General features: G+C 36.2%; 7 protein-coding genes, 1 long non-coding RNA gene, 2 other non-coding genes and 1 pseudogene across 32 annotated transcripts; 8 read left to right on the top strand and 3 right to left on the bottom strand.

Annotated features, from left to right (window-relative positions):
• Window positions 1–16,980: 16,980 nt before the first annotated feature.
• Window positions 16,981–25,202, top strand: LOC113304433. 22 transcript variants are annotated; one of them, XR_003338202.1, is made up of 10 exons: window positions 16,981–17,586; window positions 17,693–17,793; window positions 18,002–18,095; window positions 18,295–18,408; window positions 18,526–18,571; window positions 19,170–19,289; window positions 23,904–24,025; window positions 24,109–24,216; window positions 24,414–24,480; window positions 24,664–25,202. XR_003338202.1 is itself a non-coding variant. In XM_026553543.1 (7 exons), exon 7 carries the CDS (start codon window positions 21,341–21,343, stop codon window positions 23,567–23,569), a length of 2,229 nt encoding a protein of 742 aa, XP_026409328.1. In that variant the 5' UTR covers window positions 16,981–17,586; window positions 17,693–17,793; window positions 18,002–18,095; window positions 18,295–18,408; window positions 18,526–18,571; window positions 19,170–19,289; window positions 19,765–21,340; the 3' UTR covers window positions 23,570–23,745. The 22 variants fall into 22 exon arrangements, 13 of the variants coding, with proteins under 13 accessions (XP_026409328.1, XP_026409332.1, XP_026409322.1 ...); XR_003338201.1 differs by having other exon boundaries at window positions 18,526–19,289; window positions 23,907–24,025; window positions 24,421–24,480; XR_003338199.1 differs by having other exon boundaries at window positions 18,526–19,289; window positions 23,907–24,025.
• A 3,949-nt stretch (window positions 25,203–29,151) lies between these two features.
• Window positions 29,152–29,823, top strand: LOC113305212 (F-box protein At3g07870-like). Its single transcript, XM_026554297.1, has one exon. The coding sequence runs from the start codon at window positions 29,152–29,154 to the stop codon at window positions 29,821–29,823; it is 672 nt and encodes a 223-aa protein (XP_026410082.1).
• Window positions 29,824–36,785: 6,962 nt separating this feature from the next.
• TRNAV-AAC lies at window positions 36,786–36,859 on the top strand. Its single transcript has one exon. It is a non-coding gene; the product is annotated as a tRNA-Val (tRNA).
• Window positions 36,860–36,996: 137 nt separating this feature from the next.
• LOC113302716 (polysialoglycoprotein-like) lies at window positions 36,997–37,739 on the bottom strand. Its single transcript, XM_026551662.1, has 2 exons — window positions 37,723–37,739; window positions 36,997–37,626 (listed from the first exon to the last, which is right to left on the bottom strand). The coding sequence occupies exon 2, from the start codon at window positions 37,618–37,620 to the stop codon at window positions 37,114–37,116; it is 507 nt and encodes a 168-aa protein (XP_026407447.1). The 5' UTR covers window positions 37,621–37,626; window positions 37,723–37,739; the 3' UTR covers window positions 36,997–37,113.
• Window positions 37,740–49,948: 12,209 nt separating this feature from the next.
• Window positions 49,949–50,022, top strand: TRNAV-AAC. The gene has a single exon. It is a non-coding gene; the product is annotated as a tRNA-Val (tRNA).
• A 177-nt stretch (window positions 50,023–50,199) lies between these two features.
• On the bottom strand, window positions 50,200–53,826 carry LOC113306610 (cell division protein FtsY homolog, chloroplastic-like). The gene is made up of 12 exons (XM_026555535.1): window positions 53,381–53,826; window positions 53,182–53,286; window positions 52,998–53,074; window positions 52,854–52,912; window positions 52,645–52,682; window positions 52,045–52,165; window positions 51,871–51,939; window positions 51,705–51,787; window positions 51,364–51,432; window positions 51,188–51,250; window positions 50,940–51,070; window positions 50,200–50,572 (listed from the first exon to the last, which is right to left on the bottom strand). The coding sequence occupies exons 1-11, from the start codon at window positions 53,726–53,728 to the stop codon at window positions 50,957–50,959; spliced, it is 1,146 nt and encodes a 381-aa protein (XP_026411320.1). The 5' UTR covers window positions 53,729–53,826; the 3' UTR covers window positions 50,200–50,572; window positions 50,940–50,956.
• Window positions 53,827–67,505: 13,679 nt separating this feature from the next.
• Window positions 67,506–67,605, top strand: LOC113307088 (annotated as a pseudogene).
• A 3,359-nt stretch (window positions 67,606–70,964) lies between these two features.
• On the top strand, window positions 70,965–79,772 carry LOC113305211 (glycine-rich cell wall structural protein 1.0-like). The gene is made up of 6 exons (XM_026554296.1): window positions 70,965–71,009; window positions 71,970–72,044; window positions 72,275–72,377; window positions 79,129–79,343; window positions 79,455–79,627; window positions 79,718–79,772. Exons 1-6 carry the CDS (start codon window positions 70,965–70,967, stop codon window positions 79,770–79,772), a joined length of 666 nt encoding a protein of 221 aa, XP_026410081.1.
• Window positions 79,773–88,520: 8,748 nt separating this feature from the next.
• Window positions 88,521–90,471, bottom strand: LOC113302394. Its single transcript, XM_026551296.1, has 3 exons — window positions 90,007–90,471; window positions 89,630–89,736; window positions 88,521–89,122 (listed from the first exon to the last, which is right to left on the bottom strand). The coding sequence occupies exons 1-3, from the start codon at window positions 90,317–90,319 to the stop codon at window positions 89,015–89,017; spliced, it is 528 nt and encodes a 175-aa protein (XP_026407081.1). The 5' UTR covers window positions 90,320–90,471; the 3' UTR covers window positions 88,521–89,014.
• Window positions 90,472–92,702: 2,231 nt separating this feature from the next.
• Window positions 92,703–94,848, top strand: LOC113304428. Of its 2 annotated transcripts, XR_003338197.1 has the most exons (4): window positions 92,703–92,942; window positions 93,252–94,063; window positions 94,170–94,601; window positions 94,765–94,848. XR_003338197.1 is itself a non-coding variant. In XM_026553533.1 (3 exons), exons 1-2 carry the CDS (start codon window positions 92,923–92,925, stop codon window positions 94,048–94,050), a joined length of 819 nt encoding a protein of 272 aa, XP_026409318.1. In that variant the 5' UTR covers window positions 92,703–92,922; the 3' UTR covers window positions 94,051–94,063; window positions 94,170–94,716. The 2 variants fall into 2 exon arrangements, 1 of the variants encoding a protein (XP_026409318.1); XM_026553533.1 differs by lacking the exon at window positions 94,765–94,848 and having other exon boundaries at window positions 94,170–94,716.
• Window positions 94,849–94,924: 76 nt separating this feature from the next.
• Window positions 94,925–95,927, top strand: LOC113304429. The gene is made up of 2 exons (XR_003338198.1): window positions 94,925–95,138; window positions 95,412–95,927. It is a non-coding gene; the product is annotated as an uncharacterized LOC113304429 (long non-coding RNA).
• The last annotated feature ends 38,530 nt before the right edge of the window (window positions 95,928–134,457 follow it).

Below are 134,457 nucleotides of genomic sequence, written 5' to 3'. Positions count from 1 at the left end.
TTGACAGGATTCTTGTACCATCGCTTTCGTGCAGTTGTATTTTCCAGCATGAATTTGTGTTTCAGAAGTTAAGAGATTAGAAAAACATGAACCTCATAGAAAGCATAATCTGTACCAAAGTTTTCAAATGGAAGTGCATATTATAACCATTTGACAAAACAAGAAAAGTGACAAGTATAGGTAAGAAGACTATGAGCTAAATTCACAACGAGGGGGAGCAAGTAAACAAAAGGCCGGAGGACAATGTACACAAGAACTTTGAGTTCAGATAATCTACTCCATATTCATGTCACCAGATCCTCATCTCAGAAGTAGCTCTCCCTAACTCAACCGACCTTGGAAGACCTTCATTGATGCAGGAGCTTCTTGCTCAACGGCTTCACAAACTTCTCCGAAATTGACTTGTCTGACATTTTTCCCAAGGAACTTCATCAGACCCTTTGGGACTAGAATTCTGATAACAGTGCCGCTAGGGATAATCCTCTCCTTCACGATATAAGTGAAAATCATTGAGCCTTCTATGATACTAAATCAATCATAACGCATTTCATTCATCAGAAAATTCAGAATTGCGGTAATCTTCTTCTTAGAAGCCTTCATAAAACGAGGACCTTTCCCAAACGCTGTTTGGATTAGATCTTCATATCAACCCCATTACTTTTTCGGATAACCGAAATGATGGATGCTTAGTGATGAGTTTTGAAATGTGGAGGTTTAGTGAACCCATAGGTATCAGATAATGTCAAAACTGAATCTGGGTTGGGATGTGGGGTTTTGAAATCGCCATTTTGAGAGACAGATGATCCACATGAATTAGCTTCAATGAGAACATTTGGATTTCGAACTGTAAGGAGAATATATCGACTTGCTGCTGATGATGGAGAAGGTTGCTCATTTACGGTGGTGGTGGTCCTTTTTTGAGATTGTGAGGATCGAAACATTTTCAGCTTCTGCCATGGGAACAAGAAATAGAAGAAAGTGGGGAAACCGAACGAAGAACCCTAATTTTATTTTTAAGTGCCGTTGTGCCCAAAATGTTCTCATTGATATTTATGCTCTATCTAGCTTATTGGACACCTAATTCTACAACCTACATGAGAAAATTGCTGTCTCATGTTTCAGATGTTGACGCAGTCACGGCAGACATGCATCGGTGAGTTCACTAAGTGTGAAGAAAAATTCAAGCAGGCTTAACAACAGTACCATGAGCTCTATCTCTCTATATTTTACCCAACAGAACCGTTACCTATCCGCTACAGGTTGTCAAGCGAGAGGATGTACATACCCGTGGTTCTAGAATTTCACTTCATCTTCTGACATTTGATTGACTAGTACAGTTTAGGTCTCATGTACAGGAAAAAAGTTCATCTTCAAAAGCCAGCCCTGCAAGGCTGCAACATGAAAGAAGATTACACACAATGTAAGCAAGAAATGTTTACTAGAGCATGGACAATAAATAAGTTTATATGAAAATCAGAATAAATAAGATTGGGTGGACAACGATTTTACCTCTGTGACTCATTTCTTATCTCTTCAACGTAACTATATAGTAGTGGACAATGATTTTGCATGAGTGACTCATTCTCGTCAATGAAACAATAAAGTAGTGAACGGGTTGCATATCAACTCGAAATGCTTACAATATGAAGTTTTCAGCGGCTATATTCTCATGAGTTAGACAACAAAACTAACCTACAAGCAACTTATGTTTCACCTATACACTGAAACTCGGGAATCATAGGAACTCTCTCAGAGGCATTGTTTGCCTGCTGATATATGGAAATCGGCAAAACAAATATCTTTGTCACCAATTTCCAGAAGTAAATACATTATTATCTAACAAGCCAATTTAACAATCTTGGGAAGCTTACTTGCAAAAGGTCTAGCTAAACTTTGTGACAAGCTCAATACGAAGCATATGCATCTACCCCCTATGCTATATATTCTTCATGTTTCCCATTCGCAATCTTTTTAAATTTATCAGCATCTCCTATAAAGAATTTAGGTTGGGAGATTAGAAACTTGGAAATATAAGATTATGTAATGTGAAGAGGAAATATCTAGGAGATACTGATGATGATGATGAAGGAGAAGGTTGTCCGTTGATGGTGGTCTTCCTTTGGAGATTTGTTCAGAATTCTCATTTGATAAACACTAGAATTTTGAGGATTTGATTTTGTTATGTGCATGTATGTAATGTAGTTATTAGTATCTATGGATATATTAGATTAGTTCCTTCAGTTAGATTAACTCCTATAAGTTAGTTATTTGTTTAGTATAAATATTTGATGAATCTTGTAAAAGAATATTGTGAAATATATTATGTTTGAGAAGTATTCTCTTTGGGGGTTTGTTTTCCTATAAACAGGGGTTGTTTTCCTTACAAACTATTATCTTAATCATCTATTTTCGATATTGGATGTTATGATTCTATATGGAGAACATGCCGTGCCCCTAGTTATGTATAGTTTGTTGGATGCTTACATTTGCCTTGTGGTGAAACAAGAAGGACTAGAAATTGGTCCCAATCATCCTTCTCCCAGCTACAATGAAACTACATAAATGACTCATTGATTAAAATTGGATCTAAATAATATTGCGAGTCGAAAATAGTTCTATTAACACACTTAATCGTGTAAGTCATTTAAGACATCATGACTCATCCGTAAATGCCATCTCCTTTACAACGAGAGAATTGTTTTTAAAAATGACAATACAGACCCCAATTTCCATCACCTCCTTGGGCAGAGATAGCTGCTCATGTTCTGATGTTGACGCATCTGCAGCACACATGAATCAGTGAGATCACAAGCGTGAAGAGAAATTCATACAGGCTAATTAATGTCCTATATGGTCCATGGACAAGATCTCTATATTTACCCAACTTAGCTACACGTTGTCAAGTGAGAGGATGAACATTCCCATAGCTTCTAAACTTTTACTCCCATCTTCCGAGATTTGTTCAACCTCAGGTAAGGTCCCATGAACATCTAAAAGAAAAACATCATTTCTCGATCAAGGCCATTATTATGGCTTTCAAAGTTCCCTCCAGTTGATGTGTGAATGGAAAATACTCTTCAGAAAAGACTAACCACTCCATTTGGTGGTGCAAATAATAGAATACGTCTCTTAGAATCAGTGATCCACTTCTGCGCCCAAAAGTCATTTATAATGCAGTTAGAACATGAATCAATATCTTGACTTGTCAAATTGGAGAGGAACACAAAGTATAAACCCCTGCAACATAGGATTCATGAACAACGAACAAACATGGTTTGAACACCAAAAGGCAATCAAAATATCTTTTAGGCTGTCTTGCTACTAATGGCTAACAGAGGTCCAGAGTCATGAGTACCTATGGCTGTATCTACTGTGCTTGAACAAAGTATAAACAAAATATGCACAATAATTTATCCTAGCTTGACAGGATACTCGTGTGATTGCTTTCATGCAGTTGTGTATTTTAGCATGAATTTGTGTATCAGCAGTTAGGAGATTAGAAAAACATAGACCTCGTAGAAAGCATAATCTATACTAAAGTTTTAAAATGGCAGTGCACATTATAACCATCTAGACAAAACAAAGAAAAGTGACAAGTATAGGTAAAACTATGAGCTATATTCAAAAAGAGGGGAAGCAAGCGTAAGGACAATGTACACACTACATAGGAACTCTGAATTCAGAATCGACATACCCGTATGGCCATAATCATCTCACCAAATCCTTAATTCCAGAAGTAGCTCTCCCTGATTCAACTGACCATGGAAGACCTTCATTAATGCAGGAGGTTCTTGCTCATACAGCTTCACAAACTTTTCTGAAAAGTGAAATATTTTCCTCGATCAGACCATTTGAGACTAAAATTCTGATAAAAGTGCCCCTAGGGATAATCCTCTCCTTCGAGATATAAATGAAAATCACTGAGTCTTCTGCGATGCTCAATGAATCATAACACATTTCATTCATCAGAAAATCCATAATTGTGGTAGTCTTAGCTTCTTTTCAGAAGCCTTCATACAATGGGGACCTTTCCTAAATGCTCTTTGACTTAGATCTCCATACGAACCCCATCATTTTTTCAGATACCAGAAAAAGGATGCTAGCTTAGTGATGAGTTTTGAAATGCGGGAGTTTAGTGAATTCATAGTTTTCAAATAATGTTAAAACTGAAGCTGGGTTGGGATGTGGGATTCTGGATTCGACTTTTTGAGAGACATTAATAGCTTCGTTTTCAGATAATCCACATGAATTAATCAAATAAATGAATCAGAAGAAGAAGATGACCTGACATTATTACTAGTAGAGAAAGGAACAGATCATGGAACGAACCCCTAGCTTCAATGAGAACACTCGGATTTTGAAATGTAAAAAGAATATGCCGACTTGCTGCTGATGATGCTGAAGGTTTCCCATTTATGGTGGTGGTGGTCCTTTTGAGCTTGTGAGAATCGAAACATTTTCAGCTTCTACCACAGGAACAAGAAATAGAAGAAAGCGGGAAACAGAACGAAGAACCTTATTTATTTCTTTAAGTGCGATTGTAACCAAAATGCTCTCACTGATATTCAGTGATGCTCAGTACCAAAGCTTCTTACAGTAACTCAACATACCATATAGAACATTTAGCTTAATATGGACCCCTAACTCCACTACCTCCATGAGCAGATGCTGTCTCATGATTCAGATGTTGACGCAGTCACGGTAGACATGCATCGGTGAGTCTACTAAGCATGAACAGAAAAGCATGCTTAACGACAGCACCATGAGCTCTATCACTAGAATGTTACCTATCCGCTACAGGTTGTCAAGTGAGAGGATGTACATACCCGTGGTTCTAAAATTTCGCTTGATCTTCTGCCATTTGATTGACTAGTACAGTTTAGGTCCCGTGAACAGGAAGAAAAATGGAAAACAGAAGTTCATGTTCAAAAGCTAGCCGTGCAACATGAAAGAAGATCACATACAACGTAAGCAAGAAATTCTTACTAGAGCACGGCGAATAAATATATGAAAATCAGAATAAGTATAATTTGGTGGACTATGATTTTACCTGTGTGGCTCATTTCTAATCTTGTCAATGAAACTATAAAGTACTGTACTATGATTTTACATGAATTCATTTCTAATCTCGTCTATGGAACTATAAAGTAGTGAATGGGTTGCATATCTACCATAATGCTCACAATTTGAAGTTTTTCAGCAGCTATAATCTCACGAATTGGACAACAAAACTAATTTACAAGCAACTTATGTTTCACCTATAAATTAAACTTCATAAATCATAAGAACTCTGTAAGGGGCATGGCTTGCCTACTGATGTGTGGAACTTAGCAAAACAAATTACTTTGTCGACGATTTCCGGAAATAAATACAGATTTATAAAATGTCATCCTCATAAGAGATTGAGTGTCTAGCTGATAGTGGCACCACACACACTATTTTAAGAAATAAATAATTATTTGTTGACTTAATTTCTTATAAATTCTCTGTGACTAGGATGATTGATCATTACAAATGATCATTGGGTGAGGTAATGCTCAATTTTTGTTGCCAAGTGGCACAATGATTAAATTCACAGAAGCTCTATATGCACCAGAGCTAATCGTACCTTGTTGAGCTTCAAAGATATCCGTGCAAATGGTTATCACTTGGAAACTCACTGTAAAACGTAATTGAATATATAAATATTATCTCTAATACATGCGGAAGAAAACGCATTTTAGAGAAATTAGCGAGTCACTCTAGTGGTTGGTACACTAGTACTATTCGGATTATCGAATCACATGTTGTTACCAACGATGAACTGTTGAACAGTGACTTATACAAGCTTTGGCATGACTGCTTGGGCCACCCAGGTCGTGATATGATGATCCGTGTTTTAAAGAACTCACACGGACATCCTTTCTTTCGAGTGAAAAGTAAAATGAGACAAAAGACAGTTACAATGCAAAGTAACAACGTCTTCTAGCCACTGTCATCTAAAGCAACTGATGTGCAACCTCTCTCTCATTCTGCTTCATGGACTTTGTTAAAAGCACACCACTCATTTTTCAAAGCTTGTTCTTTAGAAAAGACAGGAGACGGACCATCATATGCTAAAGATACAAAACAAAACATTCCATTTTTACAAAGAATACAAGGTGATATTTGTGGACCTATACATCCAGAGTGCGGACCATTCAGGTATTTTATGGTTCTGGTAGATGCTTCGACCCGTTGGTCACACGTTGCATTACTGTCCACAAGAAATGCTGCCTTTGCAAAGCTCCTAACACAAAATATACGTTTGAGGGCTCACCACCCCGATTATCCAATCAAGTCTATCAGACTAGATAATGCTGGAGAATTTACATATAAAGAATTTGATGATTTCTGTATGTCTATCGGAATTGACGTAGAGCACCCTGTACCCTACGTACACACTCAAAATGGTCTTGCAGAAGCTACCATCAAAAGGTTACAGATGATAGCTAGGGCATTGGTTATGCGTTCCAACCTGCCTATTACTGCATGGGGGTACGCCATATTGCACGCAACATTACTTATTCGCTTTAGACCCAAGCCAACCATTTTATGCGTACCAGTTGGTAACTGGATATGAGCATGATATTTCACATTTACGCATTTTTGGTTGTGTTGTATACGTGCCTATTACGCCCTCACGGCGTACTAAGATGAGTCCCCAAAGACGATTAATCATTTATGTTGGGTATGAATCCCCAACAATTATCCGCTATTTGAAACCTTTTACAGGCGATCTCTTTACCGCTAGATTTGCGGATTGTCACTTTGATGAGACAACCTTCCCGTCGTTAGGGGGAGGTATGGAAAAGGATAACGATAGAAATTGTCGTGGTGTGTCCCCACCTTGTCTCATCTTGATCCCCGCACCTCACAATGTGAAAGTGAAGTTAAAAGAATTATTGATCTTCAGAATGTGGCAAACTCAATGCCTGATGCATTCACTGATATTGCTAAAGTGACGAGATCATACATACCAGCTCCAAAAGTGCCTGCAAGGTTAGAAATCCCTAATACGGGAAAAGGCACCCTATATAGAGGTGTCAGTCCTACACTTGGTGGAAGTGTAGCTGAGGCCGTGGATCCCCAAAGGAAGAGGGGAAGACCACCTGGTTCGATGGATACTCACCCAAGGAAGAAAAGAGTACGTAAGGCACAACCCGATCCATTTGTCATTAATTCAGATAATCCCTCTCATGAAATTGTCTCTGATTACAGTTATGTCCATGAATCAATATTGGAGGACGTTCCGATGTTTAAAATAATTCCAGAGAACAAAGAAATCTCTATGGATTATGAGAGTGCATACATGTTGATGGAAAGATCCTCCATGCAGATTGATGATGCATTTGCATACACTGTTGCTCAAGAGATCATTGAACACGATGACATCGAACCACGCTCCATTGCAGAATGTCAAAAAATAGCAGACTGGCCTAAACGGGAAGTTGCAATCCAGGAAGAATTAAATTCACTGGCAAAGAGACGGGTATTTGCTGCGGTAGTGCTAACCCCACTAGGTGTAAAGCCCGTAGGACATAAATGGGTATTTGTTAGAAAGCGTAACGAGAAGAATGAAATCTTGAGGTATAAAGCTCGCCTTATGGCGCAAGGTTTCTCTCAACGCCATGGAATTGATTATGAGGAAATAAAATCTCCCGTAATGGACGTCATAACGTTCTGCTACTTAGTTAGCTTGGTAGTTTCAGAAGAACTTGAAATGCAGCTTATGGATGTGGTTACAACATATCTCTATGGGGATCTAGATTCAGAGATATGCATGAAATTTCTTGATGGTCTTCCATTTCCCGAATCAAGTAACTCTAAACCACGAAGTGCGTTTTCGATTAAGTTGAAACGCTCACTTTACGGACTAAAGAAATCTCGGCGGATGTGGTATACCCGTCTAAGTGATTATTTGATTGGGAAGGAATATGCAAATAATGAGTTATGCCCCTACGTATTTATAAAGAAAACGAGTTCCGGATTTGCAATTATAACTGTTTATGTTGATGATATGAACATAATAGGTACTCTTGATGAAATAAGAGAAACCGCAAGCTACCTGAAATCTGAATTTAAGATGAAAGATCTTGGAAAAACTCGGTTTTGTCTAGGACTTGAGCTAGAACACCGAGAATGTGGAATACTAATCCACCAGTCTACATATGTCCATAAGATACTCAGGAAATTCAATATGGACAAGTTTCATCATGCCAGCACTCCCATGATTGGTCGAAGTTTAGATGTACAAAAGGATTCATTTCTTCCAAAGGAAGATGGCGAAGAGGTATTGGGAGCTGAAATTCCCAATTTAAGTGCAATAGGCTCATTATTGTACTTAGCGCAATGTACTCGACCTAATATATCATTCTCAGTGAACTTGTTAGCTAGATATATCTCAGCGCCAATGCATCGTCATTGGAATGGTATAAAGAATGTATTCAGATACCTTAAAGGAACCATTGACATGGGTCTATTTTATCCATTTGAAGACGAAAGGAGGATTGCTAAAGCAACCCCCTACACTGAAACCCCAAATAATGTTTTGGTTGGTTTTGCTGATGTTGGGTACCTCTCTGACCCACGTAAAGCTCGATCCCAAACTGGTTATGTATTCACCATAGGGAACACAACGATATCCCGGAGATCGACCAAGAAAACTCTTGTAGATACCTCCATGAACCACTCGGAGATCATTTTCCTACATGAAATGGTTTGTGAGTGTATATGGTTAAAGTCTATCGTTACACATATTCGAGGGACTAGTGATTTGAATTCTACCACTGAAGAGCCAACATGCATTTATGAAGATAATGCATCTTGTATCGAATATATAAAGTAAGGATATATCAAGGGTGATAATACGAAACATCTTTCACCGAAGTTTTTTTACAATCAGCAAGAATAGTGTCTCTTAAACATTCAAGACAACAAAGTACCGTCTGATGAGAATGTGGCAGACTTATTTACTACGTCACTTCCTAAGTCCTTATTTGAAAAACACGTAAAGAGTATTGGACTAAGGAAATTGTCCGAAATCCCTTGAATGCAATCAGGGGGAGATGGCGACATCAGTGGGAGTGTTTGTTGAACTCTTTTTACCTTTACCGAGTTTATTTTGTCCCAATGGGTTTTGTTACTCGATAAGTTTTTTAATGAGACAACAACAACACCATGGTTATGACTCCCCGATTGAGATTATCTTTTTCCCACATGGTTTTTATATCTTAGGTTTTTCTGAAGAGAAGTGGCCATCTTTATCAACATGTGGTACTCTTTTCCCTTCGTCAAGGTTTTGTCCCATTGGGTTTTTCCTTGTCAAGGTTTTGATGAGGCAACACATTTGAAGTTCCGCTTTTGAACCGCACAAGGGGGAGTGGTATAGGGCCCATGGACCATGGATGTGCAGTTCATTAGTGTACTAGGGTTTTCCCTTCTACTCTTGTATAAATAGAATACTATACATATGTAATGGGGTTCCATTCTCTGGTTAATGAAAAGTCTTTCTCTCTTTCCTTTATCACTCCAAAAAAATCAACGTTTTCTGAAACATAAAGTTTACTTCTGATTCTACTTCTGGAGAAGCAAAATCTTTTCTGCTTCTGATATCCAAACACCCTATAAATTTGGGCTAGGAAATAGACCTTGGTCCTTTCTCCTTTATACAACTTAATACTTCTCGGTCTTTTGATTCTTGTCTAAAATCACAAATCAAGCAGAAGTTTTTTGAAAAACAAAAAGGGGGAAGCAAAGAAACAAATTCGGAATATCATCATCAACGGTGAATTCGTTGAAATCAGCATTGGTAGTATTTGGTGCTCTAGATTTGTGAATTGTTCCCAACTGAATTTGCGGTTTGCGAACTGGTTCTCCAACTTTCCTTGTATTTCTGAAATCAGATATCTATGGTTTGAAAACTGGTTTGCTAACCTACGGTGAGCAAAAATATTAGAAGTTCGTGAATTTCTCTCTTATGATGTTTGAAACATTTCCAAATAGTTAAATCACTTATATGGGCCATTTTTGATTGATCCACAAATTAATTATCGAACAATAAGTTGTTAACTAATATTGTTAAGGACCTTTGAACATCTTGGTGGCTCTCTAAAAGAGTCACAAACTAATACCGCAAGTGCACTGTGTCGAGGTGTAGAACAATGCAAATACGGGTCGATCCACAGAGACAAGGTGTGTGTGAGTTGAAGTTTCCTAGATAGTTCTGAGCTAGTGACAGTGAAGCAAAGGGACAAAGGCAATGAGCCTAAGGCAGTGAAGCAGTGAGGGAAAGAAACAGTGACTTTAGGCTTAATCACTAAGGCTTTTGATTCCACCTCTAACCTATGCTAAGTCAATTTTCAATGCTAACTCATGTTCTTGCCCCTTGTTTAGATATTAGTGAGATTCTAGCCTCAGCTAACTATCTAGATAACAGTGGAGGTTCGAGCCTGCTGTTTATCAAAGAGGTGGTTTTAAGAGAAGGATTTAGGGTCACTAAGTTAAGTCTAGTCCTTGTAGTAATTGGGGCTCTCACACTGCAACTACCCGCAGATAAGCCACTTAGATGATTAAACCTTCCTAAAGGATAATCTAATTACATCTAAAATGTTCTTCCATAGCACTAACTGTCTGATTAGAGCACAACTAGTCTAAGGTTTGAACAATAAACATTAATCATGAGCTGCAGCACCATCAATCACAGGGTTATCCTAACTACAATGTATGCTTGACATACAATGTGAGAGCAATGTGATGAAATGCTTAAATTATAACTGTCCTACACAGTTTCAGAACACAAGAACATTGTCTACACATTAACCAACTAGCATTAGCATGGAAGCTTCATCTCAACCTTAGCAAGTGATAAATTAAAACATGATGAGTATGTGAAAATAAAACTGATTTTGAAAGTGAACCAAAAACAGAACATGAAAAATTGAGGAACTGGCTAGTCCAGTCCTCTTGGTGGTGCACTGTCTAGTACAGGCATCCCCCTTAAAACATACCCACAGACCCAATTTATACCCACAGACCCAATTTGGGTTTTCCCCCAAATTACAAAATTAGGGTTCTTCCCCAAAAATATCCCCAATTTAAACAGAAATTAGGTAAATTATTTCTACCTAATTTGACAGTACAAAACAGACCCATATCTTCTCTAATGCTCTCCCTAACAGAACATTAGGGTTCTTTAATAAATTCCCCCAAATCAGAAAATTTAGGGTTTGGTAATTCTTACCCATATTGATGTGATTTGACGAGTTTGTCTTCGACCCATTCTTCCCCTTGGTCCTTTGCTCCATTCCCATGTGTCAATTGCTACTCTAGACTCGCCTAATCGATTGATTTTTCTTCTAGGGTTTCAGAGAAAGGTTAGAATAAATATCAATCAAATAGGGGGCTAGAAAGAGGGGGTGATGATGTTCGAGCAGGTGGAGTTGGTGGTTTGGTTGTGGCAGAGTAGGTGGTGGCGGACATGGTGGAGAAGGTGGTGGTACGGCAGACATGGTGTCTGCAGAGGCGGGAGAAGAGAATAAAGAGAAGGGGAGAAGAGAATGAGCGATTTAGGGTTAGGTTTTTGGGTTATATGTGTTGGGTGTGCTCCGGTGTTGGGCGGGATCAGCAATCTTGATGTCCAGCAAGACGAGAGCGTTGGATGACCACATCTGAAACGAATCGAACGACAAGAAGGGAAACAGCTTGTAGCGACCGTTGGATTGCGAGATACAACGAAGCTAACGGTTCCAGATGGAGTTAGGTACTATGATGTTTGACAGGAACTTCAGAGTTTGATGCACGATGATGAGCCGACCGTAGGATGATGTGATGGATCCTATCTGACGGTTCTCATGGAAATGGGTATGGATATTGGAAATGGAGTTGGGTAAGGGTATTGGGCCTTGGGTATGCCAAGCCCATATCTTCTTTAAGAACAATTCTTCCTCTTCAAGCCCACTTCTAGTTTATCCGGCTCTTGCAAACATCATTCTTTGCTGCCTTCCTGCGGGAGTCTTGACCGTTTCTTTGCTCTTTTCGCTCAACAATTCATCCAAGCTTTATTTATTACCTAAAAATGCAAAATTAATTAATAAAAATATTTATTCTTGAAAACAAAGAAAATACAGAATATGGGATAAAATGTAGAATTAATGCACAAAAGATGAGTTAAATGCCAAGAAAAATATATAAAAATATGCACTTTTTAGCACTCATCACATCTATGTTGATATTATGCTAGCTAGGTTGTCTATATTGTAGTGAATGACAAAGAAATAAGATACTTCGGCTAGGTTACATCCCTAGATTAAAGGTAGCTATATCTCTCGATTTGATCCAGTTAGGCCGGTTCCTATGGGCATGGCAAAGCCCAGGTTTGCCGCTTTTGCACCCTTTAGGCAAAGAATTATAGTCACTCTTTTACCTTCCTTATCCCTCAGAAGTAGGGAAAAATCTAAAAATCCATATACTATGATCTCCCATATCCCTACTTAGAAGGGATATCCCTTCTCTACATTTCAAACTGGATCAGACTTGATCCAGGTAATAGGGAAGGGAAATAATTTCCGTGTAAAATTGTGCTTTACGGATACTCAGTTTCTGTTTTTCAGTATAAACGGATAATAGTATCCGTGACTTTTTAAACGGAAACTGGGCATCCGGTTCTGGTTTTCCAAATTTTACCCTAAAATTTTCCTTTTTCACACTTTTTTTAAACTAAAACTCTATTTTTACCTATTATCTCTTTTTTTACTCTAAATTATCTTTTTTACCTGTATAAATATTCAAACGAAAAAAGAATTATGGAAAAAAAAAACGGATACTGAGTACCCGTTTGGCACTATTTACACGGAAACTTTTTTCGAAATGTAGGGAAGGGATAAAAACACACTATAGTGAGGTCTCCTTCTGACCCATATCCCTTCCCCACATTTGAGGGATAGGGAGGGGATAATCTCCCCGTAGTACTACTTGGCCTTATGGACATGGAAAAGTCGAAAACATACCTAGCTAAGTGGAAAATTTGCCACTTAGCCAGGCCAGGTCTAGTTTCTACTGAACGGTGTTGTTTAGACCGGCATTGGCCGAGACTCGTCTGCTCGGTAGAAACTAGACCGCCTAGTAGATCTTATCCAATGACCACAAATTTCCCTATCTATAGATACTCAATTATAGTTTCATTTCAACTCACATCTTCTTCCAATTTTCTTATATTTTCCAATTTCCCAAAATATGGACATGGCTTAGTTCATAGAAGAGCAACATGCTGCCAAAAATCAAAAGCTTATATGCAAAATGAAATAAGAAGAGCAAGAAGCGCAAGAGCTGCACTTCAATGCAATTTTAGTACGTTAGAAGATGAATGCATCTGCAAGAATTATGTTTTCTTCAATAATCATCCCACAGTTGATGGCGTAGTGCAGAACATTCCGTTTTGGGGACGCGTTTTACATAAATTTGAAGAACAAACAATGAACCTGAACAATCTTTGGGCGCTGGTGTTGGAGGCGTGGTTTGTTGCAATTTCTAAGAATGTTAACAAGTATATTGCTATGATAAGGGAACGGCTCGAAACATAAGGAGTGGTGAAACCCTACTGGATATTGAACAAAGTTTTCGTGCAGAGTGGCTCCGTAAAAACGAAAAGGAATTCTGATATGGAAGTTGTTATGAAATCTTAAAAGTGTTGCCCAAATTTAATCCAATTTATATGTTTTAATTTCTTAATTGTTAACTTAAATAGAAAAATTTAAAAGCATATTTTCATTTATCAAACAAAAGTGCGAGTACAATAAACCACAATTTAGTAAAAGTGTGAGTACATTAAAAGGAATTAACATCTATCAAACTAAGGATTTCCAAAGATATATTCCCGTATGCCTATGTGATCCTTCGAAAGATCACCAGTTTGAGTCTCAGATGGTGGTTGAGTAGCATCGGGCAATTCATAACCTTGATATGGTTACCGGAGATGGTTGAATTGGATGAGCAGGTGCTTGAAATGGGTGAAATGCTGAAGTGGTTGTTGGGGTATAAATTGCAGATAGCCTGAATGCATCCATTTTTACGCCACCACTAGGAGTAAGTAAATAACCTTGGGCATGAAACCAGTAGGAGTCTGAAACGAATATCCATCATCTCCACGTCTCCTCATGCTGCTGGTGTTGCTGCTACCTGAGTCTCTTCCACTAAATTTTGAGTAGAGTGACGACTTTTACAAACTCGACGACCTCCACGACTTTTTAGACTGCTACTATCAGGGGACATGCCATCACGATCTAAACCCATTTGAGAACTTACCGGAGTCTCAGGCATTTCAAAAGTTAAATTCTCCCTCTGCATCTGCATCTCTCTTAAGTGAAAATTTTGGAATCTATTGAGAAGAAATGTTAAAGTGTTGAACTGGTTCTGATACTCTTCTGGTGATGCCACCACACTGTAATATGGATACCTCTACTGCAGACATTCAGTACTAAGTGGAAAAGTAAAAATATCTCCAATGGGTGATAAAGTCTGGACTTCCCAAGATAATTGAGACATATTTGACGAACACATTTGACTGCTAGGATACATACATGCTTCTCCCGTGGGTGGTGGAGGTGTTAGAGCATTTCTCGGTCGAACTCGCATGCGTTGCTATCTCAAGCATGTTTGTCAATGTTAGTGATAAAAACTATAAGTCTTGATTTCTAGTCTACTATAGCTAAGTCTCGGACTAGGATAGAAAGTGTAGTTGAGCTCAAGGACTTCATGACGATTCATCATACAAGAAGAAGAACTACTCAAGGAACCGGTGGAATTTCTCGATAAAAAAGGTATGTGAAGACTTGAACTTATCTGTCACTCAAAAGTATATCTACTCTATCTCCTACTTATTGAGACAAAAAGTCGTATGCTATATATAGACTTAGGTTATACACATTTGGTACTTCGAGCCAAATATACCTCGTCTATCTATATCTCGAAATATGTGTTGGTAAGTGTTTTGCTTCGACCATGTTTATCTTTACCTAGTAACGAAAGTCATGATATGTTTCAATCACTTTGAAAATTGCTTTGACGAGAAATGGTGTAACAACTATATAACGTCCTCTAAGAATGTTTAAATGATTGGAACGAGAGTTTAGATTACATAACCAATGATGGACATAAGTATTGTTGTAGAAACACATATGTGCATAAGTCCTATCCCTTAAACCAAAGTTTGTGAACTTTGTTGATCAAGAGAAATCACAAGAATGGCTTATTGCCAAGTCCGGGCGCTGCCGAACTATAAATCAAGCTCTCGTAGCATACTTAATGTAAGGGGACAATTTAGGAAATATAAAATGATTACACGTGGATTTCTAATAAGGCTGCCGGAGGAAATTGTTTATGCGGTCCCACTTCAAATAAGACTACCTGAGAGCGACTGCAATGGTACGACTAAACTCAAAGATCAAAGACCAAAAAAAAAAGACTAAATATGAGTTTAATCTGTATTGTGACGTTATGGGGAGAAGACCAAATTTGGTCGCGCGTAAAACAATTTTACGCATGAAGACGGGCGGAAGTATTAGTTACGTTTCATTTCTGCGCGGAATTATAAATTACGTTTCAAACGGGCGTAAATATAAATCACGTCTGTTATCGAGCGTAAATATAAATTACGTTTCGTATGGGGCGGAATCTTAAATTCCGCCCGTTGATCAGACGGATTCCAAATGACCGCTCGAAGAAACGTAAAAATAAATTCCGCCCGAGTTAAACACGGTCACACAGCACGTGTGATATCAGACGGGCGAACATCTGGTGTCCGCGTGATGAATTGTACGGGCGGACATCTGCTGTCCGCGTGATGAATTTGTCAGGCGTAAAATATTTTTACGCCTGAGACGGGCGTATCCAAAATTTCCGCCCCAGAGAGGAATATTGTATTGAGAATGTGTCATCCTGGATACCATTTAGGCACAATGATCACACAAAAGAAAGAAAAAGATATTGGGGTTGAGAGTGAGGAGGAGCAAGTGCAACCTTCTCCCACTGAGAGAATATGTGTTAGGTTTTTGGCCTTTTGTAATAGAAGGGATTGATAGCAGTTGCAAGAAAATTCTCAGAAAGAAAAAGTACATGAGAACTTTTAGGAGCAAGAGAAAGAGAGTAGAAATTATAGAATCAAGAATCCTCCAATTGGAAGAAATTGCCAAAAGAGAGAGAGCATCAACAGCAGGCACAAAAATTAAAAACCCTAAAAAAAGACATATAAAACAGACAGTCAGTAACCTACTCTCATCTCCACTTTTCCTCATGAATCTCGTGGTGGCATCTTCTAATAAATATGCTCTCAACCACTCACTCATCCCCCACTGTCCTGTGCACCTTTTTATAGCCATCTTTTCGTTTAACTTTTTCTCCATTTGATCTTTTCTGGACTCATTCTCAATACAATATTCTTCTTCTAATTAACAGACAAATGCTAATTCAAGAAGGAAGAAGAAGAATTCTTTCATCAAAAAAAGTCCGTTTGAGAGGGGCGGAATTTTGGTGTCCGCCCCAGAGAGGCGGAATTTTGGTGTCCGCCTGGCAACGCGCGGAATTCTGCTGTCCGTCTCATCAGGCGTAAATTTATGTTACGCCCGCAACAAACGTAAATTTAAATTCCGCCCCACCAACATACGTAGATTTGGTTTACGCCCGTTAACAAGCGTACTTTAAATTTACGCCCAGCAACAAGCGTACTTTAAATTTACGCCCGACTATATTACAATTTGGGATTTGGTCGCGACCATATTTGGTTGGGATTTGATCTTTGGTTGGGATTTGATCTTTACTCCGTCCCACTGTGTTACGATCTCATCCCAAATTTTTGGTTATACTCGCCCACTGTGGATGCTCTGAGAGACTAGTTTCTATAAAAAAATCTAGAAAAAACCTGCCTCGTTTCTATCTTTTCTCTCTTATTTATCACAAACAAATCTCAGTATCTTTTCTTTTCTTTTCTTTTTTCCTTACAGAACGCAAACACTAGCCTCTCTCCATCTTCATCTCCTCCTCCTCTCTAAATGATAAAAAAGATGAATCAACAAGAGAAATCGAATCCTTTTCTTCATATACTTCATCTCCTGCACAAAACCACATTATAACTGCAAGAGTTTCTTTCTCACCTTCAAATCGAAAAACCCCATCTTCTGAACTATGTTCACCATCTTTAAATAAAATCTTTACTTCATCTCCTCGTGATCTCTCATCTCTTTAAAAACCCAAACTTTTCCAATTTCAAAACCCCTATAATCGTTCAATTCCAGATCTATTCAAGGTCGTCAATTGATTAAGAACACAAAAGGAAAACCCTAACTGGTGTTGGATTTCATTGTGTTATGGGTAACTATCAGTATTTCATGTACCAATAGCTAATTGCAGGGTAAGAAACACAAAATCAAAACCCTATTTTTTTAAGTTTCAGATTTGTTTGTAACTGTAATTTATACTTCATTGATTTTGTCGCTGCAACATATCTGCATGAACATGGCTATGGAGAATATGGGGCAAGAATAGTTGCTCAAGAAATTGTATGCTGAGTAGATGTAGGTCAGATTCGCTTCTCCCGATTCATTGATGATGTTTTCTGAATTTGATTTTGTTTTATTGGATTTGTCGTCTCAACTGAGTTGACGGATCTTGGTTTACTTTTCAGGGGTTTGGATTGGTGCGCTGATTACTACAATGGGTTTATTAACAAGGGAGTCGACCTCAGCTTCTGTGGATTAGTTTGTTTGTCCTTCACATTTTAATCTGGTAAAGGATATGTCTTAACTTGGTTTTCGAGTTATTTAAAGTTTTGATGGACATAATATTTTCATTGATATCGATCTACAGTATAAGTTCGTATTGTAGGATTTAGTAATTACTATCTCAAACGTACTTGTTCAAAGTTTAAAATGTTCTTGAATTACATATCGGTGGTCCTAGTTCAGTTATGACTAACTATCATTTGCATTACCAGCTGGCGAGGAAGAGTATCATATGATCAACATATTTGGCTTTGTGATGAACATTGTGCAGACCTCAATGTTTTCATTCAATCACTACCTGCAAAGGTTAGTTTTCTTTGGATGGTATATTGTGCAAATATTCAAATTTCAATGAACTATTATATGTGACCGAATGACTAACTTTTTTTCAACACGAATTGCTTGCTTTAAGTATGCTTGCATCAATTTATCATTGAAGCCTTTTCACGGTATCTGAATTTCACATGTTGTGCATATGTTAATAGCTTTTGATTTGGATTTGCAGGTAAGGTTAATGCTTTGAAGTGCTTGTTATCCCTGATTTCTAATACTTATTTGTGAAACCCTGCAACAAAATGAAATTCTTTTTATAGCAGCTTGCACAATTACTTCCTGCTAGGTGGGGATACTTACTCTGTTCTAATACTTATTCAAAATAGCTAGTTGAATTTCCACTGGAAGCCTTAATAGAACTATAATATGGAGTTTGAAAACCTGTGTTTTCATGTATGTGTAGGTTCAGGTTGGGATAATATTTCAGTTTAGCTTACATCCTCATCTTTGTAAGCTCTCTGACCTTACGAATATCTCTTTATATATGCTACTCTATATGCATTTGTGTCTTGTTATATATACACTTTGTATACCTATACACATTGTGAAGTCCTAATAGCTTCTGTCATTGTGAAGTACTGTATGCAACCTGACTAATTGATATACAAATATGTTATTGCCATCTCTTGACATGATTCTTACTTTGTTCTTTCCCCTTTTGTCTCTGTCATAGTGTGTTGTGCTATTGTTTTTATTTAATATCTTACTGATGGTTCTGATCCTTAGGCTATAAAGTCTTATTTCTGTCTACAAACTTCTGATGGTTCACTCCAGCAAGTAGAATAAGAGGTTGTTATGTTCATCCCAATTGAAGAGAAGTGCTACAAAATAGCAAGGGTCAACTAAGAACTACGCTATTTCACTTCACGAGCAAATACAACAATATTAATCTTAATACTCGATTATTGTTGTTTCTATCAAATACCTGGACGTTCTAATAATGTTTGACCTCTCTTCTATAAACATTTTGAATCGGATGCCTTTATTTGTTCGTTAGCGTTCATTATAGTGGCGAGTCTGGATAAAAAGAATGAGTTACTATTTCAGGCACTTGATCTTAGATCGCTGACGTTGTCGAGATTCAAACTACAAATTCATCAAGTATCTGGTCAGCTAGTTGACAACAGCGCTCAGGAAGCTTTACCTGCTATAGCGGGTTACAACCTGGTAAGCATTTCAACACTTCTACGGAAGATGTGTTGCTTCCCTAATCCATAGTGTTGTTGGTTTTTGATGTAGGACATCCTACACACAAGTTTTCTATTTCCTATTATAAGAATTTCCTTTTACTAGCTTTAGTCTATTTCTTTATTTAGGATTTCTTTCCTAGTTCTAGTGTGTTTCCTAGTTTGGTGTGATTTCCTTTTCTAGTCCTAATTATATTTAGAATCCTTAAAACCTATATAAGAAGGCATAGGCATAACAGATATACACAATTCTACAACCAATATTATTATTTGATTAATATCAAACTTATCTTTTATTTTGTTATTACTTTTGTGAATCTATTGATCTCACACTAGTTTCTACCTTTTATCGGATCTTTGATCCAAAGCATACGCTTCCGCTACGTCAAGTGGCATCAGAGCCACAGTTGAGATTCTCTATTATTGAGTTTCTTGGCTTTGCGTTTTATCCACAGTTAAGAGCCTCCATCGAGTGCCTTAATTTTCAAAATTTTCATTATGGAAAAGGAATTTCGTACTAGATTCAGAGTAGATGGAATGATCACCAACTTTATCATTGATCCATCAAGTCCGAAAAACTATATATCTATTGGGGCAGCAAATTACTTCAAGAAAAGGCACTACGGCCAATGGGATTTATTTGGCGGTCCTATTGAATTTACCTTCAACAACGGTAAGTATAGCAGTTTTGCTTATTGTGAACTATCTTGTAGAGAAAATTTTCATGTGATATTAGGCGAGCCTTGGTTTTCGAGTTTAGGTGTTGTTTATAATGAAAATTTGCATAGTTTTGATTTTCGTCAAGGCAACAGAATACATCGTTTAATGGGATTACATGAACCAACACCATTACGACGTTGGACCGAAAAAGAAAACTCAGATTTTTGGAAAGAATTCGATGAGATACTTGCCTGTTTCCGAGAGAAGATATATTTTGAAGATCCTACACTAGCGCTAGATTCCCAAGTGCCTATCTTAGAAGAAGAAGAAGAAGAAGAAGAAGAAGAAGAAGAAGAAGAAGATAACGACAATGAAGAGAAGTTCTAGTGTTGTTGAAATCGAGCACCCACGATCATCTGATTTTTCTGTTCCAGTCACTTCTGTTTTTATCCCTAAGAATGTGCATATTCAAGAGAAACCGGATAACGACGTCAAGAATCTACCTCAATATTCTGAGATATTTGATGTTTCTAATACTCCCATCGATCTAGTTATGCCAAAGCCAAGCTTCAATAACCTCAGTTGTTATGTGAAGTTTCTGAATTTTCCTGCTCATTGGCCTAAACAATTCAAGTCACAGAAGGAGTCAAAGTACATCGTTCGTTGGGATGGACGCTCGCAGTACTTACTAGATTTGAATGTGAGTCCTTCAAAAGATAGCGGGCATGTTCCTTCTTATAAATCACTTGGACTGATTCCAAGGCAACAGTCTATCTCCAGACTGATTTCGCAGGATACCATGGTTGACGACTTCGAGCTGTACAAGAGAAAAGAAATTCTGGTTTTCTGTGCTCAGTACTTGGGATTTCTAAGGATGGTGACCTGATCAGTTATGAAGTGTATTGGATTGGCACAGCTAATAAGTTTCAAATAGCCGATGATAACGGTTTCACTGATCGTGCTCCTCCGACAAGGGATTTTGGTGTTCTGAAGAAGCATGTTTCCGCTTATTCGTGCTTCTCGGAAGTTTTAACTATCTACCTGAGTAAGGATTCAATATTTGCTGGTAATACTAACAGGCTTATACAAGTAAAACCCCTCTCAGCCGGATACTTGCACTTGGTTACTGATTTAAAATCTAGCTCTTATTTGAACTCTTCAAACTGGCCGAATGGTTATGAAGCTTCATCTAAGACCTTTGAAATTTCAAAGGTATGTCAGGAAGTTTATTCAAGTCTTCAGGGTGTTCTCAGCTAATATTTTGATATCCCACGAAAGCCTCCGTGGCTTGTGCCGTGTAAATTCTTAAGGAGAAAAACAATTAAAAGAGACGCTACTGCTCAGTGCGCTCTATGCCCTGCAACAATAATCATGGCGAAAGGTTTATCTGAAGGTTTCCAGATGATATTAGTAGCAGGTACACATCTCAGAAATGTTAATCTCTGGATGGAAAGATTCAAGGAAGGATCTAGCGGCATTTACCTTATACTTTATGGAAAAACAATGGAGAAGCTTATGATGGCAGCTAGGTTTATTGAAAACCCGCCAGACGTTTTTATTCAGTCTACTAGACCGTATGGGCAGACGACTGTAATGAGATTTGCTTCTTATATTAGTGCTCATCCAATAGCAGGAAGACACACCCAGGAAACGTTCACTAATCGGATGCAGAAACCCTTCACTGAGCCGCATATTACCGACACAAGGATTGACTGCCAACTAATCAAGGTAGCTGCTCTTAAGAGCCATCTCACTGATGAAACCGGTAGTTTGGCCATTGACCTCCTTGGTATAACTGTTGCAAGGTTGAAACGTGATTCTTTGCTTTACAGCGGGGAAGACTTCGGTATTTCTACTAAAATGTTGACAGTATCTGAAGCGGGTATAGACGTTCTTATTTTACGGGTTCTGATGTGTACTGAAGTAAAGTTGGAAGGAATTACTTATCGATTGGCAGGTGTACAGAATTCAATGAAAAGTCTAATGTCACGAGGGACTATTTTGATTGGTCATAATTTAAATTGTGATCTGCGAGTACTGGTATTGGATCATACAAGGGTTATCGACATACCGCTTGTTCTTATATGTACCAATGGAAGTACCTACGGAGCTACTGGCAGGAAACTTTCATCTTGCCATGTGTGCAAGAATGTGCTTGGCCCTGACCTTAGGGGGAAAAGAGTTTCTGAAGCTTCAGATTTGCATATAAAACAAAGAGAATGTTTTGTAGATGTACAAAAGGTACGTGATCCAAGTAATCCAATGATCGTTATATTGAATTGGTCGAAGTATTTTTGTGATTTATTGGAGGTGAAAGAAATTCATCATGGTGTTCCTAACCAGGATTATGAGATTCCACGAGAACCTCCTTGGGTTATTCGTGTTAGTTTTCATAAGATAAATCAAAGTTTTGCAGGAACACTAAGACTTACTGGTTTATCTACTACGGCAGATTCCTGGAATGAGATATCCTTATCTAACACCATTAATACTTCGTTGTCTTGTCTGCCTAAGTTGGTTTGTGTAGTCTGGATAACGAGATATTATATGGAAAGCTGGCAATATTGGTATACCAAATGTGCCTGGGAACAAGTTTTGTGTGAAGCGAATACTGAATCCTGGAGCTTTATTGAGATCGTGGATGATGATGACAGAACATTTTCTTCACAAGCAATTAGATTGCTCTTACAACATACGGCTCAAGTTTTCGGACTTAAGGTAGTTGATGCTTTGAAAATTAAGAATCGGACTCCGCGTCTCATTATTCAAGAAGTAGCGAATTACTTAGCTACAACTCATACGGGGGCCTCCACTGTCTCGAAGGATCTGGATTATTATCACAATCAGTTCGTTTGTATGAATGGAGTTGCCGATACTAAGATGAATGGATGGGAATATGATGATGTGACAGTTGAATTTTGGATGGTGCACTTCTCGCCATTTTCAGTTGATTTTAAAAATGTTATGTGCCATAAGGACACCAAACTAATCATTCTCAAATCACATTCAGCATTGTTTCACGTGCTTATCAAAGATGGAGACTATCTGACAACTGTAATAGAGAAGCACTATAAACCAAAAGAGATTTTTGAATTTTTAACTCACAGTTTGAGTTGGTCGGAATATCTGTGTGAAGAATTGGAGATAAAAGAAAATCCTACATTGCCAACTCACGTACGAACAACAAAATGGGGGCCTTGTGAACTCTTGGACCCTCATTATAAGGAAGGTATTAAGAGGAGGAAGGATAGACGTTTCGGCAAAGCTGCTTCAAAATTTCAATTATTCACACGAAAGTTTTCAGAAGCTGGCAGCGAGAAGTATTTAATAGCTAATGATTTTCGTCGTCGTTTTAGACCGTATGACCCTGGGAAAAGAGTTTGTCCTTCTACAACGGGCTCCAGGTACCCGATTGATGATCGTCTCCGTCGACGTTTCCGACCGTACGACCCTGGGAAGAACGCTTGTTTCTCTATATCAAACTCGTGGTCGAGTTCTTTTCAAGAAGGGGGGCCTGATGTAGGACATCCTACACACAAGTTTTCTATTTCCTATTATAAGGATTTCCTTTTACTAGATTTAGTCTATTTCTCTATTTAGGACTTCTTTCCTAGTTCTAGCGTGTTTCCTAGTTAGGTGTGGTTTCCTTTTCTAATCCTAATTATATTTAGAATCCTTAAAGCCTATATAAGAATGCATAGGCATAACAGATATACACAATTCTACAGCCAATATTATTATTTGATTAATATCAAACTTATCTTTTATTTTTATTATCTTTATTTTGTTATTACTTTTGTGAATCTATTGATCTCACACTAGTTTCTACCTTTTATCGGATCTTTGATCCAAAACATACGCTTCCGCTACATCAGTTTTGCATCTAATAATTTAACCGTTGCTCCTCAATTCTGTAATGCCTTTGCAAATCAAGTAGGGAAGCAGCCTTCTTCTTATAGGTGGACAGTCAAAAGAGTTATCGAATGTCATAATTGGCAGCAGTGTCTCACTATACCTACCTCACTTGCATACTATCAGACTAGTGCATTGCCGAAAGTAAGATTCTTACTTCCATTTCCTCCATTTTGCTAGAGGTTCTTTCCCGTTCCCTTTCCTGAACATCCATGTCTTCCCTACAGATTTGCTGATTTGAGTTTATGAGCACCTCTGCTGCTCTGCATTCATCTATTACCATTTCCAATTGCGCCGCTCATCATTGCATCAACGTTACATCAAACGCGCTCCAGGTTCGTCTGGTGTAAGCTACCATATTTCTTATGTTCTCCTCTTACGAAGTTTTAGAAAGTTTGGGCTCAGAAGTTGTGGTTTTCTAGCTGTACAAAAGTTGGTGCTGCAAAAGCAGGAACCCTGGTGTTTAAATGCAATTGTTTGCCTTAAGTTGACCTTACTGGTTGCGAAGCTCTGATGAATTTTGTTTGTGAAGTTTTTAGTGATGAGGGTGGTTGCCCGGTGCTCAAGTCACTGGCCCTCTGGCCCTCGACAACTGCGAGGTTTGTGAACTAGGTTGATTTTTTGGTACTTGCTGAACATGAATTCAGCAGCACATCCCTAGTTTTATTTCTTCGTGTGTCTTGTTTCAATAAAGTGTACTATCTGATATCTCTTTGTGCAATTGTTGTTGTCTGTTTTGGATCTACTAACGAACCAGATTTTTGTTTTGTTTGCTATTATAGGTTGGTATTCGGTCTCATAACTTAGGTATATGCCCTAAATTCGAGGAACCTGACTCTGTGATGCTAGAATTGAAGGGATGTGGTGTTCTATTCGAAGCATTAATTATTGTCCCCATCTGATAGCGTTAGATTCTTCTTTTTGTGGGCAATGCTCTTTAGTTTATCTTCATTTCCTTTTGTTCTTTCATGAAGGTTTTGTGCTCAATCTATTATATGTAATTCAGCAGCAAAACCTAAAAGATGATTGCTGCCACAAGTGCTGCATGGCCTTTATGATTTTGATGTCCTGCCAAACTTTCTCGTTGATGGCCTGTGTCTTTAGTGAATGAAGGCATAGATTGTGAAGTCTTCTTGATACCTTCTCCAGTGTCTTCAGTAAATGAAGGCATAGATGGTGAAGTCTTGCCTTCAATTTCTTGTTGAAGTTTTTCGGTAGCTAAGCTTGTAATAAAAACATAAATTTAAGACAGGAACTTGAAGTATTTTAGATAGTCGATGTTGTAAACTGTTAGCACTTTTTAGCACAAATTCAGTTTAAAGTTACCATCAATTTAAGTTTTTGATTATACAGTTTTGAAATTAATATTACTTTAAACGTGATTCAGATTTTAGATTCAGCTGAATGAATTCCATTATTTTTTATAAAATATGTTCTATATAAACGTCTAATTCTACCAGCAGGTAAATTCAGACTGATCGAGGAAGTTGTTTTCTAACAGATTCAAGGCTCCCAATCGCAGTCGTTTTGAGAAATAAGACTACAAAGAAACAGTTGTATTTGACGAATGTAAGGCTCTTTCTGACAGACTTATTTTTTTGATTTTCCACTAGTGTAAATAAGATTTCCTTGCAATTGAACGACGCTCTAACTAGTTCATTTGAGTCATTTGAACTAGTTATGGTGAAGATGAATATGATTGGTATGAAATACTCATATGGCTATCCTTTTGGTTAACTATTGTTAAACCAACAATGTACACGTTTGGGTACGGTTAACAAACCTAGAAACGTGCATTTCATTTGTGTATAACAAACTAAGTTTTTGATCTAACGGTTGAGAAATATTATCTTGAATCTAAATCAGGTTTTCATCAAACGGTGGATATTGTTTGCTTTGTGACCAAGGCGAAACCGTGATTTGAAGACTATATAAGGGGACATCTAGCAACTCTGCAAAACTAATCCCCACACCTCACGTGTGATACTAGTTTGCGTGCTAGAGTCATTTCTCCTTTAAACTTTGGTTTTCTTCTTCTAAAACCAGTTTAACAACTTAAAGACTTCATTGGGATTGTGAAGCCATACCGATATTAATTTTATCGTAGTTGTGTGATCTGATCTTGCATCTTCTATTGTACGAGTACAATCAGATTGATTGGCTTGAGATTAATATCTCCGACATGCAAGATATAAAAAGTAGACACAAACATCTTCTTCTCATTGTTTGTGAACATCTTGTTTCGCTACCATACGATTAAGATTTTTGTGAGGTGATTGATTTATCTAGGATGTTCTTCGGGAATATAAGACCGGATTATCAATTGGTTCCTGTTCACCTTGATTATTATCAAAAGACGGAACAAAAACTTTAGGGTTTTTCTGTGGGAGACAGATTGATCCTTTGATAGACTTGTCTGTGTGAGACAGATTTATTTATTGTCAAAACCTGTGATTTTGGGTCGTAGCAACTCTTAGTTGTGGGTGAGATCAGCTAAGGGAATCAAGTGCGCAGTATCCTGCTGGCATCAGAGGCATATGGAGTACAACTGTACCTTAGATCAGTGGGAGACTGATTGGGGTTCAACTACAGTCCAGTCCGAAGTTAGCTTGGATTAGGCTAGTGTCTGTAGAGGCTTAATACAGTGTGTGTTCAATCTGGACTAGGTCCCGGGGTTTTTCTGCATTTTCGGTTTCCTCGTTAAAAAAATTTCTGGTGTCTGTGTTATTTCAATTTTCGCATTATATTGTTTTATCTTTATAATTGAAATAATACAGGTTGTGTGCTAGATCATCAATTAGAGTAATCCAACCTTTGGTTGTTGATTGTCATTGATTGATCCTTGGATATTGGTCTTTGGTACCATCCAAGTTATTCCTTGTGTTTGATTAAAGACTCGCTGATTTCTATTAGCTCGAGTAAATCAAAACAAGAGAGAGATATTAACTCCTTGAGATACTTTTACCTAGATTGAGTATGACTGTCTAGTTGATTCTCTAGAAATTATTTCGGATTTAGTCCATACAGATTTCTAAGGGAAATATTGGTTGGTGTTATTAGACCCCGCTTTTTCAGGAGGTTAGGAAGATCCGTAAGTAGCAAATTGCCAATTGCTGGAAAATCAACACTACCCAAGTTTTGTGCTTGCATACCTTTTGGTACCAACTATAGTAATCAAAATCATCATCTGGGGTTTGGATCAAATATTCAGCTTCTTCCCAAGATTTTCCATTATTTATCATCTTTATCCAATCATCCTGTGAGATTATTGAATTTGGAAACGGTTTAATTGCTTTTACCTTTATGTCTTGTAGTTGAAACATATATCTTTCTATGTAGTACCAAATACCATGACCCATAATATGACCGTCAAACACAACTCGCTTGAGGCTTAACTGTAGCATTATTTGTGTTATTGGTTCATTGTACTCGTCAAAAGAAGTATACGATATTGAGTTAATGTTAATACTAGTTTTACACAGTTGCTGCATCCTCTGAACAACAACGATATTTTGACCATCATTTATTTGACCAACCCAATTATCAACTTTGTACTTCTAAACGACTAGAAAAATTATTCGGTTTTCGTGAAGATCAGGTTCGCAGACTCTGAAGTAAGTATACCACCAATAATTTAAATAACATTGACGAATATTGTTGTGTTAGTACATTCACCACGGGTTTAACAATTAACTTGATAATGAATTAATTAATAGAAAGAGATTGTAGTTCTTACCTCCAATACGATCCAAAATCCATTCAACCTATCCTTGTTCCTACATGAGCACTCACCGAGACTAAAGTATAACTCAGCTAAAATTGCAGAACCCCAACTATAATTTGGCGCTTTAGTTAAATCTTCTAAATACTTGAGAAAACCAATTAATGCCACTGAGATAGCATCGGGGAACATAACTTGGCCTAACACCCATAACACAAATATACGTTCAAGATCAGGATAATCGTCAACTATACTATTATCCATTTTTGCAGCATAAAGGTTCAAAAAAGCCTTCTACTCAGACACTCTTAATCCATATGAGTGTAATATTCTGGAGTCTGGATTTCCTTTGGTATCATTTATGTACAAGGGAATTAGTTGTTTCCATCTTCCTTCCGATGTCTACTTTAATTGGTTAAATTGTAGTATACATCAACCTCACATTTTATTCCCGTCAAAATATACAAATCTAACGGTGTGAACCCTAGAAACAACATAGCCATAAAACTAAAGTCTATATATATAATTAAAATTTGAATCAAACTAAAAATTGAATCTCTAGAAATCAAATTTGTATTTAAACTAAAAATTAAACTATTGAATGAAAAATATAACTTACCACACTCGAAATCCTTGCAAAAGAACGTATTCGTAGTGTTCCACCAACGTTCTATTATAACTCGCACGGACTGTTGAACAGCTTTAGGGAGAAGCCCATACACTTCGGTTATCTCAGACCACCAGCCTCTTAGTATAGGTAAACTAACTCGCGCGGGATGGTTAGATATATGCATATGGGTGGGTTAGCCATCCCTATAGGAACCGGCCTTAGTGTCTCTTCTTATAACTAGTCTCCTTATTTTCTTTACTAACTCACAATGACTCTTCTTACAATTGGTCGTTTTATTTCTTTTTAACTCACTTTGACTCGTCTAGGTTTCAAGTCTCACTCTCATTTACCAATTGATTTGCACAGTTCATAATAAACGTCTGCTTACCTAAACGGCTAAACCCTCACTAACCAAATAAAAATTTCATCATGTCATTATCAGTTTGTAAATCCTCTTTTCTTTAGCATCCAAGGACCAAAACCAAACCAAATGAAGAAGACCCATCTCAATTTTTCACTGCGAAACCACTCTCTGATCTTCAAAATCAAACCCTATTTCTCCTATAAACTGTAGAACAAAGAAACTGTGATTCAATTTATGCTCTCTCTTCTGCTATTTGAATTAATTTCCTTCTCTCTGAGCAAAGTGTTTTTCATGATGGGGAGGTTTAATATTCTACCAAAAGATATTGTGTTAGAAATTCGAATTCGTTTGCCCACAAAATTTTTCCTGCGCTGCAAATTGGTCTATAAGCTATGGAGAGATGTTGTTCATCATCCATTATTCTCTCAGATGCACTTGAATTATCTTGATTCTACTGATGATTCTGGTAAGTTGAGTTTCATTTTCTATTGTTATGAAGAAGGGTTTAATGAATTTTACTATACTGAGTATAATGAGAATTGTCATGAGACACCCTTTAATAAAAAAAAAACAGGATGGATTTAAAACCTTTACTTAAGCGTAGTATTTATTCATTTGTTGGATCATGTAATGGATTAATTTTCTTCAATGAATCCTTTGGAGAAGATGATGTTTATATCTGTAATCCTGCTACCAGAGAATATATTATCCTTCCAAAATTTGAAGGGAAAGGCATACTAGACTTGTTAACTGGATTTGGTTACATTCCATCAACAAATGAGTACAAGGTTGTTAGAATCTATAACACCGAGAGAGACCCCAGTGCAGGAATTGTTCAGGTATACACTCTTGGTAGCAGTATCGGATGGAGAAATTCGGGAACGGTAGACATGAAATATGTTCCACTATATACTGATGTGTTTCCAAATGTATCTCTTCATTGGGTGAACTTAGATGAAACTATTTGTGCTTTCCATTTAGCTGATGAAAAATGTAGTGAACTTCCTTTGCCAACCCGCTTGATAGGAACTCATTGTCGATATGTAGGGGTTTTAGGTGGTTTTCTAATCTTTACTTATTATCATTATCCAAGTGGTGTTGATGTATGTTTATTGAAGAAGAATGAAGATAATGATGACTTGATCTGGAGTAAAGAGTTTAATTTTGACAGTTCAATACCGCAGCCGCTTGGGATTATGAAGAGTTGTAGGCTTCTATGCTATGAGCAGCACAAAATTTATGGTTAAGATCTGGAAACATCATCTGCCAAAATGGATGTGAGTTTTGGAAAGTTTATTAGTAAGGCAATCCCTCACAAGAATACTTTAGTTTCATTAAATGAATTAGGAGAAACGGGTGCAAAAAAAAAAAAGAATCTAGTGAAAGAGCATGTTCAAGTGAGGAGGAGAAAACAATAATAAACTGAAGAAGCCGCAGAATGGAGTAAGAGATCTCTAGGTAAGTGTATTCATAATCACCTTCATTTTAGATTTTAAACATTTTGGGATTAGGTAACAAGGAATATTTTCTGAATCTAATCAATTTTTAATAGGTGCTGATATTATATGTTTATGAGTTACTCTTACATCTTTTTACTGCTATGTTTATTTCTTATTTGTGATTTACTTTAGTTAGTCTGAGAAGTATATGCATGAAATATAGAGGGAAACATGGAACTTTCCCAGTAGTCCTTGGCTCCTAGCCTTCTAGGAAATGTATCTAGCTCTTCGTTCTCCGTATATATTATATTAGTGCTGTTGTTTCAAGATTTAGTTTGTGATTTTGAGTTGTTGAATCTGTTCAGTCGAAGTAAATAGCGCTTTATATAGGAAACAACTGAATCAATAAATGTAACAAAAATTAAAAATTGTTATCACTAGTAGGCACAACCTTGTCACGGTATACAAAGGGGGTGATGCTGTTTGGAGAGAGAGAGAGAGAGATTTTTGCGCCTGGACAATTGTTTTCAATCTTAATTCTTTTCTATCTGATAAAAGATCGTGTGTTCCTCTCTTGTTTTCCATGTTCATCCAATTCTGATTTGAGCAGATTAGACTGATGTGATTATTTCGCAATTTGACACGAAAGTAGTTATAGCATGGAATTGCAAAAAAAAAGAAAGAATGAACCTTGCGTCTAATAGATATCCTAAAGCTAGACATTATCTTTGGATAGTGTGAGATGTGACAAAGTGTTCAGGAGAATACTTTGTTATCCTTTGTGAACTTTGCTACGAATAGTAAATTCTTCTTGATAGTATGCACATATAAAACATCATCTAAATGAAATTGACTGGTATTCGTATCAAGAACTATCCTGTCTTTTAAATTGGTAGCAAAGTACCATCACCCACCATTACTTTATCAGATGTATTAAACAAATGAGCATCCTTGGTTAAATGATTAGTGGCACCTGAGTCAAGTAACCAAACTGATGCTATATTGGGATCTGAATTAGTAACCTCTGCAGAGTTAATATGAATTACAACAAAAGCTTGTTATAAGGTAGTAGATGCTCCAGAACCAGCAGAAGTAGATGATGAAGGTGCAAAAGTATATGTAGAAGCAATAACCTTATTAGGAATTACCTAAAGTGACATCTATTTGCAGTATGACCTTTTTTTTTACAAATCTGACAATCAACCTGACTGAAATCAGTCGCAGTATTGGTATTCCTATTATCATACTTGGATCTTGATGTAGATGTATTATTATTCTTTGCATAATAAGTTGAGAGTCAATAACAGATGTAGTTTCAGCCTCTTCTGCCTTAAGCCACTGTTCATGATGTAAGAGTCTTGACATAACTTCAGTAAGAGAAAAAGCAGTTTCTCTATTCTGAGCAGATATAACAAATTTCCTATACTCTTTACCTAACCCATCAAGGCATACATTACTACATCAGATTCATCAACTGTTTGTCCTGTAGATGCTAGTGAATCAGTAATAACTTTTAACTCATCAATGTAAGTAGAGATACTTTTATTACTTCTCTTGAGAGCATGTAGTTGACTGCGAAACAAAGATTTCCTAGCAGAGAATTTTTGAATAAATCGCATTTCAAGATAAACCCAAATCTGTCGAGCAGTTGAGAAACCAATAATCCCCCGTGAAATCGTTTCATCCAAAGTGGCATTCAAACATGACATGAAAAATCTGTTCATCTCGCCATGAAGAAGTAAAGGATTAGGTAGAATATCACCATCAAGATAAATTGTTTCAAAGGGTTGAGCACTATTACCAACAACCATCTCAAACAGATCGGTAGTAATCAAAATCGACTCAAATTGATTCTTCCAAATCAAATAGTTTGAGCCATCTTCTCTGAGTTGAACAGACAAAAAATTTGTAATATTTTGAAACGGTAGTGAAGAATTATTGCCAGTCATTGTAAAGAAATCACAAGAACTCAGAAACGTCAAAAGAAATCAATGAAGATTCTGAGAAATCTTGCAAAAATTGAATGAAGAAGACCTAATTCTTGATTTAGAAATATCAGTGTTATTGAGAAAGAAGTATAAAAGATTTGAATAAATTTTAGAAGTAATTGTAGAGATGATCAGAGATTGTAGAAGCAGCGGAAATTATGTTTAGGGTTTCTTTTAGGATCGAAAAACGAAAGAATCAAAATCTTCCTTAGAAGACTGATACCATGAAAAAGATTTTAACAGATATAAAAGAGTTTTTATTATCAGAATTTTTTTTTATGTTTTTCAATACAGGATTCAGTACAGACAGAGTCTGTTATATACAGACACAATTAAGACTTGACAGACTGTTATTACAGCTATGTCAGTTACAGGACTTGTGTGAAACACACACTTACAAACTGACTCACAAACACTGACTGACTCTGACTGACTCATATGCTAACTATATCTGAGTTAGCTGTATCTAAATCCTTACACTAATAATTTACAAATTAGCTCCTCTGGTTTTCCTCAAGGTGTCCATAATCTTCGAGTCCACCATTATCTCGTATCGGTCTCCTTCTCTTCGCTTCACTTCCCCGTTTCGGTGCAATATTCTTCTCAATCAATGATCAACTTGAAGAACGTGTGAGTACGGAAGCCTTTCGTACATCTCTCTAATCTGGTCAGCCGAGTCTTTCACGGTGGATCTTTGAAGGTGAGGGTTTAGTAGCGCTAGTACGTGTAAAGCATTCATGATCATCTAATTAAAAGAGAAAACCATACATTCATAAGATGCGGGAAGAAATTATATTTTTTGTTGCTAATTAAACTCGATGGAATCATGTTAATTCAACCAAAAAAAAAAACATTAATCGGGCAAATTACTTCTTCTTCTGTCTTTCTCAAACAGAAAGTCAGAGAATAAAACTGGGAGAGCAAAGGCTTTACTGATATGCGCCCATATATAGGGAGCTAAACATTCAAAAATAAGCTCCAAATTAAGGAACAAGAAAATGAAATCCAACCATAATACAGATCGCAACTCATTACAGAAACATCAAATAAATTTGTATATAAGTAGGGATTTCAATGATTTATCACGTAGGGATAATCGATCATGACTGGAAGTCGGCCGCCATCTCCTACATATCGCAGACCTCTCCCAGTTACAGTAGAAACTCTATAAATTAATACTGTCGGGACCATCAAAATTTATTAATTAAACGAGATACTAATTAATCGATAAATTAGTAATTATTAATTTATATATTAATTAATACTTTATTAACTTATAGGTAAATTTCATATCAAATAATTAGTTTTTCTACGAACACAATATAATGTCTTTTATAAATGTGTTAGATGAACTTATAGTTAAATTTCATATCAAATAATTAGTTTTTCTACAAACACAATATAATATCTTTTATAAATGTGTTAGATGAACTTATAGGTAAATTTCATATCAAATAATTAGTTGTTCTACGAACAAAATATAATATCTTTTATAAATGCGTTAGATGAATCTTGCAATTTCATCATGGACTATCGACGTTCGTACAAGTACGCTTACAAACTGCTTTTGTCATTGTAAAAGATATTATTTGGATGAACTTACAGACATATTACAGGACTTGCAAACTTCGATCAACATATAACATAAGTTTAGACAATTTGGATGAACATATAGACAGTGAATTCACTCAAGACTTGCAAAATTTGATCGAGAAGTTGGGCTATCACAATTCAATGAATATCGACGATAACCTAAATTATCCGGAAGAAAATGAAGTTACACAGTTGTTGACTGATGAAGAAATAATCGAGAGCATTATGGGAACTGGTAAAGATGTAGAAGAAGATAATCAAAGTTCTACGATAGAGCCCCCTTCACGAAACGAAGCTATTAAAGCGGCAATCACATTGAATAATTTCTTGCCGAGCTATGAGAAAACAACACCAAAAATTCTTACAATGATAAGAAAAATTAGAGATAAAATTCAATGCGATATTGATTTTAGCCAAAAACAGAAGACATTTTTCAAAAAGTCTTGGTAAATCGTTAATGTATTGAATATATGTAATGAATTATTAATTTATATTTCATATGGGATCTAAATAGTTAATCAAAAATGTATTATCTTATAATTTTAGCGAATTATTAATTTGGCACGTTGTCCCCGATTCGGGACCGGTCAAAAATATTATTTAGGAGAATTAATTACGTAATCGAGTATTAAGTAAAAGAGTTTCTACTGTATATTATAATTGGTGGTTAGCAGTCGTTTATGTTGGGTGTTTTTAAGAAAGGCGAATACTTAGTCGAGGTTTATTAAGTTATCAGTCATTTTAATTTGAACTATGTCTTTTCACATCCTTGGTTGATACGTCATAATTAGAAGATGTCTATGAAGACCTGCTTGGTATGTAGATTTCAACCCTAAATAGTTCTCGATTTTCTGTGGTATCGTACTTGACATTTTTCTTTAGGTGTTAGCAACAAAACCCCATGATTGTTGGAGCGTCATTGTTCCTTTCCTTCTGTTTTTTACTTCTGTGACCTGATCATAGAGTGTCATTGTTTATTCTTTTCATTTTTCTTTTATGCATCTTTTGTTTTTTATGCCTAATAAGTTGATTTATTTGGCATTGCAGCTCCATTAACTGAAACCGACACTGCTTAAATGGAGGCAATTCCACTCAGTATTTGTCATGCTTACTGACGACGCAAGGAGGCAAAATCTGGCTAGGAAGAGTGAAAAGAGAATTGATTGTCACATGTAATATGACCGATGAAATGTCATAGTATCTGGATATGTTTCTGGCTTTTTTTGTGTGTTGATTTGCACTTTTGTTGTTAAACTGCTATAAGCTGAATTCTATAGATATCCATTGGTAGTAACTCGCTGTTTTGTAGACTACCATTACAGTATTGCAGTTATCATCAAGCAAAAAAAAAAAACCCATAAATCCCATTTGAAAATGCATAAAAAGGTTATCGTTGAGCCGCCAATGATGATCAGAGGTCCAGAGCTCAGGTTTTGCGGCTGCGATATCAGCGAATACAGTGCAAAAAAGCATGAAACATAAGGATGTGAATAGGCTTTGCCGGTTTCTAATTTGCTGGGCCATGATTCTATTTTGTGCCAGACTTCAGGCCTTTTATATACTTGCCAGTCTTGTGACTCTTCACAGTCAGAGAAGCAGAACTTTTTTTGAAAAACAGAAAAGGGGAAAAACAGGAGCAAAGAAAGAAAATGGGAAAATCATCATCTTCATCAACGGTGAACTCACTGAAATCAGCATTAGTTGTATTTGGTGCTCTAGCTTTTGGTTGGCTTACTATGGAGATAGCATTCAAACCATATCTTGACAAAGCTCGTGCAGCCATGGATAAATCTGATCCATCTCATGATCCCGATGATGAAGAAGAAGACAATAACAAATCACTCTCTGATGAAGAAAAAGAAGATGTTGCATCTGACCTTAGTAACCTCAAATAGTTAGTTCCATTTTCTTTCTTTTATCAGTTTCAATTTCTTGTTTCAGTTTATTTTAGGGTTTTTCATGCTTCAAATTTTTAATTTTAGGGTTTTTCAGTTGTGAAATCGATGTCTATTATGCTTCTCAACATGATAATTATTAGTAGTATTTGATTTCTGTTTGATAATTTTGCCATGGTTGTTGGAATCAAAGACACTTTACAATTTGAAAACAAAATGGAAAAACTTAGATTGATTGATTGATTAGTCATCAAATGGATATTGTTCATATCTAATTGAACAATCATAGAGTACAGAACTAGCACCGATTCGGTTACTGCAAGTATTAATCATTAATTGTATAGCTACACCCAGACATGTGGTGCAGTCGTTACTCAGAATTGTAGAATTGCAGGTAGCATGACCATGGGCGAATGAGTTAGGAAAAGGAGAAATGTTAATGTAGTTGTAACCTTTAGTTACTGGTGTACTAGCTTCTAAATCAGATAGAACATAAGCTAGACTTGTAGTGAAAGGATCACCTTTTGTATATACACCAGAATTGCACAGGATGGATGTTGTGTTTGTGTTTGGAACGCAGCTCACCTTGCTAATGGTGCATAGGACTGAAACAACAATGGAAAACATGACCAGAATTGTTCGTCTGCGGAAATGAACACCCATTTTTCTTTTCTATATACTTTTGTTTCTTCAAATTTCCTTGCTTGAACGATTTTCTCAATGAGAAATTGTTATTGGATTAGGTTTTGTATGGATAGATTCTTCGACGATATCGAAGACCTTATCTTCCTGGTCATGTAACGTTTTCTAATGTTTGGAGTCTTTGGACTATATATGAGCAAAGTATCTTTTGGTTTTTTATTTGGCTTTTCCAATCTGATTAAAATGCTAGTATCATTTTAACCCAAAGACTGCAGACCAGTAAACAATGACTGTCCTAGAAGCAGTATTGGAAAATTGATTTCCTAGATTATAATCAAACGCTCAGCTATGGTCAGAGTAATGACAGTACAAGGAGAACATCCTCCCGACATGATAGAGCCAACTCTCTTCTTTGTTGTTGCATGGTAAATGCACACATTGACAACTTCCTCGGCCATAGTCATTTAGATGTTGAAGTTGGGATAGAAAAATATGAATGATACCTAATGAGATTTTTTTTTTAGGATTTAGATTTAGACATTTCAGCATTTCCAGTGTACATTATTTTTACTGGTTCTCAGTTGGTGGCATAATAAAAACCTGGCGGTCATTTTTATAACGAATGATTTCCTGGAGAACTGTTACCACCAATGGTTTCGTGGTGTAGTTGGTTATCACGTCAGTCTAACACACTGAAGGTCTCCAGTTCAAACCTGGGCGAAGCCAGTTGATTTTTTTTTTGCCAAATAGATTTTTTTCATTTTGCAGAAGAAAGATAAAGAAACTTGCATTCAAGAAGAACTTTTAGTTTTAAAAACGAAAATCTTTCATTTTGCAGATAACTTCTAATAATTCCAGTAGACTTGAGGAAGATAAACTCTTACAAAGAGTGAAACGACCTCTCAATCAGAATACATAAATTGATGAATTGAAATCTTCAATATGTATATGTTCTAAAGGATACTTCGATTGGGCATTTCTCAAGGATACTCAAATCTGTGCCAGAAAATCAGAAATAAGCCAAACAGTAGAGCATACAAAGCGCAACAGACCCAGAGATTAGCAAAGCAGAGCCTCAGCAGTAACCAAGGCCCGAGAACAACCACAACTGCAATTAGTGCGGCTAGTAAATTTTCAAGAAGACTCATCTGATCATCATCTTCAGACGGAGAAATAGACGGACTACCATGATGATCAACTCCAGATGGAGAAATAGACGAACTGCCATGATGATCAACTCCAGATGGAGAAATAGATGAACTTCCTTGATGATCAACTCCAGATGGAGAAATAGATGAACTTCCTTGATGATCAACTCCAGATGGAGAACTAGATGCACTGCCATGATGATCAACTCCAGATGGAGAAATAGATGAACTTCCTTGATGATCAACTCCAGATGGAGAACTAGACGACGATTCAGGAACAAGTAATGGAAGTAGAAGAAGTGTGGACATGGAGAGAATCATCACCTGTTGAAACTTCATTCTGTTCTGATGAAAGAAAAACAAGAGAGATTTAGAACTTAGAAGCAAGTTCAATACTTCAATGTAGTTTGTGGAAGAATATAGCTAGTTTGAGGAAACTACCAACAAGGTGCTGCTGCTGCATCTATACCAATTTAGTTGCATGCTACCAAGCCCATACTAAGCTAATTAAGGAAGGTGATAGCACATGGTAAAGCTTTTTTTTCAAAACAGTGACTCATTCCTTGGTAAAATTGATGATGACTATCTACCACTATGTAGATTAAAGTTGCATTTATACCCTTGTCATATTTGTCCTTTGTGTGTTGTGAAGAAATAGTGTATTAGAAGAATGATGGTGATATGAGAATTGTGGTGGGGTGGAACGCAGTATGTGATTCAGGCTTCTGACATATGCGTGAGAAACTTCCGTTAATAATACGAGTTGTGTTTCGCTGCACTGAGATTTGTTGGATGTTCACATTTGCCTCGTGGTGAATCAAGATGGGCTAGAAATTGATCCCTTGCCCCTAGTAAACCAGTTCTCCGATGAACGTCTCTGTCTACGTATCTATTGCCTTCGCCTATACTTTAAGCCGTATTTAAGGCCTTTGTCGTTTCCATTGCTTAGGCCTTTGCCTTTCCATATATATCCTCAGCACCCATTTGATCATAGTGCATTTCATTTCCATCTTCACCCTCAAAACAATACATCAATAATTGTGTGGAATACTCAAATCGGAAACCCAAACTTGAAAAATCAAATCATGACCTTCATATATTGGAAGAAAACTACAAATGTTGTGGTTCTCGAGACAGGGAATCCCATCCAGTTTAAGGGTGCACACGGTACGGTTCGGCTCGGTTCTTGCCGAGGCCGAGTACTTGTACCTCCCAGGGGTCGGTTCCCATATTTTGGACCGGTACCGGTACCGTGTACCTCGGTTCCGGTACCATTCGGTACATGTACAGTTCCGGTACGGGACCGGTACCGGTCGGTTCCTGTGACTTTTCAGATAAAATTTTTTTTTTTGTTTCTCAGACAAATTTTCCTTTTAGTTTTACCTGTTTTTCAATATATTAAGCAAATCTCAATCAAAGAACAAAGTAACAACTAACAAGTGGCAATAATACTAGCTATCCAAAGTGCCAAACAACCAAAGTCTTGAAAATCTGAAAAAATAACAACTAACAAGAAGCAGTACAGTAGCACACAAACACACACACTGACACTGACCAACACAAACAATACTACAAGTCTACAATACGATGGTAAGTTGGTTGGATAGAGGATCCAACAAATGTATATGTAGCAGGCGTAGGTGTAGCAGCTGAAGTAGGTATAGGAGTAGCTGTTCCACAAGCTAGACTTGATGCATCCATGACTGATCACAGACAAATCACAAATAAACATAAACGTAAGTACATAATACAAGCTAGAACGTCCTCAGCTAGAGGCATGAGACTAAAGTTGTTCCTAAGAAAACAAATAAACAAAAAAAGATAGCTACAGCGTTAAAGACAGACAACAAACACGACATTACTTGAAAAATGAATATCATGTATAACTCTTAGTAGCATAAAATATGTGTTGTTTTCACTAAAGTGTCATTTATCCCCTGGATTAGGAAAGACATGATCCTCCACTAACCCTAAAAATACTCTGCTTGTTTGCTACATTTTAGCCTATGGAATGAAGCTACCCGCTTAACTGCTTACAATAACTACCGGCTGTCATGTTCCATCAATGAAACAACAATAAGCAACTTTAAATATAGCTTATAGAGTACAGTCATCACTGCACGGCAAAACCCATTAAAAGACAATGAGGAAGATTAGTTTAATGAAATTGAACCAGGGAAGGACATGCTCTATACAACTAAACTACTGTGAAAAAAATTACAAAAAAGAATAAAAGTATACATAGTACAAATACACACACATTTCCCAGCTCTTAAGACTAAAGCCATGTGAGGATGAGATGGAAGATGGGTACAGAAACAAATGCATGAGGTTCTTCATACTTGTATAGAATTGTTTTAAACAAAAAAGAAATTAGATAGTTCTTGCTGTTAAGAGCCTATAGCTAGGTTCTCTATGCCAATTTGAGAAGTATAGGTTACTAAGTGTGGAAATTATTGGCAAATGACAACTCAAACAGTATTAATTAAAAACTATTTAATTAAAAACTCAAAAATTAAAAACTCAAAACAAAAAAATTGGTTAGCTCAAAAGATCTTAAAGAACACTCGGTCTCAAACAGTATTAATTGAAAAAATTATAAAAAGGAAGAAATAAAAAGTACCTTAATGGGTTTCCTTGGTTAAAGTTGGATGGTTCCTTCTTCCTTGAATCCTTTCCCTTCGTCTTCTCCCTGGCGTGAGTGATAACTTACCCTGTGAAATTAAAAGTTTAAAACCCTAAATTAAATTAATCAAAAGTCAAATAAAGCTCAAATTTAAAAAATCAAGGAACCCATAGTCCAAATCAAACGATTTAAACACAATAACTAATAGAAATTGATTAAAAATTGGAGAAAAAAAAAGCAAAAAAAATAAAAAAAACTTACACAAATCACTGACTTTTCTCATTCTTCTTCTGGATCGAGAGGTGGAGTAACTGGTGTTGTTCGTTGTTGGAGATTAATGATTTAATGGAGAATTGGAGACTAATCTATGGAGTTCAGAGAATCAGAGACAGAGTTCTTCTCAGTTCTCTTTCTCAGAGAGAAGACGGAAAAAACGAAAATGAAAAACCCTAGCGTTAGGTTCTATATATACCACCCCTAATCTAACGGCTATTATTAGTTCAGTACCCCTAAATCTAATGGTTAGAAATCGTCGGTACTTTCGGTCCGGACGGTACGGGACTAGGCCAGGGCCGTGTACCTGTACCTCCCTAGCCTCGGTTCCTATTTTTAGGACCGGTACATGTACCCCGTTCCTCGGTTCGGTACAAAACCAGGTACGGTTCCACCGGTACCGGGACGGTCCGTCGGTCCGGCTCGGTTCCTGTGCACCCTTAATCCAGTTATAGCATACTGTGAATTAAGTGCACATGAATGCCTCAAATCATACTTTGTCTTGTTCTATCTTTTAAGGCGTACCTATGAAAAGAAAAACCAAGAGATTGAGTAAGGTCACTGTACGAGTGAGATATCGCACATGTTAGTAAGTATGCGAAGTAAAGACTATATAATTTAAACGAGGGAGATCGTACACAGCAAGGTTGAGATGACGTAATGGATGATGTCAGCAAAGTCACAAGTAAAGTGTGAAGATCTGTGCGAAGTATGGTCTGTGCGAGAACGAGTGATTGTACACGAGCAAGTGTGTCGCATAGAGATTCCGAAAATAAAGGATCTCTTAGATGTCATCCACTATGTAAGATCTTATATAAAGAGGAGAGGTTATTACTTGTGGGAGAGATCTAGTTAGTGAGTGCTAGACAAGAAATTAGGAGAGAGAAAGTAAATTTAGGAGCAAGTAAGATTGTTGTAATACTTGTATCCATCTTGTTAATCGACTTAAGTCTTGATAATCAATGAAGAGTTTAATGATGATTACCTAATATTGATTATAGTTACAGTTGAATGTGGTTGTGAGGAAACTTGCAACTTTATTTTTGGCGCTAGAAACAGGGACGGGTGATAAATCCTCTTAGTAAATCCATTGAATCTTAGAAAAAGTAAGATCTGAAAATTGTGGAGAAAACTTTTAATTCTTTGAAATTAAAGATGGTGAGACTCGGATCTACTGTTGAGCAAGGAACAGCGGCTAGAAGGAGCAATAGAATCGCAGAAAGAAGAAGAATTACAAATCTTGATCACCAAGAGGAAAGAATAGAAGAAACTTAAGAAAATGAACTCCAACATGAACCTCAGCCCGAACAAGAGCGGAACAATGATATTAATTATGATAGAGTAAGTGTTCATACTTCGCAAACAAGTTCTACTGGAGAGGAAACACAAAGGACTGGAATACCAGGAAGGATTGATGAAAATGAAGAAGATATGACAATTGCAGAACTTAGACAAAGATTGATTGCAGAACAGAGAAGAGATGACAAAGAGCGTGCGAATTTGATTCGTCAAAATAATGATCTGAGAGAAGAAAATCTTAGGTTACATGAACAGAGATCAAGAAGTGCTACAAGGTCAAGATCAATGTCAAGCAGAAGTTCATCAAAACAAAGTCAATCTAACCGTGAAAATGATAGGCAAAGACATCGCATGCAAGTTATTGAAGAAAATTCGCAAGAAAATAACAATTCACAGGATCAACAGGAGAGAAGACGTACAATTCAAGATCGAGGAACTAAACGATATGAACATCCACGTGAGCTTCTTCGTCGTACAAATCATAATATTGAAAAAGAGGAAGATGATCTAAGACAAGAGCATATGATGTTACATGAAAGAGAAATGGTGAGGAATCAGTATGAGCGCGAAGAGGAGATTACACGTGCGAGAGATGGAAGAAATAGACAGAGAAGAATAGAAGAAATTGAAGCGAGAGAATTGCAGGAAGTGTTACGTCAAAACAATCATGACAATAGATTAAGACGACGCGAACGTTATCGCATGGATGATACAGAACAAAGAAGAGATGAAGAAGAGAGGCATGATAGAGTGCATAATGATATGAACATTGAGAGAGAAAGGCGTAGGCGAAGAAGAGAAGAAGCTGAAGAATGCGAAATACAAGAGGCAATACGTCAGAATAATCATGAGAATAGACTGAGGCAATAAAGATTAAAAAGACCAATGCTAGAAGATTTAGATCAAACCTTAAGTGAAGAAATTTTGAGAGAAATGGCAGAATTAAGAGAAATGATGACTACACGAAGAAATGGTGGAAGGAGACAATTAGAAGAAGCAGTAGAAGAAGCTGGAAAAACTCCTTTTACAAAACAAATCCAAAGGGCAGCAATACCTTCCAAGTGCAGCTTACCAGTGTTTACTAGTATATTTTATGGAAGTGTTTGTGCAGTAAAATATGTGAAAGCCTACACCCGATCTCTATTGCAATGGGAAAATAATGATGCAGTCATGTGTAAATATTTTGCTGCGAGCTTGGCGGGAGAAGCTTTGAAATGGTTTGAAGGGCTACCAGTAGAATCAATTGGGTCATTTCACCATTTACAAAACGTCTTTTTAGGACAATACATCAGCAATAATATGTCAAGACATGGGATTGAGACAACATTCGGACTTCGCGGAAGAACAAATGAGACTTTGCGTCATCTAACAACACGCTGGAGAACCATGTGTAGCGAAATGTGAAGACGAATAGATGAGCGACACCTTATTCTTGCATTTATCAATGCTCTCTTTGCTACAAATTTATTGTATACACAAATCTTTCGGATAAAGGATACGATAACAATGTCAGAATTGCGCGAATTTTAAAAAGAGTACATAGCACTTGAAGAACAAAAAGATATGGAGTCGTAAGGAGTTGCAATACCAGATGCGAAGGGTGGAAATGCAAGTTTACTTCCAAGATTGACAAATACTGTTGCGAGTACATCGCAAGGGAATCAATGAAGGAATGTTGCAGAAATGGAACAAAAACTGGTAGTCATGGGTAGTGCAGATCAAGCAGGGTTTGAAAAGCAACATCACAATCGAGGAGGTACTAATACGATTCAACCAGGAAGTTCTGGAGGTCCACAAACACATTATAATAAAAAAAAACTGGAAGAATAGTGTGGGAGCAGATAAATTTACCAAAGTTGAATACCACGGTGGATAAGATATGGGAAGCTGCCATCCTAAAGGAAGATATTCCAGAACCACATAATGCAGGAGACGAACCACCACCAGGGAGAAGGAGTAAAGAATTTTGTGTATATCATATATTTCACGGTCACATAACAAGTAACTGCAGAAATGTAAGGAAAATCATATTAAGGATGATTGAACAAGGAAAGTTGAATCATTTCTTAGCACAACCAAAGAATTTTCCACCACCACCACCAAGGGGAAATGAGTATAGAGCGGATAATGGAAAGAATGTACATATAATTGAAGTAGGTGTGAAAGCAAAGAACTTGTATTGTAATTCGATTATACATTCATTCAAGAATATAGAAGATTTCCATGATAATATCTTAAGTCGGTTGTATGCGAGAGATGTTGAAGGCAAAGAGATCCTAAATATTGTGAAAGTATCACCATTAAAAGAGTGGCAAAAACAAGTTATCTCATTCAGTGCAGAAGAAACACAAGGGGGAGGAGAATCACATGAATGTCCATTGGTGGTAAGATTGGGAATTAATCCAAATCCGAAAGTAGAGGATGATGAATAGGATGAAGCAAATACATGGGATATGAATAGAATACTAATAGATACTGGAAGTTCTGTTGATATCCTTTTCTATCACACATACAAAACTATGGGCGGAAGAGATGACGAGTTAATTCCTTCAATATACAAAATTTATGGATTTAATGGAGCTGCGAACAAGACAAAAGGAGAAGTGACAATGCGAATTCGCCTACAGAACCTATCAACGGACATTGTTTTCTGTGTAGTGGATGTCGAATCACCTTATAATTCTTTAATTGGTAGACCATGGTTGCACAGTATACTGAGGGTGACATCGACATTTCATCAATGCATAAAGTTCCCTTTGCCTAATGGCATTGGAATAATCAGAGGAGATACAATTAAAAGTAGGAACTGTCAAGAAAGCGACATTGATAAGTGCGAAGAAAGAGAAAGTAAGCGAAGGAATTGGAAACAACGTATCACAGAGAGTCAAAGAGCTGAGAAGTTAATGGTAGATGCAGTATATAAATTTGAGGAATGCACAAACTTTTGTAGAAATTAAAGCTGAGAAGTTCATTGTAAACAAATAAGCCGAATACTGAAGCGGAATCTTCTGCGAATAACAGTGTTAAGCGAATCAGACATATTGCTTCTACAGAAGAAGGAAGCATGCAGAGGAAGAAGTTCTATTTTCAAGACAAAAACAAAGGATACTAAGAATCTCTCATAGAGGAGAATGAAAGATTATGCGAACTAATATTCTGCAAAACATTTGCAAGCTTAAGGAGAGAAAAAGAGTAGTATGAGGAATGCACATGCTTTTCTTTATGCGAAACAAAAACAATAAAAAAATCTTTATACTAGAGTTGTGAAAACTCAAATATTGGAAATATGGAATGAAAAATTCAAATTTCATATAGTGATATTACGTCAAAGAAAAAAGAAAGAGTTAAATCTTTAAATAAGACCTTAAAATAAGGCAACAGAAATGATATTTATTATCATATAGACTAGGAATCTGAATATGGCGTGCAACCTAGTTCCCATATCTGCAAGAGGAAGAAAAGTAAGACCTATCGCACATCATAGTCGGAGAAACCTAGAAATCATGACTCAAGGGAAAGCAACACCGTCCCTGGAACTTGAGTTATGGAGATTTGGGGTGAGAATAAACGAAAATTCCCATCCGGGAGAGGTACCTTAAATTTTCAGTCTAAGGTAATAATCTTAGATTGAGAAACTAAGGTGAGAAAGTCTCTCCCAAGGAGTGCAGAAACTCGATCAGGGCGCCGAGATACACGGTTGAGTCAAGAGTGCCCGGGGCGTCTGGAGCGTATCTTTCCACTCTTGACAAGTCCTGACTATGATGCACTCGGTCCGAAGATATCCCACTTAGGGTGCAGTCTTGTAAATTAATAGTTACAAGACTGCGAAATCAACTGGTTGTTGAATTACCGGATGGGAAGAGCCATAACCTTAACCCGGTAGAGGTAAGCTTCCTTGAAGAGGCAACCAAGGAGAAGATAAGGACGGCACCCTCCGTTAGGGAGCTGAATTGTGTCAAAAGATGTAAATGTCATGAGACTTTTTACTCATGCGAGTAATAAGACTTTTCATATTTATGCGATAAAACCTGAAGAGCAAATAATACAAGAAAAAGATAAGACGAGATTAATGGGTCGATACACTATGATGTAAAGACAGCCTGCAATCTCGTCGCTCAGAAATAAGGCAACATAAGACCTTTACATAGGAAGGAAAAATAAGACCTAAGAGAATGAGAATGCAAGGAAATGTTAATTGCCCCATTTAATAGTCTTATATACATGTGAGAAATAATATTTTCAGCATGAACACGAAGAAAAGAAGATTTGCATTAAAAGGATATAAGTTGATATCTTCAAGATATACAAAAAGAAAGAAGAATTTACAACCAAGGAATTTGTAACAAGAAAAAAATGAAGGATTAATCTTCATTTCCTTCATCTTCTCGCTCAGCATCAAAATCACTAACTTCTTCTTCAGAATCTTCATCTTCTTCATCACTGATTATAATATCAGGAATAAGTACATTTTTCAGGAATCTCTGGAAACTTATATTTCGAGACAGGGATATTATTCTCTAGACAGACTCGTTTAACAACATCTATACGAGCGCGATTAGCGTCATTGTTGTTGTTTGAAACCATACTGGTCCATTTTTTCTTTAATTGTTGGTACCTGAAGTTCCGAGTAGAAGATTCTTATTCTTTAGCAGTTAAGCGAGTTTCTAAATCTCTAATTCTCTCAAGATAATCCTTCTCCTTCACTGTGAAATATGAGCAAGCAAATTAAAACGACGTAAGATGTTATTCTTGAAGTATGAACAAGCGTTAAAGAACAACAAATGACCTTCATAATTGGAAACAATGTCTGCGACCAATGCGGAATGCTCAAGTCTGAAGGCTCACATTTACACCTAAATTATTCCTAGCATCATTCAGAACTCTAGCAGCCCAACTAAATTCAGCTTCACTCTCTATAAACAGTTTAGATCGAATTGAATTTGTTTCTTCAATGAGTGTGTTCCTTTCGCTCAAAGCTGAATCACGTTCTTTCTTAACTTCAGTAAGGGATTCTTGGAACTTTTCTAGTGATTTCACACCATTAAGAGTGATCTCATCTTTTTCAGTAATAAGTTTATTCCCCTTCGCTTCCAATACTCGAACTGTTTCTCTACTTTCATAAAGACGATGTTTAAAGCTATTGAATGAGGTTAATGCATTTCTATGGCTTTTCCTAAGAGTAGCGTATTTCAACCTTAATTCTTACAAGCTAAGGTTCTAAAATCTTTGAGTGGGATAATTATTTAGGAAAGAATTGAGATGCTCTAAGATAATTTCAGCATCAGGGAGATTAGATGCTTCATCTGAAAGGTTATACAAGTCTGCGAACATAATAAAGTAAGAAGTGAGAATTATCGCATAAAAGAAGAAGAATGAAGAAAATGATAATTACATACCAATAAGTTCATTATTTTTTCTCGAGCCTGACTAATCAGTTCAGAATTAGTTGAGTTCTCATCTTTAAGTTTGGCATTCTCATTTTTCAGCTTGAGAAGCTTCCTTTCATAATCCAAAGAAATTGCATAAGACAAACGAGCTCCCTGCGAGAGTGTAAAAGAAGCATTATGAGTAAAGGGAGGGGATACTAAGGAAAAGTTAAAAGTTGCAGATATTACCATAGCGTTAAGTGTAAATTGGAGATCTGGGTTTATCGCAGAGGCAATTCCACGAAGAGATGGATCCTCCAAGTTAGGAGTGATACATACATTTGAGATCATTTTAAAGGCATGATCCATTCCTTCATGATCAATAGTAGTCAGTGTATCCCTAGAAAAAAGGTTTGATAATTCTTTCGCATAAGAATCAATTGATGAATCTTCTTCAAGAGCGATAATGTCATTAGTGGATTCCGAACTTGAGGAAGAATCATATATTTTGTGCTTCTTAGAGAGATCATCCATGGACGAAGTCGTTTTGGATGAAGACTTAGACACGGTTTTCTTCAGAATACTCTTACCCTTGCCCAAAGTCTTATCACCCAAAGATTTCACCTACGCGAATAACCAAGATAAGAAACAGAGGCAACAATATTGTTAAAATTAAAAAGGATGTTTCTTACTTTCTTATTCTGCGAAGGTGATGCATTATGTGAAATATTTTGGCCTTCTTAGCAGCCTGCAGAGAAAAATACAGGAAAATAAGAAATTAGAAGAAAGGTTATGCGAAATTGAGAATACTTATGTGAAAATTACATACCACTTTCTTTGTCTCACTCTCGGACAATGCAATCTTCCAAGGTTGATAAGAAGAAAGATTATCGGGAAGCGGAAGATCAGAACCATCCTCAGCTTTACCAGAAATGTTGGGACCTTCTAAAATGGCAGAACAATTAAGCCAACTTGAATCATTAGATCTGCGAGCACTGTTATTGGATTTGTCATTCCAGTCAACGTCTCGCATGATCCTGTTTTCTTCAGCAATGCCGTCTTTTCTTCTTAAACGAACGGCCCATTTGGTAGAGTTGCTTTTCATAAGCCCAACATAATAATCATTGAAGAAATTATCAAGAGTATATTTGGTGGAATCAATAACTTTATCACGATACAATTTGTTTCGGACCTCATAAGGGTAAGAGGACTCTAATCCAACTGCGCGACGAGAATATTCTAATGCTATTCTAATCGCATCACCACTCAGTTGAAATATTCCCCGTGCGAATCTCTCATCAGCAAGAATTTTATTGAAAAGAGGAATTTCATGGTTATACAGGGGAATTGGAAGCATTTGAAGTTTCCCTAATGAAACAATGACTCTCTGATTACTCCACTGTTCAGAGCTGATCAAATCAAAATTAAGTTTGGAGGAATAATCAGTTGATCGAGGAAGAGAAAGTGTATAACCTTTCGAATGAAGTTCGTCCTTTAATTTGGTAAATTTTGTCTCCATCTTTTTACCAACAGGAGCCATTAAAGAATGAGAATGGAGGTTATTTGATAAAGAACAGTAGCAGAGAAGACGAAGAAGAGTAAAAGAAATAAAAAGAATGAAGAAGAAGATAAAAGAAGATATATAGGGAAAGTGTGTCCCATTTTTCAAAATTTATTCTCATTAATGCGAGAAAATGAATGGATAGAAACAAGCGGTTAAAAAGACGTTACAAAAAATGAATGGTTAATAAGACACGCGTAAACAAGGGAAGACGGAATTCCGGAAAATTGTCGGCAGAGCAAAATGTGAAAAGACAAGCATATGCGATAATATAGGGTGGGAGTTTTCTCATATCGCTCACCCTGTAGAATAAACGAAATGAGAAGAGGCAGAATGTAGGAGTGAGATATCGCACATGTTAGTAAGTATGCGAAGTAAAGACTATATAACTTAAACGAGGGAGATCGCACACAGCAAGGTTGAGATGACGTAATGGATGATGTCAGCAAAGTCACGAGTAAAGTGTGAAGATTTGTGCGAGAACGAGTGATTGTACATGAGCGAGTGTATCGCATAGAGATTCCGAAAATAAAGGATCTCTTAGCTGTCATCCACTATGTAAAATCTTATATAAAGAGGAGAGGTTATTACTTGTGGGAGAGATCTAGTTAGTGAGTTCTAGACAAGAAATTAGGAGAGAGAAAGTAAATCTAGGAACAAGTAAGATTGTTGTAATACTTGTATCCATCTTGTAAATCGACCTAAATCTTGATAATCAATGAAGAATTTAATGATGATTATCTAATATTGATTATAGTTATAGTGGAATGTGGTTGTGAGGAAACTTGCAACTATAGTCAGATATCATTTTAAGCTATATATTTATTTTGAGTTCACCAGCTTGATTGATGCTAATTTGTGTTATTCCACCTAGCTTGAATAAATCAATCATCAATAGGTGTTTTTCAATTGCTAAACTCTAGGACAGTATATAAAATGGTCGATGACACATATGATGTGCTGATCATTTAATGGCTCGTACTTCGTAGCAGCGATAGCACCCATCAGTGGGGGCGAATTTCAGCAGAAGAAAGGTAAATGAACACAACAAAAAGATGTATACACGTTATACTGAGGTGGGGCAATTCATTAGAGAAACCCAAACTCAAAGCATTCTATCAAATGGTGAGTGAGACTCAGACTGATGTACGGCGCCAGGCCCCAACCTCCCACCACCCATAGAAATCACTTCAAAACTAAGAAAGCGTGGGATACAAAAAAAAACCGGATGAGACTGTTTTTGTAAAGAGTGATGATAGTGATTTAAGCACCGACAGGAGTCTGACGGTCCCAGATCCTGCGTTCTCAGCATCAGGAGGGGCAGGCAGGCGTGGGCCCCACCCCCTCTCACCACGGTTCTTAAATCACGGTGCATCTATCATTTTCGTTGTTTAAAGGGATGAGAAACAGTAACATAACAGATCTAGATTCAGAATCAAACATTTCGGTATTTTGCGTTTCAACTTTCAAGTGCATCATTGCATTTCGTTTTAGCAAAATCTTAAAGTATTTATTTATTACTTTCAAATTACTGCCACAAACGGTTTCGTGGTGTAGTTGGTTATCACGTCAGTCTAACACACTGAAGGTCTCCAGTTCAAACCTGGGCGAAGCCAATAGATCTTTTTGTTTCTACCTCTTTTTTTTTGTTCTTTTTTCCGATATAAACCACTGATTAATCCAGCATCACTTTCTTGTACAGAACACTCATTTTGCTTTGAAAGTACAGAACACTCATTTTGCAATCAAAATAGATGAGTATGGATTTTGCTTTATCAATCCAATCCACTTTCTTGTACAAAATTAACTGATTTGCATTCAAAATAGATGAGTATGGATTTTGTTTACTCAGTATGGTATTCATACATGAATGAATGTTTTCAGTAAACAAACTAAAACACATTGATCCCAGGGAGCGTGTTCCCAACTCATGTATACTTGTAAACCATCTTCAAAATTCAATGTTTGGCAGATTGAGTGTTAGATAACATGGGACTTTATTTTGCATCCACTGCTTGTAACTCATGTCCCGTTCAGATACTGTACCACAAAATTTTGGGAGACTGCCTTCATTTTTGGGGTTCAGGCATTCTTTGGTTTCTCTGCTGCACCGAATGAGTATCATCATCTCGACCAATTCCTTTCCCCAGGACCTCCTTGGCACCCCTGTTTAATAAACCAGTCAAGGAGAATCTTTAGTCATAATCATAATGAAAGTTTGTGAAAGAAGAGCAAACAAATACGTGATCCTAATTACCAATCAATTTCTTTCCAGCTTAGAAAAAAAATTGTTGCGTTCACCAATAAAGTTTTGGTTTAGTCAGATAATATCCGCTTATGCTAATTGATATAATGGGTGACACTGAAAAATGAATTTTCGGGTTTGAAACGACCATATATGAACTTACTGAACCTGGTTAACCAGAACAATATGAAAATTCCAACAATTTGAAACAATTAATAAGTAGGCAACAAGAATGGAGCATGTTGATACACGTCAAATACATAGGCAAACGGTTATTGGCATACTGACCATTTTTCGGTAAAATCTTAAGAGAAAATGGCATCAACAAAGGCCTGGGCGTCGAACGGTTGCAAGTCTTCAACTCCCTCGCCAACACCCACAAACTTTATCGGGATGCCAAGTTCATCCACGACGCTGACCTGCAAGCAGTATCTTCAATAACAACACCAAGCTTTTGCATGCTGGAACACTTAAAACCATAAGAAACCTAGATGTAAAACCAGCACAGAAAAAACCAGGTAAAAGTTTAAGCTTACCACACAACCACCTCTAGCAGAACCGTCAAGTTTCGTCAATATTAAACCTGTAATACCAACCACCTGTGGTATTTTTATAAAGTATACAATAATCAACTATAGTTGCACAATCAAGAAGCTACTGTATAAATATCGAAGACTAGAGCAGCTGATAGTTTTTCAGAGATGAATGATACTTCGTTAAACTCTCGCGCTTGTGGGAGCATATTTAGACCAGTTGTTCCGTCCAGAACAAGCAGGATTTCCTGTAAAGTTTGCATAATAGTTAAAGATCAGTAAATATTCAATCTTCTTTATATCAGATAAGAGTGTCAAACTTCACGTAGACACGTTATTACAGTAGACCCTGCAATGTTCATTATTGTATTTAGTTAGATTTCTCTATGCTACTTCTCATGACATATCAGTTTGACAGTTTAAGAGTATACTCGTTAACCATAAAAAGCCTACTAAAAAAAGGTTCAAATAGGCTCGAAGCTGGAATTTAAAGAACCATAACGGTATACTAGTGTATTACATTTGGGGCACCTGCAACCACTTTACCGAGAGATTTCTTGCAGGTTATCAATTCTTCCATCAGGTCGAAGTTAGTGTGCAATCCTGGCAAACAACACCATGGATCAGAATGGAACCAAATGGATCTGAAAATTATCAGGTAAAAATAACAAAATCTCTGTACGTACGTCCAGATGTGTCGCACAAAACTAGATCATAACCCTCTTGTTTTCCTCTTTTGACAGCCTGTGAAAGAACTATACAAAGAGATTACACGAGTATCCTACTTTTCACAAATGTGTTACTAAGAGTATTAAATTGTTTCTTCTTTGACAGCGAGAATACTCCGATTAGGTGTATACCTGCTGAAGCTTTAGCTTTATCATTTTCAGGCATAACTATTTCTGAGCCTGTTCTCTCGGCCCAAATTTCCAATTGATCACCAGCAGCTGCTCTAAATGTATCACCAGCTGCCATTAATATCTGGCACAACCTCAAACCATAAACTAAGAAAGGTTTAAATCTTAAGAGAGCAAAAGCTGAAAATACCGCCAAATTAAAAATATGTGACAGCAATGCAAAGGTTCAAGCATACAGAGTTCAATTTATTCGGCATAGACCGAAAAATGTACACTACAACTGCAAGGTTTGAGACGCATCCTTAGTACTTGACATGTCTTATCCACACATTGTTTTACAAATTTCTCAATTAACTTTAGGTTTTTGCTAAGAAAGAAACGCAAAGGGCTTACTATGACGATAAAAATAGGTCCCCGAGACACTAAAGACTAGAGAACAACCCGTAGGAAAGAGCCCTGTGACAATAGTAGAACAGTACAACAAAAGATATACAAATTCGAGTAAGATCTAAATGCAAGCTTTCCTGTGACACTGAAGACTAGAGAACAACCCGTAGGAAAGAGCCCTGTGACAATAGTAGAACAGTACAACAAATTTCTCACCTTTACCCCTTCTTTCTTTAATCTAAATGCAAGCTTTCCTGCAAATGTACAGTTAAACAAGCTTGAGAGAAAGATCGACATATTCATTCTTCGTGCTTCATGCACATTATATAAATACTTCTAAATTTCTCAAAACTGCAAAATTCAGTTTCATATTTTAAATTCTTAATAGAATACAAATGAAATGACGACTTCGTCGAATGTATCACCTAATGAAGTAGTCTTCCCTCCTCCATTTACACCAACAATCATAATTACCGCCGGTTTCCTAATCCAAAACCAAATATGAACTATGAATTCAATTGCACCAAACACAAAATCTCTAAATTAAACACAATGTTCAAAGAACCAACCTGAACCCAAGTTGAAGTTCTGACTTATTCCCTTGTTTGCTTGTTAGCAAATCAAGCACAAATTTCTTCAAAGCTTCCTATACACAAACAACAAAGAACTCAATCAAAAAAACCAATAGCAGCTAGCCCCGAGTTGGAAACTCATCATCATCCTAATTCCTAATAAACAACATATGTACCTTACCTTAATTTCAGTACCAGATTTGAGCTTCCCACTTAAGATATCCTCCCTTAAACTATCAACAATCTTAAATGTAATTTTAGGACCAAAATCAGAAACAAGTAAAGCCTGCATTATAAAATTCAAAAAACCCATTTCAGTTCATTACTCAGAAATTCAATTCAAGAACTTAAACAAACAAAATTAAGAAAACTAAACTAACCTCTTCAAGCTCATCTAAAACTTTATCAGTATCAGACAAATTCCACATCATAAGAAGCTCATCAATTACAGAGAGATTTTCTCTAGTTTTTGAAAACCCAGAGAAGATTTTCTCAACATCACTTTTAGCTTTCTCTTTAAGTAACCTTCCTAGTTTTGAAAAGAACCCTGTTTGACCAGCTGCTGAGCAAATGAAACGGGGAGGAGAATTGGAGTTAGTCCTTGTGTATCCATTTTGTGGGAACCTGGTTTGTGAGAGGTTTAGTGGGTGTAGATATGATTTTGGTGTAGAAGAAGATGATGCAGGAGGAGGGGAGAGAAAGGAGGATAGATTTGAGTGAGAAGCCATGACTGTGTTTTTTTTCTCTTTTGCTCACTATCTCTTCCACTGGTTTTTTCTTTTGACAGTTAAAATTCTCTCATCTTTCTGAAATTCGTCGAATTTTACCTGAATATCTTATATAAATTGCGAATGTGACACTGGGTTCCTGGACCAGGGTCTGCCTTGTAGCAAAACGGATCTGGTCTCGGAAAATGAGGAATGTATGAATTTATGATGAATATTGACCTATCAATGGTGTGGCTGCAATGTTCCAGGACTTCGGCCTCTGGTCAGATGATTAATTTCTCTAAATCTGGTATTTTCTTTAATAAGAATACTTCTCCAGATATTATTGATAGTATTAGCATCTTCATGGGTCCAAAAGATTGATGTGAAAGATAAATACCCGAGATTCTCTCTCTTCACAAATAAGAGCAAAGTGCAAGCTTTTAAACCTTGCATTGATAAACTAAGATGTATCCTTACTGGTTGGGAATCCATCATGTCAACAGCTAGGAAATTCACCATGATACCCTCTGTTACATCTACTTCCAGTACTTACCAAATGAACTGCTTCAAGCTTTCAAAAGCCACCTGCAAAGAAATAAACTCTATCCAAAGGGACTTCTTCTGGAATAAGGCGCAGGACAAACCAAAAGGATTATTTTATTTTTCATCGGATGCTTTCAACATAACGAAAGAAATAGGAGGTCCAGGCTTCAAGAATATGAAATTCTTCAACAATGCTAAGATCACAAAAATAGCTTGGAGACTTATCTCTGAGCCTCATTCCTTGTGGTGATGCTCTATGAAGGCAACTCATTTTCCTAATCAGGATGTCATAAGAATGGATAAAAAAAGCATTCTGACTCCTGGATTTGGAAAGATATCTTTGAGTGTATTGCAAATATCCAAAAGTACTACAGTTGGAAAGTGGGGAATGATATTCAAAATACACATATGGGAGGACAGATGGTTTAGGATTTAATCCTATCAAAACCACCTATGTGTCCTCATGACCTTATAATTGTGAATCAACTATTCACTGACACTGGAGAATGAAACTTTAATCTCTTAGAAACTTGGTTCTCTCAGGATATCCAAGATGTTATTCAAATCAGTGAACATAATAGTGATGTTGAGGATAAGAACATCTGGAGTTTGTCAATCAAAGAAGACTTTACTATGAAATCTCTATATGACAAGCAAATTTCTATATGCTAATGACACCTGCAACACCCCTTGGGGAGAAATCTGGAAACTAGATACCTTCCCATCTATCCATCTAGTTATCTGGAAATGTGCTCATGGCATCTTACCTACCAATGCCAAGACTGCCAGCATTCTTCACTATATTGACCTTATTTGCAGCATATGCAAGTGCGGTCATGAGGATATCACCCATGTTCTTATGTCATGTCCTACTGCTTCTGAAGTATGGATAAAATTATTTGGCATAGATCACCAAATGTTTGGAAATTCCTCCTCTTTTCATGATTGGCTCAACAAATGGTTCCAGGTCAATACTCTGATTGCAAGTTGGAATGTCACTCTTTCCACTATATGCTGGTTTTTATGGAAGGCCAGATGCGATTTTGTCTTCAGAAATATCAAACCTAATGCTAATACCACTGCGACCATGATAACTCAGCATCTATGTTCCTTAAACAGAGTGATGCATAAACCAAGGCAATTCTAAATAATATTTATTATCAAATGGATAATGATGACATGAATGAAAGACTCGTAAGCACACACAAGGAAAAAAATTGGTATTACTATCAGCATTAACATTACGGAAGTCTTCTTGCATGATACTAATGGTGGAAAATTCCTGTACAATAACTTTGCGTTATTGGCCATGTCTTCTTCAGTGAACTTTATGGGAGCAATGAACTATAAGGACAGTACCATTGGAATCAACAGGGATGCAAGAGAAGCTAAACTAGCACCAGAATTGGGTAAAAGCTTCACATAGCCAACATAAACTTTGCAGCTCAAGACAATTCCACTCTCAAAGCAATCCAGAAGGAATACCAGTAGGAGGTTCAAGGGAGATTTCAACTAGGATTCCACCAAATGAGGGGAGCAAATTTTGAAGCTATTGATTTTTGTCCTAGGAAACTTAACCAAAGTTCAACATCACCTAAACTTATCGGAAATTAGATTAGCAAAACTTTGTATTCGATCAGAGTATCTTGAAAACCTCAACTGGAATGGCCCGAACCTCCAACAACTACTTATTTCTCTTCACTCTTTTGATGTTTCGGAAATTATGCATAATCAAACTATTATGTATCGTAATTTGGCATTTCAACCTGGTGCTAGAGTTAGCCCAGTTGAAGGCTTCTCTGTAACTTTAATTAGATGACCTGAGCTTTTTGGTTAGTTTCTCTTTTTTCTTATAAAAAAAATGGTGTGGAGCAACAAAAATAAGCTTAAAATACTCTGGATTAAAATGGGAGCTTTGCAGATCGTTCTCAACTGAGTTAATTCAGTTCAAATTTTCTTTTGAAAACCAAATCCTTTCTTATGTTTTCCTAATTAAAATCTCCGTTCTTTCCTTTCTACTTAATCTTATCTTTTTTCTCATTTCTGAACTTGTTTTTCCAAACTATAAAAATTTAAAATGATGTTCAATTTTGGTTGAGATATTAGTAATGTAGTTCTAATATTGTTGTAGGTTTCCAAGTTGATTCATGTGTATCTACCAATAGTGGTTGTCTTCGGTATATCTTATCTTCTAAGTTTGTCGCACTTGTGCTTGTTAAAGAAACATTTTTGTTATATCGTTGCTCTATTTTTTTTAGGAAATTTAAAGTGGTTTGAATCAAAAGTTGTTTGATTCGAGACGTCAATCCATCAAGTTTACAATCTCATTGTTCTAATTGGTTTTATCATTTTGGTCGTTCTCGCCATGAATATATCTATGAAGAAAATGTGTTATGCTCAGTCCAACTCAGTGTTTTCGAATATCCGTGATTGCAGCTGGAAAAATTGGAAAATTTCCCTCTTCTGAGAAATTCAAAAGTCAATATACCGATTCTATTTTTGACTGTTATGTTTCAACACTTGATTTTCAAAGTGGTAGATGGTGGTGTTATACGTCTCGGATTGTGATCGTTCTTTGTAGGATTGTCGAGTTTTATAAGAAGAACGTATCGCCAATGCATTGTCTTCAAATTCATTGTCGTTTGATATCTAAAGAAAAAGTGGTGCAAATTGTTAGAGCACTACTCGGTTGTACTCGTAAGTGTTGCTATCTCAAGCTTGTTTGTCAATGTTAGTGGTCAAAACTATAAGTCTTGATTTCTAGTCTACCTATAGATGTCTCGGACTAGGATAGATTGTGCAGTTGAGCATTAGACTTCAAGGCATTCATCATTTGAAGACGAAAAACTATTAAGGAGAGCTTGTGGAACTTAATCAACAAAAGATATGTGGAGACTGAAACTCATCTATCACTTGGAAAGTCTATTTCTACTATATCTCCTATATTGAGACATAAGTCGTAGTGCTATATATTTTTCTACTATGCACATTTGATATTTCGATCTGAGTTTAACTCGCTTACATATTTCACGAAATATGTGTTGGGAAGCTTTCGCTTCGACCAAGTTCATCTTATATTCTTGACGAAAGTCAAAAAATGATCATGTGAAAATTTCCGAGTAACATCTTACATGGTTTGTGTAACGCGATCATTTGGTGTATACTTGGAATGTTTCGTTATGATTATTTCAATAACTTGAAATTTGCTTTAATGCTAATAGTGTGTGAAAACGGCTATTGTCATCCTCTAAGAAAGTTTCAATGATTGTAATAAAAGTTTAGAACACTTAACCATTATTAGATTATGACATGTTGTGCACTCTTGCACATATGTAATCCATGTCCGGGAACCATAGTATGCATACCCATACGCGTACCTGTTGGTTTGAGAAGTCCAGGAACCTAAGTATGCATACCCGTATGCATGCTGGCGAAAGGTTCATGTCCGATATTTTCTGCTGGGATTTGTGGTTTGCATACCCGTTCGCGTACTGGCGAAACCCAAACTCAATCCAGGTGTTTCAAGTGTGCGTACCCATTTGCATACTTGAAGGTTAAAGTTCTAAAATCGGTTGTATACATGAACTAATACATTTATATAATAAGGAATGCAGTCTTTGCAAACCGTGGCTATAATGTTCATGAATTGATTCAAGTGAATCAAACCCATTTTGTTTTGATTGTGTTTTTGTATACTTCTATGAGAATATAGCAATTGAACAACTCTTTAACTAGTTTCATTTGACTTATTTGAACTAGTTATGGTTAAGATGAACAAGGTTGATATGAGAGTGTTCATGTGGCTAACTTCGGTTAACTATTGTTGAGACAACATGGTGCACACGTTTAGGTACGGTTACTCAAACCTAAACGAATGTACATTTCATTTGTGTGTAACAAGCTAAGTTCAATCTAACGGTTGAAAGATATGAGCTTGGGTCTAATCATGTTTTCATCTAACGGTGAATATTGAATGTTTTGTTACTAAGGTAACTTAGATTGCAAACCTTGATTTGAAAACTATATAAAGGAAACTCTAAAAACTGGGAAACCTAATCCCCACACCTCTTGTGTGATACTAGTTGCATAATCTAGAGTCGATTCTCCTTTAACCTTAGGTTTTTCACGAAACCCTGTTGGTTAACGCCTTAAAAACTTCATTGGGATTGTGAAGCCAGACCCAACTATTTTCTCTGTAGTTGCGTGTTCTGATCTTGCTTGATTCTATCGTTTGATTATTATCTTCTCTAAGATTTTCTCGAAATTTATTCTACGATAGGAAAGATAAATAGAAGTCACAAACACCTTCGTATAATCGTTTGTGATTCCACAGTATCTTGTTTCGTTTCCATACGATTAAGATTATTGTGAGGTGATTGATAATACTTGGATGTTCTTCGGTAATATAAGTACGGTTTATCAATTGGTTCTTGTGCACCTTGATTTATCAAAAGACGGAACAAAACTCGTAGGTATTTCTGTGGGAGACAGATTTATCTATTCTAGTAGACTTTTTTGTGTGAGACAGATTTGTTTATCAAGTCTTCGACTTTGGGTCGTAGCAACTCTTGGTTGTGGGTGAGATCAGCTAAGGGAATCAAGGGCGTGGAATCCTGCTGGGGTTCAGAGACGTAAGGAGTGCAACTGTACCTTGATCAGTGTGAGATTGATTAGGGCCCAACTACATTCCAGTCTGAAGTTCATTAGTAGTAGGCTAGTGTCTGTAACGGCTTAATACAGTGTGGTTTTCAAAGCTGGACTAGGTCCCGGGGTTTTTCTGCATTTGCGGTTTCCTCGTTAACAAAACTTCTGGTGTCTGTGTTATTTCTTTTCCGCATTATATTTTGTTATATAATAGAAATATCACAGGTTATGTGTTAAGATCAATCAATTAGATAATCCAACCTTTGGTTGTTGATATAAATTGATTGACACTTGAACATTGGTCTTTGGTACCGTTCAAGTTATTTCTCTTTATTCAATCGGGCTCGCAAATTCTTATTTGTTTGATTGCGGATTGAATTGAGAAATAGAGATATCGCTCTTTGATATACTTTCCTATAGATTGCGTCTGACTGTCTAGTTGATTCTCTTGAAAGTATATTGGAGTAAGTCCTCTCATATTTCCAAACGAAACATTGGGTATGGTTGTTAGACCTCCGCTTTTTCACAAATCATGTAAGATAGTGTTCATATAAGATTGTCCACGAGTCCTCCCTCTTACCTAATTTTAAAAAAAATATAAAATAACTAGATGTTATATGATAAAAATGTTGTAGATACATCAAACAAATAGGGAAAATAAAATTAAGTTTGTGTCAAGATAATATCACTACAAGCAAAGCCCGTTTTAGAATGGATATATTACAATTGTTCGCGAAACGTTATAGCGAAGTAAACTTTTAAAAACTCTTATTCTTTAAAAACATTGTTGAATGTTATAAAAGGTAATTGTTCAACAACATTCCCCAAAAATAATGTTAAAGGTAAAAAGAACCTACAGTTTCACAATGTTTATGAATCGAATCAAACAATATAATTTTAACTCAAATACCTGGTCTATAGATTCATTTAAATAATCATACTAAAGAAAGATCCCTCAACAAGATTCTTTATGTACATCAATTCAATTCTTTAGCACAAGACAAACATTTTATAAATGGAAAAAATTACACTATAGTTGTTGTGTCGATCTAGCTAACTAGAAAAATAAAGTAGGTTCATGTGCCCAATATTCTTTTACATTCAACTTCAATGATATTGCCCCTTATCCGATGCGCTCTTTGGCAGTGTTATATTTTGATATTGTTAATAAGTTCGTTGAGACTTGTGAAAGAAAAATATTTTAGACTTATAAAACTTAAAAATAGAAAGTTTATTGCAAAATTGATTTCAAGATATTAAAAGTAACCAAGACACTAGATTCCACTATTACACATGAATGAACGATACCAAATATGTTTCAAAACTCTAACTATCCTTTAAGTCCTTTATTTCTTAATTCACACATAATCAAACATATTCCCAAATATTTATTATATTCCCTAAGAATAGACTATCAATCGATTAAACAAAGTATAATCTATCAAATTGAATCACAAGTAATTAAGAAAATTATGTGAACATTTAGAACTCCGCAAAAGCGGTGATTGAATGAATTATAAATTAGAGAAAATAAAATTGTTACCAATCATTCATGCATAGATAGCTTCATCCATTGCCTTGGTTGCGCGAGAATTAGCTCATCATCATGGAAACACGCTCAAAATTCATTTTTATTGCTCAAAGGGTGTTTACAAAGATGAAATGGGAGAAACAATGATAAAACCGGGTTTGTAACAGTTTTATTTGTTACAAACTGAAAAGAACGATAAAACAATATTGTCGCTGATTCTGTAGATCCACGACCCACGCCTGTGTGTCGTTTCCACGGTTGAAAAACGACTGTCTTGGATGGTCTTTTCTTCGTGTTCTTCAGATGAGAAGCAGGTGGTTCTGATTATCTCCTCTATCTTCTCCAAAACTCTCCCAAACTCTCCGTCCCCTGATCTGAATCCCGTGAAGCCTTTTTATACCCAACAGCTCCTCGGAATCTCTCGACTAAATGCAAATAATTCTCCTCATAACTGCTCTGTATCTTTTCTTTTATTTCTTTTCAGAATACGGGAATAATTTCCCTTTTTAATCTCTGCATGCGTCTGTTGGAAATTGCGATCATCCAAACATGAAATATGCACGTAACAGATTGAGCGGAACACTCTCAGGGCACACGCAGACTCCAAAAATAACTCGGAAAAAAATCCCAGAGAATATTTATCCTCTTTGTTTCTTATGTTTGCACGTTCTATTCCTTGTTTCTCGAAACAAACCTCATTACCGTCCCTGATTAGGTGTAACAGGTTGATAAGAGTCCAATTCAAACCGAAAATCCGAGAAAATCTCGGTCAAATCCACTCCAGCAGTTTCCGCAGGTGAGTGATACATTTTCCCGCCAAAAGATAAAGTTTAAACGTGGAAGAAGAAGAGGGTCCCCATATCCAGAGTAGGGGTTCCCTTAGCAGGTGGGTGCTGAGAATGAAATTGGGTTGTACATAGCCCAGGGTGATCCTTAGCAAAGTGGGGGTCCGTATAGCAATTTTCCTCCTGGGGGTGCTCCGAGCACTTTTCGAGCCAAATTTTCCAACAATATTTATTTCCAAAAAAATACCTACAAACACACAAAAAAACATAATAAGTACAAAATTATCGAGTACTCACAATACGGAACATTGAGGACAAATCAGACACATAAATGCGTCTATCAAATACCCCAAAACTTATTATTTGCTAGTCCTCGAGCAAAACTAATCTAGAAAATAAAATGACTACACTAAGCACGTGCAGCAAGCCGTTAAACCGCTAGGTGGCCCTAGCGGCGGAGTGTTGTCTCCGGAGAGTTTACCAGAGGTGTACCCACAAAACCTTTACTCCAGATTCTAGCTATCTAAGCAGAACCTTGGAAGGCACTAAAGAATCTCCTTGGTTGGCATACAATCATTGACTATAGGAGGAAGTACCCTGATGCGAAATTCCAATTGTTGTACACGAGTTTGCACTCAGCATACTAAAATTCATATATAAGTGACAAAGCTCTACTCAGATAGTTTCTGGACATCATAACCGGAGTCAACCAATCACATGGAAAGATTAAAAACATGGATAAATAGAAAAGTAGATGGTTTAAAGTGAACGGTGTTTCCCATATCTGTCTGAAGGCCTCTGCCAAGATGAACCTATCCTAATGGACTGAGATACTGGTCTGACTAATATCAATAAAACTGGCATATACAAGGGGACCAGTTGTCGATAAACCTAACTCTAGGTCAACACAACTGGCATATACAAGGGAACCAGTGGTCGACTTTATTGAATTTATTCCGGTTGGTCTGATGGTCTGGTCTAAATTTTTTTATTTTTTTTGGTATCTCAATCACTCTATTTCACCCTAGCAAAGGTAACAACTTGAATCGTATGCCCCACCAAGTCACTTAAAAAATAAAAACAGAAGGATTAGGATTCAACGAGATATGGCGAAACTACCATGTTTTTTTTAAATTCTAACACCTGAGATATGTGCTTTTATGAATACTCTTTAGATGTTTCCATATAATCAGATTGTTTCCTCAACTCCTATAACCAAGATTTTCCCATCCACTTAGATTGGTTAGTTCCAACCTTAATGAGCATAAATTCTAGGCTCTGGAGTTTATTTATTGCAACTAAAAGCTAACAAAAAGTTTCTTCCCCACCCCCAAACTTAAATCTAACATTGTCCACAATGTTTCTAATGAAAGAGCAATATCAAAAAGTAAAGTAACATGAGGAATCAGTAAAGAGAGAATTCGGAAAGATAGTACCTGGGTGAAGAAATCAAAAACTAATATACAACATACAATCCCCTCGATGGTCAATCAAGGGTAAACAGGGTCCTCCAGAGGGACCTCCTCAACATCACCTGTAGGAAAGGTCTCTAAAAAGGATTTCAATCTCTGACCGTTAACCTTCAAAGAAATACTACCATCTGGTGTCTCGATCTCAACAGCTCCATGAGGAAAGACACTGCGAACAATATAAGGACCCGTCCACCGAGAACGTAACTTCCCAGGGGGAAAATGCAAGCGGGTATCATACGGAAGAAATTTTTAACCTGGAGAAAATGACTTTCTTAAAATATTCTTATCATGCACAAGTTTCATTTTGTTCTTATACTCCGTAGAACTATCGTATGCATCTCTAAGAATCTCTTCCAACTCATTGAGCTGGAGTTTCCTATGGGCTCCTTCCTTGTCTAGTGAAAAATTTAGCTGCTTAACAACCCAATATGCTCTATGTTCTAACTCAACAGGTAAGTGACATGCCTTTCAATACACAAGTCGATAAGGTGACATTCCAGTGGGGGTCTTAAACGCAGTACGGTAAGCCCATAAGGCATCAGTAAGCCTAGACGACCAGTCTTTCCGATTAAGATTAACTGTTTTCTCTAATATATGCTTTATCTCCCTATTGGAAATATCTACCTGACCACTAGTCTGTGGATGATATGGGTTAGCCACCTTATGTGTAATACCATATTTCTTCAGCAAAACCCTAAAAGGTCAATTACAAAAGTGCAACCCTCCATCACTAATTATAGCTCGCGGTGTACCAAAACGTGTAAGTATATTATCTTTCAAGAACTCAATCACAACCCTATGGTCATTAATATTACACGCAACCGCCTCAATCCACTTAGAGACATAGTCTACAGCGACAAGGATGTATAAGTTACCAAAAGAATTAGGAAACAGACCTATAAAGTCAATACCCCATACATCAAAGACCTCAAAAAATAAAATAGGGTTCAAGGGCATCATGTTCCTACGGGAAATGGTTCCTAATTTCTGGCAACGTTCACAAGTAACACAGTAACTGTGGGAGTCTTTAAATAACGAAGGCCAATAGAATCCACACTGCAAAATCTTAGCAGAAGTCTTCTTAGCACTAAAGTGACCCCCACAAGCATGATCATGACAAAAGGAAATAATACTGGACTGGTTACTCTTAGGTATACATCTCCTAATAATCTGGTCGGGACAATACTTAAATAAATAAGGATCATCCCAAAAGAAGTGATTAACCTCGGATAAAAACCTAGAACGATCTTGTTTACCCCAATGATAGGGCATTCGATCAGTAACAAGATAATTCACTATATTCGCATGCCAAGGTAATTGGGTAACAAAGAACAATTGTTCATCAGGAAATCTATCCCTTATAGGAAGGGGATCATCAGGGGAATCAACAACTAGCCTAGAAAAGTGGTCTGCTGCTACATTTTCGGCACCCTTTTTGTCTCTAATGTCTGGAGAAAAATCTTGCAACAAAAGGATCCACCTAATCAATCTAGGTTTCGTATCCTTCTTAGACGGAAGATATTTCAAAGCAGCATGATCATTATATATTACGATCTTAGAACCTAAGAGATAGGGTCTAAACTTGTCTAAGGAAAACACAATGGCTAACAGTTCCTTCTCAGTAGTGGTATAGTTCAACTGGGCATCATTCAGAGTTTTGCTAGCATAGTAAATCACATCAAGTAATTTGTTTTCTCGCTGACCTAGCACAACACCAATAGCATAATATGAAGCATCACACATGATTTCAAAGGGTAGGTTCCAGTTGGGTGCCTGGACTATGGGGGCGGTAGTGAGTAAAGTCTTAAGCTTCTCAAAAGCCTCTAAACAAGCATCATCAAAAACAAACTTAACATCTTTTGCAAGCAAATTGCAAAGAAGTCTAGAAATCAAGCTAAAATCCTTAATGAATCGTCGATAAAAACCTGCATGCCCTAAGAATGACCTAATATCTCTTACGGTTTTTTGGGACCTGTAAAGTTTTAATAAGGTCAAATTTGGCTCTATCTACCTCTATACCATTCGAAGATACGATATGCCCTAGAACAATTCCTGAACGAACCATGAAGTGACATTTCTCCCAATTAAGCACTAAATTCTTTTCCTTACACCTAGTCAAAACTAATGACAAATGATGCAAGCACTCATCGAAAGACAAACCAAACACTGAAAAATCATCCATAAAGACCTCTAAGAACCGTTCTACCATGTCAGAAAAAATGCTCAACATACAACGCTAAAAGGTCGCAGGGGCATTACATAGCCCGAAAGGCATGCGTCTATACGCAAAGGTATCAAAGGGACAAGTAAAAGTGGTTTTCTCTTGGTCTTCTGGGGCAATAACAACCTGATTATAACCGCAGTATCCATCTAAAAAGCAATAATGGCTACGTCCAGCTAATCTCTCTAGCATTTGGTCGATGAAGGGAAGGGGAAAGTGGTCCTTCCTAGTGACCTTGTTCAATTTTCTATAGTCAATACAGACACGCCAACCCGTGGTCACCCGGGTTGGGATTAACTCATTATTCTCATTCTGGACTACAACGATACCTGATTTATTGGGAACAACCTGAACGGGGCTGACCCACTTACTGCCTGAAATGGGGTAGATAATGCCTGGATCTATCAGCTTAAGAACCTCAGTTCGAACTACTTCTTTCATATTAGGGTTCAGTCGACGTTGCATCTCCCTAGAAGGTTTGGTATCACTCTCTAAATAGATATGATGCATACAATCAGTAGGACTTATACCCTTAATGTCTGCTATGGTCCACCCTAAAGCTTCCTTGTTGTTTTGAAGGACGGTTACTAGCCTACTTTCCTGATCACTATCCAAGTCGGATGCTATAATCACAGGTAGAGTTTCAGATGGGCCTAAAAACAAATACTTCAGGGTATCTGGTAATGGTTTAAGGTCCAACTTAGGAAGCTCTTCTAAAGAAGAAACTAGGGTAGACTTAGAAACTGGTAGTGGTTCAAACTTAGGTTTCCATCCATTACTAGTGTCTAACAAAGGGGTTGAATCTAACAGAGCATTCACCTCATTAATCACTTTATCATCATCAAAATCAATCCCAAAGTGATCTAGGCATTTTTCTAATGGATCTTCTAACAAAGTGTTTGGTAATGACTCCTCGACTAATGTTCCTATTATGTTCACCTATTCTATGTTCGAGTCATCTAGTTCAGAGGGTAGCTTACTAATATTAAAAATGTTCAGCTCAATAGTCATATTACCAAAAGACAAATTCATAATACCGTTTCGACAATTAATGATCGCATTGGATGTAGCTAAAAACGGGTGACCTAAAATCACTGGTATTTGGTTCTCTGGGTCAGGGACAGGTTGGGTATCTAGGATAACAAAATCCACTAGATAAATAAACTTGTCGACCTCAATAAGAACGTCCTCGATCACACCACGAGGAATTTTAACGGACCTATCAGCTGACTGAAGTGTCATCTGGGTAGGTTTCATCTCACCAAGTCCTAGCTTAAGGTACACATGATATGGGAGTAAGTTCACACTGGCTCCTAAGTCAAGCAAAGCTTTCTCGACACAGTATTTACCTATTGTGCAAGATATAGTAGGTGACCCTGGGTCTTTATACTTAGGACTAGTGGTATTCTGGATAATAGAACTCACATTACTAGCTAGGAAGGATTTCTTCTGGACACTAAGTTTTCGCTTTCGCGTACACATATCCTTAAGAAACTTGGCATAAGCGGGAATCTGCTTAATCGCATCTAACAATGAGAGGTTGATAGTAACCTACTTAAAAACCTCCAATATATCTTTAAAGTTGGACTCCCTCTTAGTTGGAACTAGAAGATGTGGGAATGAGGCTCTAGGAACAAATCCGGGCTCAATATGACCCTCATTGGTCTCTTTAGAGACTCTATCAGTCTCCTCAGTTTCTGGTTCAGAAGGGTGAACTACAACATGTTCACTATCAGGCATGGAAACCTTGTTGTCTATCACTCTACCACTCCTAAGGTTTTTAATAGCATTTACATGTTCGGATGGTCTTTCACCTATTTCATTAATTCCTCTAGGGTTGGGTTGAGTTTGACTAGGAAACTTACCTCTTTCTCTTAAAGACTTATTTATCTGACTAACCTGGGTTTTCAACTCGGAAATAGCCTGAGAGTTAGCCTGACCTATTCTCTTATTTTCTTTTAAACCTTGAGCGACAGATTGCTGAAATTGCACAGTGTTACGAGTTAACAAAGCAAGAGACTTTTCTAAACTCATAATCTTCTTATCCGAAGGGTTCTGAAACTGTGCCGGAGCTGAAGGATTCTTAGTATAGCCAAAACCTGGGGGAACTTGAGAGTTACTAGACTGACCTTGATTCTGACCCTTAGACCAAGAAAGGTTGGGATGGTTTCTCCAGCCAGAGTTATAGGTTTCTGAATGTGGGTCAAACTTCTGACAGTTATCGAATCTAGTGTTGTTATAAAGAGCATTGGCTTGCTCCTCAACAGTATGGCCTTCCCAAGAAGGCTCTATTCTACCACTATTACCACTAGAATTACCTAATTCTAAGGCTTATAACTTTTTGGCTATGACTGCTATTTTAGCATCTGACTCATAAGATCCTTCTACCCTATTGACATTTCCTCTACTTAGAAGAATTTTTTTTTGGGGTTCCCTACTATTTTCCCATTTTTGGGTCTTATCGGAGATTTCATTCAAAAATGTCATCGCCTCATCAACAGTTTTATTCTCAAACCCACCTGTGCATAAGGACTCAACCATGGTTGTTGTTGAATAATCTAAACCCACGTAGAGGATCTAAACTAACTTAACCATCTCTAAACCATGATGAGGACATTGAGATATTAAGTCATTGAACCTTTCTAAATACCTATATAAAGATTCTCCATCTTGTTGAGAAAAAGTATAGATTTGTGTCCTAATAGACGATGTTTTGTGCCTTGGGAAAAACTTCTGTATAAAGGCAGATGTAAGTTGGTCATAGGTTTCAATTGACTCAGAAGCCAAACTATACATCCAAGATTTGGCTTTATCTTTTAAGGAAAAGAGGAATAACCTAAGTTTCAACGCATCATCACTAGGGTTTTTAATTTTCAGAGTACTACAAACTTCCTCAAATTCTCTAACATGAAAATAGGGGTTCTCATTCTCTTTTCCTAAAAGGATTGGGAGCATCTGTAAAGTCCCAGGTTTGAGTTCATAATTTGCCTCGGTTTCACTAACTTGATACAAGACGGACGAGGTCCTAGTTGGGTTTAATAAAGCTTTCAAAGTTGCCATTTCTGGCACTACCAAAGGACTAGGAGTACTTTCTTCAAATTGTCAAGTTTTCAAAAGCTGAAATTTCCAAAGACAGGCTCTCAAAGAAGAGTCTTCGAGCTCCCCGCCTTCACAAGAAGAACTACTAGGTTTGTCACTAATCAAACGACCTAGAGTGTTTCTTTTCCAAGCCCGCTTTCTAATAACCTCGGGCATACACTATAAAAAACAAAAAAAAAGAAAGAAATCCTAAAAGGAAGGGAGTTTATGCAAACACAAACAAGGCTGACTCCACCACACAAACCTACTGATTTCTAGCAAACAAAAAGCATGATGACTCCACTTAGATTGTTTCTAGACCAGCTTCTAATCCTTCGAAAGGGAATTCGTTACAATTTAAGCAAACCCCTCTGGAATCAATCCGAGAGTTAAGTAAGTTGAATCGAGACGAGGGAAGCTCAGTGGAGCTTTGATACCCAAGGCCTCACCGGCGTTACAAGGCGGCGTATTCAACTCACAGAAACCATCATGAACTTTGAAGCATGCTTAAAAGAGTAACCAATATTTTTCGAATGACTTTCCTATTAAGCTCGTTACCCTATAGGTCTCGTTCTAGTCAAATTTTAGGCTTAGGTTCGCGTTTGGTTTCGTTTTCCTAAGGCGGGCAAGAAGGGAACGGTGATGAAATCCGACTCCTTATCTTGTATGGCCAGTCCTTGCCCTTTACTAGGAAATTAAAGCAGCCGTTTTCAAATCCTCAGCATATATGCAAACGAAGGAATACAGTAACTCGCTGACAGGGGATTCGCGAGTGTTTCGACAAACTTACCTCCCGTACCAGACGGGGGATGAACCGTTGTAGTCGACTCGGGCCACGACTCCTATGTCATGTACGAACCCGAGGGGCCGAGGCGATATCGTAATCGTCGTCCTTCTCTGCAAACATTGATATTTAAACTACCCTTCCGTAGGGTTTAAAAAAAAATGTCCAAAGTCCAAGTCCAGTCCAAAAAAAGTGCAAAAAAAAAAGAAATAAAAAATAAAGAAATAAAAAAATCTAAAACTAAAAAAATCAAAGATAAAAAAAATCAAATAAAATGCTTCTTTTTTATTATTTTTTTTTTTTCGCTCTTTCGCTTTGCTTTACTCCAAATCTTTAAGTATTCACCAAAAGCTTTGGCAAATTTTTTTTCGCTCCAAATTCCAAATCTGTAAGAAAAGACAAAAACCCAAAAACGTAAAGTGAACAAACAAATAAAAAACCTAAAACTAAAAACTCTAGCCTAAAGACAAGTCCGCGTCGGCGGCGCCAAAAATTGATGATTTTCAATTGAGTTGTAGTAATGAGTTCGTTGAGACTTGTGAAAGCAAAGTTTTAGACTTATAAAACTTAAAAATAAAAATTATTGCAAAATTGATTTCAAGATATTGAAAAAGTAAACCAAGACACTAGATCCACGATACACTGAATGAACGATACCAAATATGTTTCAAAGCTCTAACTATCTTAAGTCCTTTATCTTAATTCACGAAGCAAACATATTCCCAATATTTATGATTCCCTAAGAATAGACTATCAATCGATTAAAGAAGTATAATCTATCAAATTGAATCACAAATAATTAAGAAAATTATGTGAACATTAGAACTCCGCAAAAGCGGTGTGAATGAATTATAAATTAGAGAAATAAAATTGTTACCAATCTTTCATGCATAGAGCTTCATCCATTGCCTTGGTTCGCGCGAGAATTAGCCATCATCATGGAAACACGATCTCAAAATTCATTTTTATTGCTCAAAGGGTGTTTACAAAGCTGAATGGGAAAGAAAGGAAGAAGAAACAATGATAAACCGGGTTGTAACAGTTTATTTGTTACAAACTGAAAAGAACGATAGAACAGAACTGTCGCTGATTCTGTAGCTCTACGACCCAAGCCTGTGTGTCGTTTCCACTGTTGAAAAACGACTGTCTTGGATGGTCTGTTCTTCGTGTTCTTCAGATGAGCAGCAGCAGAAAAATATTTCTGGTGGTTCTGATTATGGCCTCTGTCTTCTCCAAAACTCTTCCAAACTCTCAGTTCCCTGGTCTGAATCCCGTGAAGCCTTTTTATACCCAACATCTCCTCAGAATCTCTCGACTAAATGCAAATAATTCTCCTCATAACTACTTCATATCTTCTCTTTTATTTCTTTTCAGAATACGGGAATAATTTCCCTTTTTAATCTCTGCATGTGTCTGTTGGAAGCTGCGATCATCCAAATATGAAATATGCACGTAACAGATTGAGCAGAACATTCTCAGGGCACACGCAGACTCCAAAAATAACTCGGAAAAAAATCCCAGAGAACCCCGAGAATATTTATCCTCTTTGTTTCTTATGTTCGCACGTTCTATTCCTTGTTTCTCGAAACAAACCTCATTATCGTCCCTGATTAGGTGTAACAGGTTGATAAGAGTCCAATTCAAACCGAAAATCCGAGAAAATCTCGGTCAAATCCACTCCAGCAGTTTCCGCAGGTTAGTGAAACATTTTCCCGCCAAAAGATAAAGTTTAAACGTGGAAGAAGAATAGGGTGCCCTTATCCAGAGTAGGGGTGCCCTTAACATGTAGGTGCTGAGAATGAAATTGGGTTGTACATAGCCCAGGGTACTCCTTAGCAAAAGTGGGGGTCCGTATAGCAATTGTCCTCCTGGAGGTGCTCCGAGCAACTTTTCGAGCCGAATTTTCCAACAATATTTATTTCCAAAAAAATACCTACAAACACACAAAAAAACATAATAAGTACAAAATCGAGTACACACAATACGGAACATTGAGGAAAAATCAGACACATAATTGCGTCTATCAGGGTTTGAACCAAAATATTGGGCCGAGGCAATTTAGGTCCATTTTAAGTTATCGACTGGGCATATCTTTTTTCGATGATGATAGTTGTTGTCCGTGTTGTAACAAACAGATGGATATATTTGGTGATCATACTTTACATTGTGCCAGTGATTTTGGTCTCGAATTCCGACATGACCTTGTACGAGATGTTTTTGCAGATATTTGCTACAAGGCTGGTGTGCACTCGAGAAAGGAGGTCGTCCTTGGTTTTTAGTCCGATAATGACACCTCCTTGAGACCCCGCAAATATTCTTGTTTATAGCTGGGAGAATGGGCAAGACGTTTGTTTCGATGTCACTGGGGTTTCCCCTTTCACTGATGGTGGTGTTCGTACTTTCATACCTGGGCATGTTATAGCCAGTGCCTCAACTCGTAAGTGCAATAAATACTTGGCCAAGTGTTCTTTGCATGGATATGGTTTTGGTGTTTTAGCTTTCTCGACTTTGGGTGAGTTGGGTGAAGAAACTATTACTTTCTTGAAGAGGTTAAAAAATTGTTTCAAAAAACATAATGCAAATTTTAAAATAGGAGGTATGCTTTTTCATAGAATAGGTCTTGCTGTCCAAAAAGGTGTTGGTGCCCAGCTTGTTGCCAGGCTATCCACCAACCGATTGTAATTTCTTTTTCCTCAATAATGGATTTTCTTTTTTCTCAAACAAAAAAAATAAAATTGGAACTATCCTGACTACAATAGAGGAAATCAGCGCATGCACAATAACACCTCATTCTATTTATCTCGTAACGTTCAATATATTTTATGGATGTCAGATGTTTCACTCAAAGGATCATATATGTATATCCTTAACTACTAAAACAAATATGCAAATATGATATCTTTCTGAAAACTAGAGAAGATCTTCAAAAACTTCAAAGTTTTGACTTAAAGCTAATTCTTACGGAAAAAAGATGACTAAAAACGAGTTCGAAAGTTGATTATTAACTGTTGAAATCTTCTTCTTGGTGTTACGTTTAATGAGAGTTTTAGCTTGATTTTTTTTAAACTTTTTTGTTTGATGCACTTCTCACTACTGATTAAATGTTGAAATCTAAATCTTAATGGAACTTTTAATGAGAAAATTAGATAAAATATTCTTCTCGTGGCTGATATAAACTTTTGAAATTATATTCTTGTGTAGCGGAAATTTCGCAATATCGAAAGGGCTGATCAATTGAGGATTGCTACAGCAGCTGTTGAAGCAATCAATCCGCAGGTATACTTACTTGATTATGGTTATCTTGATTTTGTGGGTAATTTTGAGTATTGAGTTATGGTTTTCATTATACTTGCATGTGTACATTGATAAGTATCTTTGGGTAAAATTTCATTTCATCTTGTTTGTTGAGTATAAATGTTTTATCATATAATTGTTTATACAAGCGGATTCCAATTTTCTTTTTCTCTTGTATATGTTAGGGGTTACTTAATGTATCTGGCATTCAGGTTGCACCTCCAATAACTGATTTAGTGGACCCCAAGAGAGAGTACCGTTACTGGAGAGTTGCTGAGGCTAGTGCCTTTTTTGATGATTTTATTTCACATTGTTGTATAAGCTTTTGAGCTCGTTTTTAGTTTAAAACGTAAATTTTTTAGAAAATCTCCACTAGTTTCCACAGTGATCTGACTTGCATACATTAGTTTAATAGTCAAGGATATATCATCGTTTGCATGATATCTTTCAAATATAAAAAATACATTGAACATTTGGTACGACATACGTGGGTTTTAAGTAAACGCTAACATTTCATGTATGTGTTGTTGTAAATATTAACATTTCAGTATGCGTCGTTATAAATGAACATTAGTGGCATAAACGGGGCTTCACGTGTACTACTCAGCTTCTTTCTCTTCTTGATGTTCTTGGTTTTTTATCACACTTTATTTCATAAAAATTAATTTGTACCTCAAAAAATATTAAAAAAACATCCATTCAATCGTTTAATAATATTCAAACTTCTTCTTATGTACTATCAAAGACACTAATTACAATGGAAACTATTAACAAACTAAAAAGTTTGAGATGTGTTTTTAAAAGTCAATTATAATTGAGCAACAATCTAATTCAACCGGTCATTTTGATCTATGTACATCCAAAAAATGAACAACCAATGTTTCAATTTTTCCTCCAAATCAATAAATTAATCTATCGGTTCAAACAAAAAATCCAACGGCAAAAAAGAAATAAAAAAACTGTAGGATATATGAGGAGATTTCTTTCTCTATCTGCGTTGACTTGATTTTTTTAGCATCTATTAAGTAAGGAAAATAACGAATAAAAATACAAACATCTGATTCGTAGTCTCTTTTACCATTAGTTTCTCTTTGTTCCTGTCCTTCTGGAATAGTGAGATAGTAATCAATAAATTTTTGTTGCTTTTTCAATGTTTTCTCACGTTTGTTTCCTATGAATCAGAAAAAGACAAAGGTTTCTTATTGTTTTCCACTAACAACAAAGAAAATCATGTCACTAACCAATTTCAACAGATACCTACATAACATCAATCAGAGTCAAACAAATCCGTTGAGCAATTTTGTTTACATCAAGATTTAAGAGTCAAAACGTTACTTTCGATGATCACTAAGGAAGCGGAGTATGAGCCTAGACAAAACCAGTACAAAATCAATGACATCAATGGACCTCTTACAGCATGCTTTCAAACCATAAGAATAATAAATAGGACAAACTTTTTTTCAAAAGATCTCTTCCAACATGCTTTTGAACCATATGATTAATGCACCGATACATCATGCTTTCGAACCATAAGATTAAACCAGACATATTGCAATCTCTATAATAAGATATGTCATTAGATAGATATTTACCTTACTAGGAGCTTGTGACATTTCCATAAAACCAGCAGCATCAGTAATAATTCCAGAAATTGCAGCATTATACCTTTCAAGTATCCAAAACTAGAGTTTAAATCAAAATTCAGATTAAAGAACAAATTATGTTATCTTTACTACAAATGACTAATAGTGATTCGATTCTTCTTGAAAAGATACCAAGCTTTCTGAAGCAGCTTAGAATGAAATCACCAAGGTAAGAAATAATAATTGGATTCATGACATCAAGTTGATGAAAGACAACATTAGAAAGTCCATAAGAACTCTTGAGATTTTCATTGGCTTCTAATTCCTTACTTATATCTCTAGATGTTAACACAACTAAAATCCAATTAGGAGCTAACTGCCTACAAATCTCAAATCCCGCATCTAAAGGAAACTCTCATCTTCATCGGATTCAATTGTGGAAGGCTTCCTACCTTACCTACGTAGATGATATGCTTTTTATTTGTAATAAATCCTGCCACTTTTAATCAAAATTTGTTATTTTTTTACGCATGTGTTTATTTTATCATGAATAAATAACACTATCATTCACTAATTCCTCTATTATTTTTTTTAATTTTCAGGAGTAAGGGTGAGCAATATCTAGTAGGAAGAGTACTTATACCATCTAGTGGACATGATAGTTTATCCGGGTTATTCACTATTTTCCAGTGATTTCCACCGGTTTGGATCAATTGTATCAAAATCTCTTGGAACTGCCTACCCAAGAACTTAGTCGAAACTCTTTTACTTTCTAGGACTGAGTTTAGTGTCGCACTAAGCTTCTAAGATCAATTGTATCTTGGTTGTCTCTGAATAGCTTCTTGACCTTGGTGGTAATTGTGAGTCCTAAAGGACCCCTACCAATTCTCTATTTTTCTAAAGGTCACCTTCTCAAAGAAGGTGTGTGTCGTAATATTATGAGAAATTGAGAAATATAGGTCTATTCGAAACCCAACTTACAAATATAGACCCGTTTTTATCAGCATTTCCGTCCATCTTGGGTTAAGTCTCATATATTTTTACTTATTTAACTTTTACTCGTTACCACGTTGACAATCTTCATCAATTTTTAAGGTTCATCGATCTTGGTTCAGTTTCTCATAATATTATGAGAAATTGAGAAACATAGGCATATATAAAACTAAGTTTACAAATGTATGTGGTAAAAACGTGCTTAGCTAGATGATGTTAGAAAGAGGCATTTGAGTACCTTGTTAACTTCATGTTCTCACTTATAGTTCATTCATGTTGTTGGTTTGGTTTGTAATGCTCTATGAGATTAAAATATCTTAAGTTAACCATGTTTCATTAAAAAATATTAAAATAGACAAATGTATCTATTGGCAAGTCATTGATATCCCAAGAAAGATGACTTTTGCAAAAATGAGGAGTATTTTGGACGCCAAACACGTTTAGGTGTGTTGGAATTTGAATATATCAAGTTATTATATTTTACTAGGTATCCACGTGACCTCCGACCCCGGCTCAACCATATGGTTTTCTATGATGCTTTTACTGATGCCTAAATTACTTTTACATTTTCAATAACGGATTAATCCATAATAGTCAATACTGTAGTTATACGCCAGCACTATGGTCAAGATGCTTCATTTTTAATTATTGTTTTAATAAAATACATCTTGCTAAATAAAATATTTTCAACCCACCATGAAGCAAATACTGTAAATTATGCCCATATATTATTTACCAAAAATAAAGTATATAGACAACAGGTCTATAATGTCATACGTTTGTTACATTGCTTTATCACATCGTTATATGTTTGTGATTTTTGTTTTCCTTTTAGTTATCAATTATCATTCATCTTTAGTTTTTGGGTTTGAACTATGAATGAACTGATAAGACGTTGAATTAGCTATATGTCATTTATTTCATTCTTTTTCCATATTTATGAACAATGTAAGAAATGTAATCACCTTGCAGAAAGTTGTCTACATTGTGCAGTGTTACTCTGTATGACTTTATAAACTCCTCTACCGTTACCAAGCAACAATGAAAATACACATTAACTTACTCTAGATAATATTCTATTTTCGTCGACGATTGTAGTGTTGCTATAATCAATATATGGAATGTGATGCAAGAGATAAGAATTGTTCTCATTTGATTATTTAATACAGTCATCCATTATGCTTTCACTTGCATTCACTTTTCATCTTTACTCTTCGATTATTTATCAGAGTCATCTATTATGCTTTGACTTGCATTTCACTTTACATGTTTACTTCTTCGCAGGTTTTGTTACTATATTTATAGCAGTGTGCCTATTTTGAGAACACCAATAAATCTATTATCAAAGTAACAGTTGAACATAATACAAATAATCATTTGGACCAAAGTATCATAATTTAGTAGAAAAATAAAAAATGATTTCAACTTTGCTCTGCAATTGTTTGTACAAAAAAAAAGTTTCCCAAAATGTACTGGATTAAGAATCATATAGATAATAAAATGTTTTGATTTTACTAAGATCCAGATGATTTATACATAATCCATAAAACTATGATTTTTTTTAATAATAAGGAATATTACAAAATTTTAAAGTAAAAATTATTTTGATGGGATATGTTTGCGACGGCGGTCTGCCTATGTAGTTTTACTACACAACCAGTGGTAAGCCAAGATAAAGGAAAAACATTCGTCATAATCTTGGTGAGATAACAGTAATTAAAACCCCAGTCATTCCTCTATGAAAATAGGAATACGATAAACTTAGCGAGCCAGCAACAAACTAATAAATAACGAGAGAAGTATCAAGATGGGTGACTACTTGGGAAGTCCTCGTGTACCTTTGTTTGGTTGAAAACCACCCATTCCTTTTGGAAAGGGAGGGAGCAGTATAAAGAGGGATGACTGCTTGGGAAGTGTTAGAGCACTGCTTGGTCGAACTCGCAGGCGTTTCTATCTCAAGCTTGTTTGTCAAGTTTAGTTGTCAAATTTATAAGTCTTAATTTCTAGTCTACTTATATCTATGTCTCGGATTAGGATAAAATGTGTAGTTGAGATTTATACTTTACGGCGTTCATTGATTGAAGACGAATATCTACTAGAGGAGATTGGAGGAACTTCATCTACAAAAGGTATGTGAAGACTTGAACTCATCTATCAATCAGAAGTTTATTCTATTCTATCTCCTAGTCGTATAGTTCTATAGACTTTCAAATTATACACATTTGATATTTCGAGATGAGTTTAACTCGCTTATATCTTTCTCGAAATATGTGTTGGAAAGCTTTTTTCTTTAACTATGTTCATCATTATTCTTGACGAAAGTCAAAAGATGATCATGTGAAAATCGCCTTGTAACATCTTACATGATTTGTGTGAGACAGTCATTTGATGTAAACTGTGAATGTTTCGTATTTATCATTCGATCACTTGAAAATTACTTATAAGATAATAGTTTGTGTGAGACAGCTACTATCGTCTTCTAAGGATGTTTTGATGATTGAAATGGGAGTTTACAACAATTAACCATTGTCTGGATATAGCAAAGTATGCATACCCGTATGCAAAATGTTGTAAGAATAATTCAGTTCTCGGAACCAAGTATGCATACCTGTATGCGAATATTTTAACTGTTAAAGTCCGGAAACTAAGTTTGCGTACCCGTTTGCAAACTGTTTCACCTGAAGTCTGTCTGGAACGACAGTGTGCGTACCCATTTGCGAACTGTCGGAAAAGATCAAAAGTCCGGAACTTAACTTTGCGTACCCGTTTGCAAACTTATGAGGTTAAGTTCTAAAATCGGTTAAGTATGATTTTATACTCATGAACAAATACATTTATAAATTAAGGAATGCAATCTTTGCAAACCGTGGCTAAAATGTTCATGAACTGATTCTTTTGATTCAATCCGATTTTGCTTCATTGTGTCTTGTATACTTTTATGAGAATATTAACAATTGAAAAACTCTATGAGTAACAAAATTAGATTCATTTGCTTATCATTTGATCTAGAAGTGTTAAGATGAACATGGTTAATACACAAGTGTTCATATGGCTAATTTCGGTTAACTGTTATTGAGCAAACTCAATATACACGTTTAGGTACGGTTACCCATATCTAAATGAAGGTATATGTCATTTGTGTGCAACAAGCTAAGACCATATAATGGTGGAGAGATATTACTTTGGTTTTAAACAAACTTAGCTAGAATCTTAAATCAGGTTTTCATCTAACAGACAATATTGATTGCTTTGTTAGTAAGCTAACTTAGAATACAAACCATGATTCGAAGACAATAAAAGGAAGAACTCTAACAACTTGGAAACCTAATCCCCACACCTCATGAATGTGTGATACTAGTTGCGAATAGAGTCGATTCTACTTTAACCTAGGTTTTTCCTAAAACCATTATAGGTTAACGACTTAAAGACTTCATTGGGATTCGGAAGCCAGACCCAACTATTTTCTATGTAGTTGCGTGTTCTGATCTTACTTGTTCTATCGTATTGAGTGATATCTTCTCTAAGATTTGCTCGAGGTTGGTCTCCGATAGGTAAGATATAAAAAGTAATCACAAAGCTCTTTGTCTTATTCTTTGTGATTCTACAATAACTTTTTCTACTACCATATAGTTAAGTTATCGTGAGGTGATTGTATTTATAGGCTGTTCTTCAAGAATATAAGACCAGATTATCAATTGGTTCATGTTCACCGATTTATCAAAAGACGGAACAAAAACTTCGTAGGTATTTCTGTGGGAGACAGATTTGTCTATCAGAATAGACTTTTCTGTGATAGACATATTTTTTTTATAAAGTCTTCGACTTTGGATTGTAGCAACTCTTAGTTGTGGGTGAGATCAGCTAAGGAAATAAAGTGTGTAGAGTCCTACTGGGATTCAGAGGCGTAAGGAACGCGAGTGTACCTTAATCAATGTGAGATTGGTTAGGGCTCAACTACATTGCAGTCTGAAGTTAACTTGTAGTAGGCTAGAGTATGTAGCGGCTTAATACAATGTGGTGTTCAAATCTGGACTAGGTCCCGAGGTTATTTTGCATTTGTGGTTTCCTCGTTAACATAACTTCTGGTGTCTGTGTTATTTATTTTTCCGCATTATATTTTCTATATAATTGAATGTCATAGGTTGTGCGTAGTTCAATCAATTGGTAAATCCAACCTTTGGTTGTTGACTGAAATTGATTGACACTTGAACATTGGTCTTTGGCACCGTTCAAGTTGTTTCTCGTAATAATCAGGCTCGCGGATTCATATCTGTTTGATTTGCTGATTACATTGAAAAACAGAGATATAACTCTTGGATATATTTTTATTGATTGAGTCTGACTGTCTAGTTAATTCTCTTGGAATTATATTCAGAGTTAGTCCATACAGATTTTCTAACGAATTATTGGGTGTGGCTATTAGACCCCCGCTTTTTCAGGAAGTCCTAATTTTTCGTTTCTAGCCTACCTGATCTTGCTTTGGACTAAAGGCTTAGAACAACAAGAAGATATTTGCGATAGCAGTGGCGGTGATGGTTGGGGCGACGGTTTTGGTTGCGGTGGCGCTAGTGCTAGTGGTAGTGGCGGCAGGGGCAATGCTAGTGGCAGTAGTGCTGCTGGTGGTGGTAAAGGCAGTACTGGTGGTGGTGCTGGTGGAGACACCATGGACGTAAGGATGATCCTGATGCTTGTGTCGGTAGTAGAGGTAATGCTAGTGTATATGGTGCTGGTGGCGGCACCATATATGGAGGTAGGGATAATCTTGGTACCACTGGCGCTAGTAAGGGCAGTGCTGGCAGCGACGATATTGGTATAGGTGGTATTTGTGGTGGAGATATGTATATATGCTGGTAAAGGTGATGATGGTTGTCACGGTAGCTGCGGTGCTAATGACGATAGTGGTGGTACCGGTGGCAATAATAGTGGTGTACGTAGTGGCGGCAGTGGTAGTGGTGATGATACTGGTGATGGAAATGGTGGTGGAGGCAGGTTTGCCATGGTGAAAGTATAAGGGTGTTGGTAGCGATGATGGTTATGTTATTGGTGATAATGGTGCTAGCCGTGGCACTTTGGAGGTAGGGATGATCCTTGCCCTGGTGGCGGTGCTAGTGGCGATGGTGGTTTTAATTTATAAGCGAGATATGAGAATCCATAAGATTCTGTGAAAAGCTTATGCTTGGATTGAGATTTGTGGAAAAAATAATATCTACATTGTGTCCTTTACTATCATTCCATAAAAACCTCGTATCCCTAACAATCCATGAAAAAAATATGTTAGAATACCCTCTATGGAGTTTATTTAAGGAATCCAAATAAACCTAAATTGAATATCAAAAGTGTGAATCGGAGACAGCCGGTTCAACCCGACATCACCGATTGTCACCATTGTTGAAGAGCAAATCCTTTGCATGTCTAAGATTCTTGTCTAAAACTACTCCTCTGTTCATAAATTAGCCTTTTCAATTTTCATATGTAAGTTCTTCTTATTGAGTTTTCCTAATCTTTCTTCATATTCTTCTGTTATTAATCAGTCCATGAGCGGCTAATTCCGCCGTTCATAGGCTCTGATGGAAATCTGTTACACAAATCCATGGATCTAATTGGGAGATAAGGGGATTAATATTTAATATCAAGGAGGTGGATTATTTTCTTTAGTCATTGCAATTTGTTCAATTACATACCAACTTGTTTTTCAGAGAAGACGAGGAAGAATTTATCTAACGGGTCAGGTATCCTTTACCTAATTTGAGATTATGATAATTCATCCACCCTAGGTTCTTTACATTCTGATAATTGCTGGGTTTTTTTTTAATTGATGGGTTAGGTTAGGTTTGTTTTGTTTATTTAGATCCCCGTTTCACCCTAGGTTCCTTACAATATGGATTTCCCCTAATTCATTGGTTCTCCTTATTGGTTTCTTTGCCCTTTTTACACCCTTTAAACTCTGTATTTTGATCTTCTTTCCCCGGCAGTGTTATGCATCACGGTTTATTGGTCTGGTTTCTGTTTTACAAGCACCTACACAAAATTCCTTTTTGGTCTGGTATCTAGTTAGCTGGGTTTCTAGTATCACCATGGTTGCAACTTATTTTGATGATGTTCCTCATATTTTTAATCATCTTACATCTCCTTAAACTTGAGATTTTAGGTAGTTTTTGTTTCTGTCAGACAAAAATTGTTCTTTGGTGTTTTTGAAGTTCAAAATGGTTTCTTGTTTATGGGTTAAGCTAGTCATGAGGTGTTTTAACCAGTTGTCAGTTGTGCTAGAGTTGCATAGAGTTATGCCTGTTTAGCTAGGAGAGTTTTTGGGCGTCATCTTTGGTCTAATAATTTGGAGTCCATATGAGCTTTTTATTCTTCTCTGGTCTTCTGTTCTGGTGAAACTGGTGTTTTAACTTTCTTATTCGTCTTCTACTTGGACTTTTCTTTGGTTAAGGAAAATATCAGATGTAGACTTCATCTTGTTTCAGTTTTAATGATGAGGTTGAAATGGGTTGGACATTAGGGTGTACTTTGAATTTCATAATTTAAGCTCTATGGTTCATGTAACCTAACTTAGATTTATGACAAGCATTGGTTTAGACTTTATTGTGGAATCAGATACAGAGATAAGAGAAGAAATTGTGATTGAACCATCAATATATATTTGTGATCATCCATATTTTTGTCTTAAGAGTCAAATTGCCTGATGTAGTTTTGAAAGTGGTAGTAAAGTTCGTTCAACTCGGATTGTGTAAAGGTTTTATTTAAGAACTAAGAATAAAAATACTAAAAATATATTCACAAGGTTGTCACGAATATCGAGAGGTAATGAGACTTAGGATTTCACCACTAACTCACATTCAATTGGTTCATATGATGACTCATAACAATTCTAGCTCTTTTGTTGACTCTTTTCTTTGCCAAAAGTAGATTTTATAAAGCATTAGATGTAAATCACAAGCATGACGCATCAAAAGTTCCTAAAACCCAGCATGCGACATCAAACAAAATCACAACTAATCAAGAAAAATCATAAATCGATTAAAACAAGTGCAAAAGTCATAAAGAATCAATTATAGTTACCTAGTGATTGTGAAATAGGGCTTCCTCCATCATCCCAGTGTTGGGGTTTAGCTCCTCATGTCAAAAACACGCTCAAAATATTTAATCATGGCTCAAATAGGTGTTTTTATTGAAGAAGTGAATCTGTAACAGATATAATTGTTACAGAATCCACTGTTACGGAAGCTGCCCTTACAAATAAATTCTAACAGGAATAGTTTTTGCAAAGCTGTTACAAAGGTATTGGATTTGAAAGATTAGGTAACGGTTTCTTGCTAAGTTGCGAAGTGTTCTACGACGTTGTTCTTCAGCAGCAGAAACGTCTTCTCTGCAACTCTTGATTTTCACCTCTGCAGCTTCACCAAGCCCTCATCTCGGTCCCCCAAAGTCTCGACTCCCTTCTATGAACTCCCAACAACTTATATATAGCCAACAGAGCGATTTAATCTCCCCAAAACTACTCGAAATCTCTTCTTTTCTTGGCAGTTACGAGAATAATCTCTTCCCAAAATTGTTTCACGCGTTTCTGAGCTTTCCAACTTATCTCAAACTCTTCCTTAGATAGATATGTATCTTTGGGAAGAGTTTCTTGCCTTTAGTCTTCCTAGAATTCCAAAAATAAGTCATACAGAGACCCGTGCAAAACCTGACTTCTATTTCTTTTTCCGGCTATTCTAGCCAATTTGGGTTCAAACAAAAGACTTCACCAGGCCTGTTTAGGCCTAGGGAGTAAACCCAATCAATTTCAGCCATTGAATCACTCTGGAAATCGATCGAATTCAATCCCCAACTCTGCCAGTTGCATGCATATTTTTCCCGCCAAAAACTATAAAACTTGATTCATCTCCTGCGGATTGTCTAGACAATTCTGGGCAAAAATAAGACCATTACCAGCCCTGTTTAGCCAAGAGGAACAAACCCATTTGATTTCAGCCATTGAATCTCCCTAGAACACCTTCAATTCTTCAACCCTAATTTTGTTCTTATTTTCCCTCCAAAATTCAAATTTCAAATGAAGAAGATGACCTCCCCTTATCCAGCAGTGGTTTCCCTTTAGCAGCTGCCTGAAAATGGATGCCCCTTAGTAATTAGGCTACCCCTTAGTAATTGGTCACCTCTTAGTAATTAGGCTACCCCTTATCCAAAGTGAGAGTCCGTATAGTAATTTTCTCCCACGAGCGCAAAAACCACTTTTTTAGCCAATTTCGCCGTAAAAGCTTATTTCTCCAAAAATACCTACAGGGACATAAAAAGCCATAATAAATATAAAATCGAGCACTAATAATATATACAATTGAGATTATATAAGAAAAAAATATGCCTATCATTGCCTCATTAGATGGTTTGAAGATCGGGAGATGAATTTATCTGGGGGAGTAACTCTTTAAAAAATGGCAGCATTCCTCTTAAAGAATCAATATATATCCTCATTTGAAGAACTTGTGTAATGGGAGAAAATCAGAGCGTATGAGCATTTCCCTTGTATTGATCTCGTTTTTTTTAGTTTAATTTATGTTCTGTAGTTTGTATTCAATAGTTTATCTCGTACTGCTTTTAGCCAGTCTCTATTTAGTAATCCTTTGCCGTTCTGAACCCTTACCGAGCTGAACCCTCCTTTACATTTTTTCTGGACCTAAAGGAAATTGTGTAATCCTCCTTTCTCTGATAACAATTAGTTTCTTATTTATTCCTATTTGTTTTCTGCATCCGTCCAAAAGTTAGCTTTTGTGGTTTTTTTTTCTCTTCTTTCGACTTCTTTCTATTCTCTCCTATGTTCTCCCCTGTTAGGTACCTCTCAGCTCCAGCACCATGAACTACTATCCTGGAATTTCCAGGGAATTGGAACTCCATTAACCAAGGACCATTTTAATTTTTTGTGCCAATATTACAAGCCAGACGTAGTGTTTCCAGCAGAGACAAAAGCCCCATTGTCTCGAATGGACTCTTTTTTCAAGAATTCTCCTTTCCATGATTGGTTCATCGTTCCATCCGTGGGAATATCCAAGGGTTTAGCAATAGCCTGGCACAACAATATAGACATGAAATTAATATCTTCTAAATTTAATGTTTGTTATTTTGAATCAAAGATAGGAGATACCGATATCATGATCACATGTGTCTATGGAGTAGTCGAAGATGAACATAAAATCGAACAATGGACCTATATCTCAGACATCGCGCAACAAAATAAATAAACCTTGAGTTCTGATAGGGGACTTAAATGTTATTTTGGACCCAGACGAAAAACAAGACGGAAATAAAGAAGGCTCTAGCAGTAAATCTTTCATCGTCAATACTATCAATTCTTTGGGACTCCAAGACGCGGGATATGATAGATCGCCTTTCACTTGGTCAAATAATCGAAAGGGTGAAGCAAACATCTGCGAAAGAATTGACCGAGCGATTACATCCTTCTTGTGGTCTCAGAATTTTCCGGATACTAAGATAACTCACCTCCCGAGAGTAGGTTCTGATCATACGCCAATTTTATTAGATTCAAACCCAGAAAAAATTAGGCTACAGAAACCATTTAGATGTATTAGGTCTTGGTTAACTCATTCCACTTTACCTACTGTAGTTGAAGCCTCTTGGAAATTACATTCCAAAAATTCCCGAGAAAGAAATTTTTCTGGGCTCCTTAAATTGTTATCCTCTGATTTATCCCATTGGAACTCAAATACCTTTGGGAACATCCATAAACATATAAAGTCCCTAAACAATAAAATTGACAGTATCCATAGATCCGGAAACATTTCCAAACATATAGATAAATTAAAAAATCTTCAAGCGGAGCTAGGAAAATGGTACAAAATCAAAAACGAATACTATCATCAACTTTCTAGGTATAAGTTCTTCAAAGAATTTGACCAGAACACAGAATATTTCCATGCCACCGCCTCGAGTAGGAAAAGAATCAATGTGATAAATTCTCTTAAAGAACCTTATGGGCTTTGGCTTTCAGATAGAGATAAAATCAATTCGCTTATGGTTAAACATTTCCAACAAATAGGCACTTCCCAAAGCAACAATTTTTATTTTGACCTATCCATCATCATAAATCCTTGCATCACTGTTGAAGAAAATACTTCCTTGTCAGAAATCCCCACTAAAAAAAAGATTTGTCTCACCCTATCAAATATGAACCTATGGGGAGCCCCAGGCACGGATAGCTTCCAACCCGGTTTTTTTAAAGCCAACTGGGACATACTGGGAAAGATATCATTGGCTCAGTCCAAGAATTATTTCGATCTGGCATTCTCGACAAAGATTTAATCATTCCTTCATAACCCTCATTTCAAAAATTTCCACGCCTCAAACTCTGAGAGACTTCAGACCTATTAGCCTGACCAATACCATTTATAAAATAATCTCAAAAATATTAGCTAATAGATTGAAACCCATACTCAGTAAAATAATCTCTCCCAATCAATCGGCGTTTCTCCCTGGTCAACAAATCACAGATAACATCATAATTGCTCATGAACTTATCCACTCGATGAAAATTTCCAAGAAAAAAACGGGTTTCCTAGCGTTAAAACTAGACATATCAAAAGCTTTCGATAGGGTTGAATGGACTTTTATTGTGAAAGTCTTCTTAGCTTTTGGCTTCTCGGAAAACTAGACAAACCTCATTTTTCAATGCATATCAACAACCTCTTTTTCAATTCTTCTCAACGGTTCCCCGGGACCCACTTTCAGCACTTCGAGAGGTTTAAGACAAGGTGATCCATCATCGCCGTATCTTTTCCTAATATGCATGGAAATTCTATCTAGACTCATGGAAAAAACTATTGAAGAAAAGAAAATCACTGGATTTCAAATCAACAAAAATGCTCCCAATATATCCCACTTATTTTTCGCGGATGACTGTTTTTTATTTACAAAAGCGGATCTGGGGGAAGCGAAAAGTCTTTTGGAAATCTTACAAGTATTTGGGAACATCACAGGCCAGATGGTTAATCTTCAAAAATCCAGTGTCTACTTCAGCCCACGAATTCATCCGAAACATGGGAAGATTATAGCAAATTATTTAAAGTCCCGCTGATGACCAAAAACGATAGATACACGGGGTACCCCGCTCTTCTTTAATAAGAATCGAAAAGCCAATTTTGAGCCTCTACTGCAACGATATTATTTTACTTTACAAGGTTGGAAATCAAAACTGTTATGTCAAGCGGGTAGGACTGTCTTGATAAAACCTATCCTTCAATCTTACCCAACCTATCAAATGCAAGTTCTTGCTCTGCCAAAAGAAACACTTGATCAACTCGACCGGATTCAGAGAAATTTCTGGTGGAAAAAAGATTGGAAAAAAAGAAAAGGAGAATTTATAAAAGCTTGGAAAAGTATATGCAAGCCAATTTCCCAAGGTGGTTTAGGAATTAAAAACCCCCATCATTTCAATATAGCTCTTCTCACGAAACTTGCCAGTAGATTGGTAACTGAAAAAGACCAAATATGGGTCAAACTCCTAAAAGCAAAATATTTTCCAAACTCACACCCTTTAGAAGATTCCAGAACCTCGAAACTGTCTTGGATTTGGACCAGCATACAAAATGGTTTAGAGCTAATAACAAGAAATTTGTTTGGCAAGTCAAAACGGAGCTTCGGTAAAAAAATTGGGAAGACATAAGGATTCCTAGCACGGATATAGGCCATAAAGTCCCCAGCTCTCAAGATCAGACACAACCAAGAGTTCAAGAGCTAATAACGGATCAGAATAAGTGGGATCAAGAAAAGCTAAACCAATTCTTTTATTCATAGGATAGGGAAAAAATTCAAGCTATAAATCCAAGGAAGCAAGAGCAAGACATCATTAGACGGAGGCATCATCACTCAGGAAAATTCACGTCCAAGAATATTTATAACTTTCTAGCCAATCAGGATCAAGATAATAATGACAGCCTAGATTTCCCATGGAATAAGATTTGAAGAATCCAAGCAATTCCAAGAATAAGACTTTTCATCTGGAAACTATCACAAAAAGTACTTCCAACATCTGCTGGACTAGGTGCTCATAATCCAGATATCGACTCTATTTTCCAGTTATGTAACAATCAAGCGCAAGAAACAGAACTTCATCTCTTATGCGAGTGTCCGTTTGCAAGATCAGTTTGGTTTGGTCTCTCCCTCAATAATATAATCTCAAGTTACAATTCTATCACAATTATTTCCTCGATTGAATGGTGGATTACGGAAACTAACTTGAGCCATCTTCAGGTAAAAATTTCCACCATACTCTGGTTCATCTGGAAATACAGATGCTCGGTAGTCTTTGAGAAAATAAACCCAGACCCAATCAATTTAACAGGGCAAATCAATAGTTTCTTACAATCCTCCCCGTCAAATACCCTTCAAAGTGATATGAAAACTCAAAAGAAAATCTCAACCAATTACTCTTGGTCCAACCTAAACTCGGATTGGATAATTTTCATTGATGCTTCCTTTAAGAAAGAGAATTTATCGATGGGATATGCTTTCATTCTATATTTAGCAGATGAAGAGTCTTTCATGCACCTATCTGCGGGTTCGGAGTGGGCTACGTCAACTTTCCACGCAGAAGCAAATTTTTTATTAAAGGCAGTTACATGTTTAAAAGAAAATATTTTATCAAGTGTTTTCATAGTAACTGACTGCAAAGCGTTGACAGACAATATAAACAAGGTAAGTGCAGATTCTTCGTGGACAGCGGAAAGCACCTTGCAAGAAATAAAGATAATCTTGGGCGGTCTACCTCAAGCTAGAGTGAAATATATTAAGAGGAAGAATAACTCAGCAGCGGACTACATTGCCAAGGAGGCAAGGATTAAAAAGCTACGACACATGTCAGATAACCTGCACCAGAAAGTTTATAAATGTAGCATAGATTCTAATGTTTTTGATAAAAATGATCTTGTAAATCTTTTATACTATATTTGCTAGTTAATATATGATCTTTCCCATCAAAAAAAAAAAAGAATATCATGAAAATTAAAAAAAAGTGTCATACAGTATGATATATCCCTATAAATGGACACGGCCAAAGCCAAGCTGTTAAAGTGTAAGACCGCATCTTTCCGTGCATATATGAGAGTTGTCATGCCAACAGGACGGATGGACGGCAAAGGATTTTGGTAAAGATATTGTCGAAATATTGAGACGCCCAATCTTGACCCAGCATGTCTCTGATATAGTCTTTGAGGATGTTGTACTCGGTCATTGCTTATTGAATGTGATACATGCACAATTATCCATTTGGTCTAATCGAGTCTTTAATCAAGGATGTGACCACCTTGAGTGTTGGTATTTAGTATCTCTCTAATAAACATGGCCAAGGCCCAAACAGTTTGAAATCTGCATTTACCAATATCACCCACGGATAGCGATAATGTTATCGGGTCATGATACATTATACGAGAATGATAATATTACTGGGTGATGATACCGATGACCTATATCAGAGACTCGTCGATTCTAAAAAATTTAAGTGTTAATAAGAAATAACAACATGGATATAAACTCGTTTCTTAACTCATGATAATACGGTAATCAACCATGCTAGCTAATAACCTAAAATAAGTAGTGACTAAAATTGGAAGCTATCTTCCTGATGATTGAACACTGTAAAAACATTTTCTAGTTAATGGCTTGATAAATTGATATAAAGTCGGCAACAAGCAAAAATCTCAGATATTTATCGATTCAACCAAGTCCACTGCCTGTATTATAATTAGTCCTTCAAAGTTCAAACCATATAGTCTTGCCAAAAAAATATCTGAAAATTCTGAAATGTTTCCAACTTCAACCACTATTCGGTGACCATCATTTTAAAGTACTAGTACTTATTAAGCACAGGACATTTATTCTAAACTATCTAACAAGAAATAATAATGAAACCACATTGTCATTATCACTCGATAGTAGTACTAGATTTCCATCTAGCAAACAAAAAGAAAAAAAATAATCTTTCATTAACAAATTACAATTGCTCAATTAGTTTGGAAGCCTAATTAAAATACGAAAATGATTAAGCTACCGCGGCTGATCCAGTGTGAGGAGGGGAGTAGCCCCCATTTCCCAACCCTAGCCCGCTACCAATCCTAGTACTAGAATCGCTCCCCTCTCCATCGTCAGGTTTGATCCGCGGGATGACTCGCGGTACGTGTATCATCACTGATTAAAATAATTCACTACTATTAAAATCTCAATTAATAATTCCATTTATTTTTAATTTTAATAAAATGGGACCTTAATTAGTTCTCTCTTTCTCTAAATTTAATCGAATCCGAAAGTAACCTCTGACTGACTCAATAGCTGTTGGTTTTGTTGTTTGTTGGTACAGCAACTTAATGCTTATCCTTTCTTCTCTTCCTCTTCTTCCTCTTCTACCATCTTATCATCATCATCATCATCATCATCAACACCACCACCGGCCTTTATCATACCAAATTGCGGGACCACCTATAACAACAAAAATAAAATGAATATTTTTATAATCCAACGGATAATATCTCATTATCTTTTTCATGTGCATTATTGTAGAATACTGTTCCAATGCTTTACGTGATATAGCTTCACCTGATGTTACAAATCCTAAACCACTCAATCCAAATTACATGTATAGCTCAATTCAACCCAAACTCAAACAACTGGGAGTTGGAAACAGAATCGTGTTCATCACAAAGTCCCCGAAGACGACTTAAAAAAAAAAAGCCCGTTGATATTGTTTACAGTTATATGTAGAGTATGCATTATGAATATATCTTATAACGGTGTTATGCGTGTTCATGTTAAGCAAATGTATGTTGGAGGTCGGGGCATTAGCCCCCTCGGCCTCTACATGACTGTGTAACGATAAAAAGGCAAGCCTCGTGTATATTGATAATTCTCCGAACTCGGATCGGTAAAGGTTACAGGACTGACTCTGGATTATCATTTTTCTGCTGTAAATGAGGAGTGCCTTTGTACCTGATCATTTGGTGATGATGCAGATGAATCGTAGGGTCTTAAAGATAAACACGTCATTTCCTCATCCTCCCTTGCAGAAGTCGCTGTATCTGGATCCGCATCTACTACTGCAAAAACAAAAAGGCAGAACAACGATTTTTAAAAACAACTCACAAACTTATTATTCTGCAAGCAATAACTTTTCCAAGAAAAATATCTCAAGGGCACTTTCGTCATTAAAAATCATTTCAAGCTTAGGTAACCATGTAACTAACTCTAACATGCGCCATCAACATGATCATCATCTCATTCTCGTTTGCAACATCATATTTTTTTTATCCTGAAATCATAATTCGCATAAATATATATGAAAAACCTTAAGAATCTCATTTGTGTACCTGAATATTTAGTAGTGGTGGTGATTTTGTTGTGGTGTTGCCGTCTTAAATCCCGAGTAGACTCAGAACTATCAGGAAGAAATCTATCCAGAGGTATAAGTTGATGTGTACGAGAATCACTGTTCTTATTATTATTATTATCATTATTTCTATATGTATAATTATTGTTACGATGATCAATAAGCATTGTTCTAACAAATGAATCTTCCATCCAGTTTAAGAAATTAACATGTTTCTCATTTGTCCACAACCCACACAGATGATCTTCCATTGATCTTCTCCTTCCTGGTTGTTGTTGTTGTCGCATCTCCATATCGATCCAATAATATCAAACCCTAACGCAGGAAAAAAAAGAAAATATCTCAGAGTTTTCGAAGATTTTTGGTACTTTGTTGTAGTTGTTGATGAGATGGTAATAATAGAGATCTTATACTACAACCTCCAAGAAAAGGAGAGAAGGAGGTGCTGGTTTTGATTTTGATTTATTCCGTGGGCTTACCGAAGATATTTTCGAGCAGATATTTTTATGATACAGCTACGCCATATTATATTATATACACCTTGGACTACTATTCCTTGCCACGTACTTGTTATATCAACATGATTATCATCTCCGCTGATATTTTTTGGGTTCTGCCATCCTACATCACGCTATACCTGATTTTGTTCATGTGTACGTATATTATTTAGACACGTTAGTGTTTTATATTCGGGACCCACAGTTGATCAGATTGATTAAAATGATAAAGGGCTATTAAATATCTGTCCACTGCTTTATTTTGTCTTGTGTAATGTATCGAGCAAATGACCATACGGCACGTGTTTGATGATATGACTGTTTGAAGCTAAACAGCACTTTTGGATTTTTTTACTTGTGAAACTTCTAATTTTAGAAACAGAAGATATTTCTGTTGAGGTGAGCAAAAACTACAGTGTGTAATTGCTGACTTAGAATTCACTCTACTTGGTGGTGGTGGTGGTGGTGGGGGAGTACAGAAATTTGAATAATGTAGAAGTAATCCTAGAAATGAGATATAAATAATATTTTGTTAATCAAAAGGGGTTAAGAAATTGTTCTTTCGGTTTAAGAAGTCATAATTTTAAGTTATAAAATGTAATCAAGTCAGTTTGTTTTCAAATAAAAGCAGTAAAGTATGATAGAAAGCAAGGAAACCAGCTCATTTCCATAGTAACGGTGCAGATGTTTATCGTAAGAATATCCTTTGCCTCCAAGATTTCTGTTGATGACTAAGTTGTTCTTTCTTCCCACCATATTCTAGCTAGTGGTGGGATACACATCGAAATGGGGTTTGCTAGAGATGTACATTAATAATGTGTTCCGATGTCGGAAGAAAAAACGCTTCAGCTTTTCTAGAAGCGAGAAGCAAAAGGTCGATTTTTCTGCTTTTAGAAGTCGTTCAGAAATTTTTGACCAAAATAACTTCTTATAAGTTAAAAAGTTATTTCTAAATACATATTCACACCCGCTATAACTTTCCTAGCAGTATTTCATTGCAGCTTCAATGTGGTAATTGATTTTGAACACTCGACAATATAGAACCTTGCAACGTTCATCTGTATCATGCCAGAACACCAATAATCCTCTGCATATCGTGGTTTCAAACGTTCATTTTCTTAGTATTTTAGCATCCACTGGTACAGGATATTTACTATCTTCCTCTTATCGCGGTAAACACTCAACTCTTTTACCACCACGTAGGTGTCAATGTATTTATGGGCAACAGCCGAATATCTTTATTTTTCTAGCTCAGCTGCAAGGAGGTGCCCTGTACAAAAGCGGAAAATATCTCGTTCTTTGTGCAAGGAATTTGACAACGACTAAGGTATGGTGGGGCAGATATTTTTCTGGGCTAAATAACCAAAAGACCTCCTTATAGCAACTATTTACGACTTCACCACCCAAAGAATGTCAAAAGTCAAAAAGGAAAGTTCTATGTATATATAAAGGGCCTGATATTTGTGTTCTTATAAATATCGTAGCTTTGATTGGTTCAAAAGTAACCAGCGGCCAGCTACATGCAATAAGTAAGCACAGATGGATGGTATTATTGGTGTCAAACATTGAAATGAAGCACCGAAAAGATTTGGAATTAGTAGGTCGACCGTAAATGTTTGTTTGGTTTACAGATATTTTCTTTCATAGAGAACACTCAAGGAATGTATTTGTTCTTTTCCTTCTAATACATTACAAAGGGCTGACCTTGTCCATGAGAAATTATTTAGAAATAATCCATGTCATAATTAATAATTTGAATCAATCGATAAAATTAAGGGCAAATTAAAAAATAGTCACAGTATTAAGATCCGGTTTGCAAAAGCATCCTTCTATTACAAATCATTGACAAGATGATCCTACTTCCGTTAAAAGCAAGGTTATCTCACTGAGTCCCACTGGTGCAGAATTAAATGCACTGGTAATTTGACGAGTTTGCCTTTTACCAGACCGTGTTAAATCTAGCACCGTATATCTCATACAAAGTCATCTCGATGACTAAATATACGGCCAAGATTATGGTCCTAGAGTATCTCCTTAACCTAATGAATTTAGATCTACCACCATACATCTTACGATTGATGCATCTCGAAATGAAACAGACGGATAGGATCAGAAGTTGGAACACTCGACCTATAACAGTTTAGGGTTCAGGCAATGAGGCAAAGTCATTTCATTTCGTCTCAGTCATCTCTCTCTCTCTAAACTCTCTGAAGAAATGGCGATACACTCGAAAACTTGAGATTTTCAGTGGTTTATGTCGCAAACAGATCATCACTAGATTAGGCTGGTAGGGTTAATGGTTTTTTATACATCTTCAGTGCTTATTCGTGAAGATTAGAGATCAAAGAAGGTAAAACGGTGGTCAAACGGTGGTGGTTTTATTACAAGATTTCATCACTATGTACGCGAACATAATGAGGTTGGTATTCATAACCATAAACTGTCAATTTCACATTAGATTTCAGTAACCCTAACTGGTCGATTTTTTCAACTTTTATAAACCCTAATTTCTCAAAATTGGGTATTTTACAAATTCAGTAATTTGGTATTTTACAAATCAATTTAGTAAACCCTAATTGAGGACTGTTGTTATGTTATCTGCTACAAATCAATTCAGTAATTTGGTATTTTGTCTGTAAATTTAGTGACCCCTAATTGAGGAAAATTAGATATGTTATCTGTTACTAGTCACATACTTATATTTTGAATTTGATTATGTGTATTGCAGGAAGTATGTGAAGAACCCAGTTAGAAGCTTTAGGGTTGAAGAAAATGATACAAATAAGATTAGGTATTTTGATAATGTAAGTGTGAATTGTGGTGGATTGAATGGTTTTAATGTTGTTGTTCATGCTGCATATCAGTTACCCCCTATTAAGAAGGTTAGTCTGACCTGGTTCAGTGACACAGACCCTTTCTATATTGGTAATAATGAAGAATTCTTTGAGACGTGGGACAAAGCAGTGGTTGAAGATGATGGATACATTTATCTCTACATGAGTGTTACCCACAGGAAAGTGCCTCTTAGTGATGAATGCCCTTCATCCTCTTGTGTTTCAGTTTCAAAGAGTCTTATGATGACCCCTGAGAAGGTGCAGAGTATATCAAGACTACATATTGAAAGAGATGCAACACCAGTGAGTATTGACCCATCCTTTTTTTTAACACCTAAGAAGAGGATTATCTATAGTAAGTTACCTAAGTTACTAAGAAGAAGTCCTAGGATGTTGAAGAAGTCAATTGCTGGTAGTTTGGGTACTGTCCATGGTAAGAATTTATTTGTTAATGTGGATGATGTTGAGGTTGTGGATGGAGAAATATCATTGGAATCAAGACAGGCTGAGTTGGAGTATGAAAACATACAACTCACAAATATTAAAGAAGATATGTGTCATCCCATTGATGACTGTAGAAGTCCAGTTGCTGATGATGCACAAATGGGTATTGAAGTTTATACTGACTTTGTGAACAACTATTTTGGTGGATTAGACTCCTTTGATTTCATACATCCGGAACAATATAAGTAAAAGGGAAATGCAGGTATGATTTCTATCGCTCTCTCTGTTTATATTAAATTCATTTGAACTTGTATGCATTTTTTTGATTAAATGCATTTTAACTTGTCTGCATTTGGTTATAACTGAAGCCCACAATGACAACAATTGTGGTGGTGTTGAGGAGTGTGAACCAAAAGGAAAAGCATTGTCTATTGTAGCATCTGATACTGACAGTGGTGATAGTTCTAGTAGCAGTGATTCTGAAGATGAAGGTACCTTATCAGTCCAAGGAGTTGCAGAGGATGCTGGTCAGAACACAGTTTGGATCAACCAGTATGAGCAAGTTTGGGGGCCACATGTAGAAGCTGCTGAAAGATCATCTTCTTTTGATGATGACACTGGAGATGCTGAGGAGTTTGTGGATGTTGATACCATGTTTGTAGTGATGGAATTTATGGATAGGAAAGACTTTAAGATGCACTTAAGGGCATATGCAGTGAAGAAAAAGTTTCAGTACAAGTTGGAGCCTAATGACAAAGAAAGGATCAAAGTTAATTGCAAGTATAACAAGTCTTAGAGATGTGAGTCTTTTTATTTATGCAAGTGTCAGATGTTATGGTCTTAATGTATGTTAATATTCTATGTTATTTGATGGTGTCATAATCATGAAAGTTTCTTTTTATTTAAAGTAGCTCATTACATTTGTAGATCTGCTATTTCCTTGCATAATTCTGTCATTTTCAGGGATGTTTCTTTTACATTGGATCTAGCTGCATTGAAGACAGCATCATACAACCATTGAAAATCAAGACAGTTGGAGCATTTGAGGCAAGCAATGTTATAGTTGTGTGCATTCTGGCAGAAGAAAATCATCACAGTTCCCTTACACTTCTTCTTCTTGCAGGCTTGGTTCTTCCATGGACAATTGCTGTGCATATGACTCTTGTCACAACAAGCAAAGCAGGAATGTGGTGTTGGGAGTTGAACTTTCATTGCTGTTTTTTGGTTTGTGGCATCTGCAAACCACTCAAAATATGAGCAGACTGAGCATCTCAAGAACTTCTCAGCAGGATGATCTTCAGTTTGAGATTTCAACAACTTTCTCACTCCATTGCAAGGTACATTATTACACCTTGAATATATCCATGGACAAGAAATAGGATCATGCATTCCAATCTCACATAAACAATAAATGATGTTGATGCTGCTTGATCCACCAACTACACTGCTGCTGCTTGCCTCACTTGAATTGTTGCACCATTCACTTTTTCCTCCACCCATTTTTTGTTTGAACATGTTGTCTGTTGTGGTTGTTGGAATTTGAAAATAAATATGAGTATGTGCAGGCATTATGGTCGTTGGAAATTGATGATAAATATGAATTTTTACAGGTATAAAAAGAAAAGTGAAAATCCGAACGTTGGGAACGGTGATGATTTTCCATGGAAGAACCAAGCCTGCATCATACAACAGAGAACACAAAAACTAAAGAAAAAACAAAAAAAAGAAGGTAAAAAAGAAGGAGAAGAAATTAATCCGCAACTAGTTGATCGATGTAAACATTGTTGGAAAATTTACACTGAAACAGGGTAAAGAAAAGAATGTTGTATTAGGGTTCAAGGCTCTAATGAAAGATTCTTTTCGACAATTATTCGACCTTTTCCCAGTTGAATTGGTGATGAATATCGCCGTCAGGATAATTGAAGCCCCACAATAGTGTTGGATTCAAAGCTTGTACGACCTTGATCCAATTCCAGGAACACATTGGTTTTGTTTCTGATGATGCTTGTAAGAAAGAAAACATAGAGAGTTGAGATGTTATTTTGAATGGAAAACAAGTCTCATATTTAAAGAGGAAATCACACCCTTTGGAGATGACTCTTCATCTCTACAGGCATCTTTTCAGAGTGAACAGGCGCGTCTCTTCCTTCAATGCGTCCATTGCTGAAACGAGATTTCTGTTCAGTTTTTATAACTGATAATAGAAACCCTATAACAGAAAATTTCCAACGAGACGCTGTCTCGCACTCTGCAGGGGGTCCCTTGCCCTCTAGACCCCAGCGACCTGACCGGGCAGGTCGCACCCCGGGAACAGCCTAGATGCCTACCATTCAAGGGTTTGTTGAAAAATATCCAACAAACAGGGGGTGTTGGAGAAGTCCACCAAATATAAGTATCTTGGTGTAAAGAGTATTTGGCAAGACTGTGAACTAGACTATCAACATCTCGTTCAGAAAATGAACAAGTTAATGAACTGAACTCTTACAAGAGAGTTAGAATTTCATAGAAGTTTCATGCTTCAATAGCTTGATTAATTGAAAGCAAACCCCTCGATTATGATCTTATCCAACTGTAGTCTATTGTCCAGTTTAAGTGCTAGTAGAGCTCCTTGTGTTTCAGCTACCAGCGGTTCATTTTGGTTATTGATGGTAGACGCAACAACTTCAATACTTGCCTATGAAGTCCTTGCAACTACAACTGCAAAAGACTTGAAATCCTTCATAGTTGTATCGAAATTTAGCTTAATGACTTCCGTAGGTGGAGGAGTCCATTGATCGACCGTCTCATTTGGAATCATAAGCTCATTCTATGGTTGTTCTTCGGGCAAGTAGTAATCTCTGAATAACATATTGGATTCACAAAGAACTTGATGAATAAGTTGAGTTTGGTTCTCAAAGATTTTCAAATTCCACGACTTCCAAATCCCCCATAAAGTGTTAGCATCAATGTAAAACCTCGTGAATTTGTCATTAATGTGAAGCCATCCAGTAATTAAGTCCTTGACATACCAAATAGTAATAATTTTCAGTATGTATATCCAACGAGACGCAAATTGACCAAATAGCCCTGGCTCTTTGACAGTACATAAGTAGGCGTTATATGCTTTCATCTTGTCTACAAAGGATTAACAATTATAGGATCCACCTGATTGATGAATTTGTTGATATGCTTTCACATCCAATACCCTAGTGCATTATCCGCCATATGAAAACCCGAAATTTAGGAGTATATAAGCAATGTTAGATCTTAAATATAATCATAAATCTAGGACATCACAAAACCCCCCACAAATACCGATCCACCTAATAATAAAAGGGTAAATTTGTTAAATACTCTTAGTTTTGACCCCAACAAATATACCATTACACAAAAATAAATATACCCCTATCATTTAAAAACCTTTTCCATTAAAAATTAGATTACCTTAATACCCACACTCATATAATATGTTTCTTTATTTAAAACTATAACAAAAATTTGAATCTACCATTTCAAAATCACCACCACTTACCAACCGCCACTACCACTAGTACCCCACCACCGGAACACCACCTCCACCACGGCCCGTCGCAATCACCACCCGCCAGCACCACCAGTCCACCACCGCCCGTCACAACCACCAGCCGCCACCACCACCAGTCCACCACCGCCCACTCGCCACCACCACCAGTCCACCACCACCCGCCACCACCATTCCACCATCGTCCGCCACCATCACCAGTCCACCACCACCCGCCACCACCATCGCCGCCGCCAGTCTAAGTTGATCCCGAAAAAAAAATCAGAAATTAAGAAAGAAAAAAGTTTATATAATGTCAACAACCAAAGTTGATCCCAGAATCTGGTGTCAACAACTGAAGTTGATCCCTAAAACAAAAATAAAAATAATCATAAAAAGGTAATATGGCGTCAACAATCAAAGTTGATCCCAAAATCCGGTGTCAACAACCGTAGTAGTTGATCCCAAATCCGGTGTCAACAACCGTAGTTGATCTCCAAAACAAAAACCAAAAAATCATAAAATAGTAAAAATAACATGGCGTCAATAACCGAAGTTAATCCCTAAATCTGGTGTCAACAACCGAAATTGATCCCAAAAAAAATAATCAAAAGCTCGTAACAAAACAATATGGCATCAACAACTTAAGTTGATCCAAAATCTGGTATCAACAGCCGAAGTTGATCCTCAAAGAAAAAAATCAAAAAATAAAATAAATAAATATAAAATAATATAGCCTCAACAACCGAATTTAACATCATAATATGGTGCCAACAACCGAAGTTGATCCCAAAAGATGGTGTCAACAACCAAAGTTGATCGATTTCCTTTGTTGACACAATAAGTAAAAAAGTACTCCAACTTTTTTGGGTCAACAATGGATGTTGATCCTATTCACTGAGATCAACAATGGAAGTTGATCCCAGTGAACGGGTCAACAACCAAAGTTGATCCCAAAATCTGGCGTCAACAACCAAAGTTGATTCATAAAATTGATGTACTAAAATTAGTGAACCTGACGTGATTCGAACACGCATCTTCTGACGTGGAGCCAGGTTGTTACCATTACACCACAAGTTCGTCTAATACACCTCAACCCTGCCAAAAACCACTCTACATAAATCATATAAAGAGCAAAATTCCACCTGCAAACATAGTTAGACAACTTTATTCACATGCATATTCACAACCAGACATATACATACACAAAAACATTAGCTAAACACAAGGTAGTACTACAACCACACCTTGAGGATTCAAGTTTAATTGCAGACACTAAGGGTATCATATCTATAAATTGTAGTGCATTTCCAGGGATCCCATTAACCTTAACCTGCAGCGACACATTAGATATAAGAATAAGTAGAAATTAATTCTGGTCTTAAGCTCTAATTAGAACCATTGTACACCACCAAAATGCAACTTAGTAAAATCTAATTGAGCATTCCCAAAGTAATCAATTAAATCAACATTAAATTACTAAAATCTAATTGTATCCGTTGTTGCGAAATAAAGTATAACACGCTGTTTCGGTATTTATAAGCAATCAACATTAAATTACTTACTGCAGCAATAATGCTTTAAGCATATACCTTCAATGAATTTCTTAGCATATAATCTGGCTCCCAGTGCAATATAACCTTGAACAAGCTTGACAAGGAAAAGTTACTATGATAGCACAGTTGCTTCCACCGTCTACGTTCACCACTCGACTGCTGCTCCTGCATCAGTAATAAAAGTAAAAAAAAAAAATCCCTCTCAAAGTCTGGCATCACCACCTCCACAACACCAACACCAATACCAATATTACTATCACCACCATTATCACCCTCACAGTTAACTACAGAAAACACCACCACCATCACCTCCCCTACAACAACAGGCTCCAACAAAAATGATGCAATATCCACCACCGCTGCTGTAAACACAGCAACCAGCATCACCTATGCAACAACACCTACAACCACCACCACCACCACCATCACAACATCCATTACTAGAAACAGTCCATAAATTGAATTACCGATTGAAAATGACCTAGATAATCTTCATCAAATTGAAAGACTAAAAGAAAACAATTAACAATCATTCTCCACGTCAGAAACTCAATACATACATAGCATGGTCGAACTTAAATTAGTAGCAAAAGAATTTTGTCAAAATTCAACACATCAACTAAGAGTGAATTAGAATGACAATAACAGATAAAACTTACTTTTTTATTCGTTTTTGATGATTGACTATTCAGATCCAATTGTTGATGGAGATTTTATCATCTATTCCCAATAGATGCAGACAATCTTTAAGAAATAACATTTTAGGTTTTTACAAATTGAAACCAAATCCGGTCGAAATCTTTGGTTTTAGGTATTTCAACGAAATCAAAATGAAATTAATGTTTCTGATGGGCTTGAGATTAGGTTATGGAGATTAACTTCTCGTTGATTCATCACTGGATTTAAAATTTCTCTTGACTCGATCTTATGATGGAGGTGAAAATGACGACGGAGTGGTGGTAATGCAGAGGTGGTGGTGGTGATGATATCAATAGAGAAGGAAAAAGAAGAATAAAGATTTTTTTTCCGATCTGGTGGCGGAGAAGGTGGTAGTGGTGATGGTGGCTGTGGTTGAAGAGGGAGAAAATTTCTATCTCCAAGTTGATTTAATCTGTATTGTGAATGGAGGATAAATATGGAAAGAATAAAAAATGTTAATGAACCCAAACATGAGAGGGATATATTGTGGTATTTGTAAAGTCCATCAGAACAGGGGATTAATACAATTCCCACATAAATAACATGGTTAACCTCACGTTGATGTCAGTTGAGAATTATCGTGACTAATATTATTGTTGGTGAGATGCTAAATTATTATTTAGTTTTTCTGTCATTGGACTTGTTGAACTGACGCATAGTCATCTTCTATATAAATTCTTGTTTATTCCAGGATCCTTCACTTCTACAATAAGACCCTCAAGAACTGTGAAGACCAGACTATAAAGATTAAAGTGATTCAGAATATGTTGATAGATTTACTGATTTACAAACGTTAACAGACTTCTTCCCGTGCACAAATTTATAGAGGAATTAAGTTGTTGTGCATGTTGTGACTTTAAAAAAGAAGATTAAAGACTATGAAGTGAAAACTCTAATATTTTGATCTTGGAGTTTATCTGCTTGACTTGGTTGTCTGAGACTTAGCAAGTCGTTTATTTCAATAAACTTTGAAAAAGCGAGAGTACAACAACCACACCCAATATTTCTTTCGGCAATATGAGTGGAAAAACTCCTATATACTTTCAAAAGAATCAACTAGACAGTCACACTCAATCTTTAGAAAAGTATATCAAAGAGTTATGTCTCAATTTCTCAATTTAATCCGCAATCAAACAAATAGGAATTTGCGAGACCGATTGAATAAGAGAAATAACTTGGACGATATCACAAACCAATATCCAAGCATCAATCAATTCAATTAATAACCCAAAGGTCGGATTTAAGAACTGATTGAACTTAACGCACAACCTGTGATATTTCTATTATATAACAAAATATAATACGGAAAAGAAATAACACAGATACCAGAATTTTGTTAACGAGGAAACTTTTAATGCAGAAAAAACCCGGGACCTAGTTCAGCTTTGAACAACACATTGTGCTAAGCCGCTACAGAAACTAGCCAACTACAAATGAACTTCGGACTAGAATGTAGTTGAACCCTAACCAATCTCACACTGATCAAGGTACAATTGCGCTCCTTACATCTTTGAACCCCAACAGGATTCTACGCACTTGATTCCCTTAGCTGATCTCACCCACAACTAAGAGTTGCTACGACCCAAAGTCGAAGACTTGATAAACCAATCTGTCTCACACAGAAAAGTCTATTGAGATAGATAAATCTGTCTCCCACAGAAATACCTATGAGTTTTGTTTCTTCTTATGATAAATCAAGGTGCACAAGAACCAATTGATAAACCAGACTTATATTCCCGAAGAACAACCTAGTATTATCAATCACCTCACAATAATCTTAATCGTATTGAAGCGAAACACGATATTGTGGAATCACAAACGATGATACGAAGATGTTTGTGACTTCTTTTAATCTTACCTGTCAGAGATAAATCTCAAGCAAATCTTAGCAAAGATAATACTTAATCACGATGTTAGAAGTAAGATCAGAACACGCAACTATAGAAAAAATAGTTGAGTCTGGCTTCACAATCCCAAAGAAGTCTTTCAGTCGCTAACCTGCAAGGTTTTGGAATAAACCTAAGGTTAAAGGATAATCGACTCTAGTCGCAACTAGTACCACACAAGAGGTGTGGGGATTAGGTTTCCAAGTTGCTAGAGTTCTCCCTTATTCAGTCTTCAAATCAGGGTTTGATAGCTTTGGAACAAAGAAATCAATATTCACCGTTAGATGAAACCTGATCTAAGAGCCAAGCTAAGTTTGCTTGAAACCAAAGCAATATCTCTCCACCGTTAGATGTACTTAACACACAAATTAAATATACCTTCATTTAAATATGGGTAACCGTGCCTAAACGTGTACACTAGGTTGGCTCAGTAATAGTTAACCGAAGTTAGCTATATGAACACTTTCATATCAACCTTATTCATCTTAATCACAACTAGTTCAAATGACTCAAATGAAACTAGTTATAGAGTTGTTTAATTTTTATATTACAATTGAAGCAAAATCGGTTTGATTCACTCGAATCAATTCATGAACGTTATAGACACGGTTTGCAAGTGATTGCGTTTCTTATTACATAAATGTATATGTTCATGAAAAGGCGAGGGTAACCAAATATACCTCAAGCTAAAACTTTTCCTACCTATAAGTCCTTTCTCCGAAAGTGATTGTTTATGGACTGAGTCGAGACAATACAACTAATCGGTTCACACTTCGTGTGATCGTCTATGGATACGAGATCGAGACAATACAACAACGAAGTATGTTACTTGATAAAAAAGTTCGTACTTAACCAAACACAATAGGATTCACTCATCAAGTAAATAAGAATTAACGTTTGTGTAATTTAATTTAATTATAATAAAACAATTATAATGCGGAAATATAAAGTAAATGACACGGCAAGATTTTGTTAACGAGGAAACCGCAAATGCAGAAAAACCCCGGGACCTTGTCCAGAATTGAATACTCTCAAGATTAAGGCGCTACAAAAAATTACACCTAACTTCGTATAGTTGAGACCAAACAACTAAACCTATAGTTCACCTAGTTCCGTCTGTATTCCCACGCCTCCAACTTATAAATAAGTCACGTACTTGGATCAATTCCTTTGGTTCTATTCCAAACAGTAAAGAAACAACAAACCTGTTTGGTATCAACTTTATTCAACCAAGTGATATGAGTCGGACAAAGGCTCTTCCGTTTATCTTAACATAAACTCCTTTGTTAGGTCCTTAGATCTATCTTATGTTCAATTACCGAAGTAATCGTTTAAGATTAAGCCAACAACACTATTAATCCAAGAATTGTGTTGATGCCGATCTACTCAATTAATCAATCCAATCTATCACAAGGATAAACCGATTATTAATTGGATCATCTTTTACTAAAACAAGTATTGTGTACACTAGAGATTCTCAATCCCAAAGAAGACTTTAAACTGAGCGGCCGTAAGAGATTTCTCTTAATTAGGTTACTCTCCTCTCTGAATAGGATGCTACACCAGTAACAACACAACAAAGAGGAAGCTTGTTGTTACGAAGGATTAGTTTACTATAAAGGAAAACTTCAAGTATTTATATACAAGGAAGTTTGGACACCAAGGAATTTCCAAAATCGAAAATATTCTCAAGATACTTATTAAAGCACAAATTCGGTTTTCAGAATTCCTGGAAATGCTCTGTCCAAAAATAATGATCGAAATCTCTCGGAAAATCTAATTAGTAAATGCAGATTACTAATTCTTGTGTTTCCAAACAAAATGAAATTAATAACCTTAATTAAAAGATTCTTAACTTGCTTATGTTTCGATCCTGGGATTATCTTCCCTTAGCTATTAAGGAATAACTTTCAAAATTAAAGAAACAAACATTCACAGCACGTGTTCAAAGTATGTCGACATCCTTACTTTCTAAGTTATCTTTCACACTTACAACCTTGAAACCAATTTTCCACACTTCCAAACAAGTTTAAAATTAGTTCATCTGACTTTCAAGAACTATGCGATTGATCAAATAACATTCAATCACAATCATGGGTTTAACGGTTCTACCAAAACAATTTCGGTTCTACCTCCATGTGAGTATTGTGCATAGTCACACTAGCTTTAAAAAATTCGGTTGACTAGGTACTAGGATCGGTTGCCCACATATATATGGTATCTAACTTATATGTGTTGCACATGTTCATAGGATCGGTTCCCCTTTGCCTAAAAACGTGTTGCACATTTTCATAGGATCGGTTCCCCTTTCTGCTATAAACCTTGTTGCACCTCATACAAGGATCGGTTCCCATTTTTGATGTACTGCAAATCTTACTAGGATTGGTTTCCCTTTCCCAAATTTGGTCAGACAAAACACAACCCCGATCATACCATCTCAGGTGATTACTTAAGATCAGTTTCACTAATAAAAGTCATACCAATACAAGTCAGGCCTTTGTGAATAGTTCTAACAAGAACACAAACAAGTCGTGAACAGTTATACTCAATCACACATATTGGTTGTTCATAAGATATGCAATGAATAACAAAACCAATAACTCCTGGCAATTTCCTTTTCGGTTCACAAACTAGTTTATGAACTTACTTCCTTAGAACACATGTAAACATTTTTCCCTAGGATGAAATCCTCACCTCATACCCATACATAATTACAATAGCATTCAAATGATTATGGCGATGTCTTATCTACAAAGTTTAATTGTTAATCAATAAACCTCGTATTGTATTCCTTAATACTGTGTCTATCTAGAGTTTAAAAATTCTTCTTAGTTTTGTTTTGAATATGTACGACTTGAAAGATACGTTAGGGAATGAAACAGTTCAAGTCAAATGTCACTAACCTCAAGTGGAAGGATGATTGTTGTCGTTGTAGATCCTTGCTTCTTCACATCTTCAAGACTTCGCAATACTTGTAATGTCTCATATCCTAATACTTTCAAGATAACCTATACGAAGTTGACTCTAGTACATAATCAAGCGACTCTTAACATGAGTTTTGATTCACTAAAATATGACAACCAAACTTTACATACCAACGCTTGGTGGGTTCAACCGAGCTATGCTCTAACAGTTCATGTCACAACCGATTCTAGAACTTTAACCCACTCAAGTATGCAAACGGGTACGCATATTTAAGTAGCCAGACTTGGACTGAGTCCGACAGTATGGGTATGGTTACGCATACTACAACACATCCAAAACAACAGTTGAATTAGTATGCATACGGGTACGCATACAATAGTGCTCGGACTTCAACTGAGTTCGCCAGTATGCGTATGGGTACGCGTACCAAGGATCCCGGACTTCACCTGACCTCGCCAGTACATATACGGGTACACATATTTGATAGGTGCAATATTTTCACTAGTTAGGTACTCAAATGCTTTGCTTTCTTGATAGTTTTTATATCAATATGCTTTGATTTTGTTTGCTTTTGAGTTTGTTAGGTATTTGATGCTATCTTAACCAAAAGGAAGTGTAACTCGCTCAAATCAGAGATTTCTTCACATCACGTTGAAGAGGACGAAAAGACGAAGCCAGCGGAGAAAGAATGGAGTCATTCCAACGTCGTATGAAGAAATGATGGGCGATTGAAGCAAGTCAAAGTCGCGAAAGATGTACAAGAGCACAGATTGCTATTGGAACTCCGGTATATGTTAAGGGGCAAACAAGCTTCAAAAGAAACTCAACTGTCATTTTTGCAAAACTGATAGTTAAACGAAGTTGTTAAGAGCACCAGTTCATTAGATAAAGGCACCCTATTTCTTATTCCTCGACTCAGCTGAAGAAATCAGCGATGCTGATAAGCTTGACAGTGATGACAAAGGAGTTGTGCAACAACAGAGAAGATTATGGGGTTTTGGTTTTGCAGCGTCTGATGGTGATAGCTACCGTTGGAAATGAGATTACGAAGATGCAGATATCTCGAGGCTAGAATGGATAATACGAAGATAATGGCAGCAATGGGATGATATAGGATCTCGACAACTGAATTCAAATGGCAGTGACGTAAGGATGGGATAAAGAAGAGTTATCCGATTTTGCTGCTGTTGCCATGGTTGACAGAGAAGAACTCAAGCTCGAGATGAACAATAACACTGAGTTGTTGAAGTTGTTAGTGACGATATGAAACATGTTGTGATGCTCATGATATAATGAGGGTGGAGAATAAGTCTTGGTAACAGACGAAAAACATGGCAGTGATGATGAGAAGTATGGTGGAGCTGAGCTACTTTTATTGGCTGATGATAATGGAGTTTCCGTGGAGTTGAATGGTTGGCTGAGTTTCTCAAGAGGTATTGTGATGTGGTTGTGATAATGGTAAAAAGTGGTTCGATTATCAGACTTGCGAAGGATGATATTTAAACTTAAATTATAAAACTAAAATAGAAAACACACTAAAAGTTGTAGCAAACTCAATCAAAGATGATATCAATAGTAAAAGAACACTGAGGCTAAGATTACACTATTTTCCAAGTTCAAAGTGATTAAACCAATATTTATATTTTTGCAATTTTCTCGTTTAATTTGATTCTAAAATATTGCAACAAGTAGATTTTCAAAAGCAATAATTGTAAATACCAAGTATGAAGCATCAAAAGTCTTAAACTAAGCATACTCCATCAAAATAGATCACAATCACTCAATAAAAATCATATTTAATAATAGTTCAAGGCAAATAATCATAATAATAATTACAATAATTAAATAAATAAGAGTTTACCACTTTTTGTTGGAAAATAGCTTCCTCTATCGCCTCAGCAAAGGGGTTTAGCTCCTCATATTAATCATGTTCTCAAAATATGTTTTTATAGCTCAAAAGTGTACAAGGAGGTGAAAAAGTGAGATCATAGCCGATTCGCAACACGTTTAAGGTGTTGCAGAATCTCTGTTACAAATAGGAAACAATAGCTAAAAACCTAAGGTAATCACTGTTGATAAACGATAGATAGGTTCTGTTGTTGAATAGCGATAGTGTTCTGCAACAGGTGCGTGTGCGTCTATGTTCTTCGTGTTCTTGGTATTGCAGCAGCAGAAATAAAACTCCAACTAGTGATTTCATCTCTCTGTTCTCTTCTAAACTTCTCCTAAGATTACGTAACCCCTCTGTGACTTGCAACAAACCTATATATAGCCAACAGATCGATTAAACCTCAATAAATCTTAGGTTATTCTTATTCTTCCTCCACCTCAAATCTCGAGATTTATTTCCCTACCAAATCTTCTTTACGCATTTAGATGAGATGTCCACACTCCAACTAGGCTAGAGCAATATCCTATCTCGAATTAAACCCAACATAATCACGGATCTGCCATATATAAACTCACCAGAACCCGTAATATCTTCTCCTCCTCTGTTTTGATTGATTCGAAGATTTGTTGCTATTTTTTCGAATCTGTGACACATACCAATCCTGTTTTGACAAATCAAGTGAATCCAAACCCATCTGCACGTCAACCTCCGACACAATCTCCACCGAAATCTGTTAACAGACCCGATAAACTTCACCTCCTCTGTTTGCTTCTCCCGGCTTATCTAGCCCAATTGGTTGGGTCCAAACACATACATCAATCCTGTTAAGCTCCAGGAAGTCCATACCAACCGATATATTTGCAATTGAATCTCACCAGAAATCGCTCAAACTTCAACCCTAAATCTGCATCGCTGCTGCTACTATTTCCCGCCAAATTCTGAATTTCAAACAAAGAAGATGGCCGCCCCCTATCCAGAGTAGAGGTGCAGATATCAGCTCTATTGGAGGTGCCCGGGGTGCCCCTTATCCAAACCGTGGGTGCCAAAATCAATGCCTCCGGGTGTATTAGACAACTTTTCGAGCTGATTTTTCCAAAAATGTTTATTGACCAAAAATACCTACAAACATATAAAACACAAAAATTAATACAAAAATGAGCACTATTAATATATATAATCGAGACAAATCGGACATAAAATTGTGTCCATCATATTGACAGTTGGGTTGAGCTGTTGGTCGACAGTTCATGGAAGATTGGTAACAATGGAGTGTTGCCGGTGAAGAGTTAGAGCTACAATTTAATCTTGGTAGAGAATGAAAATGGCTTGCTGCCATTGTTGATGGAGAACTCGAGTTTGACAGGAACGGTGTTGTGCTATTGAGAGAGATGACTATCTCTGGTTACGTACTACGTACAAAGAATGATGCACGGTGATTGATGTTCGTAGTTCAAGATAGAGGAAGATACATGATGGACAGAGTTATGTTAATGCTCGGTGATGGAGTAGTGACTGACTGATGAGTGATTGAACTAGAGCTTTGGCTGCTACTATGGAAATGGTGATGAGTAAAGTTGTTTCTGCGGATAACCAATGGAGATGATGGAGTTTAACAGTGGAAGTGAAGCTGAGACGAGATGGATGACGTACTGGTGCTGAGAAGATTGGACGCAATAGTGCTTTGGTGCTGACAGGGTTCGTCAAGAGTTGCATGTTTCAGCCGTAGAAGTCAGGGAAGGATACAATTAGAAAACCTCATCGTACAACAACTCAGGGGAACCTACGTACTGGTTTTCCAACCGTTGGAAAATTCAGGTGAAGTTACGGTTTGGTTTCACCACCGTAGGTAATCACAGGGTCGAGAAGAAATTTTTCCGAGGATAAATATTTGGTAGAGGAGAAGTTTTCATTGTCAGTTTACAGAGCTGACAAATCAATGAAGATCAGTGGGATGCACCTGTTCAGTTTGACTTGAGCCCACTTAGGCTGTATGATTTCCTAATCACGGACAGACCTTTGAGGTGAGCTTTTGGCCGCATTTTTGGCCGCATTTTTGGCAAGATTGCAAACTACCTTGACCGGGATTTATGCACGAGCCCAGCACAATTTGGGGACATTTAAAAAGAGATTTTCGTTTTTACACACAAGAGGAGAGAAGAGGGAGCTTTGGAGTTAGAGAATTCTTTACAACCTAGGATTTGCTTTCAATCTCTTCTTTAGTATTTTACATGGGTTTTAAGAAATCCATGAATAACCAAACCTTTCTTATTGGTTAGAGATGTAGTCCTAAATTGGAAGACATGTTATTCAACTGAAGTATTCATTCTCATTCATTCATAATTTGTCAGTATCGCTTATTTTCTACCATTTATAACTGCATGTATGATTGATTGCTAGTTTGTTTAAGTTGCAAATTAAATGAGCATGCATCCATGAATGAGTGATTGCTAGTCCGCAATTGTCGAATAATCCTTGTTATAAGTAGCATAATATAGTTGTTAACGACGGGATGTTGTCATGCAATTATATGTAGAAGCGTAACCTAGATTTAAATCCGTGTGGCTCGTGCACCAGATTGCTTAGAATAACCTCAACTCATAAATGTTAGTGCTTATTGGGTTAAACTTGAGTGGCTCTTGCGCCAAGCTATTTAGTGGAAAGGATTCAAAGAGTGGCTCTTGCGCCTTTGATGATAATAGGAGTTTTGCCGGAGTAATCATGCGATAGGACGCTCTAGGGTTATTGGTATCGGTAGAAAATGAATGTTGAGATTGATTCAGTTGATAACATGTTGGAAGATGGAAGATGAAAACTCTAACCAGTATTTTTTATCTCTGATATTCGTATTATTCTATTTGCTTTATATTATTTAGTTATAATCACAAAAAGACACCCCGATTTCTATAAGTAATCAAAACAATTTGTCAACCCATATCTCCCTGTGGAACGAATCTGTTCTTTATAACTATACTATTATTTATAATTGTGAAGTGAAAGAACTTAAATCATTTTTGCATTGGCTGACAACCAACCAATACTAAACCGGTCTTGGATCAACATATATGCAATTACGTATACTATGTCTATAATCCAATTGTGGTTAAGTGTTATAAACACTATTGCAATCATTGAAACATTCTTATAGGATGGAAATAGTTGTTTTCACGAACTATTAGCATCAAAGCAATTTTCAAGTTATTAAAATAATCATTACGAAACAGTCCAGGTATACATCAAATGACTGTATCACACAAATCATGTAAGATGTTACCAGGCGATTTTCACATGATCATCTTTTGACTTTCGTCAAGAATAATGTAAGATGAACTTGGTTGAAGCGAAATCTTATCAACACATATTTCGAGAAATTTGTAAGCGAGTTGAACTCAGCTCGAAATATCAAATGTGTATAATCGAATACTATATAGCAATACGAATTTTGTCTCAATATAGGAGATATAGTAGAAATAGACTTTCCGAGTGATTGATGAGTTTCAGTCTCCACATACCTTTTGTTGATGAAGTTCCACAAGCTCTCCTTAGTAGTTCTTCGTCTTCATTTGATGAACGCCGTGAAGTCTAAAGCTCAATTACACAAATCCTAGTCCGAGACATAGCTATAAGTAGACTAGAAATCAAGACTTATAGTTTTGATCACTAACATTGACAAACAATCTTGAGATAGCAACACTTGCGAGTTTGACCGAGCAGTGCTATAACAATCTCCCCCTTTGTCAATTTTAATGACAAAACTAGCAATACATATGGGTTACAAAATAAATAAACTTTATAGCTTCTTATCCAAATGCTTGATCTTCTTGGTTCTTCGACATTACTCGAAATCTTCGTCACTTCCAAGTACTCCAGTGATTTTGAACGTGTTCAACTCAACATCATAGTTGTTGAAGATCCGTATCAATGACAATGAGAAACAATTACTCTCAATCGTTGTTATGCAATGTCATAGTATTACTACAAAACATCAAAGTTCAATTGTATCACAACTTTGACAACAAAACTATGGTGTATGTATCACTCCCCCTTAGTCAATACTTCATCTCACAATGAAAACCACTCCCCTTACATAATAATCCGTAAACCATATGTATTTGTAGTATGAACTACACATTAATTCTCCCCCTTTTTGTCAATATAAATTGACAAAGGTACGAAAACTAGTGGGATCCTAATGAAATTTTCATAGAGATACTTCATGACCAAAAGATAACATATCAACTTGGTTTCGATGATTTCACATAGTCGAAACTTAGTGTATTCATCAAGGAGTTTATAAGGATACAAGAAAACTCCTATAATATTCCACAACCGTACTCCCCACAAAGATATGGCAATTAAGCACAAGTTCAATTAAGAACTCTCCCCCATAAAATGTCATTCTCGAAAGAACAACAAGAGCGACCTTACTTTTACAAGAAAATAAGGATTTCTTTGGACATAATCAAATCACATGAAACATGAATTTGTATCCAAAAAATATCAATTGAATTAACCACAAAGGAAATGATCAATTCAATTGGCCATGCTCAACATAAGAAAACTTACGGAGCAACACAGTACATACACAAATATGTGAATCAGGGAAAGACCAATACTGCGGAATAATCAAAGATTCATTCTATTTTTCGTCACTATTTTCACAATGACATACAATAGACTTAATCTTTGAAAACAAAATTTCATCCTATCTTCCATCAATATTTGCATAATGACATAATAGGCTTAAATTTTATAGTCAAAAGTTCTTTCTATCTTTTATCAATATTTGCATAATGATATATAATAGAGTTAACTTTTGAGCAAATATGGGACAATCAAGGTTCACGGACGTAAACAACATATCCATAACAAGTTGCAATATATAAAATCATAAAGATTAGTACTGCAAAAATCATCTTCAAAATAAACTTTAGAATTCAAATAAATAAATCTAAAAACATTGCAAGATGAAAATCGTTGGAAATAGCTATGTGTACTCACAATAATTGTTATTCCAAACCCTAATTATCCTTCTTAATACACAAGAATAAATTCTCATAAGAAGTTTCATAGACATTGAGACCTCTGAAAAATTCTTTATCGTCCCCTAACTCCTTGTCGTCAATGGCTATGGGAACATAAGGTTTATGAAGATAAGAGTCAATTCCGACAAACCTTCTAGACTGATACCGAACCAGGACCTTCTGAATTTCAAGATTCCTCAAAACAATAGCCTTTATTTGCTGAATCTCCTTCCTTGTTTCCTTCAACTCTTCAAGAACACCAGAAAACTTCTGAGAACTTGAAGGAACAACTCTTGGGTTCCTCACATTCCTTTTTTTTCTTTTCAAAGTTGGAGGTAACAGAAATTCATCTTTTTCCTTCATGATTGATGGATTAACAATCATATTAACATCTTTTCCATCAGAAGACATAATGCTTGGAGTCTCCATACTCGTGCGAGATTGTGAGAGGAAATCACAAATTAATCTCAACAAGCAGTCTTGTGATAAAAAAGTTTCAAGAGAAGGAAAAAGGAATTTATGGTTACGGATCCTTTAAATTACTACCAGGATTCACGTACGCACAACTCACAACCCTAAAAAAGGCAGAATTGTCAATTTTAATCCTATTTTTATTAATTAAACAGGGAAAGCCCTTTCAATATCAATTAGATATGAAAAGATGGGAAAACTCCAAACAAGCAAAACACAGCAAGACCAAAAATAAGAATAAAAAATTTCTCTTTTCCTAAATCCTGAAGTGTGCCAATTCTTGTCTCTTTTGAATCAGGCACATGAGACAAGATACACCAATCAACACAATTAAGTTATGCTGGGGTGAACAATAATCTGCCTACCAGAACCTTTGTGAATGGAATTCTTATAACCCTGTTTCACAAAAAAATTAGACCGTACTCTTTTCTCTAATGGTCTAGTCTTTTCTTTGTACACTAAGATTTGGAGAATAGTTGAGTTTACATACCTCAGACGACTTTTGAACAAGTTTGAGCTTGTTTGCTAATCAGTTTGCTCTTCGTTAAAGTTTGTTGACATATGTTATCTTATGTTTGTACTTGAAACATTTGGAGAGTTCACGACCCTTGAGAGTACAATAAGAACATGTCAATATGGACGATGGTTCAGACGCCATAGATGTGTACGCAGCTAGACACACAGTAGAACCTGAAAAATCAGACATATAATTTCTAGCAGACATAGAATAATCTATTTTCTCTTCCAGAACGGTTGAGGTTTCTTCCGAAAGAATATCAAGATTGATGTATGTATTACTACAATTATAAAATCAATATTTTCGCAAAGAAGTGCAACACTTGACTTTTCGTCCTCATTAGAATCATAATGATCAGACATTTCATCAAGCGTTGCAGCAATACCTTTGTTCCCAGTGTATTTTCTGCGATTCGGACACTTATTTTCAAAATGACCAAATCCTTTACACTTAAAGCATTGTGGCATATCCTCGTCATCAGTATTGTCAGTATCCCTGTTTTTATGAGGAACACGATTATGGGTTTTAACTGACGACATAGGTTTATCTCTGGTGAACTGTTTACTTCTCTTCAAAAGAAGATCTCTAAACTGTCTTGTGATCAAAGAGACTGACTTGTCAAGATCTTCATCTGATGAATCAGCCTCAGAAAGATCATCTTCAGAGATGCAAACACTTTTACTTTTTTCAAGTAATTTAGTGTTCTTTTGTGCTTTTAAAGCAGCATCCTTTCCAGATTTGGATGTATGCTCATGATCAAAGATATTTAACTTCCCAACCAGAGAATTTCTGGAAAGAGTTGCAAGGTTATTTCCCTCAACTATGGCATGCTTCTTAAAATCATATCTAGATGGCAGCGATCTGAGAATTTTCATCGCAATGTCCTTTTTAGGAATAGTTTTACCTAATACTAAAGATGCATTAATAATTTCAGGCACTTTGTGATTAAACTCATCAAATGAATCTTCATCTGCCATACGAAGGTTTTCCCAATCAGAATTTAGGTTTTGAAGCCTAGCTTATTTTTCACAGGTATTCCCTTCAAATACAGTTTCTAAGATATCCCAGGCATCTTTAGACTTCGTGCAAGTAGTCACATGATGCCGGGGGTCTGGGGTGATGACATGGATGATGGCATTTAACCCGTCAGAATTTTTCTTTGCAGCAAGAACTTCTAAAGGATCATACTCACCAATATCCTTTGGAGTAGTTACACCATTCACTGTAACTAAGGAGGATCATAGCCATTAACAACCCGAACCCATGATTGAAAATCACGCGCTTGAAGAAAGGCACGCATAGCAATTTTCCACCAAAGGTGATTTGAGCCATCGAAGACTGGTGGTACGTTTATAGAGATAACACTTCTGTCCATAGTCAGATCGCTACAAACACAGATTTATGAGGTCTTAAACGTGTTTGCCTGCTCTGATACCTATTGAAAAAGAGGGGGTACAACAACCACACCCAATATTTCGTTCGGCAATCTGAGTAGACAAACTTCAATATACTTTCAAGAGAATCAACTAGACAATCATACTCAATCTTTAGAAAAGTATATCAAAGAGTTATATCTCAATTTCTCAATTCAATCTGCAATAAAAAAAAAGGAATTTGCGAGCCCGATTGAATAAGAGAAATAACTTGGGCGGTGTCACAAACCAATAGCCAAGTGTCAATTAATTCAATAAACAACCCAAAGGTCAAATTTGGGAACTGATTGAACTAAACGCACAACCTGTGATATTTCTATTGTATAAAAAAATATAATGCAGAAAATAAATAACACATACACCAGAATTTTGTTAACGAGGAAACACAAATGCAGAAAACCCCGGGAACTAGTCCAGCTTTGAAAACGACACTGTATTAAGCCGCTACAGACACTAGTCCATAAACAACTTGACGAGGGAAGGATCACAGGTTCAATAATTTGTCCTTAACACATTAGTTCACAGATACATATACTCAAGAATGAGCAATGCTAAACCCCAACTGCGAAGATGTGTCCAAGATAAGACTGTCCGATATAGCTTGTATTAGCACACAAGCTACCCACTCTCTGAACTTTGCAACAGGGATAAAAAGTAAATAAACAAGCAATGCCAAAACATAGCGAGAAGATGGTGAAAAGAAGACGGGATAGGCGCTTCTGACACAGTTTTCGACTACGAATTTTTTTTCTATTTATAGAGAAAAGAAACCTCAAGGCTTTAAAATACTTATAAAACAAGCTTTTAGTTTCTTGTAAAAGATAAATACGATTCTCCCAAGAATAAATACGAATAAGAGAAAACATTTTATAAAAATAACATATCTTGGTTGACATATGCACAAGCCTATGAGGCAAGTTTTCTTTGACGCACAAGCCCATTGCATAAGTTATCCCAAGCACTTATGAGAATGAGGCCAATATAGTTATATATTCGAGTTCATCTTTAGTTTTGCTTAATGTAGGACTAAAGTACGGGTGAGAAACGGGTTAAATCCGTGGATTTGGTGTCACCCAAATCCGATCCATCAAAATGACGGGTGATAGATTTTTGTACACATCCGGTCTATCACCCATGGGTTTGAGACTTGTGGGTGGGTGAATTCGATGCGGGTAAATACACATACTTCGTTCTTTTATTAAAAATGGAAAATAGATTAGAAAATAGAACATTAATAGTTACATAATTTATAAAATACACAACATCCTTCTATATATTTGATATATTTTCTCATTTACCCCTGACATGGCGGGTGTGGGTGTTCAATAGATTTTTATACTCGCACCCGCACCAAATAAAAAATCCATCCGTATCCAATCCACCCATGAACGGTTGGATATCCACCCGCCAAATTGTTCATGGATTGGGTTAAGTTGGGTTGGGTTGGCGGGTTTGAGTTTATATGCTCACCTCTAGATGGGTCCATATGATCACCCTAGACTAAGGAATATTTATTTCATTCACTCATGAAAAATGAGCGAGTATCCGTATTATTAGGAAACTACCTTGTACTTGTGTGAAATAAATGTGTGCGTGCATGTGATTTGTGTGTGTGTGTATGATAATTGGCACCTGACAGTTAGTTGTACGTTAGTTATCTATTGCATCAGGTTATCTTTCTCCGAGTTTAAATACTCTTGTACGTCATGCGTCAAAAGTATGAAAGGAAAAACAATTCAAAATTGAAATGAAATAAAAACTGAGAAGAGTGTCTAACGACATTTAATCTTCTCAATATGGTATCAGATACTGAAACAAAAACCTAACTCCATTAAAATTTCACAATCAACATCTTCATCAACCAATTTTCAATGATATTTTCTGATAAATACATTCCATTAACCTTCAAACCACCATCAAAACTATCTGCAAACAATTATCCTCATGGAAACCTCAAATTGCTCAATTAATAAAAAGCTATAACCTATTTAGATTTGTAGATGGATCTCTTTACTGTCTTGTGAAGTATTATCGTCGCATATCTGCTGAAGGAGCTAAGATTGTAGCTGATTATGAGTTTGTTGATAATGATCCTGAGAATGAATTCGTGCAGAATCCAGCATACAACTATTGGGTAAATCAAGACTCTGCTCTTTTATCTTGGTTATTTTCTGCTTGTACAGAAGAGATTCATTCTCAAGTTATAGATTGCATTTTTTCTCACGAGATCTGGATTCGATTAGAGAAAAATTATAACTCCACTACTAAATCTCCTCTTCTACAACTCAAAACTGATCTAATTGGTTTGAAGAAAAGCTCGGATTCAATGTTAATATATTTCAATAAAGCTCGTTCAATTTCTCATCAATTAACACAAATAGATAGAGCTGTATCTGATGAAGATCTAGTAATTCATATCTTACAAGGTTTACCTTCTAAGTATAATGCTTTCAAAACGTCGATCTGCACTCAACAATTGAAAACTGATAATCTCATTACTTCATCGGAACTATTATGATTGTTATTATCTGAAGAAGCTCGTGTGACTGCTGAATCAAAACTTGATCTCAATGATGCTTCCGCTAATGTCACTCAACAACATCAACAACAAAAGCCAACTCAGTTTGATCAGCAACACTATACATGCTCCACCAATTATCCACACAACACTTATCCTACCAATGATTATCCACACTACTCTAAAAATCAGTCTTGGCACACTGCTCCTGCAAGAGGAAATTATGTAAGATCTGGTAATTCTGGTTTTAGAGGAAACATAAATGGAGGTATATTTAGAGGAAGTTTTCGAGGTGGTAGAAATGGTGCCAGATTTGGAAACCAAGGGAATTCCAATAATTTTTATCCAACAAGATATAACTACTATGTTGAGTGTCAACTTTGTAAGAAAACAGGACATTAGCTCCAGAGTGCAGATACAAATATGCTCCAAATGATATGCAATCTTATTATCCCTCGACTGATTCTTACTGTGATGATTATGATGATTAATTGTTCCCTCAACCTGAAGCATTTGCTATTTATCATGGGGAGTCTTCTAATGCATCTTCTTCTTCTGGATGGATACCTGACTCAGGAGCTACTCATCATATCACTTATGACTTGTCAAACCTCAATTTGCACTGTGAATATATCAAGGAACTGATCAAGTCAGAGTTGGAAATGCATCAGGTTTGCATATTACTCATACTGGTTCATCTACTTTACACAATGATTCTGTTAAGTTTACTATTTCAAATGTTCTTCATGTTCCATCTATTACCAAGAATTTGATCTCAATACATCAATTTACAAAGGAGAATAACTGCTATTTTGAATTTCATGCTGATAAATTTCTTATAAAGGATCTGGTTACACATAAGGTTTTGCTTTATGGTCCTGTTAGAGATGGTTTGTACCACATGAAGTTCACCACCAATCAACTAAAACAAGCATTATCATCAGGAATTTCTACATAAGCACAATGACACGATGAGCTTAGTCATCCAGCCTATCAGACCTTCAAGAATATTCTATCTTCTGTCGATGAGGTTATTGATTCTCATTTATCTTCTACAATTTGCTATTCTTGTCAATCAGCTAAAAGTCATGCTCTTCCACATGCAACTGGATCAAGCACTAATAATGTATGCGGTATTTTAGATTTGATATATTCAGATGTATGGGTATCTCCATTGTGTTCCATTAATGGCTACAAATACTATGTCTCTTTCATTGATTCATTTAGTAGGTTCACATGGTTGTATCCATTAGCTTATAAGTCTGAAGTGCTTGACACATTTATTAAATTCAAACAACTTGTTGAGAATCATCTTAATAGAAGAATTAAATTTGTTCAATTTGATTGGGGTGGTGAATATAGGAATATATCCACTTATCTAGATTTTTGTGGTATTTCTCATAGAGTCTCCTGTCCTCGTGCTCATGCACAAAATGGTACAGCTGAAAGAAAACACAGTCACATAGTAGAAACTGGTTTGGCCCTGTCGCATCATGCCTCTTTACCAATATCTTTTTGTTCATATGCTTTTGAAACTGCCAATTTCTTGATCAATAGATTACCTAAACAAATCTATCCAAACTGTAACCTCTGAAATGTTTATTCAATCTCAAACCTGATTACCTATTTTTACACACTTTTGGATGTGCTTTCTATCCATTTTTGAGAAATTTCAACCATCATAAATTAGAACCAAGATCTGTTTAGTGCATATTTCTTAGCTACAACCATATCCACAAGGGGTATAGATGCTTCAACCCCCAAACCAATAAAATCATCATTTTCAGGGATGTCAAATTTGATGACAGTCTATTTCCATATGCTAATTTGTTTCCTTCTTCAAGTACTTCTGCAACCATATCTCTCACACCCTCCATAGTACCTGCAAGTGATTCTTCATCACCACCAACTCTTATTTCTAATGAAGTTGATCTTTCTTCTTCAAGTACTACACCAGAGTCCTAGCTTCACCAGATACTTTTGAAACTCTTAATACTGTCTCTCCACCAGTTGTTAATGCTCATCCAATGAATACCAGAGGCAAAATGGGTATTTCCAGACCTAAACCAAGAATATTTGCTTTTGAAGTTCAATCTGTGTATGAAGACATCACAACACCTACCTGCTACACAGAAGCTTAAAGATACAAAATGGAGAGCTGATGTGGATGAAGAAATCACTGCTTTGTTACAAAATGGAACCTGGAGGTTAGTTCTTACTTCTGAAAGTCAATGTTATTGGTTGCAAATGGATTTTTAGAATAAAAAGGAGAGCTGATGGTTCTGTAGAGAGATATAAAGCTAGATTAGTAGCTAAAGGTTACAATCAAATGGAAGGCATTGATTATCAAGATACTTTCAGCACTGTAGTGAAGCCAACCACAGTGAGACAAATTCTTTCAATCTCTCTTTACAAGAATTGGCAGATCAGACAACTGGATGTGAAAAATGCTTTCTTACATCGTCATTTGAATGGGGAGGTATTTATGGTGAAGGCACTTGGTTACTCAGATAAAATTTTTCCTAATCATGTTTGCTAGCTTCAGAAATCTTTATATGGCTTAAACCAAGATCCCAGAGCTTGGTTCGAAAGGTTAAGTGAATTTCTCAGCTCAAATGTATTTCTACCATCTAAAACTGATACTTTTCTTTTCTATAGGATAACTAACCAATCTGCTCTTTATATACTCATTTATGTGGATGATATATTAGTTACTGGTAGTTCATCCTATGAAATTGATAGTCTTTCTTTACATTTTTTCTTGGGTATCCAGGCAACCAGCAATTCAAAGGGAATTTTATTATCTCAAGAGCAATATTACCAATTTTCTCATCAAGACTAAGATGCATGATGCTAAATCTACATCCACTCCTATATTATCTTCTGTTGCAGATGCTGATACAACTCCTTTTGAGGATCCAGTTCTTTATATAAGTACAGTTGGTGCACTCCAATATGCCACAGTCACAAGACCTTACATAGCATTTGCTGTTAACAAAGTCGTTCAACATATGTATATTCCCACCAATGCTGATTGGTCAGCAGTCAAAAGAATCTTGAGATATTTACAGGGCACTATCTCTTTTGGATTGCAGTTTAAGAGGACTTCAGTTTTACAAGCGTACTCAGATGATGATTAGGCAGGTGATATATCTGACAGAAGATATACCAATGGAATGGCTATATTTCTTGGTCCCAACTTGATCTCCTGGTGTTCCAGAAAACAGAAAACCGTCTCCAGATCAAGCATTGAGGCAGAGTATCGTGCCTTAGATGATGCCACTTCAGAACTAGTTTGTATTCAATATTTGTTTGATGAATTGCACTTCTCCATTCCAAGAGCTCCTGTTTTGTGGTGTGATAACATGGGTGTAACCTATTTATCAACCAATCCTATTTTTCACAATAGAATGAAGCATATAGAGATTTCCTTTCATTATGTGCGAGAACTTGTTGCTGCCAAGGCTTTGGATGTCAGGTTTCTCTCTACACAGGATCAACTTGCTGATATTTTCACGAAAGCACTATCCTCTGCTCGTTTTTATGCTCTTAGATTCAAGCTCAGTGTCTGTGGACCCTGAACTTGCGGGGGGGGGGGGGGGGGGGGGGGGTTCCCTCTAACAGATATAAAAACTTTACTTGTTCTTTTACAAGTTCTAGCAGTTGTAACTGCTTATTCACTGCCTTAATGATATGCTTTGTCATGGGATTATCAGGCATCTCTGGCGTAGCTGCTGCCACGTTAGCAGCCACGTCAGGAATTTGTTGCACTATGGTCGCTGAGCTCAAGACATGGGGCAGTACGTCGGTTAGGACTGTACCGCAAAAAGTCTGAACAACCTGCATTAATTCGTTGGTACCTTGTACTTGTGTGAAATAAGTGTGTGTGCATGTGCGTTGTGTGTATGTGTGTGATAACTAGCACCTGACAGTTAGTTGTACGTTAGTTACCTGTTGCATCAGGTTATCTTTCTCTGAGTTTAAATACTCTTATCCCACGTCAAAAGTCTGAAAGGAAAAACAACTCAAAATTGAAATGAAATCAAAACTGAGAAAAGTGTCTAACGACATTTAATCTTCTCAATACACATAGACACCCTCGGTCCTTAAGATCCAACCACGCTAAGACCAAAAAAACTCTTTATTAGTTCTCATTAATTTTCTCCACAAGCAACAACCATTTTCACAATTAGCGACGTCAACGATTCGTTATAATAAATAAGCCAGGAGCACTATTATCTTGTTTATCAAAAGAAAGATATGAAATGTATTTATATAAAATACAGGATAAGTCAACCATTCGATGAGATAATTGGTTAACTATATTTTCCTAGATCCATTGACCATGAAGCTAAGCAAAATTTCTTCTAACAATGTGAAAAGAAACCAGTGATGCTAGGTTCACGCCCAAAAAAAACGTGAGAAATTCCGTGAAGGGATCTCACGACCGAGGACAATGCTCTCTAGTATTGGGATCATAAGCGGGCAAAAATGGGCCAGCTGTCTGTGAATTACGGTAGCAATCCCGGGATATTAAGCATTTCAAACACTTGGTATTCTTTATAAACAAATATAGAGTCGTTACTTAGTGGCGGCACATTTTCGTGTTCATGGTTTTTATCTACCCAAGTTAAATTATTCGTATGATGAACCGTGATAGACTGATAGGCACCATATTTAATGGAGCAGTTCTACATACACCATGATTTATCACCGTGGAATGTACCGAGCGGAACAAGCTCTTGGGACCCACTCTCCGGGAATTTATAGGGGCCCATGTTTTGTGTCTCACTCGGTGAATGTTGCGGTGCATTTTGCACGGTGAATATAGACTTTTCGTATTTAATAAACGGTACTTCCACGCTCTCCGACGTGGTGAGAAGACATGGCATTTTGAGCTGGATAAAACGTAACTCGTCAAGAAAAGGGAAATGAGGCACGGCAACTAATCTGAACAGTACAGGTATACCGACGGCTCACATAGTTTCCTGAGGTAATTAGATATCCGTCTATCATTCCCGACAGACAAATTTGCCTCACTCCAGTATTTAAGAATAAGTATTTAGAATACGAGCCGCGAGTTATAATCTTAAAGGTGTCCCTATCCATCCATAAAAAACCCGCCAAAATAAAAGTAACACAAAAACCTCATAAAACAAAATTTTGATGAAATCAAAATTTGATTTCATCATAAAATTTGATGAAACCTCATACAATTTGACGAAACCAATTTTTGGTTTCATCGTAAAATTTGATGAAACCAATTTTGAAATTTGGGGTTTTTGTATTAATTTTTAAAAATTTAGGATTTTTGTATCAATTTAGTTTAAGATGGAGTTTTAATGAATCCCAACATTTGAGTGGGGTTTTTGTACCACAAGTTTGATCACCTTGGATTTTATGACTGGTTTTGTTTAAAATAAAATTTTCCCTAATCCAATACGATGAACAGTTCGGTTTGCCTACGTGTAATACAACTTTGCCACTTGCACTGGCCACATCAACTTGGACAGCACGGATGGCATACGATTAGCTTGTGCTCTAACATTTTCCTTACTTTCAAAGGAGTTGTAGATAGAGATTTAAGGACGGCACTTCAATGGTGTAGAGAATTAAAAAAGTTCCTTGCAATGTTTTTCTTCCCTTTTAAGTTTTAAGATTTATTTGACAGTTATAAATCGAGAGGTATAAAGACTTTGGCAACAAGAAAATTGCGAGGGACTCCATTCTGTCTCTGCTAGCCTACAACTGTTTGAGCTGCATGGGCCTTATCACTCACAAAAGGAGACAAAGAAATAGAGAATTTTAAGCGAATTTATTCTAGTTTATTCACCATGTCGTCAGCCAAAATATGCAAACTTGCATTAGGTAAAACCATTGATGATGACAACTTGGTATATGTGCCTTCTTCACATACTGTATTAGATTAGAAAGGTCAACAGCATCTGCATACACACCTTCCTTGTATCCATGTTTACTTAAATTATTCAAAAATTGGAAACTTTGACATAATTCATGATGTCAGCGCCAAAAGGATATGCGGCTTAAGAGTCCTCTATAAAAACCTCAAGGCTCCAGCGGTTTAGGGATTAACCAAAAAACTTATGAGCATGAGTAAGATGATTCGCCCATTATATCGAGGTCGTAAATCAAGAGACCGCTACTACTTTCTTGGAAATTGTAAGAAACACATCGATGCCCAACATCAAGAGCATCATAGGTTGAAAATCAACAGCAGTAAAGTTGGTATGACTGAGAAGGCGATCCAGAAATTTGGGGTTCCCATGCTGATAAATTTGATGGCTTTGAGGTGCCAACAAGGAAGTAGTAACAGTACTGGTAGTCCATTTGATAATCATGCATGGCTTATGACGATTTCGATTCTCCTCTTAGTTGTCTTCTCATTCTTACCTATCACATTTAAGTTCATTCGGTTGATATTGTTATCTCTGGTTGTAGCTATCTTCGCTTCATTTTGTCTTCCTCACTCGTGCTCTTAGATTTCTTATCCAATTTGTGCATTTCTTGGCTACTACAATTGCTATTTACTGTCATCAGATTCAGTAACATGTACCACACCATCATCACCATCATTTTTTTATGACTGGAATGCTAGGATTCAATCCAGAGCACTCTCTTTATTTGGTGGCTGGTGTTGGTTTTTCAGATATGATGGTAGTAAAAATCAGGAAGATGATTCGGATAGTCCAGAGCATGTCAGATTACCGGTTTGAGAACAAAAATCATCATCATCGTCATGATGCTAGACTGTACGTACGTGTTTGGCAGCTACACAAGATGTGTGCATGTGGCGCTGCCTGTATATAACTTCGTTTATTTCTTAATATGTTGTGTATTTTCACCTGAAATAAATAATGACTTAACGTTGTATCTAAATTGTGCAAACCGCTTAGGCTATTATCACAATAGATTAAATTTTCATCCATCTTAGTGCGCAATTGCGCATTACACTAAACTGCAAAGTGTGAAGTTTTTTCTTTGTGTGACTAATGCAAGAAGGGAGCAACCTGCAATATGGTGGCAGTGGTGTAGTAACAAGCTTTGGCAATCCCAATCCCTTTGCTACCTGTGCAAGGAAAACCATGCAGAAAAGCTCTGCTCACTTCCTGCTTACTTGTCTTTATGCGGCCAAAGTTTAGAACTATTTTCTCATTAACCAACTGAGGACCTATTCAAACTTCCTAGTTGGAGCTTTTAAAGAACTGGACATCTAGTGGGTTTACAGACGTGGGAAGGAGCTTTGGTCTAGACTTCCTACAAGTACCACCTGATTGATGCCTCCGAAAAAACCAAAGAAAAAACACCATGAACTGGGCAAACAAATTTTATGAGCCACATTAGTTTGCCTTAATTTGGCATTTGTCTCTTTTTTTCTTTCTTTTGTAGAGTTTGCTGATGGATAGCTAATCTGTTTTGGTTTGGCCTTTTTTTAAGGTCAATTTTCTTTGTAAAAAATTTGTCCTGCAAATTTAAGCAGTCATTCTCAAGATTTACTTGCACTATAATTTCTTTAAAATAAGCGGCATGATATCGCACTTACAAAAAGAAAAAATTGTTCTTCATCATGCACGGAGAGACTAGAGAGTAGTCTTGTATACTACAGTATAGTGAATCAGTGATGTGCAAAGAAGCAGTTAGCTTAGGACCTTGTTTGTTTGGGGTTGACTCGCATATGAATCTTGCTCCACATTTGACTCGCGCCGAGTCATACCCAAACAAATTAACAAGGTGCAAGTCTCTTTATCAATGCTTCAATTGAACAGCCAAAGCTCGTTTTGGTGCTTCTTGAATCTAGATCACCACACAGTCACTACTCATCCCAGGCCCAGCAAATCTTCCAACCTCACAGTCCAGTCTGTCTCCCTTTGGAATTATCCTTTATAATCACTTAGCCTGAATTGTTTAAGAAATGAGTATTTGGGTTTCATCTTACACAATTGCTATATCCTGAATCTAAGTAATTACTGATTGGGTATTTTATTTGATTGTGTCAAAGATGGCATTGATGCATGCGTGCAGGCATGACATTGGGAAGTTGTGCAAACACTCCTGCTCTAACGTAGCAATGTGAGTTTTCATTCTAAAATTTCCATTTGGGTGCATGTTACTTTGCATTCTTCAATTTCTATTTAGGTATGTGTCTTTGCGGTTCTTGTTACTTGTGATATATTCGCCTTAATACTGATGCTATTGTTGTCTTATGTTTGTTTTCAGATTATACAAGTAGGCTACCTTAGTGGTAGGACAGCTCTCCATTTTGCAGCTATAGATGGACATGTTAGACGTATAAGACTTATAGTAGCAGATTTTGTCTCAAGTGCTCCACATGAAGTCATCAGTTCTTAGACTGGTGGTGAAGGAGGACTGACGACCAATACAGCCAACAATTGACCAACCGTATGTTGTTTGTTTCATTTTGTTCTCCTTGTAGTTTTACTCATTATTGAAGTTTGTAGATATAACCAGCAATGAAGTCCAAACTCCAAATAGCAATTTTCTGATACAGTTTTTTAATATGCTAAATGCAGTGCGTTCTCCAAGTTTGTAAACAAGGATGCAGATGGTGGTATAACTGCTCTTCATATGGCTGCACTTTATGGGTATTTTGGTTGTGTCCAGCTCCTACTGGATATTCATGCAACCGTCTTCGCTGTGACTACTACTATTACCTCAATGAATCTAGTAGGTGCATTATATATGAGACTTTGTTGCTTGATATATTCTGTTCCATTAGGTATCATTGGTCACGAACTTTCCAGGCTATGGCTTATATCAGAGGAGCTGGAAGTACTCCTTTGAATTATGCTGCTTGTGGAGGCAACCTGAAATGTTGTCAGGTTAATAAACTTTCTTTATCCTGCATAAACACGCTTTATTTTTCCTTGCCTTCTAGGAATTTAGATAATTTCTTTTTCTACGGATCCTTCTCGGAAAAACTGCTAGTAGATTTACGTTAAACTGCAACAGATAACATTCTCAGTTGCTCTAGCAGTACAACTAGAACCTTTTTTAGTAAACTTTAGCTGCTTGGGCAAACTTTCTTGTTTCTCTTTCTTCTACAGACACTAAGCATACCATATATTTTGACCTACTTATAGGTGGCTCCCTCTTGATGTCCCGAGGATATGGGGATTGGTTTTAATTCTTCCTGACACCTAGTTCTGACTTAGAACTACCAACATTTCCGCCATCCAATTACCCTACACTGTCTCTCATGAATGCACTGAGCTTAGCAAGGTGATCTTTTAATTTACTTACCTTGTAAATTCATTCTAAAATTTGATCTTAAGAGGTCTTCAATGAGTACAGTCCAAGTACTGCTTTATTTTATTGGGTTCAGCTGCTTCTCGTCAATGAGTGCAATCCAATTTCAAGTACTGACACCTATTAATCTTCAGTATTGTGGATGATCTCGTATTGAATCTGCTGCGAGAATGTGGGTTGCAATCGGAGATAAAAACACGAGTAAGTGGCCACTTGTGAAACTGTACATTAATTATAAACAAACATGTTACATATGCCTGCTGTAAGAATTGAAAGGTTGTAACCGTTCAGTCTCAAAACCCCTCTCTATCGATCAATATTGTCTACCACAGCTAGAGCAGAAAGAAAGGAAGAAGAGTTTAGTGATTGCTAGGGATTTTAGTAAAGGACGGATGGACAAGGAGGAGCAATAGTGAGGATACCTAAAGTGATAACAATATTGAGTCTAGACTGTTGGATGTGTTTACTCCTCGCAACAAAAATAATAATTCCGAGTTATACCACCTACGACATTACATTTCGTGAAATGCATATATTATATATAATATGTACCTCCTGTAGAGATGAACATAATTTCATTAGATGTCGAATAATTTTCTCGCCATCACAACCATTATCCATGTACCGTACTGGTATTGATGTGTATAAGTTTCTCTAATACCTTGTTTTATTGTTATGCGAAATCTGAGCTTAGGATTTGGAAAATGGATTCATCTAACATTTCTTGAAGAACTGCTTTTGCTGGCCGCAGTGCCCAGTGTATGTACTTCACACCGTGCAGATATTTTAGATGGAGTTTGTGTTTGTATTGCAAAAAAATCTGGTAGATACTCTGAAGTTGTTCTGAAATATCTTTAAAAGTGGGTCTTGGAACTGGCTGCTGATTTTGTTGGCCGCAGTGTACCAGTGTATGTACTGCACATCGTTCAGATGTTTTAGATGGACTTTGTGTTTGTATCACAAAAAATTCAAGCTGTGAAGCTGTTACGAAATATCTTGAAAAGTGGGTCGTGCAAGGCTGCTGGAGATTAGAAGGCTCAGTTCTGAAAATCTTGTGGGCAGAACATAACTGTGATTCATGTCTTAGTTCAGTCTGCACAACACATAGTTATTAACAGGACATGTATATAGCGCAAATCCTTGTGTGCTGATAGTTGTTTCATTTAATTCTTTATTTACATATTTCAACCCATGTATATGCTTAAGAAGATATCATTAGTCCTTCATAAAGACGATCAGACCGAAAAGCTAGTAATTGTATCAGCGCGTGACATATGAACATCAAAAGTGGAGCCATGGGACAGTTGAGAAAAGGTTACTGAGAAAATCAGGCAAAACCACTCCAATCTCCAAGCAACCTTCGAGCACAGAGCCAGTACCTAGTGAATAAAGAAAGAGAATCCATTATAAACCAAATTAAAACATCACCAAAGGTAGAGAAGTTGACTAGGATAACATGCAAAGAAAGAGATCAAAGATCAGGAATTAAAATGAATCTCTAAGATTGATGAGTCACGCCGAGTTGTTCTCCGAGTCGTTCTCTTTCAAGTGGGGAGATCTCTAAAGTTAGTTCAAAGAACATGTTTGTTTCAGAGAATTGAATGCAGTGTAAATGAACTCTTTGTAATTAAGAATTTTAATTCCTGGAAATCTAATTCGCTCCAAAATGATAGATTTTCATTGCATTAGTCCAATAGTGCAAGAAATTAGATTTCCGAGTAAAAACAAAGATAATTAAATTACCTCAGCCGAACATGAATTTTTAGGATTTAAATCGAACTCTAGGATTGGATTACTCCATAATTTGAATTCTTAGGTTTTCAATACTTCCGGCACTTAAACTCTAACACTTATTTTCACCACAAGAAAAATGAAAAATGAAAATTTTGAAGGTTACTAATAGGGGCACAATTTTGTTTAGGGTTGTAGCAAAATCACATAAGGCAAAATATTCCTTACGTATGGATTGATTTTCATTTTTTCTTTTTTTTTTTGATGCAAAAAATTACTTCATTTAAGCCATAATATTACATAGCTTCTTGCTAACCTTTCTTTCATCCCTTATTAGATTTTCAAACTCTTTAGGGATGTTACATCAAAAGTCAAAGGAACCAAGGTTAAAGTCTTCTTTTTCATGTGGCTATTTTTGAAGGGACGCCACTTCAAATAAGCACATACAACAAGAAGTCTAGTTTGAAACCAAGAGTGGAAAACAACTTGCATTAAAAACCACAAGTCATATTTTTTAATAATAGAATTTTTTTCCCATTGAATACGTTTTTCATAACAAGAGAGTTTTGTTCTTCATCTTGCGTTTGCCTCTTTTGAAGTATTCAACTGCAGCGTTACTTTAGAGGAATTGTTATACCATAAGAAACCACCACCATTAACTGATCAACAAAAGTATATAGGGCCTGGAAATCGCTTTTCAAGGATATAATGATCATCATATCAGTTAGTTGACTGATTCATTTTTTTTTATTCATCTTATTTATTGTTTGATTCATTAATTGTCGTTCTATAGAGCACTTGGAAGAGAATATATATACGCGCACAATTGGTTATTCAATTGCAATTGGTTTCATATATTTGAGCATATGTATGTATCTTCAATTGTTGATCTTTTATTATGATCGTGTCATACTTTTCTTAATGAATACGCGGGCATTGTATTCGGATATCTACGAATCTTAGTTAACTTGAAGAAGTTGATTTGGACAATATGGTATGTGTAAAATTTCCACCAAGATTTATTATAATGATACTTGATCCATATTTAGTATCTCAGGTACTTGTATGAATAACCAGTTGAAATTAAAAAGTTTGGAGAAGATTTTATCCACCATTTGCTTAACTCGGACACATGAGATTTCTATTCTATTATTTTAAATATTTGAATTTTTATGTATCATGATAATAAGATGCAAAAAAAATTTCTTCATAATTTTTTGTCAAAATAAATGAAGAAATCATAACATACATATATCTTAGCAACTAGTTTTGATATCAAGATTGGGGGAGGATTTCTTCCATCATTTTCTTAACTCAGACACATAAGATTTCTATTATATTATTTTTTGTATCAATAATACGTAAGAGGGTAAGATAATACATAATTTCTTCATAATTTTTTGCCAAAACAAAAGAAGCAATTATAAGATACATATATCTCAATGACTAGTTTTGATATCAATTTATCACAGTGGACGATTTATAATTTGCTTTGTCATATATAAGTTTGAGAAATACAGTAACTTAATTAGATACACCAACTTTTTTCTTTTAATATTTTTCTTATGATATAAAATTTCCTTTCTTGCATATAAATATTTGCTAGTAGTACATGTATATCCGTTAATGTATAAGCATTACAAAAAATTTGTAACAACAATCAAAATATCGTTAACGTATTTACTTAATACACGTATTATGTGCATTAATACTAATTTAATCACAAAAATGCATCTTTCGTGTTAAAAATACGATTTCTTAGAATATGATGAATTTTTATTTCTGCGTATAAATATTTGCCGATGAATTTTATTTATACATATGATTATTATCATATGATATAATATAATTTGTTGTTCATGTTAAATGCATTTCAGACATGTATTTTTTTTAGTGAGAACATTTTGGTAGACAGAAAAAATAACTTTGTAATTCATATTCTAGTTTGAATATCAAAGGCATTTTCTTACTCTCATACTCTACCATTATCTGTTATGTGCATTCTTAATTATGATCTTCAAGAAAAAGACATGCCCCCTTTAAAGTGCATCTCTGGATTCACCACTTCCACCATTGTTATCTCTTGTTTCATTGGTTCTTGTTCACGTTTAAGTTTCTCTGGTTTCGTTGCTTCTTTACCTAGAGCCTTGTTTACCTTCTTTCCCTGCATAGCTAAATTTGTTGTTTTTATGTGGATTTTATCGGTTTGACGACATTAAATGAACGTGTGCCCCTAAATATGGTGATCCTTGATGTTTAAAGTTCAATATTAGTCCATAGTTAAGATTTATTGCAAAAAAGAAGTTTTGTAAGTTATAGGGAAGAACTATTTGGTGTACATACTAAATATAAAAACAAAACGCACCATAATATCAATTTCAAACTAATGCAACATATATCCAAGTCCAAGTTTAATTAAATAGGTAGAATCAGATTGTTGGAACCAGCATCACACTTTTTTAAACAACATAAATAAATTACAGTTAATACATGAGTAATTTAGTGTTTTAAAGATCTTAAGGTTTTGAATGTGTAGGACATACAACCTTGACTGCTAGTTTTTGTGCCTGTATTTATCGAATTACAGAAGAGAGATGAGTGAATACACGTTGGCTCTTGGATATACTTCGAAAGTACATGAGATCTTCCAAATCTTGTTTTGGATCTTCTTCCGCATTTCTCATTCCATCAAAGAAAATATCACTTTTTTTTCTCCGCCGTCACAAAACTTGAAATTGCTTAGGAAGCTCGTAGTAATAAGAAGTAGACTTAATGACTGTCGTACTTGTATAATGGATGACCGAAAGCTAAAAAATGAGTTAAGGATTTTAGCTAGGGTTTAGATAACATAAAAACTCAAAAAATGCAGGAAAGAAGTTTAGATAACAGAAAAAATCAAAACAAGAAAACCCTCAAGAAAAAGAGATGCCAAACGAATGTTTTTCTAGCTAAATTATGGTTTCTTGTGCAAAACGACCACAACAGTTTTTCATTGTACCAATTAGGGTTGCACAATGTCTGATTCGGTGCGGTTTTGTTCTGAACCAGAACCAAAGTCGTTGCAATTGGTTCTTAAATTTTTATAAGGTTTGCTTTGGAACCATGTGCTTTTAGGCTGAGTTTGGTAATGTTTTTGTTTTGAAAAGCAATTTCAAAACATATTTATAGTAATAATTTTTTATTTTAGTGTTAGGTAAAATTTTGCAAACTTCTTTTTATGTAAATCACTTCCAAAATTTCCGAAATTTTAAAAGCAGAGGAGGAGGAGCTTTTAAAAGCTCCAAAAACATAAGTTGTAATCCCATCTTAATTTGATATCTATTTTTATTTTTTTATCCTTGTTATATTTTATAAATGCCAAGAATTACACTTAAATTTATATATCATTAGTTTTTTATACCCTAAATTTTATTCTTACAAAATTATTATTTTTATATTTTATTTCCAAGATAAACTTTTTTTTAACATATCAATAAGGAAAATAAGAGCAAATATTGAAAATTATTTAATTTTAGTTTTTTTTTTTTTCTGAAAATTGTATTAATTGTGATGCCTTTTATAATAAAAAAAATAAAATTATTAATAATAACTAGTAAATTTAATATTATGCGTATATTTCTAATAGTATATTTTTTCAATATTATTACAACCGTTGTAATTAATAAATATTATTTTCAGAGTATGTCTATTTTTGTCATTTACTACAACATTGCACATGATATATTGCCAAAGATCGCTTTTTTAATTAACTTTAACTTTAATATATATTTTACCAAAAGAACAACTGTTTTTTTTTACACAGCAACGCACAGAAGAAAAAATGTTTTTACAAAACTCACAGCAATACCAAACTAAACCTTAGTTAGGCTTTGGACTGCTAGTTTCTATTATAGGTTAAAAGAAATTTGAGAATTGCTAAAAACTTAGATGAGATCTCATGCTTTAGTAAAAACGATATATCAAGAGTCCCTTGCGGAGAGACAGTTCTGGTTCCTAGCTTCATGCACAGCTGATGAGAACATTCCAAGTTTTAACTAGTATTCCGTGTCGATAACGGAGCCAGAACGGTAAGAATTAGTAGGTAAAAAATATTCCTTCAAATGCCTAGGGCAAGCATGGTATATATTGAGGAAGTTTTTTCCTCGTACGCACCCAATCCAATGCATGGAGGATTGTAAATTTGGCATCCGCATCCATTAGATTTTGATCCAATAAATGTTATCCACGAATTGTATGAAGATGATCCAATGGAATTCCTATATAACTAAAACTTTAAATATAAAATAAAACTAATAAAAATGACTTGAATAATACCCAATCAAAAAAAAAAGTTATAAAAAATTTAGTTAGACTTACCTCCCAAGAGAAGTTAATTTGATGGAAGAATATGATGAGGAGATAAAAAGATATTAACCGTATATTTTATAAACATCTCATACATATTCTTAACCTAATAGGCATGGAGGTTTACAGATTCTCAATACTGCATCCAATCCAATCCAAATATGTTGGATCTCAAAAATAATATCCGCATACAGTCCATTAGTCAAAGGATGAAGCAAATTGGATCCGCAAATTTCATGCCAAATGCCCACCTCTACAAATGCCACAAGCTAAGAGCTTCACCAATGGTGAATGTGGATATTTCGTACGTGGCATCACTTTTAAGATATCGTCTAGGTATAAAATCCTAAATATTAGGAAAAAAATAAATTTTATCTCCAACTCATTAGATTGTTTTGTCATTCTTTACTTATTTGTAGGTATATAATTGGTTAAAATTATTTCAATTATTTTTCTATTTTATTTTTATTGGTAAAAGTGTGACTAGCATGGGAAGACGTCCTCTAAGTGAAATTTCTAAAACTAGAGGTTTACCTAGAGGATGTCTATTTTTTTTTTGTTTCCACCTTATCCCCACATCAAAGGGTTGGAGACGATTTCTTATAAAAATGGTTATGTATCCTATGTGGATGAAGACATTTTTCTCACATACATTCCATTGGAGAATATCTAAGTAAGGGATGAGCAATGTAAGCCCATTTTATGAACAAACAAAGGCTAGCTAAAACGGCTAAAAGAGGCTGGGGGCCCAGTAAAATGGTACCATTAGGGTTTCCATAGGTAAACATAGTTCTTATTTTATTTGAGAAAACATTATTTTCTGTGGTGGATCAATAAATGATTATAGATTTATAATTATAACATTGTTATATAAGTAAGGATTCAAAAGCTTAAAATCAATGAAAATAAAGCGTTCTATGTCTTTAGAGGTCTTTTGAAGGAAAAAATGGTGGGTTCTTGAGTTTTGGAGAAATTGATTAAGATTCTTCTATTGTGCTTGATTTTTGTTTGAATATTTTATATTAAGTTTATTTTTGTGTATGATCTTAGTTCAATTTGTATGTTTGATTTTAATTGATTTTTGTGGTTGGTTTTAATTTAAATTGTTCTTGGAATCTTTCCAAGAGGTGTTTTTCGTGTTCTTGTCGAAATTAGAAAAAAATTGATCTCAACTTTATAAGAGACTTAAAAGTTAAAAAATATTTAAAAAATTGTGTGGCTTTCTATTTCACTATTTCAATCATTTTTCGATTGGAATGTTGTAGGTAGCGGTTTTTCGATATTGATGGAGGCGTATGTTGGTGTTGTTGATAGAGTGGTAGGACTTTGGTATTGGTGGTTCTTGTTAGTGTGGAGATGTTGATGGTGATGTTGTAAATTTGACCAAATATGACCAACATCCATACGGACGTACATTGAAAAGAGAAATCCAAAGATGAGATATTATGTGATATGTGGATATTTTGTGCCAATAGCATTATGCCCGGCCGGCGGAAACCTTTCAGTTTTCCACTATGATGAAGTGATTGGCCCGTAAAGCTCTGAGGCTTATCAGTAAAATGCACATCAATTTACTTTTCAAGCATGATACTCTAAACATAGTTTATATACTCAGTTCCACACTATTTCAACTTGCTCTGGTCTTCTAAGGGTGCAAGACCGTAAAGGATAATCCTGGTGAATTCTTCATGTATCAATGACCTCCGAGTCATGTCCAGGCATATGACTTTCCTTGGAGTTGCACATAGGTCATTGCAAGCTTATTTTCAGATTCCTTACTCCGCTTCAACAATGAACTGAATGCATGCACACATCTATCTCGTGCCAAGGGTGCATCACCGAGGCTCATTACGTCCTTTCCTTGCATCATCCTTTGGATGCAACTGGCTTATGTAAGATCACTTAACTTTCATACATGTTAGCATCTTTTCTAGGTCATTCCTAATTCATAACTGGTTACAGGCTAACATCGAGTAGATTTTTAGGGTGTATGAGCATCCAAAGAATGGACTACAACTATCTCATCAACTGTGGAAACAATCATCTCTTTCCTCTCGTATTTCCGATCCAGATGATATTCGTTACCAAATTATCACAATCACCTCCCAATATGATGATATGAGCAATAACACGTTGGATCACTAATGCATGTATTGCGTCTCCTTACATACCCAATATGTACCTAGAAAGTTCATAAAATTTGAAATTAACAATCAAAACCAACTCGTGTTGCAAGGAAAAAGGCCAAGTACAACATAGTACATATAGGCCAAATAGTCTTTCATAAAATACGCACAAGATTGTGCATAACTGCATTTAGTTTTCAGCTATTTATCCTCTTGTTCGTGTCGTGCAAATTATTTCAAACTTTCACCTTTCCTTCATTTTGCATTATTCTGATCAATTTTTAATAAGCAACAAATTAATATAATGTGTTGCATATATTCTTTCTTATGCACACAACATATGCAAGATAGCATGTCTTGGTCTATGTTCACTTCAACCAACATTCTTCCTATAGATTTATTGACATTTCTACAAATTGAAAAATGGGATGTACCAAGTCAAACATGTTTTCGCGAATACAAAATAAAAGAAGTGCACTAGAATGATGCATACAGTGCATATACCGTTTTTTTCAACTTATGAAATGCCCATAGTGATGCAATTTAGTTCTTGGACAACTTCCCTTCCATATATATGTCTTAATCGCATTTCCTCCATTAGAAATTATGGAGGTTTTGTCCTTGTACCAAGTCTCGTCCTTTTTGCGATAATAATAATGATCTAACATTATAAAGATGATGTACACTTTTTCAAAGTGTACATCACAACTTTGAGTTGATGCAGTGCATCCATAGTTCAAAACATAGAATCGAG

The sequence above is a fragment of the Papaver somniferum genome, chromosome 8 (assembly GCF_003573695.1).
Source record: "Papaver somniferum cultivar HN1 chromosome 8, ASM357369v1, whole genome shotgun sequence".
Lineage (NCBI taxonomy): Eukaryota > Viridiplantae > Streptophyta > Magnoliopsida > Ranunculales > Papaveraceae > Papaver > Papaver somniferum.
The sequence above is the reverse complement of the archived record's forward strand: the minus strand, read 5'-3'. Positions and strand labels throughout refer to the sequence as shown.

What these genes read in the sequence shown, in the direction of transcription:
- LOC113304428 (XM_026553533.1), top strand. Translation starts at nt 92,923, where the DNA reads ATGTACGCGAACATAATGAG. An exon ending in ATGTACGCGAACATAATGAG is followed by an intron (nt 92,943 to 93,251) that starts GTTGGTATTCAT and finishes TGTGTATTGCAG; the next exon opens with GAAGTATGTGAAGAACCCAG.
- LOC113305212 (XM_026554297.1), top strand. Translation starts at nt 29,152, where the DNA reads ATGGATTTAAAACCTTTACTTAAGCGTAGTATTTATTCATTTGTTGGA.
- LOC113302716 (XM_026551662.1), bottom strand. Translation starts at nt 37,620, where the DNA reads ATGAAGTTTCAACAGGTGATGATTCTCTCCATGTCCACACTTCTTCTA.
- LOC113305211 (XM_026554296.1), top strand. Translation starts at nt 70,965, where the DNA reads ATGACCTTGTACGAGATGTTTTTGCAGATATTTGCTACAAGGCTG. An exon ending in TTGAAGCAATCAATCCGCAG is followed by an intron (nt 72,045 to 72,274) that starts GTATACTTACTT and finishes TCTGGCATTCAG; the next exon opens with GTTGCACCTCCAATAACTGA. An exon ending in GGAAATGGTGGTGGAGGCAG is followed by an intron (nt 79,628 to 79,717) that starts GTTTGCCATGGT and finishes CTTTGGAGGTAG; the next exon opens with GGATGATCCTTGCCCTGGTG.
- LOC113306610 (XM_026555535.1), bottom strand. Translation starts at nt 53,728, where the DNA reads ATGGCTTCTCACTCAAATCTATCCTCCTTTCTCTCCCCTCCTCCTGCA. An exon ending in TTTTAGATGAGCTTGAAGAG is followed by an intron (nt 53,287 to 53,380) that starts GTTAGTTTAGTT and finishes TTTATAATGCAG; the next exon opens with GCTTTACTTGTTTCTGATTT. An exon ending in TAAAGAAAGAAGGGGTAAAG is followed by an intron (nt 52,166 to 52,644) that starts GTGAGAAATTTG and finishes AGGTTGTGCCAG; the next exon opens with ATATTAATGGCAGCTGGTGA.
- LOC113304433 (XM_026553547.1), top strand. Translation starts at nt 21,341, where the DNA reads ATGGCGAAAGGTTTATCTGAAGGTTTCCAGATGATATTAGTAGCAGGT.
- LOC113302394 (XM_026551296.1), bottom strand. Translation starts at nt 90,319, where the DNA reads ATGGAGATGCGACAACAACAACAACCAGGAAGGAGAAGATCAATGGAA. An exon ending in CACCACTACTAAATATTCAG is followed by an intron (nt 89,737 to 90,006) that starts GTACACAAATGA and finishes TTGTTTTTGCAG; the next exon opens with TAGTAGATGCGGATCCAGAT. An exon ending in CATCATCACCAAATGATCAG is followed by an intron (nt 89,123 to 89,629) that starts GTACAAAGGCAC and finishes TTGTTGTTATAG; the next exon opens with GTGGTCCCGCAATTTGGTAT.